The following is a 144,179-nucleotide window of genomic DNA, read 5'->3' as shown; positions in this document are numbered from 1 at the left end:
TTATAGCATTTAATTTGCTGTAGGAGGAGAGTCATGCAGATGGGGAAATCTCCTAACAATTGATTATGCTTTGAGATAGTATAAGTTTCTCACAAAGGCTAACAGAAAATCTGAAAGAAGCGGCGATGAGGATTCCAAAAGAATGCGACAGAACATTCCATGGGGTTCACAGCTCTTGCGTCTGTTAGAAGAGCGTGAAGTGGTTCAGTATGTCCCAGGTGGGCAGATATAGACTGATAACCACTGCGTGTCATTTGGTATATTATTCCTCAACCCAGATTATTTTTGCAATGTTAGGGATCAGTCTCAAGGCTCATACAAGGTAGGTAATCATGCTACCTTGAACTGCAGCCTTTAAACCAAATTCTTTTTATGTAGTGGATAGTTCTGTGTCTAGTTGATACAGACTAAAGGCATTTGAGAGGACAGAACCTCGAATGAGAAACTGCCTCTACAAGATTGGGCTGTAGGCAAGCCTGTAAGCCATTTTCTTGATTAGTGGCTAATGGGGTGAGGCCCAGCCTATTGTGGGTGGTGCCATCCCTGGGCTAGTGGTCCTGGGTTCTATAAGAAAGCAGGCTGAGCAAGTCATGAAAGACAAGCCAGTAAGCAGCATCTCTCCATGGCCTCTGCATCAGCTCCTGCCTCCAGGTTCCTGCCCAGTTTGAGTTCAGGTCCTGACTCCCTTCCATGGTGAACAGTGATATGAAAACATAAGGCAAATTAACCGCTTCCTCCCCAAGTTGCTGTGGTCATGGTATTTCATCACAGTGATAATATAACCCAAACTAAGACACTCTTATAACCCAGGCAGGCCTTGAATTTGCCATCCTCAGCATCCTGAACAGCTGTGACGTACAGATGTGTGTGTTACCAGATCAGACTTGAAAAAGATCTCTGATAACTGATGTGTTGCATTTGCTCAGTAGATGCTACCGGTGCGGCTCTGTGTTCACCTGGGTTTTAATACAGCTACTGCAGGGAAACTTTGTGTAAGAAGGGTCCAGTAAAGTAAGGCCCCTCTGGAAGCCTCTATTCCAGAAATTCTGCATCGTAGGCAAACATTTGTTGTTGTTTCCCTAGTCCTTCAGTTTGATGGCTGTTCATAGGGTGCTGACTGTATTATGTAGCGAGCACTGAGAAAACAATGAATGTTTTCTGTGAGCTTCTGTGCTAAGCATCATTTATTGGAGCGCTATTTAATACCATGAGATGCTAATGGAGCAAAATGCTTGGGGCAGCAGGGCCACCCTTCTCTGGGCTTTCTTCCTCTCCTCCAACACCAGCTTGCTGTGATTATTACGTTCTGCTCACCTCCCTTTTACCAAACACAGGCTTCCAAGGCGGGCAAGTGGTGCGCCATTTACTCTCTTTTAACTCAGCGATTAGAGCGCTGGTCTGAAACTCAAGAGCCCCCCCCCCGTGACATTCTATACATTTGTTCAGTGCACACTGTTGTCAGTGCGGCAGTCTTTTACAGCAGGGAGAGGGGCCTGGGGCACAGGCGCATAATAGACAACCTGAGGCCATTGATTTCGTCCCACAGTAACGATTACTTCCATTTAAGCTCTTTATTTCCCTATGAAACAAGATGAAATGTTTCTCTCCACGACCTAATTTGCATTTTGGTTCATATTGGTGATATTTTTCTATAAATACCAAAATTCAGAGTTTAACAAATGAGTTAGAGTTCTAAGGAGAAAGAACACTTGGAATTCTTTGGCACTACTGAGGGGGAGTGGACCAGTGGCTGAGGATGCTGGCGTTGGGGCCCTCCCATCCAATCTCATCTTTCCTGTCCCCTGGCTTATTCACTTCCATCAAATCAAATCAAATCAAAACCGTCAAACTGCATTTGTGTTTTTGTTCACATTCATTTTTTGAAACTTTATATGAACTTTATGATTTCTCCAATATATAAATGAAAGCAGAAAATGAAATAACTAGGGACGATAAAAGTTTGGATTCTATCCACGGGCTGTGCTAAGATGTAAGAGGTGGGAGAATATTCCAAGCAGGTTTATCTCTATGGCTGGAAGGTACTTTTCATACTACGAGAAGAGAAAAGTAACCATCAACGTCACCCAGCTACAAACCCTGTGACACACAATAGTGACCTGCTCATAAGATAGATGGGTGCCATTGTGACACAGATGCTTTGGGAGTAGCCAACCACTTTTTAAATTGGATTTAAGGCCCAATCCATGAGATGGAACCCATACTTGGCATTGCAAAAGTGGCCAAGAACCTGAGACTAGCTAGATCATGGGCCTAGAAGAAAATCTACTACTCTTATTCTGCCAAAGGAACATATCAATAAAATAACTCCTAACGGCATAGTGCTATGCCCATATGTAAGAGCCTTCATCAACTATCATCAGAGCTTCTTTTTGCGATAGATAGTAATTAGCACAAGGACTTATAACTGGAAAATATGCAGATGGTGAGAGACCTTGTAACACTCAGTCTTAAATGTCTTCCTCAAAATCCTCACCTCAAATCTCAGGAATCTTTGGAGGGGGGTGGGAAGAAAGGGGATCTTACAATCCTGTCCCTGGCTACGAGTTGAAGGAACTTGCCCATCTGTAAGTCAGCAAAGCTGGCTTCCACATACAGGCGCCCGGGGAGGAGGAAGGAAGGCCAGAGCGATGGATGATTTAAGGAAACAGTGTCTTCCAGACACAGAGGACTAATACACTTACGACCTCACGGAGACTGACTGCACAGGTCCAAACCAGACAAAAGCCCAGTACTGTGAAGGGGAAGTGGGCACAGAGCCCCACCCCCTACCAAGAATCTTTTTGCAATTGATACCTGCTGGGAAGGGGAAAATCAGTTTCCTCCAGTGTACTGTTGGTGAGTATATCCGCCGCAGGGCCAGAAGTAGTCAGCCAACACAAAAAGGACTCCATGTACTTTTTGTTGTTTTGTTTTTGCTTTTTTTTTTTTTTGTCTTATTTGATTTTCAATTTGTTTTTCCTTTCTCTTCTTTCTTTCTTTCCCTCCCTCCCTCCTTCCTTCCTTCCTTCCTTCCTTCCTTCCTTCCTTCCTTCCTTCCTTCCTTTCATCTTCTCTTTTGAGAGAGGGAAAGAAAATGAAGTTGGGTGGGTAGGGAAATGGGGCAGACTTGAGATGAGTTGGGAGAGAGAAAATAATATATGCTCAAAATATAACGTATGAAAAATACTTAACATAAAATTTTTTAAAGAGTTAATCCTCCTTTCATACACGATGAAGGCCTCCCATCCAGGAATCAGACCAGCTGGCCTTCCTTCCTCCTCCCGGGGTGCCTCTACACTGAAGCCAGCTTGGCTGACTCACAGATGGACAAGTTCCTTCAACTCTGTAGCCAGGGACAGGCCTGGTGGGAGGATTTACACCATGAAAACTGACCAACACTACACTTCAGGCTTTGTTTGTTCGTTAGCTTTTGCTCCTTAGGATCTGTGAGTTAACAGCACAGCGTTTCTCAGCCGCTCACAGACAGACGCCCCATCGTGTGTCCTTAAAGTGCTTTTAAAGATCAGCGTGACATCTCTAGTCAATGTTGGGACGGGACTGTATTTTGTGTGCTCCCCTCCCCCCGAAACTGGATCTCTTTCTGTAATTCAGACTAGCTTTGAACGCTCCATCTTCCTGCCTAGGCCTCCTGAGTTACACAGTGAAGCGGATTTTTAAATCTCCAGAGTGTTGGGCATACTGTATGCATTTTGTCTCCCACTATTCTAAAGGAGCGTGCTGCCTTGTTTTCCTGCTGCAGCAATGCCTTAACAGCATCCACTTTGCTTGTGGAATCTGTATCTTGCATTTTAAAATATGATTTGAAATTGCTCTGATGGGTAGTTTCTTTCCCTCTCTGTATGAAGTAGTTTCATAAGCATCACAATGCTAAGCACTCTCTGCCTGCAGAGACCCACCCCGGGGAATGATGGTCTCTTGGGGCCAATGCACTCACTTCCTGGCATTGCTGAACTCTCCCGACCAGTGAGTCTCTTTCGAAAGTTTAGCTTAATGCTTTTTAACAATGGAAAACAAACAAAAAACTAAACCAAACCGAAAACCTTTATGTTACTTTGAAACAGGGTTTCATGTAGTCCAGCCTAACTTAGAACGGACTTTGTGGCCAAGGATGACTGTGGACATCTGATCTTCTTGCCTGTATCTCCCAGTGCTGGGATTTCAGGTGCACATTACGGCTGCTGGCTCTGTCCTTGAGATTGTTGGGGAAGGTTGAGGGCAGGTGACATGAGAAAGGTGCTTCTGGATCCGCAAAGGTCCCTAGAGGAACCACAAGGTGAAACAGATTCAGACACGGCCAGTAACAGTTCTAAACATGTTTCTCAAAGTCGCAACCTTTTCACGTCTTCATTTCTGCAGTCCGTGATCATTCTCCTGCTAAGTTCTTAGCCTAAAGCAGCATGTTTTGTCTTCTTCCTTTTCTTCCTCCTTCTCCTCCTCTTCCTCCTCGGTACCCGAGGATCAAATCCAATGCTTTGTGCATGGTAAGCAAGTGTTCAACCATTAAACTACACCCCCAGCTCCAGGCTGAGACAGGGTCATTCTCTGTAGCCTATGTTGACCTTGATATCCACCCTCCTTTTTCCACAAGCACTAGGGATATAGGCAAGCCCCACCATGCTCTGTTCTTGAGCCATTTGGTTTATGCAGCAGTTGAGGAGACACAGATCACAACAGTGAAGCATCCTTATTGAATTCTGATACGTGAGACAGACTGTATTAGCTCTGGGGGAGGGGGGTGTCTTGGAGAGGATGCAGTGCATCGTGCCCCAGCGTCCTTTAGCAGGTGCCAGAAGCTGAGCATGTCAGCCCAGAAGTTAGGAGGTGAAGGCAGGAGGATTTAAGTATGAAGCCAGAGTGGACCACAGAGCAAGATTCCCTTTGGGGAAGGGTGTAAAAGGAGATACAGGAGAGAGAAACAAAAATATATGATTTCTTCTCCCGTGATTGGCATCTTTATTTCAACAGGCCACTATAATGCCCAATAACCTTGCTTGTTTTTAATTTCTTGAATGAAGTTCTCCTTATATATAAAGAACAGAAATTATGCTTTTCTGTCTAGCCTGGGATGTTTAAAGTTACCCACTGGCCTTCTTTTCTGTCAGTCATATCTGGGGGTGGGTGAAATGGTGCTTTCTGATAGGCCTGTCTACTGTGTGCCATGAACCACTGAGAAGCAAGACATAGCCATTCCCCACAAACTCAAACCACTTGGCTTGGCTTGCTTTCAGTGTGGAAAGTTCCCTTGAGTTCATCCACGGCTCTCTGCCCTTCCCACCGCCTGTTAAGCAACAAAACAAAACAAAAACCTCATCCCTACAGGAGGTGAGAAAGCAATCAAATTCATCTCAATTTGCTTATGCAGTGGTTTCAAATCCTTGCTCTCAAAGGCACTGCACAGGTAACGTCTTTCTCCCTGGGCTATGTAGCGGCAGGTGGAGAAGCCTGGCCACCATACCACCCTGGTGGGCAGTCTGCAGGGTCTCATTTCCGTTTCCAGACCCAACTTTGTGAAAATACCCAATCACTCCCATCTGGCTTTCTTGAACCTAAGTCCATGCTGGTTCCTAGGGCATAGTTTAGGGTTTCTATTGCTGTGAGGAGACATCACAACCACAGCAACTCTTACAAAGGAAAACATTTCACTGGGGCTGGCTTACAGTTCAGAGGTTCAGCCCATTATTATCATGGTGGGGTATGGTGCTGGAGAAAGAGCTGAGAGTTCTGTATCTGCATCAGCAGGCAGCAGGAAAGAGAGTGAAGCCACTGGCCTGGCTTGAGCCTCTGAAGCCTCAAAGCCCACCCCCAGGGACACACTTCCTTCAACAAGGCCACACCTACTCCAACAAGGTCACAGGTTGTAATGGTACCACTCCCTATGGAGGGCATTTTCATTCAAACCACCACAGTAAGCAAAGGCCTTTGTAGAGTCTTGGTGTTTCTTCAGTTATAGAGTAACTGAATCATGCCCAACCCCTCTGGTTCACCTGCAATTAGTTTTCTTGGTTGAATTAAAGCAGAGAAAATAGGCAGGATTCTTGTTAAACTATTTTCTCTGTTTTACCGAGCACCAGAGGCCAGGCCATTGTGTATGCTAAGCATGCATTCTCCCACTGAGCTATACCCCAAGCTCTCAGGTGTTGGAGACAGGGTCTTTCTACATAGACAAGACTGGCCTTGAAGTCCATCCTCCTGCATCCACACACGCTGAGATTATAGTGAGTACCACCACACCACATTTTGGATCTATTTACATAAAGGTTGACAAGACCCTGGTCAGAAAACCAAAGCTGATCTTTTTCTAGCTTGAGTACAGGCATGCTTGCCGAATGGGGGCCACAGAAGCCAGTTTAGTGGTTCAGAGAACGGCATGGGCTCCTTCCAGGAAACCCCCACTGAGACAGAAGGACAACTCGCATGACAAGCCAGACCCAGCAGCAACACCCAAGTGATTTGTGTCAGTGCTTAATTCAATGCCAAACTGAATGACATGACAAGATTCTGTCTACAACAAAAAAAAATAAGGCAGTGAGCTGGGCAGATGGCCTAGTGACATAGTCCTTACCTATGTGCATAGAACTGGTTTCCATTCTCAGTAATAAAAAGAAAATCTAGGGAGTTTCCTAAACAGCTGGACATTCCATGTCCTTGTATTATATACACATCTATCTGCTGCTGAAATTCTCTAATACAGCAAGTGTTTGAAATAGCGTATAATGGATGTAAGCCCGGTATGTTGGTGCATGTCTCTTAACCCCACACTCAGAAGACTCTCGAGGAGCTCGAATTCATGCCCAGCCTTGGCTAAGAGGTAAGATCTGTCTCACAAAATAAGCAATTTCAGTTATAAAGACTCAGACTGTATGAAACTTCTTTTGTCCCCATGATGCCATAATTCTTGACTGCCAAACCCCTGGGCCAGGCTGGTTCTACAAGCACTGTGTTTTCAGGACTGGTCAGCTGCCACAGTGCTGCAGCCTCCCCTAAGGCGCTGAGCAGCACTGAGCACAGATGTGTGGCCAAGAGCAAAGCTGAGATGGGGGCGTCTGAACAGCGTTTTGATTGATCAGAATTCAAACTGGCAGCATCCATGAAAATCAAAGTGTTAGTAACTTCCCTGAGGAGAGAAGAAATCCAAAGTGCTACTGGCTACAAAGGCAAGCAATAGCATGGCTCACAGACAGGATTTCATGTGCCGTATTCATCTAGTATGTGTGGTGTTTATTCGAGATGCAAGACCAGTTTGCCCCAGCGAGGCGCCATTCTAGTTTACTACTGGAAGCAATGCAGAGAACCATTAACCAGTCTTGAGTTAAGCTCAACCTGGTGGCCAGTGGAGATTACTCACTATCTTTGCTGAATGGCAGTAACTCCGGCTGAGTTGAGCCTGACAAAAAAGATCATACCCTATAACTATGATCTAAAGTGAAAGACAACTCTCTGGGCACTGAAAACCAAAATAGTTTCTTAACTCCTCTCCTCTCCCCCCGAAACAGGTTACATGTAATCTCTTGTCACAAAGAGATAATGTGCTACCAGAAACAGTATAATAAAACAAATCGCTCTTGTTTCTGTTGTAAAATTGAACTATATTGTAGCAATAGAAGACTCTGAGCCCTGACTTTTTTTTTTTTAATCTGGTATACATCGATTGATGTTTTGCCTGCATGCATGTCTGTGTGAGGGTGTTGGATCCCCTGGAACTTGAGTTACAGACAGTGGTGAGCTGCCATGTCGTGCTGGGAATTGAACCCAGGTCCTCTGGAAGAGCAGTCACTGCTCTTAAGCAGTGAGCCATCTCTCCAGCCCCTGACTTTTTGTTTTTATTGAAGTCAAAAATCCAGACCATGTCTTATTTTTGCATAGATATTAACCGAGTTGTGACTGTGCTAACCAAGGATCATCTGCCTGGGCAGTGTGGGCTGCTTAAATCCTCACTTTCCCCACTTAGTGATAAGGGCTTTTAGTCACCCTGCAGCCTATATGGCTTATAAATGTCTGATAAAACTAAGCGCCTGTTCTAGCTGTGGGAATATATCTACATGAGAAGCAGAGATCGCGCTGGTGCGACACACTGTCTAGAGCTATAAGAATCAGCAGCTGAACCCAAAGTGTTAGAAATTCTGTAAAATAAGGATTCTATCAAAATACCAAATGCTGTTCACATAGCCTTTCTGGTTTTGATATTGTCTGTATCTCAGCACCGCAAAGTCAGTTCAGAATCTACTCTGTTTATTGCTAGAAATTCAAGGACCTTGGTAATAGAGAAACAACCACAGATGTTGTAAAGACAGCTGGGGAGGCGGAGGAAGGCAGATGTAGTAGGTTGGATATGTCTCGATGCTAAAAGGAGAAACATGATTGGTAGGAGTGAGCTGATCTGATTGGCAGTTAGCGTTCTCGGTTCATGAGTAGGTGATACAAACTATTTCGTATGTGAAGGATAAACTGAAATCGGAGAGAAGGGCCAGCGTGGGCACTGTTTGAATAGGAGGACATTGTTCCTGTGGTAACTGCAGAAAGAGTGAGAAAGACAGACAGGAAGTAATGAAGGGGTTAAAGCAGCTAAGGGGGAAGGTTAAGAACTGGAAACAAAACTAAGAGAAAGGCAGGACTGAGATCTCAGAGTTCCACAGAAATGATAGGATTTGATTAAAGAAACTACAAACACACAGAGACCACAAACACAGACTACAAACACACACAGACTACAAACACACACAGACTACAAACACACACAGACTACAAACACACACAGACTACAAACACACACAGACTACAAACACACACAGACTACAAACACACACAGACTACAAACACACACAGACTACAAACACACACAGACTACAAACACACACAGACTACAAGCACACAGACTAAAAACACATACAGACTACAAACATGCACAGACTACAAATACACAGACTAAAAACACATACAGACTGCAAACACACAGACTACAAACACACACAGACTACAAACACGCACAGACTACAAACACACACAGACTACAAACACACACAGACTACAAACACACAACACAGAAGAACACTTGGCATCACTTCACTTGTGAGCCATGTTGACAAACTGGTGGCGTGAACGGATGATGTGACCAGAGAGGATTTCCCCTGGGCTGTGTGTGGAGGTGATGGTGGGCAGGGAGGCCACGGGGGCTTTGGAGGTGCTGCCTGTGTTATGTCCAGGTACAAAGGCTGTGACAGGACATGCCAAGCTTGTGAAACCACTTCATCTGTGAACTCATTGTCCACGGACTTCTCTGTGTGTGTCTTATACTTCGATAGAAAGTAAAATAAAGCTTCGGATGATGGTCACAGATTAGTTGCTGAAGAGTGTGAGCCAAGAGGACAGGATAAAGGTGATTCTCTCCTTGTTCCTCTCCTGTATGTGTGCTGGGCTGCTACAGGGTCCACTCTGTCCCTTTAAAAAATAAATGTCAATGTTCTAATATCTAGAACATCAAAATGGAACATTAGGATTATTGCAGATAAGGTTCTGGGTGATCCCAATCCTATCTGGCTGGTGTCCTGAGAAGACACCTGTGTGAAGGCATAGGCACTAGAAATCTACCTGAGGATGGAAGAGATAGATCTGTCAGAGATTCCCAGCAAATAATCCAAGTCCTGGACAAACCACCAGATCTTTCTGACCACTTTAAAGAGGGAGCACAGCTCAATAGACAACTTAAATTATATGTCTCATCTCCAGAATTATGGAAGAATAAACTTCTGTTGTCTTAAACCACAAGTCTGTGGTACTTTGTTGGGGCAGCCCAGCCACTACAGATGCTTTGGTGTAGTGAGAGGCAGAAGGAGGCATCACAGCCAGACAGCATGCAGGAGTGGCGGATACACAGATGCTGCAGCAAACCCTCTCTCCACGTCCTTGGACAGCCTCTCAGGCAGGAGGGTAGAGGGTCTTTCCTCCGGCTCTGCTCTGATAGCTGGTTCTTCCATCAAAATCTCCTCAGCTATACAATCCCTGAGCCCCTCCTGATCTGAAGAAGGAACCTGGCTCATCTTAATCACATTCATTCACACATTGCTATTCTCAGAACAAGTTTGTGAGAATTGTTGTCAATGAAAAATTTCCAACAAAGAAATAAGCTCTTCTGGTTCCAACATGTAGATTTTCCCTCTCAGTGGTAAAAGATGGGGTTTGTATTATTATTATTATTATTATTATTATTATTATTAGCAGTAGTAGTAGTAGTAGCAGTAGTAGTAGTAGATCATTGACTGTGTTTCAAAAATCAAAACTATTCCAACCCAGAAGTGGGACAGCCAAGCTTGAGATAGGCTGTTATTCCTTGGAAACTACAGCTCCCAGACTTCCCTTCACCTGTGCGCGCTGGCACAGTTAAAAGCGAGCGCTCCACGAGGTTTCGCTCTCTTGCTCCCTTCCCCCCCTTGTGTGTCTTGCACGTCCCGCCCTTATCGTGTTCCCCTCTCCCCATTAAACGCACCCACGTGGGAGCTGCGTGTCTGTCTCTTCCTTTGCGTGCCGTCTATCCCGTGTTTGTCCACACACCCACGCCGCCCCGCCGCCGTTTTTTTAAGGAATAATATAGGCTACTATAATTTTAACAACAATATTGTGAGGCCAGGGAGCGTTTCATCTTCAACTCTTCAACACAAGTACTGTGATTATCCCATTTTCTAGAGAAGGGATCTAAGTCTTCAAGAGCCTAAATTATCCAAAGTGACACATATAGAAACTGTTAACATTTAGGACTCAACCCCAAATCTGTCACACAGTACTCAACCCCAAATCTGTCACACAGCAAAGTGACATTTTCCCTTATGTCAAATGAGGAAGGAAACCACTCCCCTCAAAGGTCAACAATTTGGGTGAGGGGAAGAACTAATCTACCTTAAAAACAGATGGGGTTCCCTTCCAGGCTCTTAATTCTGGCTAGAGCTCAATGGCAGGAATAACACCACTGTTCTGTAGATGAAGACACTAAGGCTTTTGTGGGGTAAGCAGCTTCATTAAAGTCACATAGGCATTCGGTAGCCCAAGCCGAATTCTCGCCATAGCAGTATCTCTGTATAGTGTGTTACAATGACTCCAGCCTTCTGCACTGCACTGCCTGTAAATGTTCATGTTTATCAGAACAGTACGGGACCAGCTCTAGCTCCTGGGGTTGTGTAGGAATACCTGTTCCTCAGAGTAATCAAAGTGATCCTCTTACACAACCATGTTTAAGAGCAGTTGGCACTGTGAAGAAATATTTAGTGGGATGAATAGCCTTAATTAAGATTCGTTAATATCCAAGACTAAATTGGATGTTCTGAGGAATAAAAATCCCAATGGGGCAATTCCAGACACAGTGTTGATGGGGCTCAAACAAACTTGAACCTTATTTGATGGCCACAAGCATTTTCAGGTTGATGTTTGTTAAGTTCATTATTTGTAAACATTGTAAATTGGTAGGTACACTATGGGTACAGCCTTAAAACAGACCAGGGATTTCCAGTAGCTGTCCAAGGTTGGAGCAGAGGAAAGGCAATGGAGTGTTACAGTGCCAGTAATCACTATTTCTACTTACAGCAGGGCCTTCCTGCCCCATCTAAAGTTTCAGTGATTCACCTCCCACAGAGCCATTTGAAGAAGCTTAAGTATTCGTGTGAAGGAGGTGGTGGGTCCTAGCAAGGCAAAAATTCAAGTTGGTGGTTCTGAAACTCTAATGTGCTTCAGGGATACCTCGGAAAACACAAATTTTTGGACCTCCCCAGAGCTTCTAAATGGTCAGGTCTTGGGGGAGACCTGAGAACTGGTGTGCCCAGCATCTGTCCAGACAAGAACCTGGCTAAAAACACAGTGTTGTCACTTTGAGAACCTTGGGTCTCCAAGAAAGCCCTCTGTCATGACAACTGAACTTTCAGTTGTTGTAGGTTCATACACGCGAGGGCAGAGTTGGGTTTAAATTTGAAAAGAATATCAGCACCTCTATTCTCACCAAAAACAGAAACCAAGGAATGTAAAATTAAAGCAAAGAAATACCAATCATCTCGTCACAAGACCAGTGTGTACCTGGCCATGCCGTCCTAAGACTTGCAAATACAGATTGTCCTAAAGAAACATCACCATTTTCCTCATTTAGCCACTGATGAAAGTGCAGACAGGAACTGCCGTAAATAATTCACCAAGGCCATCGGATTAAAGAAATGGTGAGAGAAGGAAATGAGAAAGGAAAAGAGGAGACACTTTCACTTTCATGCAAATTTTCTGTTTTCCTTATGTACAAAAAATGTAGCTGGGACAAAGAAAGACTCCTGGCCTGTGCTGGTTAGTTTTAGGTCAACCTGATACAAGCTAGAATCATTTAGGAAGAGGGAGCCTCAAGTAAGCAAATGTCCCCACCAGATTAACCTGTAGGCAAGCCTGTGGTGTGTTTTCTTGGTTAATAATTGATGTCGGAAGGCCCAGCTCCTTGTGGGTAGTGCCACCCCTGGGATGGTGGTCTTAGGTGTTATAAGAAGGCAGGCTGAGCAAGCCACAAAGATCAAGACAGTAGTAAGGAGCACCCCTCAATGGCTTCTGCTTCAGTTCCTGCCTCCAGGTTCCTGTCATGATTTAATTCCTGTCCTGATGTATAGGATGGAATAAACCCTTTCCTCTCCTGTCATGGTGGAAACCCTGAGTAGCACAGAAAAGGAAATCGAGGCTTGGAGATTAAACAAACAAACTCTCTGCCCCTCTGCTGCAATGAACAACTTAGAAGATGCCCAGTTGTCTCCCCCTATCCAGCATCCTTCAGGATAGTTCTAAAGACAAAAGACCTTCTGATTAAAATGGAAAGAGCATGAAGCTGGGGTCTGGGCTCTGCAACTCCTCTTTGGGCTCACCACACAATGTGATGGGAGAAGAATTCTTCCCCACAGGGCTGCCCCAGGGATCCATGGTAAAGAGGATGTAATGTCACATTTTATAAACTGAAGAACACTAAGAGGTAGTGGCTATACTACAGTGGTGGATTTGATGTGACCAAGGGGCTCATTGACATTTCATTACCAGAGTCATTGGAAGATGGGATGGAACAATCACGCTCAAAGCTTTTGTGTTGGTCACTATTTCATAAGTTCTTGGACTTAGCTGTGTCCTGAACTTGGGGAAATTCTAGATCAGTGATATTTAGCTTTCATATGGTTCTGGCTCTTGGTTGGTGGACTATTTGGCCACATCTTGGTCCTTCTAACTTAGCAGGATTTCAGCTTTGGCTGCACAATCTGTACTGAAGACCATGTTGGCCTGAGCATCAGCCATGATAGACTTGAAACAATATGGAGACCTTCATAGCAAGTCCCAAAACAACCAAGGTCAAGTTACAATGGCATAAGGACTGCTCTGCTTGGATTAGCACCCATGATCTGCAGCAATGACAACAGGGTCACTTGCCCACAGTCTCTGCTTAGGGGAATGTGCTCACTCTAGAGTTGGAATGTGTGGATACTATTTATAGGAAGCATGGTACGCATGTCCGTGACCTTTCTGCAGCATAAAAAAAGCAAACCACGGTGAAGCCTGAGGATGGATTTATGGCTGGTGTAGATAAACCAAAAGCCCCAATGCTGCAGTAGCAGCTTGGTAACCAGGGTCATACCACCATCCGTCATGTGTGCAGGGAGGTGGAGCAAGGAAAATGCAGGGTAGAGTTGGAGGAAGGAGGAACTGGTAAGAAATGCTTGATTTGGGGGGAAATGTTACTTCTGTTATTCTTTTATTTTATAATTCAAAAGAAAGCTGCTTCTATGAATCTAAGCAGCACAGCCACCTGCGCTGCGTGGTGCTTTGCGTGGGTGAAAGCCATGTGACCCAGGCTGGGTTAGGGCTTCCACTTGTGCCCCATCCCCGATGGCATTGGGTAGTGTGTGCACTCTACACCCTTGACTGTGGGTATGATGTGACTGTTTGAGTCCCTGCCCTGACGCAGAATCTGTGGTCCAGAGAGGGCCAAGGCTCTACCTTGCACTGGCAGCCAAATTTGGGAACATTTAAGCCACTCCCAGGTAGTGCTGGTTTTGAAAGCATAAAGGGGTCATAGAAAACAGCTGAGATTTTGCAGTGAGAGAGGCCATCGGTGAAGGTGCAGCTCCAGTTGCAATAGACAACCCAGGATTGAAGGGGTCATGGAGAGAAGGTGAAGCCTCCTTCGCAACATGTGACACGGTTAGAATCCCCAAGGAGAGCCCAGTTGCAATGGTGACCCCAGTAGTTTGGAGATGCCAGTACCTCTCTCTCTCCCTCCCTCCCTCCCTCCCTCCCTTCCTTCCTTCCTTCCTTCCTTCCTTCCTTCCTTCCTTCCTTCCTTCCTTCCTTCCTCTTTTCTTTAATTAGTGGTTGGTGTGAGAGGGCACAGCCCACTGTGGGTGGTGCCAAACAGAGGCAGGCGGTACTGAATTGTATAAGAAAAAAAATTACAAAACAGGCTAAGCAAGACAGAGAAACAAGCCAGTAAGCAGCACCCTCCATAGCCTTTGCTCTAGCTCCTGCTTCCAGGTCCTCGCCTTGAATTCCTGCCCTGACTTCCTTCAGCAATAGAGTGTGATCTGAGAGGTGGTAAACCCTTTCCTCTCCAAGCTGGTGTTGGTCGTAGTGTTTCATCACAGCAAGAGAAACCGAACTAAGACAGTTGGGATGGAAATACAGTGGTCTGTATGTCCCAGGGCACATCTGATATAACGGCATTCAGCTAAAATGCCCAGTGGGGAGAACCTGAGTTGACAAACATGACTTTAAATCTCTGCTTCCCCATTTACTTACTAAGTAATCTTGGGCAGTTATTTAACCTTGCTTGGTCTCAGTTGTCCTTATATTTAAAGCACTTTACCAGAGAGCCTGGTACACAGCAAGTACTTGACAAATAAGAGGTGTTATTACTAACATAACTCACTGAGAAGGTCCGTATTGTCCTTACTGGGTTCATAAAATAATAAGATGTGTTGGTAAAGGCCTAGTAAAATCTGAACAGAAATCCGTAGTGTTTTACTTAGAGATGCTATGGGTACACTCATCAAAGTTGTCCCTGTTCTACCAAACATATTGTCTCAGCACGATTTTCTCAGTTTCCTGCCTAAGTCTTCGTGCCTCAGCTTGACCTAAGTCTCTGTGTTTTTGGGTTCTGTGCCTCTCCCTGTTGTCCCTGTCGCTAACTCTCTGAGCACTCACTTTTCTGACAGCTCCTCCAGCTCTCCGTGCTCCACGCCATTACTGCAGTGACCCACCATGGAGAGTCGGGTGCTTTGGAGACCAGCAGCCATAGAAACTAGAAAGGGGAGAGGGGGTGAGCACAGAAAGCCCTTAGAAAGAGGGAGGTGTTTCTCAAGGGACGGTGTACAGTTGCCACAGGGCGGTCTAGTGTTTGGTCCACAAAAGAGAGCAAGGCAAGAAAAGTGAAAACACATAGGCCCAGGATGCATTGCACGGGTGGCTGATAGGGCTCGCTGTACTGAAAGGGGGCTTGAGAACCAACCAGACTTGGCAATGGTCAAGCAGATGGCAGCTCAGGAAAATCAAGCAAATCCCCAACAGACGTGGGACCATAGATGAAACTAATAAAACTCCAGCTTCTGATCACTGTGCATCAACTCCTAATTGAAAGACCTAGGGGAGAGCAGTGGGCCCTGGGAAGATGAAGTTGACCATGCTCTTCTAGGGCTTGAAGAGGACATCATGAAGGCAGGTCCCTGCTACTGTGGGCATTTCCCCTTTCTTTCTTTTCTCTCTTTTTCTTTCTTCCATCCCTTTCCTCTCAGCAGAATCTATTTTTTTTTTAGATATAAATTTTCTGTAGACATTTTTTAAAGATGGGAAATAACAGCTACTGTGTTAAAAGGGGTAGGGGTTGGGTCCCACGTTCTGGTACACGTTTGGTAGCTGTGGCAGACCTAACCACACCATATACAAGGCTTTGAGAAACACAGCTTGAAAACTTCCACTGAAACTCCTTAGGGGTGGCTATTTTGGATCAACTCTAACCACACATCGAAAGGTAATTCTCAAAATAGAATTTTCAGAGGTGGGGATGTGTGAGGTAGAATATTTGTGTCCTGTTCTGTCCTCCATTCTTGTCAACCAGAAGTTAAAGTATGGACTAGTGCCCAAAATACAAGAAAACCAGGCAGTCCCGGAAATGTTTCCTGTCTTCTCGGAGACCCATCCTATGTTGTGGTATCACTTCAAGCTGTTCTCGAAAGGCTGAAAAATTTACTCTTCATCATTAATACATTGTACCGGGAACTTGGAAGGGACAAGACTGAATACCCTGTGATTGTTAAAGCCACTGTTAGAATCAACAGGGACTGATCTCCATACAAATGGCTTCAATGGAGAAGGAACTGCAGATTGGGGGGGGGGGTGGCATGAACTCGACAATTATGGAAGTATTTTTTTTTCCGGCTCAAAATGAAAATGCATTGGCTGGACAGAAAAGCCAGTTGTCTGCACAGAGGTCTTCTGAACCAACAGGAGCGTTCATCAGTGCTGGCGTGTGAAGCTGGATCCTTGCAGGAGCCACATTTTCAGTGAATATTTATTCACACGGTTTCCAGCATCTTTGAAGAGGATTATAGAAAGAACTTAGATTCTGGGCTTACTCTGAGATCTGATGGTTCTTATCTTTACATTAAAGCAGTTTATTCAAACCCATTTGCTCAATTACGAATTAAGTAACAAGTAAGTAACAGTTAGCTAGAGGCTCTCTGAAAGAGAAACCTCGGCAGGGCGATCTTCCATCATGGGAGGAGGGGAAAGGGAGATGGGTATCACTGTCTACCATACGGGGTCAGAAAGAATAAAATCAGCCCTGCAATGACATATATAGCATTGCCGTTGTCTAAAAAGTAGATGCAAAAAGAATTGGGACTGGACCTTCAAGCTCCGCAGGAATCCACATGTTCTCAGGAGATAATCTAGCATCGGGAATTTTCAAAACGATCTCACACTCTAATTCTTCCTTTCAAATTTGGGATTTTGTTCATCGTGCATTTCTGAGAGATGTGGAGGAAATGATAACATGGATTAGTCCTTGTGGAAATAAAGCAAATTGAATGTGTTTCTGAGCAACTCACTTATATACAGGAATTAGATTTATCCTCCGAGAATTCCTTGATGTACCTTTGAACCAGAACTGTGGGGGCCAACTTCTTATATTTAGTCCACGTTAAAGTCATACGAGGATATTTTTAGGACATTTAGAAGCTTGACTTCTGACTTTCCATTCTTGGTGTGACGCCTACGCAGGTTGGCGATAATTGCTTCAGGGACTTAATAATAATAATCTTTTCCTGCGGGGAATTTATAATCTAGTTAGACAAGTAAATACACACACATAAAAAATCAGATCGCAGAGCAGTGCCCATTTAAAGTATGATAGGATATGGAGTAGGTACCTCCAGACATGGGAGGCGAAAAGGCCATTATCAGACCTAGTTATCACTGGAAAGCCTGTGGATGAAAGATTTCGGCCGGATCTTCAAACACTGGTAGGGTTTTGATGACCAAAAATACAGGAAAGAGAGTATCCATTTGGAGGTACTTCCCGACACAGCGTGAAGAGTGAATTGGGAGTTGCCATAACAACCTCCAAGGCTCAAAGGATTAAAACGGGCAGGCTCTATCACTCACTCCATTCCCAGGGTGACTTGGTGGCTGTGACAATGATGGGACAATGAAGGAGTCATCTCTTTTGGGTTGTTCAGGGCCCACTCACACCCTTGGCTGGTGTGATCGGTATCTGCAGGTGGCTTCCCAGGTTATTACAGAAGGGAGCGAGTGGATGGGACATGGGACCTTCCCAGCAGCCCAGCCTCACAGAGGTGTGAGTCGCTTCTGTCCTCTATCCGGAAGAGTCTGGCAGCCCCAGCCTAACTGCAGGGAAACTGGGAAGTGATGCTCATCTGAGAGCAAATGGGCTCAGCTGGACTCAGCGTTGTTTCTGCTGATGCGATCGCATGAGGGACATTATGGAGAGGGTACCACAGTGGCACTTATGGCTGTAGCTGGTCACTCCATGAGAACTCAAACTCCCCTAACATAACCTTCAATTTTACCCTGTATACTCCTTTTGCTGGAAGCGATATTGGTGCTACCTTTAAGGACAGCTGGACCCAAAGGTTTAGACTGGATTTCATAGGCACTGAATTGGAAGACATTGTTGCTTTCTTTGTGGATAACTGACTTACTGAAATGGGATCAGTCAGTAAGGTGAAGCTTGGAAAGAGAGGAGAGACCTGGAAAGGAATACTTTTATGATATTTCATGTATACCCCCATGGCTGCTTATTATTATTAGCCTATGAAATTCTTGATTATTGCCCTAGAGAGGAGGGAGGCAAGTACTGCCTAAGAGAAAACATGCTATTGCGATATTAAGTGTCTCGGAATTTGAGTGACTTCCAGGGAGAAGTGAAGAACATTCCTAACTGCACATTTAAGTGGTAGAGAAGGGAAGACTTCTCCTAACAGCAACAACAAAGTTGTGTGTCATCGAAAGGACTAAGTCACGGCAGGGCATTAACATGCTCCTTTCTTGTACGCGTTGGATGCATGGATCTGAGGTTGACCGTCAAGGTGCACATAGTCTTTGGACAGTGCCACCGGCCTCAGCTTGCAATGATGCCCAACTGCATCCACACCAGCGGACTCATGGGTCGAGATCACTTCTCAAAATGAACCATTCATTGCAGAGAAGAAGCAGAAACTTGAACTTTAACAGGATAAGCAATATGGCTGCAATATTTTTAAAAACCACATTCCCAACCACAGTGTTTAGTTATGAAAAAACCTTATCTGTTGTAGAAACTTAGGAGACTGGCGTAACCCAATGTCCCCAGAAAAACGATACCTGAGTCAGAGTTTACGTTGAAATCATTCATTCTGAGCACCAGCGGCAACAATCGCAGTGGGGAACCCTACTTACTAGTGAAACACACTGTGGAAGAAAGCCACCACCCTGGTGTTTGATCAGTTGGTCACCATCGTGGGTAGCTAGAGTTAGTGCCAGGGGCACTCTCTGCAGGTCATAAAGATTGAGCCTCAGATAAAATAGAAGAGAGGCACGTTTTGGTTCTCCGTTTATGTGAATATATACAGGCTGCAAACCAAGGGCCTGTTTCAAAAATGAAAGAAGGAAAATAACGAGAGTTGGAACAAAGAGAAAGATGACATACTATTGACCTCCTATCTGCAGGTCCTTCTAAATGCAGCCTTCATCCAGACTCCATGGTAAGTGGGGGGAGGTGGTTTTCATAGATCTTAATCAAATGTGCCTCTAAAGAGAAAAGCAAAATGGGGGGAACTACCAATTCTTTTTTACAAAAATAAATCTCACTGATAATGAAAGCCAACCTGCTCAATTTGGGTCTGAGGATCCCAGCCTCCTTACTGAGTCTGGTGTTCATTGTGGTTTCCCCGGGGCTGAGTCTTGGCTAGAATATTTCATTCCATCTTTCTGGGCAACTCTGTAATATTTATTTGCTTCTACGGAGAAAAGAATCGGTTTCAGTAGTGACATCCCTCACTGACCTCCTCCGTGCCGCGCCGCCCACTATAAATACAGCACTTTGGCTTGCGCCCACGGTCAGGCAAATGTTTTGGCCAGATATTGGCCCCTGGGTGCTGGATTTTTTCCTTTGGAAACTTTCTCAGACAGAAGCGCTTCATTTTCCGCTCCCCCTTTCTCTCGTGCTTTCACTGGTTCTGTGGTTCTACCGTGCACGATGGTAGGTGGCGATGCCTGGGATTGATGGAGTCACAGCTTTACGGCGGCTTCCAAGACAGAGAAGCGTGACCCGGACAGGGATGTCTGCGTGGAGTTTGCCTGCTAATCACTGCACTCTCCCCGGTTTCCTAAGCACAAGGGTTCATTTAGCTGGTAACACCTCTTTGAAATGATTACAGCTTCAGTTATCCGGATGAAAGGATTTCCGTGCCGAGAACAGAAGACAGAAAATTGCATTAGGCTGTTTTTGCTAATGCAGTCATTTTCAGAGCCCCGGGAACATGGGAAGCTTTGAAGTTGGTATAGTCTTCCGATGTTTATTGAGGAGACACATGTACTAAGGGTGCTAAGGATACAGATTTGAGAAAGTCCCTACCCTGCGGAGTTTACGGTCTGGTGGAAATGATTGAGAAATAAATAATCATACTGCCTGTAGAAAATGCTCTAAGAGGAGCTTGGGCAATGTCGTTGAGGTTGGGGGAGGGGGCTCTAACTTCACTCTGTCACATAGGAGCAGGTGAGAAGTAGGTTTCTATAGGGTTGTCTTAAGAGATAGGCAAAAGCGTATCAGAGAGAAACAAGGAGGTGACCCATGGGTGCCGTGGTAGAACAGTGGCTGTCGTTTTAGTTTGGATCTTATTGTTGAGACACCACAACCAAGGCAACACACATAGAAAGCACATAGTTGGGATGGCTTGCTTACATTTTCAGAGGTTCAGCCATTGTAATCATCACAGGGAGCACGGCTGCGTGTTGGCAGACATGGTGTTAGAGTGGAGAGTGTTACATCTTGCAGGCATCAACAATTCGGCTGACAGTCACATAGAGGGAAGCTTGAGCAAAAGAGACCCGAAAGTCTACCCCCACAGTGACACACTTCCTCCAACAAGGTCACCTTCTAATAGTGCCACTCCCTTTGGGGACCACATTCTGCTCCTTGGCCCCCATATCATAAAGTCTCTTCTGAGACACCTGGCAATCTCTTAACTGTAACCCCCCTGCAAAAGTCAAAATCAGAAACCAGATCACATACCTCCAGCATATAACAGCACAGGCTTGCATTACCTTCCAAAACATAGGGAAGAGAGTATAGCAAGGAAATACTGGACCAGAGCAAGACCCAAGACCGGCTGGGCAAACTCCAAACTCTGCATCTCTATGTCTGATGCCAAAATGCTCTTCAGATCTCCAATTCCATTGGCTCTGTTGACTGCAGCACACTTCTTTCTCTGGGGCTGGTTCCACTCCCTGATAGTAGCTTTCCTTGACAGCTATCCTACAACTCTGGCATCTCTAACATCTTGGGTTCTCCAAGGCAATCCAGCCTTCAACTTCACAGCTTCACACAATGGCCTCTCTACTAGGTCTCCATTCAGGGACACCCCTGACACATGCCTGGCCTTGGTGACTGGTGTTAGGTGGAGAATCAACTTCTATAACCCATTTCTTCCACCTTAACTCTAAATCCAGAACTATGTGGCTGAAACTGCCAAGTTCTGCTGCTTACTGGGGCTGGAACAAGGCCCCCTTGTTTAGTGACTTCTTCATCAGCTTTCTGTTTTCCTTTACTGCTTTGTCTTAGACTGAGCTGGCCCCAAACTCAAAAATCCATCAGCCACTGCCTTCCCAGTGCTGGGGTTAAAGGCAAGTATCACTACATGAGGGATCTAAACTTTTCTTTAATTCATTGCCACAAACTGGAAATTTAGCTTGGTGGGATCTTGCTCTGAGGTAACCACTCCCTTTATTCCATTTCTCAATCTGGGTATCAAAGAGTTTAGACCCATTATGCTTTCTGTTGCTCCCTTTCTCTTCAAAATGTACTTTTTGTAACTTACCATGCTCAGCTTGCTACTTTTCATTATAAATCTTCATTAGAGTTATCACTAATATCTACACGACAGAGTCCATACGAGGCTATTTTGAGATTTCCACTGCCAATGGAGCTAATCCAAAACTCTTCACTTTAGCCTCAGGCAGACTCTTTGGACGAGGACAAAAGACAGTCACTTTCTTCACCAAAATATCAAAAGAATGATCTCTAGGCAACACGCTAAAAAACATCCTCTGAAACATCTTGAGTGAGTTCCAGGCAGTTTAAACAACTCTGAGCATCTGTCTTCCAAGCTCCCACTTGTGTGACCCATTAAGTAGTGCCTAAAGCATTCCACTACTTTCATAAACCAAAGTACCAAAGTCCAAATTCCTCCAAACAAGCACATGGTCCAGCCTCTCCCAGCAATACCCCCACCCTGGTAACAGCTTCTGTATATGTGGGAACGGCACAGAAGTAGGCTCCAGTGCCAGTGAAGGAATGGATGTGCGGACTAGGCAGAGCAAGCAGGTGAAGAAGAGCCCTTCCTTCTTCCCTTGTCCTTCCTTCTATAGGCTTCTAGTAGAAGGTGTGGCCCAGATTAAAGGTGTGTCATCCAGCCTCCAGGTCTGGATTAACGACCTATGTCATCAAGGTCCGGATCAAAGGAATACTGTCGTCTTCTTGCCTAGAGATCCAGATCACGGGTGTGCTTTTCATTTTTAGTTGATGGTTCATTCCAGATAGAGTCAAATTGACAGCCAAGAATAGCCATCACAGTGACTTACTTGAAGAGTTGCATGAGAGTCAAGTTGAACCGTAAAGTACGAGTAAGGACTTGCGAAGAAGTTAAAACTAGTCGTGAAGGGTTCTCGGGGCCTTAAACGCTGGACCTTGCGCAGAGTGGGAAGGTGGTCTAAGACTTGAAATTGATCATTGACACAATTACATTTGCGTCTTAGAAAGTAAACCTCAGCCGGGTGGTGGTGCCGCACGCCTTTAATCCCAGCACTCGGAAGGCAGAGGCAGGCGGATCTCTGTGGGTTCGAGGCCAGCCTGGTCTACAAGAGCTAGTTCCAGGACAGGAACCAAAAACTATGAAGAAACCCTGTCTCGAAAATTCAAAAAAAGAAAAAAGAAAAAAGAAAAAAAGAAAGTAAACCTCAGTATTCAGGAGGCAGAAACAGAAGGATCTCTGTGATTTCGAGATCAGTCTGGTCTATAGAGCTAATGCCAGGAGAGGTTCCAAAACATCAAAAAAATGTTTATGAAGGCTGATGAAATACCCAGGCAAGAGGTAGCAAGGACCTGATGTAGGTAGTAAGGATGGACTGGAGACAAGGATATGCTTCAGCGCACTGGGGCTTGAAGGGGATGGGTTCTGTAGAGTAGGGGCTGGAGTGTGAGGAAGAGGGCAGAGTCTGGCCTAACCATGTTTTGCCCTTTCTTTCCTCAGTGGCACTCATTCTTCTTGTCACACTCGCTGCCTGTTCTTGCCAGCAAATCTCCCAACATGAAAAGGTAAGTAAGAGGATTTACAAAGTGATATTTGGGGCTGGAGAGATGGCTCAGTGATTAAGAACACTGGCTGCTCTTCCAGAGGATCTGGGTTCAATTCCCAGCACCTACATGGCAACTACAGCTGTCTGTAGCTCCTGTTTCAGGGGATCTGATGCCGTCGTGCAGACATAACCGTAAACATCAGTACACATAAAATAAAAAATGAATTTAAAAAATGGTATTCAGAGCTGGGGGTGTGGCTTTTTAGTAGAGTGCTTACTCCAACTTGCACAAAGCCCTGAGTTTGATCCCAGGAATTTGTGAATCTGGGCTTGGTAGCACAAGCCTACAACCTTAGACTCAGGAACTGGAGGCAGGAGGATCAGAAGGTCCAGGTCTTTCTGACTATAGTGAGTTGGAAGCTAGTGGAGATGGATAGATTAGTTGGGAACACAGGTGGATCTGAACTCAGAGACTCGAGCACCCATGGGCATTGGCATCTGTGAAGGTACTGGTACCAATCTCCCACAGGTACTGAAGGGTAGCTCTGCAAACTCATGGATAACAAATGGGCCTTTTTGTCCCGTGGGTCCCTGTTCACCATTTAACTTCAGTTTTGACAAGTTATTTGGTATTGCCTTCTCAACAGGGAGGGTGGTGAACCAATGGAATTGCCTTGAGAGATGGTAAGAGAGTACACACACCCTGGGTCCAGGGCAGGACACACTGTAGCAAATCTTAATGTGTGCCAGTAATTATTGTTGTTAATAGTACAGACATCTGGTCTGGGGGTGCACCTCAGCTGGTTGAGTACTGACCTAGCATGCTGAAAGATCTAAACTCCGTCCATAGTATTGCATAAACCAAATGTGGTGGCCTATAATTATAATATCAGCACCGGTAAAGAGGATGCAGGAGGATCAGAAGTTCTAGTCCATCCTTGGATACACAACAATTTGAGAAAAATCTGGGCTATCTGGGGTCCTGTCCAGATACACAGAAACAAACTAACAAAAACAACAAACAAACAAACCCGCAATTACTGAGGCAAGTCTCATGCCAAAATTTCAGAGCCAATCTTGGGCTACACGCCAGAATCAAGTTCTTATTCTACAGAATTTTGGCCTGTGATATCTCATCGCCATGGCTCTCAATCACACTTCCTTGAATGTGGAACTCAAGCTGCTTTCTTTAATTTACACAAAGAATTCTGCAATGGCATTTCTATGTGTAGCAAAACAATATGAATGGCTAGAAGGTAGCACCCCATATTTCTGGGGCAGAAAATTTAAATGCACCAATCCCTCCTTATCTATAGTTTTAATTTCTATAGTTCCAGTCATCCTTGGTTAATCATGCTTCAAAAATAGTAAGTGGTAAAAGTTCCACAAATAACTAATTCGTAAGTGTTAAATGGCACGCACTGTGTGACCAGAGGTTGTCATCCCGCTCCCTCCACCTGACACTGAGTCAGCTCCTTGCTCAACAGATCCGCACTTAATACACTGCCTTCCCAACCGTTATCAATGGCCCCTCAGCTCATTGTCTCCACAGACATGGTAGCTCAGGGCTTTTATTCAGGGTTTGCGCCTTCCTATGATTTCATGCATCTGCTGAGGGTCCTGGGACCTGTCCTTCTTAGATGATAGAAGATTACTCTGTTTGCTGAGTTGCTCCAGAAGAGCCTTGGCTACATCATCGGTTCTAGCTTCTGACTGGTACTGATCTTTTACTCTGCCTCCATTTGCTTCCACAAAACCTAAGCGCAGTTCTTGCTGCTGTTGACAGCACAGGACATAATCCCTCTGCCCCATCGTTATCTCTCAGTGCAGTATCAAGCCCCTCTCGAAAAGAAATTTGAGATGAGCTTTTACTGGGCACCTGGGCTAGACCTGAACTTGCTATATAGCTTGGGGTCTTCCTTCTTCAGCCTCCTGGGTGTTGTTCTAGGTGCACGCCACCCATACACAGCTCCTGTGAATGGCCAGAGACTAAGGCTTCTACACCAGGTCTCTCTCCATCCTTTCCTCAAAGAAGCAGTGTTGTGATTCACTTCTCTGCTGAAATGAAATTACGACTCTTCTTCCTTACAAGGGAAAAATATCCATGGTCAATTTTAGCTTCATATAGTTGGGTTATTTTTTCCCTCTGAGTAATATATTGCTGTACATTGTGATGATGGATGCTGGCTCATTAGGAAGATGTAAAAAGGTGATATTGAATGACTTGGAGGAGAGGAGTGGGGTTTTTTTCTGTTTTTTTTTTTTTTTTTTTTTTTGATGTGTCATCACTTGGTCAAGACTCCCATGCAGGCCTCTGTGCACTGCCTGTAACATTGCACGGTTCATCAGGTGATGACTTAAAAAGGAATTTGGTCTGTATGAGATACAAGGAAACTCCTAGCAGAGTCATGCCATAGTTTTGACTCAGATAAACCACCTCTTAAATAGCTAATTTTTCTTCAGCCTTTGGAATAACATGGTGTCTCACAATTACAGGGTATCTATAAATTACCTCGATGTTTTCAAGGTACCGCTATTTGAAAGAAAGAATGTTTTGTTATTTTGGGACAAGAAACTAATGTCTTTGTCTTTGCGCCAGTGGAGATGAGATACTCTAATTCACTCAGGGGCTGGTTCTTTAAAGGGCAAATCCCCAAGTACACCTTACAACAAGGCTCTGTGGAAATTCGAAGTTGGCCTCCCACTTTACAGGAAGTCCTATTGGGAATTTTGCCCATAATTCAGCAAGTTCAGTGTTTGAGACTGGAAGGTTTAGATACACTTTACTGTTTAAGTAAAGAAAGGATGGGACCCACACTGTGTTCTAGTGTGTGATGTCAGCTCGCTCACTGAGTTGCCTTTCCAAGACGATCAAAGGCTGGCGTGAACCCAGTCACATGGCTGAGGCTACCAAGGTTCCTTAATTGCAGCTTTGATGGACTGTAATGGATGCTTTCCCTCCGGGGTCTTGCTTTGTCATTGCACGTCTGCCATCATTTTGATTGAGAAGTATGCACACTGTCTCTAGTTCAAGTTCATACCCTTTCAAATTTAAACTTGACGTTTAGACACATGTGACTTAGCAAATGCCCTTCCATTTAGAAGTGGAACTCATTTTCGGGAATGATTAGATAAAAGACTAAAGTCTTAAGCCAGTTCTCAAAACTCAACTGTTGTATTATTTTTTTAAAAAAGTCAAAATAAATTCGCATTGGATTCAAAATTCTCTGACTTCTGAATAGCATGTGCCTTTCCCTATACCAGGTAACTAAGAGCAAACGTCAGCTCTAATTCATGCAATGATCGCAATGATGTTGTCGTTTCTTATTTGTGTCTTCCCAGAAGAGTTCCGTTCTTCCTGAGACAAAACCCATATTCTCCTTGAGAAATGTCCTTTCTCTAGTCTCAGCCCAGGAACCTGGGGCAGGGGAACACATTTTGATGCTAGGCTGCTCACTGGAGGAGACCAGCCCCAGAATCAAAGATCTGCACTTCTCAAGAATGGAGGGAAGAGGAAAAGGTTTAATTATATGGAGCCTGTATCTAGCTGGCCCAAAACCCCAGTTCACCTTGGAGTGTCTGATAAGTAAGCATCATTCAGAATGAGATGTTTGTAATATACAAGTCCTGACCATAACAAATATTTATTTGGTGATTTCTGTTTGCCTTATTTCTATTTTGCTACTAAATTCTTGAAACTGGATGTAAGTCACAGTGTCCTTTCAAAGGTAACTCCCTAAAGCACATTCAAGATCTCCTGCTTGAGATAGCTCTTACATGTTACCATCAGGGCCCTCCCTTCTGAGACAACATTTCTGCTACTGAGAACTATTTTAAGGAATCCTGTTTGCATCTTACTTACTGTCTGTTACTTGGCTTCTTGTTGTAAGGAGGCTGCTTGTTTGTTTCTGGCTGCCCAGAGCCTAAATAATCACACAGAAACTGTATTAATTACAACACTGCTTGGCCTATTAGCTTACGCATATTTCTAGCTCACTCTTATCTCTTAAATTAACCCATTTCTATTATTTTATATTTTACCACAAGGCTCATGGCCTACTGGCAAGGTTCTAGATTGTTGCTCCACATATTCTACACTCTCTTTTTTTAAAAATGTTCTTTTGTTTACATGAGAAAATATTCTTACATAAAAATTTCTTTGGCTGCTAAGATATATTAATTGGCATGCTTTGAGCGGTACATGGGAAAAAAAAAGCTAACCTAATCTAAACAATAAGAAAAAAATATTTCAAGAATCCTAAGTAAGAGACCTTCATGGCTAATTAATCCAAGAACTAATTGATGGATTTTCCTTTTCTGCTCTGTGTCTTAAGAAAACATCTTTGATTTATATGGCTGGAGCAATCTAGTCCTGTTGGCCACGTGTTCAGAAGTAAACAAGAAGGTAGTACTCTATCGACTTCAGCCATCTTCACTGTTTTGTAAAGCAGTCAGCTTCTCCTAAAAATACGGTAGGGATGAAGAAATATCAAAGATGCCAGTGAGGGAGGTGGGCAAGAATCTTGACCAGAATTAGGTTCATTGTTCTCTTGTGAAACTGCACAGAGCCCAGCTCCTTGCTATGCAGTCATGAAAATCATTGGTTGTTAACAATATGTTACTAGCATGTCAGTCAACTCCAGCTGGGCACTAGAGTGCCATCTTCATCTTCCCCTTTCCATCTGTCTATCTTTTGGGAAAGGAGAGATGAGATTTGGCTTTGTGGGCATGAAACCAAGAGAAGGTGGGGAAGAAGCTGCCCACGCGGGTGTGAATAGTGGAAGAGCGCAGGCGATGGAGCAGACAGCAGGGATGGGGAAAGGAAAGCAAGAATGGGCTTCTGGTGGGAGGAGGTAAAGCAAGCCAGCATTTGTCTCTGGCAATCTTGTCACCAGGAGAGACTGCCCTCCATAAGATCTGACCCATCAACTGCAGTTGACCTCACAACTACTGAACAAACCCTTTGACTTAGAGTTTCTATTCCTGGGAAGAGACACCACAACCATGGCGACTCTTATAAAGGAAAACATTTAATTGGGGCTGGCTTACTGTTTCAGAGGTCTAGTCCATAATTATCATAGTGGGGCGTGGCAGTGTGCAGGCAGACGTGGTGCTGGAGAAGGAGCTGAGAGCCCTACATCTTGATTCAAAGGCAGCAGAAGTAACTGTGTCACTGGGTACAACTTGAGCATATGTAAGACCTCAAAGCCTTCCTCCAACAAGGCCACACCTACTAATAGAGCCACTTTGTGTGGTCAAACAGCCAAACACATGAGTCCATGGGAACCTTTCATTTGTTTACAACTATTTTTTTTGTTTTACAAGTGGTTTTACTTACTGTGTGTCTAACTTATCAAAATCATATAAATAAAGGTGAGAAACACATTATTTTTATCAACCTAGCAAACATGTTTGAACTTAAGAAAAAAATCATTAGCTGCTACATTTGTATAAACATTCAGAGAATTATTGTTATTCCCAGGATTTAATTTTTCTACACAGTGTCTTTTTTATTGTTTTTATTGAGCTGTATATTTTTCTCTGGTCCCCTCCCTTTTTACCCTTTCCCATGTTCCCCATGCTCCCAATTTACTCAGGAGATCTTATCTTTTTCTACTTCCCGTGTAGATTAGATCTATGTAAGTCTCTCTTAGGGTCCTCATTATTGCCTAGATTCTCTGGGATTATGAATTGTAGGCTGGTTTTTCTTTGCTTTATGTCTGAAAACCACTTATGAATAAGTACATATTATATTTATCTTTCTGGGTCTGGATTACCTCACACAATATGATGTTTTCTAGATCCATCCATTTGCCTGCAAATTTCAAGATATCATTTTTTCCATTGTGTAGTACCCCATTATGTAAATATACCATATTTTCCTTATCCATTCTTTGGTCAAGGGGCATTTAGGTTGTTTGCAGGTTCTGGCTATGACAAGTAATGCTGCTATGAACATAGTTGAGCAAATGTTTTGTGGTATGATTGAGTATCCTTTTGGTATATACCCAAAAGTGGTATTGCTGGGTCTTTTTTTATTATTATTATTATTGTTATGTATACAGTATTCTCAGTATTCTGTCTACAGGCCAGAAGAGGGCACCAGATCTCATTACAGATGGTTGTGAGCCACCATGTGGTTGCTGGGAATTGAACTCAGGACCTTTGGAAGAGCAGGCAGTGCTCTTAACCGCTGAGCCATCTCTCCAGCCCCTTGCTGGGTCTTGAGGCAAGTACTTTCCTAATTTTCTGAGAAATTGCCCTACTGATTTCCAAAGCAGCTGTACCAGTTTGCACTCCTACCATCAATAAAGGAGTGTTCCCTTTACCCCACATCCTCTCCAGCATAAATTGTCACCAATGTTTTTTATCTTAGCCATTCTTACAGAAATAAGATAGAATCTCAGAGTTGTTTTGATTTGCATTTCTCTGATGTCTTAGGATGTTGAGCATTTCCTTAAGTGTCTTTAGGCTATTTTAGATTCATCTATTAAGAGTTCTCTGTTTAGGTCTGTACCCCATTTTTTATTGGATTGTTTGTTCTTTTGATGACCAATTTCTTGAGTTCTTTGTATATTTTGGAGATCAAGCTTCAGTCTGATGTGGGGTTGGTGAAGATCTTTTCCCATTCTGTAGGCTGTCATTTTGTCTTGTTGGCCATGTCCTTTGCTTTACAGAAGCTTTTCAGTTTCAGGAGGTCCCACTTATTAATTGTTGCTCTAGGATTTTATCTAGGAAGTAGTTTTGTGTGCCAATGCATTCAAGTGTACTTCCCACTTTTTCTTCTATAAGATTCAGTATCATTGCTTTTATGTTGAAGTCTTTAATCCATTTGGACTTGAGTTTTGTGCATGGAAATAGATAGGGATCTATTTTCATTTTTTACATGTTGATACCCAGTTATGCCCGCACCATTTGTTGAATATGCTATTTTTTTCCATTTTATATTTGAAGTGCTGAGATCTGGGGATTTGGTAATACTAACATAGTAGAAACAATTTACAAACATATTTAACTATTATAAATATAGATCCATTGTTAATATGTCTACACTCAAAACCATAAGCTACAGACATGGCAGAAATTTCTTCAAGCAGTGGAGAAGATTAAATAGTTGTAGAGAATTTTAATCAGGTTACAAAATTAAAATCTCAATAAGGGGGCAAATTAGAAGACTTGAACTTCTCCCTTGGTCTTGCGCATGCTTCCACTTAACCTGGCTCTCCCCAGAAGAATAAGTAACATCAGAGCAGACACAAAATCCACCAACGAGGCTAAAGTCTCTGTTCTCACAATGAGTGCAAGAGAGACTTCACTAATGAATGACGTCATCACATCCACATCACAGAATCCAAGATTTCTTTTTGCAAAAGTCTGTATATTTTGTGAGTAGAAAAAATATAGTTTGTGTTGCTATGGACCAACTATTGTCACTAAGACCATTACTAAAGGTAAGGAGTGCTTGTCTATTCTAAAGCAATTAAAGAGGCCTTGGGTCTATTTCCCTGGCTTTGCAAGGGAATTTGCTCTGGGACCAGAGCAGAGTGCAGAGCCTTTCTGAAGACAAGCCCAGTGTCACGTGGAACATGAGCCTCATTCATCTGAGATTCTGAACCGATCGAAGACAGGTGGCAGATGGGCTTTCAAATTCCAAGTGACAAACCTGGTCAATCAGCCCCTGCTGGAGGCTTTCGCAGGCAGCCATGTTCGCAGCTCAGTCCTCTCAGTGGTGGTGAAGAGGGGGCCTAAGGCAGCAGTTCCACCAAAGTGTCGTCACATGAGAAATTCTGCACTCGGCACCCCTGAGCCGCTGGAGACGAAGGAACGGTTCCACCCAAGAGTCTGTGCTCATGGTAAACGATGAAGGACAAAGATGTTGGGAAGGTGGGCAAGTGTGTAATTTTAAAGGAAGGGGCTTGAACTAACACCTCTTGCTCTTTTAAGAATTAAAGGTGCCAGTTAAAACACAGAAATCATATGCTAATTCAGCAATTATTCCTTTACTCGCCTCGGATCGAGATGGCTTTTTAAAAAACTTACTCTTTTAAATGACAGAATGCTAGTGAATAGAATTTAGATTGCTTATTTCTCCACATAAGCTTGTCTGTGCTCAATTTGTGAGTCGCTAGGATTGATGTTTTTAGAGTGCAAATTTGAATATATTGATTTAACTAAAATGGTACTTTAATTTACAATGGAAAACAAAAATGTTGAACTTACCTTCTATAAAAAAAACTAAAAGACAATGAAAATCCAAATGATGACTTTTGAAGCTGATCCCATGCAGGCAATAACTGCGGCACTGTGACAACGTTAACAATAAATGACCGGTAATTAATGACCTGCCACAGCGGATTGGCACTCTCATCACGTGGTGGGGGGCGGCTGGGAGTCAGGCATGCAGATGCTCCTTTGTAAAGGTCACAGGACAACCGCGGGTGTTGGTCCTCTAGCTCCTTCTACCTTCTGACTGAGACAGGGTCTCTCCTTGGCTTGGCTCTTTACCAAGTAGATTAGGCCACAAGGCCATTGAGCTTCTGCTGTTTCCACACCCACCCTGCAATTCCAGTCTCCCACGACCACGCCTGGCTTGTCACAGAAGTTCTGGAGATCCAAGCTCACACTCTCAAGGCAAGAACCTTATCCTCTGAGCCATTTCCCCAGTCCACATAGGTCGGATCAATTACCCTCACTTTATGCAGGAAAAACTGGGGACGTGTCCAAAGTCACACAGCCCCTCCACATTAGTAAAATGAAGATTGGAAGAGAAGCTGTTTCTTCTGTGTTTGAATCGTTGTCTTTGCTGAGACATCTCTCCAAATCATCAAGGAAACAACAAGAGAGATTCTTAAAAGGTCAAAGGTGAAGGGAAAATGGGTGCCAGAGGGAGGTGGGCAAGGGAACTGTCTTTGTCTTGAAGGCATTTGCCAGTCTGACTAAATCCAATGCCTGACTTTGGGGACCTTGCAACACAAAGGACATACTGCCGGACAAAGAGTCCTATGAAGACATCCCTCCATGAATGAAAAGCATGCCAAGGACAGTATGACCAGACAAGACCACAGAACATTAAAGCCTGGATTATTTTTGTTGTTGTTTGTTCGCTCCAGACTTAGGTTCAGTTTAAGGTGGAAGCCCAGAAAAAGCAAAACTTAGTGGGCTTTCATCTGCATGCTTCAAATTGTTTCCCCAAATGAATTCTCAAATACACATCCTAGACATTAAAAAAAAAAAAACAGGAATATAAGAAAAGTGATTTAAATAAGACCCACCCCCTGCAGAAACAATAAACACTCAAACCCAAAAACAGTCAAAGCAAGCAACAAGAGAACTCTATTGAGCCAGATAGAGTAATTGAGGCTCCTAGTCCTACGTATCAGAGAGCAGAGGCAGGAATGTCCCTTGAGCCTGAAACAAGGCTGGCCAGGGCAAAATGCGAAGATTTGGTCTTGAATTAACAAGCAAGCTAGCAGAAAGCTGTGCTGATTTTGTGGCTGTAAGTAAGAGATGAACTTGGAGACATCTGTAGGAAGAACCAGAGAAGTGTGGCAGAGCTGATTTTAAAAAATGCAATTTCTAAAACTGAAAGCAGAGGTAGCTAAAACAGAACAAGAACGGACGCATGAATCTGATACCACACTAAGCTAAAAGGTGAATTAATGGTATAGCTATGGGTTGGGAGAAATTAGAGTGTTATGTGGGGTGCACTGATCAGAGAGGCACAAAGGAAACTCACTAAAATTGGTAAAAAATAAAGTGTTAAAAAGCCACCCCAAACTGAATGAATAGCAAGAATCTGCTTCTAGATAGATCAGAGCAACACATCAGAATAAAGCAAACTTTAGGGGACAGGCATGCGGCCCACACTTATAATTCCAGCACTTGGGAAGCCGAGACAGCAGGATTGTGAGTTCAAAGCCAGCCTCATCTACATAGTAACACCCTTTCTTAAACCAGAGCATGAAGGAAGAGAAATGCTTAAAAGCCCACCCAGGGAAAAAAGTCAAATTACCTTCAAAAACATAACACCCTTCACCCGACCTCATAGAAGTTAGTGGTTGATCCTGGGGTGTAGAGAGGTGTGCACAGGTCTGCCAGCCACGATAAGAAATTTTCATTCTAATGAATCCAAAACCATTAAAAAATTGTAAGCCGAGGGATGACAAAATCTGATGTAAGTTTTACAAACTTAAATAACCCTGAGGGCTTTGTGAAGGGAGAATTTAAAAGAAAAACAAGAGAAGGTGATTAAAAGGCCATTTCTGTAGTCTACACAAAGGCCACACTTAGACACATTAATATATGAACGGATAGCAACCCGAAGAAGCCTTTGTCTTGGTCAGCCTGTTTTTAGTTTTATAGAAGATTTTATTGACATTTTCATATATCAATATAATAAGTTTTGATCAAATTCACCCCTAGTCTCTCCCCTCACTCTTCCTCTCCCCTGACTATTTTCCCCTCTCCATTTTAAATACTTAAAACACAAAACCAAACAGAAAACTGTTGCATCTACGTAGTGCTCTCTGTCTGTGTGAGTGTGGGCATCTGCAAGAAGATGGGCAGCCCCTCAGGGCCTCATGGGAAGACAGCCGCCTCTCCCTCCTATAGATCTATCAAAGGTCAATAACTCCTGAGCAGGGGTGAGAACCTGTGGACACTCCCACCCCCCCACACAGCCTCAATCCTCTGTGCTTTCATCCGTCATCAGAATCTGAATTCACTGCCAACGACTGCAAGGGGAAACTTCTTGTATTTAGAGTGCAGTTTATTACTGTACCCGTTAATTTTATGCATTGTATAAAATTCTTAGATCTAAAGGTATTATTCTTATGGTCTAACTATGGAATGCCCTCATTAGGCTCATAGTTTGAGTGCTTGATCAATCTCCTGGTAGAGACACAGTATTGGAAGGTTCTGAAGACTTGAGGAGGAGGGCTCAGTGGAAGGAGATGGACCACTGGGAGCAAGTCTTTGTGCCTATCGTCTTGGGTCCTTTTCTGTCTCATTCTCTCCTTCCTAGCTGCCACTGTGGGACCTGCAGCATGAGCAGGAACCATGGACCAAAGGAAGACTTCCTCCCTTAATTTGTTCCCATCAGGCAGCTGGCCACAACAATAGAAGAAACTCACACAAGTAGTCAAGATGCAGATACATAATAGAAACAACCTGAGTGGGGCCCAGAGAGATGGCTCAGCAGTTAAGAGTGCTGGCTGCTCTTCCAGAGGACCCAGGTTCGATTCCCAGCACCCACAAAGCTGCTTACAACCATCTGTAATTCTAGTTCTAGGAAATTCAATGCCCTCCCCTGACCTCTATAGGCACCAGGTATGCATAGAATGCATAGATATACAGGCAGGCGGGACACCCATACACACAAATTAATAAAATAAAAATAACTTTTAAGTCTTACCAAATCTATAGATAATGTGCAATTAGAAGAAGAGACTAACTTTAGGTGATAAAAATCAGCATCTCAAAAGACTTTTCAGCTTTTTGGTATAGGGAACATAGAATAGTTTGAAATTGAACAGAATAAATGTAACTTATTATGTATTTGCCTATGAATCCTAAATCACAAAATGATAGTCCTTTTATTTTGTTGTATCCTATTAGTTAGAAACAAGTTAGAAAGGGATCCTATCGTTCCTTCATTCTTTCCTTCCTCCCTCCCTCCCTCCCCCCTCTCTCTCCTTCCTTCTTCCTTTCTTCCTTCCCTCCCCTCCTTTTCTTGAGACAGGGTCTCACCATGTACCTCTGGTTGGCCTTGAACTCACAGAGATCCACCTGCCTCTACTTTCCTAGTGCAAAGATCAAAAACATATGCCACCATGGCCTGACATGCCATATCTTAATGAAGCAAGTCTACCACACCATAGATAAGATATCTCCACCAAATAAGAGTCACATTCAAGGTAAGGAGATTGCCCAGGATCGTAAGTCGAAGGATGTGTGTCGGGGAGCTGTCATTTGGGATCTTGTCAACAGCTTCTTGACATTCTGTCGGAGTTTAAAAAGATGCACTTAGACTCTCAAGGAAGTTGAACTAGTAGAGGAACTGACCTGAGTCTAGTAAATGGGAGGGGAATGTTTAAAACCCAGTCTGGTGTTAGGGAACTGAGATCTAATGTTCTTTGAGAAAACATCTATTTTACCAAAAATTTACTCCAATTATAACCCTAATAACAAAATCCTACAAATGTAGCACAAAACAACTACCAAATGCAAGTGGTTTAAAATATCTTAACACTAGCAGAGAAATTAGTCACGGCAGAGCAATCACTGGGGTGGGGTATGGCACAGCCATGTGGAAAGGTCTGACATCAGAAAACCTAACAGGAGAAAATGCCACTCGTTCCCACTTCACACAGGCCAAAAACGACAATGAATTCAACAGTCACCCATCCCTGAATAAGAAGTCTTAGTTAAATAGGGGAAAGCATTTTCAGGAACTGTTTCAAGTGGTGAAGAGTCTGGGATGTGATAGGCTGACAGGTGCGGGCTCCAGTTAACAGCTTCCTTACATTTAGGACTTAAAATACCCTCCAATCAAGAGTGATGATGGCCCATTGCTCAGGGTCCTGAGTCTGAGCTGGCTTGATTGATTGCTTTGGCTAATAGCAGGCAACGGGTGTGAACTTCATGCCAATTCCAAATCCAGCCCTCGAGCACACTATAAGCTTTCCTTGACACCTTGGATTCCTGCCTCCACCATAAGCAAGCTCTTAACAAGCTTGCAAATGAGTGATGAGGCCCGTGAAGTGGGAGGAGAGCCAAGTAATCCAGACCCAAAGCCAGCCAGGCCCTGGGGCAGAGCTACCGGGAAATTACAGAGCTATGTGTAGACCCCCGGGGCCAGGTCAGCCTAGCACCAACTGCCAACTCATTTGCTTGTGTCAGCAGCTGAATAAATGGTTGTTTTAAACCATTAAGCTTTGGGGTTGTTTGTTATACGGCAATAACAAATGAGACAGTGAGTAAATCCATGAGCCTTCTTAATCAATTCCTACCAATGGTAATTTCTGATTGGGAGTACTTCGAGTCTCTGTTAAATTGAGCAGAAGTATCCTGCATTGTTACTATTAAATTGATAACTAAGAGACAGATAAGGGTCACTTCACATCAGAGATCTTATTGTTTTGTATAAGGATAAGCGGTTATTCTTCTCGTAATAAAGTTACTCCTAAGAATGGTCTGATAAACTTGAAAGACAATCATCAGCCAGGTACAGGGCCTTGCAACTGTAGTACCATCGCTCAGAAGGCTGAGCAGGATGAGTGTTTCAGCCTGGACAATATAATGATACCCTGTCTTAAAAGTGAGTTAATTAGTCAATTAACTAATTCTCTAAGAGACATTTTTTTCTGATTAAGAATTTTAGCTATTTAGTATTTTCCCCTTACACCTTGAGACATAGATTTGTGATCATTACTTAGGCTTTGTATTCGTTTTTGTGTGTTTTGCCAACATCTTTGTTATTTGTTACACTTTGGATCATGTGGAGACACTGCATGTCTAGAGATGGATCACACCAACTACCTGATGCTTTACACCCAGATGAGGTGGATCACACCAACTACCTGATGCTTTACACCCAGATGAGGCTGATTACACCAACTACTTGACGCTTTACACCCAGATGAGGTGGATCACACCAGCTACCAAGATAGAGCACACCAACTCCTTACTGCCTGAGACTCTTCATCCAATACCCCCTGTCTTTTTGTTGTGTGTGTGCCAAACAGAATTTTCTGTAAGAAAAATTACAGCTCAAACATTTGAGATTGTGTTTTGAATATTAATCATTATTCTAGTTATTTTCTTCCCTAAAAACAGACCCCTGGATTAGTTCACACAGGACAATGCAAATCTGAGTAAATAAATGGTCTGCAGAATAGCTAACATCACGGTTAAGAAGTTGAGTGATCCCTAGGTGATGGAGGTGGGGCTTGTATCTTATCTGTTATTTTCATTGGTTAATAATAAAGAAACTGCCTCGGCCCTCATAGGACAGAAAATTAGGTAGGCGGAGAAAACAGAACAGGATGCTGGGAAAAAAGAAGCTTAGTCGAGGAGTCGCCATGATTCTCCCGCTCCAGACAGACACAGGTTAAGATCCTCCCTGGTAAGCCAGCTCATGGGCTACACAGAATATTAAAAATGGGTTAAAACAATTTGTAAGAGCTAGCCAATAAGAAGCTGGAACTAGCTGGGCCAGGCAGTGTTTAAAAGAATACAGTTTCCGTGTAATTATTTCTGGGCATAAGCTAGCCATGCGGGCGGCCGGGTGCCGGGGACGCAGCCCCGCCGCTCCTAATTCAACACCTAGGCTCTCTTTAGGATGAATTTAGGCTCCTTGGAGCACCCAGAGCACAATACCCCTGAAGTAGATGAGTTCAAACCTGCTTACATGCTCTGAAACTTAGATTTCCCTCCGACTTTACTCCCAATCTCACAATGAATGAACCAGTCATCTAGAGTGGACATCTTTCTTCTTTTTACTCCTGAAAAATCTATTTTCTTTTCAATTTACAGAGAATAAAATGGGTTTTCTTGGCATACACGCTTTAGAATTATGTCAGCTGAAAGCTTTTCCAACTTGGGCATTTTCATTAGGATTTTTATACTTATATTATCTTCTAGATGCTTAGAGGGAAATTAATATAATCGGGACACTAGACCCATGAGGAAGAGTGTACAGGAAGTAAATACTGAATTACTTACTGTCCTCAACCCCAGCCCTTACCCAGGAGGCAGACACAGGTGGACTCTGATTTACATAATGTGTTATAAGCCAACCAGAGCTACCTAGGGAGGCCCTGTCTCAAAACAGCAACCAATCTACTTTTAAAGGGATAGTTCCCTGTATTATCAAGAAGATTTGGCATATCTGGAATAAAGGAGGCATTCACAATACTTTTTCTTGAACAAAAAAGACTATTATGTGGCAGCAAGATGCTGCAAGCTCACTTTTGTTGCTTAGATTGGAAAATGAATGCCCTACGGTTGATAGCCAAATCCTGGAGACTTCACCCAGCTGCTTGGCGCTGGCCCAGTCGCAGCAGCTCTGACAATAAGCTGGAGGATGCTGAGGGGAAGTGAAGTCCAAACATGCCTTGCTTTGCAACACGGTCTCTAAGATGCACAGCCTGCCTCCTGCCCAAGCTGTACAGCTGTTACCCCAAAGAAAAGGAGTCCATTTTGGGCAATTCCACCTACTTCCATCTATATACATACGTGTGTGTGTGTGTGTGTGTGTGTGTGTGTACATTACTTTTTTGTTGCTTGCTTCATTTTACTACATTTATCGACTCAAACCAACCTGCACATTGGAAATCATTTCACTATCAATATGACTGTGTAGAAAATGTAACATGATGTGAAGATGATGGAGCTCTGGGACTGGATTTGGTGACGCTGATTTTAATCACATCAGACTGGCATCCAGCCTGAGCACCGGGCTCAGCTGCAGGAGCTGTCTCTCCAGGCCGTGCCCGGCCCTGATTCCACCCTCACTCCTCTCCTCTGTGCTGCTTTTGCCTCTGACTCGCCCTCCCCAGTCCTAGCCAGTCCTGTTTAACCATCTCCGGGCTAGCCTCAATCAACCCCCTGACATACTTTGTATCCTTTCCTTTCTCTGCGCCCTGCAGGATAGCAGACCTCTGCAGCCCCCACCTGTCTGCATACAACCTATTCCAACAACTCTCTTCTCTCTGACCTCATCTCTCCTAGTGCCCTCTGCCCTTCTCAGTCCTTCAGCTACTCAATGTCAGCACCCTCCCCATCACATCTGGGACGTCCTGTCTTCTCCTCACAGGACACATCAGATGCCAGCAGCTGGAGTCTTCCCAGTATCTCCCTACAAAAGGAACTGTTCTGTTCCCCTTCCCTCCTATGCAGCACAGGGAGATATTTTTCCTCTGAAGCTACCTGAGATACTTTCAGTTCTAACATGATGCAGAATCACTTTTCTGGCAGGCGACTTCTCCGTGGCAGCAACTCCGGTGCTCGGAGCATGCTTCCTCAACCCCAGGGGACAGTGCAATTACTCGTCTCCAGGAAGGTAGGGGGAGAAAGGATGGAGGAAGGGAAAGAGCAAGGGTGTGAGTGTGCCCAGAGTGCTCCATCTACGCCATGGCACCTTCCTCCTAGTTTCTCACAATTCTCATTATTGCTCTATAGCAATTTTAAACAAACAGGTCTGCTCTGGCTGTCCCTGTGTAATGCTTCATGTCCATTACTTAAGAACCTTTGTCCCTTTGTCACCCTGCTGTCCTGCGCCATCTCTGTCCTCTGAAGAAATGCCCAGGGCTACCCATGCTGCAGATCCTCCTTTCCCAGGAGAACAAAAGGCAAGCCTCTTGCTTACTGGTCCATCCAAAGTCTTCACCACAAACCCCACTTCCTTGTAGCCTGCTCTTAGGTTTGCTGTGAGTCCAGTGGTACAGGCAGCTCTCCATTCTAGACACTCCTTCCTTTGCTGCCCAGCCCAAATCTCATTCAAGACCCCAACTTCCTATCCTCCTGCCCTAAGGTAACTCGTGGGCTATGGGGGAGGGGGACAACCTACACAATGATCCTGGTGGGAGTGAGAGGCAGTCACCACACCCACTGGAGAAGAATTTCACCCGTGCCTTACCCTAGCTGCTGTCTTTCTGAGCTGATGCCATGGGAACGCCTCATATACGTTGATTGCAATCTCAGATAGTCCTGCAGTATTGCCCATTGTGTGGAAAGCTTTCAAAGCTCACAAACACAATGCCCAGCCAAAGCAGCCGACACAAAAGAGGACACATATTACATGATTCCATTTATATAAAGTCCACAGACACTCTGTTGTATTAAAAATGGGAGGAGTAAGGACTGGAAAGGCGTAGGTGGGGATTCTGGGGTAACCTTCTGTTTCTTGATCCATGCTATTCACTGCGTAAGCTTTGCTTGAGAAAGCACATAGCCTCATACCCGTGTGATCCACGCACTGTCCAGGATGTAGGTACTACTGTGATTAAAAAGCTGAAAATAGGAGAAATGAATATGAAGTATTGTGATGGCTGCCCAGTTACTAATATGGCACACAGTTCTTATTAGATTCAAGGGCCTGCAGCTTGAGTAGAGTTTGGTTGCCACCAGCTAAGCTACTACTACCCACTACTCTACAGTCCCGGGTGCACCAGGATACTGGGTGGGCATCAAGCCAAAGGTGGGGCTGGAGTGGTGGTGCACTCCCATAGTCCAGCACTCAGGTGACTGAAGCAGGAGGACTGTGGTTTTGAGACAAGTTATACCGTGAGACCCTGTCTACAAACCAAACAAGCAGCAAAACCAGAGGTGAGGTGACTGTGCACAACACAGTCCGGTTTTGTCTGGGGTAGGAAATCCAGGGAAGGAAATGACTGTCTTAGTTACGGCTTCTATTGCTGTGAAGAGACACCACCATGAGCACGTCAACTCTTAGAAAGGAAAACATTTAATTGGGGCTGGGTTACAGTTTCAGAGCGTTAATCCATTGGCATCATGGTGGCACGCAGGCAGACACGGTGCTGGAGAAGGAGCTGAGAGTTCTACATCTTGATCTGCAGACAGCAGAAGCAATGGTGTGCCGCACTGGGCATAGCTTGAGCATAGCAGACCTCAAAGTCTGCCCCACAGCGACACACTTCCTCAAACAAAGCCACAGCTATTCCAACAAAGCCACGCCTCCTAATAGCCCCATTCCCAAGAGGGCTATTTTCTTTCAAACCATCACACAGACCTAAGAGGAGTTCCCTATGACTAATTGTTGAAGGAATTTCTAGACTTCTCTCTAAGCCCTTCCATGTTGTTCATTTAGATTGTGCTAAGGAGGTTGACTTTATCCTAAAGCAAAGAGCAGTCACAGACTGTCCCATAGCCAAGGCACTTCTCTGTGTCAAGACACTGGAAACGGCATCCTTGCAGAGACTGGCAGGCAGCAGGGCCTGGCTGAGAGAAACCAGAGAGGAACTGTCACCCAAGGTAGACACCCAGCTCTTCCTCTGCTTCACTGAAGAAGAGCAGAAGTCCCACCTCTCTGGGGCCTGACTCTCCTCACTGAGGTAGTGAAATGTCTGCCCTGCTCTGCCAAGGTCTTGTCTAGCTCCTTCCAAGATTCGTTGCTATAATTAGGGGGCAAATCCTTCATGTAGAGATTAAATGGAAGTAGGGGGTGGGAAGAAATAGTATTGTAAGTTATATACTGCCTTCCTGAATTTTATAAGAAAAAGAACAGCCTTTCTAACCTTTGCTTTTCAATTTTACAGAAAACTAAATATTACTTAGTAGTAATTAGAGAGACAGAGATTTTCTAAAGCCAGACCTTTATACGTTTTTTAAATTCTGTTATTAATATCCAAAATACCAGTAAAAATTATTGCAATTTGACAGAATAACTTCTATAGACACTTACGTATGATGTATTACTGTGGTTTGGGTCATAAAAATAGCTTTTAGTTTCTCGTTCCTTCCTAATTCTATAACCCTCACAAACCCATTCCATCCTGTTCAAATCCAGTGAGACCACCCTGGGGCCGTGAATGTCTGGGTGCATTCACCCTGGGGCCTTGATCATCTGGGTGCTTCCACCCCAGGGCTGTGAACATCTGGGCACATCAGGTTGGGTTGGGGTGTGCTTCGTTGTTTTGCTATCGGTGATAACAAATGAACACTCAATGACAGGCAGTGATGAGGTTTCTGTGACCCGGCTTTCTTCTGCCTAGTGAAGGAAATGATCTTGCGACTTAATGGCCCCCTCTACGTCAATCTCCCCTGTGTTCTAATGGTACACTCTAGATCTCAGGCATGCTATCTGTGAGATGAAGGGGACTGTGGAGAAAGCAAGGAGAAGGAATCTTCTTGAGATACCTTGGCACTGTTAGAAAATGTTTCACAGGTCTGGAAAGTTAGCTCAGAGGCTAGGAGCACCCTAAGTTCTTCCTAAGGACCTGGGTTCAATTCCCAGCACCCACATGGCAACTTAGAATCACCTGTAACTCCAGTCCCAGGAGCTCCAGTGCTCTTTGAGCCTCCATAGAACCTGTACAGGTGTGGCACAAGTACACGCAGGCAAAATACCTGGACACATTTTAAAAAGTTAAAAAAAAATTAAAAAATTATATTGCCTGAAAATAAGTAATGCAATTATGAAAACTACTTCTTTTATTTTTTGAGATTATAATGTAATAGCACCATTTCCTCCTTCCCTCCCTCCCTCCCTCAAGCCCTCCAATAAACCCCTTCAAGCTCTCCTGCAAGTTCCTGTCCTTCTTTTACATTAACTGTTGTTTTACACACACACACACACACACACACACACACACACCAAGGTTTACTGAAGTGCCAGCCCCTAAACCTCTCAGGATCCAGAGGAACGCCACAGAAAGCGAAAACTGGTTAAAACGGTCTGAGGGTGAAAAGAACGAATCAGCCCACGCGCATCTTCTCATCACGTGTCTCCATCCTTCAAAAAGGTTTCTCTCAATGCTCTCCCTCGATTTGCTCTCCATCCCACGAGGTTTCCTATTTACATACCCACACAGACACAGCTAGCAATTCTTTGGCAATAGCAGGGATGCCAGGCATGCATTTCACAGGGCCAAAATAGGCAGATAGGGCTGACAAGCCTGGTGCCTGTTTACTTACGGCTCAGAGGGGGCGTGGCTGTGAAGCACGGGACACGTCTGAAAAACATCTCTTTGTAACTGAAGGAGACCTTTTCAGAAAGCTTCAATTTACCAAAGCCCAGGGCTGTCGGGACTGGGCTCCATATACAGCACTATCCCTGCTCAGGGATCATTTTGGAAGAGAGAGAAGAATGCTTATACGTGCTACAGGAACAGGAAGTTTTCTGTGAGATTGTATTCCCTAGAAATGGCAGAGAAGCTATACCCACGACATTTTATCAGCATGGCTGCCTAAACAAGACCTGAACAGTGGCAGCACCTAGGGACATGCTAACGTGAAAGGGAGCATTTCTTGAAGCCTCAACGTCATAAAAATAACGACGGGCACCTAGGGAATGCTGAGAGTGAAATGTTCTTTCCCAAAGAAGTGCTCTCCGCACCCTGATTCATTATCCAATACTAAGTGGTCAGCCCTGAGATTATATACATATGGAGATATTATACAGACTGAGCGGATTGCTGAAAGACCCTCGAAGAGGACTTTCTCTCAGGAGGAGACCTCCCCATGCCAAGGAACAGGCCGAGACCATAAGGATGCAAATCGCAAGAGGTTTATTGGGTAAACACAGGTACCTGCGGGCGACAAGTCTTTCGGAGGACTTGCGCACCTGCCGACTGGAGGGCAGGTTTTTTATAGGGAAGAGCAAAAAGCAAGTTTACAGAAGCAAAAAAAAGCGTGGTTATCGGAATGAGGCGGGGGCATGAATAGTTTCCTCTCTCAGCATGGGTGTCAGCAAAAGTCATCCTGTTCCTATCTTATAGATATCCTGTTTTGCAGTCAACCTGCTTTGTTGATGTCCTGTCTTATTGATATCCTGCCTTGCAGTCTTCCTATCTCATCCTGCTCTCTCAAGCAGATGGGATGTTCTTACGAGAGCAGGCTGGCTGCTGCAGGTTTTGAGGAGGGGGTCTGTAGGGTCTTTCATTCCGAGTGTGTGTGTGTGTGTGTGTGTGTGTGTGTGTGAGAGAGAGAGAGAGAGAGAGAGAGAGAGAGAGAGAGAGAGAGAGAGAAAAAGACAACAGTTAAAGAAAAAGAGACCATGAATTTGAGAGGGGGCAAGAGAGAACAAGACAGGTTGCACAGGAGGAATTGGAGGTAAGAAACGGAAGAGTTATGTAATTATAATTAAAAAAAATAAAAATTATATGAAACAATTTTAGAAATTATTTAGAAATTTAGAAATTTTTTTTTTACTGTCACTCCTGCTATAATATTGCTTGTGATGAAGATTCATCATGTTTTTAAGAATTTAAATATCCTGGCTGGGGAATGTAATGGGAGAAGCAACTCTATTAAATAAAACCCAAAATTCTTACATCTGAAGTCAAGAATTCCCCCCTCAGAGATAACCATAGTTATGGGGAACCGTAAACAGCCAAGAGGAGAGACAAGTGGGACAACCAGCCTTCCGTAAGGACTCCTGAACTCGGTTTCATTCTCGGAAGATTTTCCTGAACAGCCACACTGTTCGCTGGGAAGCATAGCTGGATGTAATAGGGTCCAGTAATTCCAAATACCAGCCTGGTCTCTATCCAAGTAACCCAGAGCTCCGCTTCCGCTGTCAGGAGTGATGTTGCCTCGGTATAAAGGAAAGAGTAACTAATTTCACCCTAGGAGAGGTACCGTACAATAATTGGATGAGACTTTCAAAGCAGCTGCCTTGAAGATGGCCAAAGGAAAAAGAGAGAGCCCCCACCCCCGACAGAAAAGAGGATGTGGAAATTCATTTATTGGGCAAAGGGAAATCAAACATGAAGCCTACAGCACAAAGCACGTGACCAGGAGCCGGAACAAGATGCGCAGTCTCAGAGGTGGGAGTAGAAGGAGATGCTTCCTGAATGACAGAGCTGCAGCAGAGGCAGAGACCCTGGCGCCCTCAACACGTGACTGCCGATTGCAGGAGAGGATGTGACTGTGAATGTCATATTTACCAGCAAATGGTATACTTTTATTTATTTATTTATTTATTATTTATTTATTTACTATTGACTTACTCATTTTGAGATCTTGATATGTTGCCCGAGCTAGACTCAAGTTTGCAATGCTTCTGTCTCTGCCTCGGGGGTGCTGGGATTACAATATGGGCCATAAATCAGCATGTTTAGCAAAAGACACATAGTTTTTAAAGAATCATAAAATTATTATATTTTTAACTTATTTATTTACTGTTTATGTAAACACATGTACATGCATGTGCCATGCCATGTGTAGGAGTCTGTCCTCTCCTACTGTGTGGCTTCCAGGGATCGAGCTTCATTGGCAGCCTTCATGGACTGCACCTCTCCTTGATGAGCCTTCTTGTTGGCCTAAGAAACATAAATACTTTAGGTGACCAGAAAAGTTTAAAAATAATCAAGTAGAAAATAATCAGTAGGAATTCCAGGCCATCCTGGTCTACAGAGTGAGTTCCAGGACAGGCTCCAAAGCTACAGAAAAACCAGGTCTCCAAAAACCAAAAACAGAAACAAAAAATCAAGTAGGACATTTAGAAACAAAAGTTTTTACCTTTTAATTGATTCCTTCTATGCTCTGTACACTTTTTCCACTTACTGAGTGTGTCTGTATAAACTTGTTAAAGGGAAGAGCCTCCTCAATAGGGTATACCTGCTTTATCAGAACACCCAAGAACCTGAATTAACACTGGCCACCCAGTGTAATAGAAGGCCTCTTGTTTTTCCTGGCCACCCAGACTCCCAAAATAACCACTATGAAGCTGTATTAAGTAAATTACTGCTTGGCCTATTAGCTCTAGCTTCTTATTGGCTAACTCTTACATCCTAAACTAGTCCATCTCCATTCATCTGTGTATCTCCACCTGGCTGTGGCTTACCGACAAGGTTCCAGCTAGAGGTCTCTTTCCCTTCTGGCGGCTCCATGGCATCTCTTCAACTCCACCTACTCTCTCTCTCTCTCTCTCTCTCTCTCNGACAATATTGCCCAAGAGCTGCATAAACACATATACACATACACACACACACACACACACACACACACACACACCAGCCTGGCTATATTCTGTTAAGCCATTGGCTGAAAGCAGCTTCTTTAATAACCAATGGTATACAGAGGGGAAACCCACATCAACCCAGTGAAATCTTGAATGAATGTGTTGAGTAAATGAATAAATCTGTAAATGATGCAGCACACAGACATAAAGGCAAGAGTTAAGAAGGATGTTTAAAACACTGAAGACAGAATGAGGCTTAGCGAGCATGTCGTTTGAAATCCAGGAAGAAAGGAGAGGGTGTTCTTACATCAGCCTGGCTAGTGGTTTTCCTCGGGTCTTACATCAAAGTCTTTGATCCCCTTTGAACCCATTTTTATGCATTCTCCTGAATGTGGAAGTCCAGTTGCCCAGCACCACTTGTAAAGGAACCATCTTTGCTCCAGTGTGCATCTTTGACAGCTTTATCAACAAGTAGGAGGCTCTAACTCTGTGAGTTTATTTCGGAATGTTCTGTTCTTCCAATCCAAAGGTCTACATGTGTATTTACATACATGAACAGGGACATGGCGTTCAAGCAGGATAATTCTGGAATACAATTTGAGATTGGGAATTATGGTACCTCAACTGTTGATCTTTCTGCTGAGGGTTATTTTAGCTATCCCAGGCCTTTTGTATTTCCTTGGGAATCTTAGATTGTTTCTCATTGGAACTTGTATGAAAATTGCATTGAATCTGTCGATTGAGTTTGATCATGTAGCCATTTCCCCAATGTTAATTTGACCTATCCATGAGCATGGAAATTCTTTCGCATGGATGGAGCTTAGCAGCACAATATTAAATGCAAGGGAGGGGGGAAGTTACAGACAGTTTGACACAAATTTACAAGGTTGAAAAGAAAAGAAAACTGAATGTGGAATGTGAGGAAATGCGCATGTGTTAGCCCTCTAGAGAGCAATAAGGATGAGGTGAGTGTGCAGTGGGTGCTTTGAGGTAGGCGTTCAGACAAGAAGACCCCACGTGGATTCGATGGCGTGAATCATGAGTGCTGTGTGGTCTGTCTTTGTGGGTCAGCTGGGCTGACCATGGCGTGCACAGTTCAAATACTGTTTTCAGGTGTGTTGAGGAGGGTGTTTCTGGGTGAAGTGAGAGACTGATTGGCCACTCCTTGAAACGCCCCTCCTCCCAGTGTGGGTGAGCATTGTCCAAGGCACTGAAGGCCTGGAGAGAACAAAGGAGGAAGGAGATGTTCACCCTCCTGCCTGCTCACTTGAGTCAGGACACCCGGCCCGTCATCTCCGGCCTCAGACCAGGGCCTGCATCAGCAACTCAGCTGACTCTCAGACTTTGAACCTGGACTGAGCTATTCTATAAGATTTCCTTGCCATCAACTTGATTCTCAGCCTTCATAAGTAGATTGAGTCAACCCCTTAAGATAAATATGAAACTGTATTTCCGAGTATATAAGCACAGGTATATGTATCTCACACACACACACACACACACACACAAATACTTTCTATTTGTTCTGTTTCTCTGGAGAATCCCAATACAGAGGAGAACATGAAGGTTTATTTTATAGTGTTCATAACCTATATATGTTTTATACCCCCTTTTTATTATTTTATATTTATCTATTTTTTAATGTATCCCCAACTGGCCTAAAACTCAAAATTTCCCACACCTTCTTGTTATATTTGCCACACATTCAGCCCCTTTGGATTCATTTGGAAACAAAACACCCTGGGCTGCATGAGAACCTATTTCTAAAACAGAATGCAAAAGGGAAAAGATCCTTGGCCTTAATTCCGCAAGTATGAAGTATACTGAAGAACATAAAAACTCAAATAACAGGGCCAATTCAAAACCATTAAAAATGCCATAAAAGTTACTGTCCTTTTTCCATATTTGCACATTTTTCTTTAATATAGTTGTAAGCCCTTTGATATAAGAAACCTTGACAAAACAAAGTTCCATATTGTTTTGTATCTGCATATGATATATAGTAATCATGTTTTTATTGGAGTTGAAATACTTAAAATGAAAGAAAAGCAACTTGGACAACAGGAGTGCCGTAGAGGGTCACAGGAGAGTGAGGGCATGCCATCCGGGTGTGGAGGATGATAGTGGCAGCAGAAGATGCCATGAAGTAGCCATTGGGGAGAAGAGCTGGAAGCCTGCGCCATCAGGGCAGGCAATTAGGGAAGCACAGCAACTCATTGCTAGATCTCAGGAGGCTGTGGGAGTAGGAAGCAGGGGGAGGGAGAGGGTCAGGGTGACCCGTGCTCTGGCTCAGGCAAGCAGAAGGACCAAGAGTGAAGGACAGGAAGGGGGCAGATCGGTAGGGAGTTCAGCAGTCCGTGGCTTTGAGAGGCCCCTCGGATCGGATCGGATCGGATCGTGTCTGTCTCCTTCCTCTCCTCTGTGTAGGGAGTCCCCTAACAACGCAGCCCCTCTGTGCCTCCATACTGTGTCCTCCTAGCTCACAGCTGCAGCATGGCACCTGCTCTTCACATCTGCGTGAGGTGCAAAGACCCTTGTTCAGGTCTTAGAACTTCCCTTTCCTTCTCATAAAATTATTCAGGACTTTTTTTGGGGGGTGGGGGGTGGGTTGTTGTCCTTGTTTTCATTTTGTTTTGTTTTTTTTTTCAGATAAAAAACTTTAAGAATATTTTTTAAAATTAAAAAAATAAAAGCATCAAGAATATTCAGTTGGTCAACAATAGAGAACAAAAGGATGCCTCCCATCTAATAAAAATCTCGGAGTCCTGACTCTGTCCTGACTGTCATTCTTTGCCTCACTGAACCTGGAGGCGGGCCAACGTCGATTGGTTGCCCCAGTGATCCTCCTGTGTTCATCCTCACCCCCACAACCCCTTCTTTTCAGGCCCCATGGGTGCTGGGATCCATGATAATTCTAGTGCAGTAAGGGCTTTTTTTTTTTTTTTAACCCAGTGCACTGGCTCATGTCAACTTGATGCAAGCTAGAGTTATCTGAGAGGAAGGAACCTCATTTCAAAAATTCCTGCCATAAGAGCTGACTTAGAGCATTTTCTTAATTAGTGATAGAGGAGAGGGCGCCTAGCCCATGGTGGGTGGTGCCATCCCTGGGCTGGTGGTCCTGGGTTCTGTAAAAAAAATAAACTGAGCAGTCCATAGGGAACAAGCCAGTCAGTAAGTTGTATCCCTGTATGGCCTCTGCATCAGCTCCTGTCTCCAAGTTCCTGCCCTGTGTGAGTTCCTATCCTGACTTCCTTCCATGATGGACTATGATGTGGAAGTGTAAGCCAAATAAATCCTTCCCGCCCCAACTTGCTTTTGGGTCATGGTGTTTCATCACCCTAATAGACACCCTAAGGAAGACATGCACTAAGCTGTCTCTGCAGCTGCTTTTGTAGCTATCTGTAACAGATTTCTTTCCGTTCCACTGTGCAGCTGCTACTGTTTTTTCTTTGAACAAACTTACTTGTTTTGCCTCCATAAAGCAGTAGTTGTACCTTCAGGTAAAATCAATGGGGGAAGACACACTGTGGCAGTCTTTGGGAAACCCGCTTCTCATACCGATATTCATCTACTGCTTGAAACGAAGGGAGGAGTGAGCCAATAGGCGGGAAGAGACTAGAATTTTCATCGAAACCTCACATTTGCGCACAGCCCTAGTGAGTTAGAGAAGTATGTGGGGGAATACTTACCCTTCCTCATCCTCACCTACCAGCCTGGGGAAACATAAAGACCCTGCTGTCCCTTTTCCTGAAGCACTTTTTAAATTTATCCTGTGCTTAAGTCACCTCTGGGGGAACATGCATATTTTCACATGTGGTTCTGAAAATCACTTTGAAGGAAATGTGTGAAAATTTATGTAGCGTCGTGGGATCATAAGATTCAACAATTATTCTGTTACCTCCCCACAGATGATACTTGCGGAAAATTAAAGCATCGTTTTCTGATATTAAATGCAAGAAACACTGCATTTCATTGTTGCTAACTGGGTCAACAAACATTGCTAAATTGAGGGGGAGATCGAACTCTGACTGTCCTTATTTAAATCTAGGGGGACCCCCTTGTGCAATCCTCTTTGTTTTGCTGCTTCACAGGCTGGCATGCAGCACTGAACTCTGATGTCCATGCATGTCTATGTAGCTCTTGAGAACTGTCCTCGGGCTAAATCAGTTTACTTTATTCTCTTCCACAGATGAGTGCCAGAGTAAAAAGATAATGTTTTCTCTCCCGCATCAGGAGTTAGGTAAAGAAGGGAGCTTCATAGCCTCTGTCTGTATTAAAGTTTTGGGTTTAAACGGCTGAGGCACTGTGAAAATCACTTACGTGTTAGTAGAGTGCCTTGTCATCAAAGCAGGGGGCCTCCAAAAATGGTGCTTTACCAAGATACTGACACCGAGCCCGAGAATGGGGTTATTCGGAAATGATGAGGTCACTAGAGAAACATGAGGGTTTAATCCAAACGGGAAAGGAAAAACAGGGGCCTCCTGGGTAAGATTAAAAGTGATCCTCAAGATAGCTGTCCACTTAATTAATTGCTTACTGTTCTTTCTCTTCAGCTTTTCCTTCTGAATCACTGTGTTGTTATCCACCTCTCTGATGTTTTAACTTCTTTTCTTTTTTCTCCTCCTCTCCCTCCCCCACCTCCTCAAAACAGGGTTTCTTGTAGACCAGGGCTGTAAATCAATATGTAGACACAGATGACCTTAGACGTCAGATCCCCCTGCCTCCATCTCCTGAGTTCTGGGGTTATAGGCACACAGCAATATGGCTAGTATCCATGCAGGGCAGGCAAGCACTCTGCCAACTGAGCAACAAACGTCCCAGACTTGTTTTTTTTAACGTTTTGAAAGATGTTTGTTTTTCAGTTGTATGTGGGCGGTGCTGGTGGTCAAGTGTCTGTGGGGGCCAGAGGAGGGCACCAGATCCTGTGAAACCGAACTTACAGGCAGTCAGGAGCCTCCAAATATGAGTGCTAGGAACCAGCGCAGGGTTTGGAAGGAGGAACACATGCTTCTAACTGCTGAGCCACCTCTCCAGTCATTAATATTTTACAGTTACATCTTACATACAAATTCTTCAAAATGTATCTGGAAGTTCGCTCATAGGAAAAATTATCCTTTTAAAAATATCTTCCTGGGGCCTGGGGAGAAAGTTCAGTCAATAAAGCGCTTGACTGACAATCAGGAGGAACAGAGCTCCATCCCCAGAATGCATGTAAAATAGCCAGGCATGGAAACATGTTCCCGCAATACACATGCTGAGGAGCCGGGGACAAGTGGATCCCTGGAGCCTGCTGAAGAGCTTCAGGCCAGCCAGAGACTCGGCTTCACAAAATGAGATAGACAGTATCCTGAGTAAAGAGAGTTGAGGGTATCCTCTCATGCTCACACACACCCGTGTGCACAGGCATTCACTGGACATGGGTGCACACACACATGTGCATAGGCACACACAGAAACATGGGAGCACACACCCCCCACGTGCACAGGCACACACGGAAACCCATGTACACAGGCGAATACAGGAACATGGGTGCACACACCCCCATGTGCATAGGCAAACACAGGAACATGGGAGCACACACAGGAACCCATGTGCACAGGCACACACAGGAACATGGGTGCATACACAGGAACCCATGCACACAGACACACAGGAATATGGGTGCATACACCCCCATGTACACAGGCACACAGAGGAACACGGGCACACCCCCCCCATGTGCACAGGCGAACACAGGAACATGGGTGCACACACAGGAACCCATATGCACAGGTACAACACAGGAACATGGGTGCACATACTCCCGTGTGCACAGGCACATACAGGAACATGGGTGCACACACACACACACACACACACGAAAGTAAAAACTGAAGTGTCTCCCTGTATATCTCTCACTAGGTTGATATTAAATTCTAGTGGATTTGGGTAATGGAGTGAAATGGAGGCTAATTGTAGTTTGAAGAATCAAACTTCAAAAGGGATTCTATTTACAGAAACAACGGATGACCACTGAAAAACTTTGAAAATCACGGAAAAACTATAGGAACGTTCACTAGGTCTTCAAACATCCTGACATCTCTCCTCTTTCCTGCTCCCAGAGAATAAACACAAACTTGCTGTCCTATGTGTTTACGGCACCAGTTCTCAACCTGTGGGTCGCGACCCCCACAGGAGTCACATATCAGATATTACATTATGATTCAGAATAGTAGCATAATTACAGTTATGAAGTATCAATGATCGTCTTACGGTTGGGGTCACCACAACATGAGGAACTGTATTAAAGGGTCACAGCATCAGGGAGGCTGAGAACCACTGGGCTACAGGGAAAATGACAGAACTGTCCGTGCAGCCCACACCGCTGTGCTCAGTGTCATCTTGACCTCCCCACATCTGGACGCATTCTTCTGTAATGCGTCTTTTCTAGCTGCGAAGAGTCCTGCTGCATGGGAGCACCATGAATCCCACTAAACACCAACCTTTTGCTTTGGCGTATCTACTATAAGTTATCCTTCTGTGAATATTCATGCCTTTATTATATCTAATACACATCAGAGTTAATAATTAATCAGGTATTTTTGATAATAGAAGATAGTTGATCAACAGGAAGCAAAAATTAGAACTAATAGTTTTTACAGTCATGTGTTAATGTTGCATTTCCTTGTGAAAAAAATTACTAGGCCCTGAGTTCCAAACTATGACTGAAAAATAAGGTGCTGAGATTTTATGGAAGTAAATATACGCATTAGTCAACTGACTGATTTATTTTCTAAGCATATAATACAGTTATAGAAAATCACAGTCTTAAATCACTTCACAATGGAGTAAACAAAAAGCTTAACATTTATTATCTACACAATTTAGCATATCTCGCCGAGTTACTAGGAAGAAATATGGGAAGAATTTTTGGTGACTCCAGAAAGTTTGCAGGCAAGACATTCTGGACAAATCGTACAAATGCTCAATCCTCCGATACGTAGTCATCAGTGAGCTTCAGTCTCAGCTCTGTCGCATGCAGAAGTCTAGGTGGCTTTTCAAACTCGAGCGTCACAGATCAGGATTTTGTGCCTAGTCATGAGGTACGGACTGTGGCCATTGTTACAGGTCAGCATCAGCTTTCTAATGATCCCATCACTAAAAAAAATGGCGGAGAATCTCCCTCCACACTGGCCTAGAACCTGACATTAGATGAACTGGGTCACGGGGCTAATTGTTTCTACTCCTTTTCATTGGCGAGGTGTTTTGGTAGCTGGTGGTTGGTTTGTAGAACACCAAATGTTTTATAGGTGGTAATGCATCAAATGATCCATGAAGAAATGCTGGTTGGGTTACTAATAGCATCATCTGTCTGTTCCAAATAAGATCCCCAGCTCCCAGAGTAGCTTCTCATGGGCATTCAGACCAACATGAATAATAAAGGAAACAGTAAGAGAAATAAGATGGATATAGGCCCTGGGATGGGGAGATTGACAAGGAATCTAAGACTTCTGCTCTAAACAAGTGTTCACACTGTTCTCAGTAATTAAAACTATCATCCACACAAGGCCTGTGCTGAACACCCTTGGGTAGAGCTCTGTGAGTTCAAAGCCAGTTTGACCTACAGAGAAAATTCCAGGCCACCTAAGGCTTCATAGTCAGACTCTGCCTCAAAAGGAAGCAAATGAAAAAAAAAAAAAAACTCTAATCTAGCCCTCCTATAAATGCATCCAATTATTGCTTAACAAAGCCACGAAGATTATCTGTCCAAAGGATGATGCTTAAATAAAGACATTTAAGAAACACAATGGTCCATGCCTCCAACACCAACCCTACTCCACGACAATGTTTACCAGTTTATCCCATTACCTACAATAGAGGAGTATTTTTAATTAAATTCTCAAATAGCTTATTAAACGCTAGTCTTTATTCTGAAAAAAAAGACACCTAAAAGAAAAAATAAAATGTAAACGTAATAACAGTTGCCTAGAAAGAACACACATGTTTGTGCATGTTCTTCTGTCCTCATATAGAGCCGACCTGCGTACTCCCCCATCACCCTCCACATTATTGTTTGTGTCACATAGGTCAGGCGGCATAGAAAGCCGCTTGCTCTTCCTGGCCCTTCTTTACTGTTACACCAGGCAGTATCGTCCTGGGCTTTCCTCTGGGCCTAGCTGTGCGCAGACAGCATAGTACAGTGAAAAGACTCTGTCAAGTGAACATAAGGAAGAGAAGAGGGACACAGGAGGGACCGCAGGGAAGAGGGACACGGGAGGGACCGCAGAGAAGAGGGACACGGGAGGGACCGCAGGGAAGAGGGACACGGGAGGGACCATAGAGAAGAGGGACACGGGAGGGACCGCAGGGAAGAGGGACACAGGAGGGACCGCAGGGAAGAGGGACACAGGAGGGACCGCAGGGAAGAGGGACACAGGAGGGACTGCAGAGAAGAGGGACACGGGAGGGACCATAGAGAAGAGGGACACGGGAGGGACCATAGAGAAGAGGGACACGGGAGGGACCGCAGGGTAAAGGGACACAGGAGGGACTGCAGAGAAGAGGGACATGGGAGGGACCGCAGGGAAGAGGGACACAGGAGGGACCGCAGGGAAGAGGGACACAGGAGGGACCGCAGGGAAGAGGGACACAGGAGGGACCATAGAGAAGAGGGACATGGGAGGGACCATTTGGAATCTGAGCTGGGTAAGAGGCATATGGAGCAGAAGGGCAAAGTGACAGAGTGGAGGTTTGGGAAGATGAAGCATTGCTAGAATTATGCTACTAGAGAGAGTGGCTACAGCAATGTTGGGTGGCAGGATCAGAGGGAGGAGCAGGAAACTGAGGTAATGAAGGAGTTTTAGGTAGTCACAATGACAAATCCCAGGATATGGTCAGAGAGCGATGGCTGAGGTACAGTGTAGAAGGAGACGGATGGAAAGGATTCAAAAACCGAGGCTGAGAGAATGGGAGGGATGCTCTGCACAGAGACCAAATCCTGATGATCACTGCCGCAGTCTCTCTAAAGAGACTAACATCTAAAGAGACTAATGGGGACTAACATCAGAGAGCAGTTAGGACCATCTTGGAGGTGAGCAGTGACGGCAACAAGGACGAGTTTGTTAGGCCAGTGGGCATTAATGTCAAAACCGGGGACAAGGAAAGAGAAGGGTCCTGGAGCAGCACCCAGAAGGTATAGGGAGCTTCCTGAAAAGGAGCTTAAGCTGAGGCAGCTTGTGCTGGTAACAGATGCTGAGCTCCAGAGGAAACTATTGCAGGGACCTAGGAGTTGTGTGAACAACCTGTGGGAGGTGAAGGGTGCACTGTCAATTTGACCGGGTTGGGAGATGCCTAGGAGGTTGATACACACACCCCGGGTGTGTTTATGCCTCTATTTTATTTCCAGAAATGACTTGGCCATGCGGGTGTTGATATAATGGATAATTATTTTTTTGATGGGTTCCCAGTTATGGTCTGCTGGGAGTGGTGAGAGGGGAGAAGATGAAAGCAATCACACTGTTTGGTGTTTGTGGGTTCATTCTAGATTTCTAGGGCATCATCCTAACCCATGTTCAACAATAAGCTATGGTAGAAGAGTTCCTGGTGCTACCAGTGATGGTGATGATGAAGATAATGGTGGTGGTGATGACAGAAATGATGATGGTGGGGGTGGGGGGTGAGGGTGGTGAAGGGTGGTGGAGGGTGGTGGAGGTGGAGGTGCTTCTGCTGCTCCTTCTGATGCTAATAAAGATGATAATAATGGTGATTTGAGACTCTGGTATGTAGAACACACTCTTATTGGATCTTTCAGGAATGATACACTATAGGTTTCCTGTAGTCAGATCAGACCTTTAATTCTTCTCCACATTTCTATCTTGGGATTGATTTTTTTTCTGAGACAGGATTTCCCTGTTTAGCACTGGCTATGCTGGAACTCGTTCTGTAGGTCAGGCTCAAACTCAAGAGATCTGACTGCCTCTGCCTCCCAAATGCTGGGACTAAAGGTGTGTGCCACCATGCCTGGCTCTCCCTTGGGATTTTTAATTCCCATAGGTATTGGTAATGATTTTCTCGCTGTACCTAACTCAGTTTTGTAATCTGCCATTATAGAAAATGAATTCTGAATCTAAATTCATGGGTATCTTCCTATAAGTTTCCTAAGTGGTTACCCCAGCTAAACCCTCTCATTTTCCCCCACCTGTCCCAATCCATAAACCCTCTGCACACCATTGCTATTCATAGCCACTTTTATCATTTCTCCCGAGTCAATTCGCTTCTAGATATTGGCTTGTTGCTGAGTTATCTCCAGAGCTGTCTGGGTTTTAATGCATTTGGCCACAGTGTGCATCATGATTCTAGCCAAGGATGAGCTGATTATTCTGAATGAAGCTTTATTGGTGGCAGAGGCCCTTCAGTGCGGGTTTTGGTTGGAATCCACCTATGATTCACTAATCTGACTTTGCATGAAAATCGGAGCCATTTATGGCCTGGGAGCCTGCCACCTTCTTGCAGTTGTGTATGAAGCGTCTCTCCCCCTTGGGATGTTGGAGCTTTAAGCTGCTGGCTGAAGGGGTGGGGGAGTCCCCAGCAAACAAAATACCCTACTGGAATGATGGGTTTTGTTGTTGTTAGAACCAAGGCTGATATAACTTTTGTAAGAAATGCTTTGGTGCATAGGAATTGCTTGTTTGGCTTGGATCCCGAGTCTTTTTATTGTTCCTAGGCTCTCCGAAGTACAGCCTTCCCAAGGTGTCAACAGAATCCACCAGACACAACTCCTGCTCCAGAATAAACCTCTGAGCTAAGATTCAAAACTTCTCCTTTCCAATTATAATTTAGACTACTCTCCTGTGTTGTAGCCAAAGCCAAAGCTATTGCATGCCAAGATATATAACCTGTCTCCTTTCTGGTTTACCATAAAAGATTCTTGTTAACGGCTCCCATCTCCCCTCACACTCGTAAATACAATGGAATCTCTGATGGAGTTGAGGCCAAAGCTTGAATTTAAGGAACACACATTTCAGAGAGGATTGGAGTGCTTACTAAATCAGTTATTTGTGTGTGTTTGGTCAAAAGCAGCACCCCAGCTCCCTAACACCCCTTAATACAAAAATGTTATATTTGGGGGCCTCATCCCAGCCCCTGGCACCCATCTTTGGAATGGAACAGGAAGCTCCATTTTAAGTCCCCTCCCCTGGGTGTCACCTTGGTCAGGATTCCACCTTTGGGAAAGCCCACCAAGCAATGGATGACCCCTCCCCAAGGAGGGTCAGGACCACTCCCACAGGCTATTTAGGCTGCTCCGCAGAGAATGAACATGTGGTCTCTGGGTTTTGCTTGATCTCCCCTTTTCTCTTCCCCTCGCCAGGCTTTCTGGGTGCCATCCGGAAGCACTGCATTAGACATGGGCATCGTTTATCCGGTCTAATTTGGTCTGATTGGAATTATTTGTGTCCATAGAGAGGCTCATCTTAAGAAATATTCCTAACAGTGTGTCCAGTTAGATGACCCAGTCTTCATGTATACAGGTGGTGCTGCAGGTCCGAGCTTTCCAGGAACCTGTATAGATGTGATTTAAAGTTCCCCTGATCGCTAACTCCTACAAGGACAGACACCGCTTCTTTAACAGGCGGTTTTAGTAAGGTATCCGTGAATTGCCGTAGAAGCCACTCACACATGCTTTGTCCTGGCATCTAAACCTCTTCTGAGAAAGCAATGGATGCATTTTATAGTCTTAAAAAGTGTTATATTTCATTCATTCATTCATTCATTTCTTCACTCATTTTCTGTGTGTATACACAGCAGGATACTGGCAGGGATGGGGGTGGGGGGTCTACCTCAGCTCTCTCCTTCCCTGTGTGGATTCCGGGGATTAAATTCAGGTTGAGCTTGGTGGCAAATGCTTTCTTTTTTTTTTTTTTTTTTACCTGCCGAGACCTCTAAGTGATGTGGACTCAATGCATTTTAAGAGATACAAAGAGGCAAGCAAAGTCATATTTAAAAATACATACATAGTAAAGATGTTTGTTGTGTAAATTAACCTGGACCAGAGATTCAGACCTTGTCAGGTGATGACCTTGAAAATATTTCAGCCCCACACAGCTCATCATTTTCTGCATCCAATAGTCTCCTCTCATTATTTTTTCCTTAAGACCTTTAAAGGCATTATAATTTTACAACACAAGTATTAACAATTGAGATATATCTTTGTGTGTTGTATGAATACATGACTTTAACATTTATTTTTAATTTTGTGTATGTATATATGTATTTATGTGTGTGGGAGGGTATGTGCACATGTGTGCAAGTGCCCTTGGTTACCAGAAGAGAACATCAGATCTCTAAATGTGACATTGAATAGGTAGTTGTGAGTTAGCCAATAAAGATGCTGGGAATGGAACTCAGGTCTTCTGTGAAGGCAGGAAGTGCTCTTGATCACTCAGCCATCCCTCCAGCCCCTGTGACTTTAATTTTTGTTTTGTTTTTGTTTTTGTTTTTCAAGACAGGGTTTCTCTGTAGCTTTGGTGCCTGTCCCGGAACTAGCTCTTGTAGACCAGGCTGGCCTCAAACTCATGAGATCCACCTGCCTCTGCCTCCCGAGTGCTGAAATTAAAGGCGTGCGCCACCACCGCCCGGCCTGTGACTTTAATTTTTAAACAAAATTGGCATTAAAGGGACCACTGACATGTGTGTAGGTGTCTCATAGATCTTTGAGACAATTTATTCCATGTAAATACAGGGAGAAGTAGAAAACACTTTTGTTTTCTCTCCTGTTTGTCATTGGGCTTTACTTTGGCCTTGAGTTAAGAGTCACAGATGAAGGAGTAACATAGGAAGTCCAGGATAGGAGCAGGGAGATGCCGCCCTTTGTATATCCTAAGTGTGGCAAGTTCCACGTTCCCTTCCCTAAATCTGTGCTGCTTGGCCAGGCAGTCTTGAAACGGTGTTTGCACCTGCCGCAGTGAATGGCAACTCATGCTTCTAAGCACAGGCTTCTAAGACAGCTGCTTCGACACTTACCTGGTCATCTGGAGACAAGAGGGCCACCCTGATCCTATCACAGAGCAGATCAGAGCTGAGAAGGAGACTGTGCTGTCTGGGGGTTGTGAAAGACGTTTGTGTAGCACAGAATGATTGTGACACAAAAGGGCTGCGCAGTCATCAAAACAGACTACGCTTGGGTTTTAGCTCTTAAGGGAAATTTCTATTATTAGGAGAATAGGGCCTGGGTAGGATGGATAAGCTCAATGACTGTTTCGAGGGACTGAAAAGACTGGGCTGTTCCCACAGCCTCTCCTCCCGACAGGTGACGTGGTGACGTACAGGATCTGCCTCTGCTGGTTCCCTGTGTGTAAGCAATTGGAACGCTCACTCGCCCTCAAGGAAGCACAAATATAACTTTGAGGAACACAGTTTTAAATAGCTTTTGGGAGAAGGTCGACAAGGATCGCAGGGCTTAGGATGAAGCAGAGCCGTTTTTAACCCTTCCAAAAATAAAGGCTGGCTAGCCTTCCTCTCTGAATGTTCACACTGAGTGGGGTCGAGACCAATGCAAAGGTTTTACCCACTTTTCCTCACATCTCCTAACACAATGGCTTTAGAAAACCTGGCTTAGTGAGGTGGCTTTTGAGTCAGCTTCTTCAGATCATCAGGAAAGCACCGTGATACTCATCAAAGCCGCCTACGCGGTAGAGAGCCATTGATTCCTTTGAGCGTGGATTTCCCGTCTCAAAGAATATGTTACTAAGTATGCAGAAGAGTCCTTGGGTATAGAGACGTGCGTTAATAAAAAGTCTGCTCGTGTGGCAAAGTTATCACAAGCCCTCTCTGAATCTCGTTTATTCTTGTGGGGTTGTGCTCTTCTGGGGAGGGTGGTGGGGTGTTTTCACTGCAATTTCACTAATTTCACTAATAATCCTCCAGAGCTGTGACGAGTCTGGGTCCCCTTGCTTGTAAGCTAACGAGGGACCACTCACAATTTCTCAGATGGTCGGGCAAGGATCAAAGCTCCTAGGCCAGAGACAAAGGACAGTTATGGCAGCAGCAGCAGCAGCCAGTGACATGACGCGGGCCAGAGGGGCTCTGCAAATGGAGTGGGTGGCTCTTTACTAACAATAGTGTTTCTACTCGTGTGTGTGTGTGTGTGTGTGTGTGTGTAGAATTATAAATCCGTTAGCTATTTATACACGAGTGTGTATCTGTGTGAGGCGTTTCCCCTTTAACAGCTAAGAATGGCCTGCCTGGAGGAGGAGCAACTCAGACCAATGGGGCTGCAGAGACCACTGTGAAGCCTGAAGCTCAGCCTTGCAGAGATGAGCTGAGAGGCAACTCTGTGGGTGGATCAAAGTGAGAAGACACCAGGGAAAATGGGTACCAAGAATGTAGCAAAAGATGGAGAGGAAGAGCAGGAGACGCACCCAGGAGAAGATCCTGCCCCTTCTCAGGTGCCATGCACCGCTGGCACCATGCTACCTTCCCCTGTCCAGGGAAGGACAGTGTCTCCCCACTCTTCACTTAGATCTCTTTGCCTCACACATTTGCCAGATATCTGCTGTTCCAACTTCTGCTGCTATTTGCCACCATCTTTTGAACACTCAATAGCTGCAGCTTCACCATTACACGAGTGTGGCAAGGCCAAATAGGACGTGTACTGACTCCTCCAGTCTCCGTGGCCTGTCAGGATCTTGAGCCTAGTAGAGGCAACAGACAAGCTGCCAGGGATCCAGCATAGAAACGCAGCTCGCTGAGGCAGGACCTGCCTAGCATGCACGGTGTCCTCAGTCTGATTCCCAGCAAAACTAATGTAAACGATATGTTTGGGGTTTTGCTGTTCCTTTTTTTGAGACATCTCACTGCAACCCTAGCCAGCCTGGAACTTGCTACATAAACTGGGCTAGCCTCAAACTCACAGCGATCCACTCACCTCAGCCTCCCAGATCCTGGGATAAAAGGCAGGCACCACCACACCTGCAAATAATCCTGGTGCTTGAGGAGCAAAGGCAGGAAAGTCAGGTGTTCAAGGTCATCCTAAGAACACAAGTGTGTTGCCAATCTGAGCTGCGTGAGATACCGTTTATAAGCATAAATTCCAAAGCAAACTAAAAGTAGGATTTAAACTTGGCAGGATGGGTCCTGGCTTTCGTACCCACACTTTGCCATTCTGTTGTCTTGAAGGTCATGATGGTGCATGACTAGTAGCTAAAGTTTATGTAGCACCTGTAGCACCTGGTGTGAGCTGGGCTGTCACCATCAACATAATATTCTCACTGTTCTTACTGTGAGAATCACTCCTGTGATAGAAGCTCCTGGGCAGTCTTTCCCAAGGCCCCTGAACCCTGGAATGGTGGGGGTGGGATTTGATTCCTGACCTCTGCACGATTTGATATGCTCTTAGATTGTTTCTTCATACGGTTCCTGAAAGTTTAAGCTAACTGTCCTGGAAGTACAACAATCGTTTATAACTTACTTCTACAATAGAATAAATTTCAAGCTCCAGACACATATGAATATATATATATATGCATAAATAGATCAACACTCGAGTCAGTTTTTGTAGCTTGTGCATAACGACTTCAGGGCTGACCACTGAAATGACCAATAAGAGGCTTCATCCTTGGGAGAGACTAATTCTGTCTCTCCCAGCATCACTAGCTGCCTGTAATTCTTTGTCTAGGGATGGGACTCTGTGAAGTCTCTCTCTCTTCCTTGATGCAGCCGAAATCCTCAAGGAGGCCTAGGGTGTCTGCCGTTGGAATCCTTGCCGCTCTCAGCAACTCCTTCCCCCCTTTCCTTAATAAATCTGTTTGCTCTGCTCATAAAAGAAAAAAAAAGAAACAGGTACAAAATGTTCCTAGAAATCGAGGGGCAAATTTGGAAAGCATCGTCTGCTACCAGTTTTTTTTTTTTTTTTAGCACTATTTTACTTGGAATTAACATTAAAGTTCTGTTTCACGTATTCCTTAGCGACTAAGTCTCTACTTGAAAATAGTTCAAGCTTTGAATATTGATTTTTGGTTCCCCAAAGAAGTAACAGGTTTTGAATGTTCCTCAGGCAAATGCGTCCTTAACAGAACACATAGGCAGCTGGCGGCACTTACCTGCAGTGAGAAAGCCTCTTCTGCAGATGAAGAATTGGGGCAACGCTGGCTTATGCCAAGAAGGGACCACGGTTCCTCTTTTCTAGGAACTGTTTTCTTTGAGTTCTCCTCTCCTCTGGCTTTTCTTTAAGCCCAAGCCACAGTTCTTAAGAATTAGAACCACCAGACTCTGACTGAGGACGTAGCTTGGTTGGCGGTGTGTTTGTTTAACCTGCAGCAAACCTTGGTTTTGGTTCCCATCACCTTCTAAGCTGGGTGTGGCAGCACACACTTGTAAACACAGCACTCAGGAGGTTGAAATAGGAGGATCATCATCAAGTTCGAGGCCAGGCTGGGCTACATAAAACGGTGGGCCAATAAAAAGATTGTCAGCCTCTGATGGAATAGATTCCTTGGACCAGCAGGGACAGCATGTATCACAGGCTGAACTGTGTGTGTGCCCCAAACTCACGGATTGAAATCCTAAACCCCAAGATCTCAGAATAAGACAATAGTTATAGATGGTTTTTCAAAGACACATGAAGCTAAAGTAGGGTGACTGATTTAGTTGACCCATAATCTAATATGAATAGAGTCCCTATGAGAAGATTAAGATGGTAGACGGAGCAGAGGGAAGGACATGCAGGGACACAGGACAAAGGTACACACACGCACACGCACGCACACACACACACTCCAATGACACCAGAGAAGCCGACAGATAATCCTTGCTCACACTTATAACTCAGACATTCAGGACTGTGAGACTTGTGAGACAATTTTGGTTGGTTCACTCCATCTTTGAAATGTTGCTATGGTAGGTCCTTGGAAACAAATGCTGGGGACTCCGACAACCCCAGAGCCTTAGAAAGCCAGGTCATGAATTCAACTCATTGTGTAATTTTTAAGGCACCCACAGACTTACTAATTCATTCATTCAACATGTTCTGTCCTTGTCCTGGGCATGATAGAGTCAGCTAAATGGCAAAGGCAGAAGGGAAACTCTCAAATAGCCCAAAATAAGAAGGAATTCACAGTTGAAACAGGAGAGCAGCACACGAGGGATTACCCTCAAGTGGTAAGACTCAGGGGCACAGACACACAGTAGGGCAACCTCCAGTGTCTCCGGAACCCTGAGGGCGGCCATCAGAGATCGTCAGACTGAAGGTCACCTCTCACCAACTCCTTAGGGGAGAGAGATGAAAAGACGGGTTCACTGTTGGCGAACGGCACAGGCAGAGACAGGGGAATGGGAAAGTGATCTCAATGGCCCGTGATGACCAGGCCTTACAGGGTTAGAATGTCCATGATGCAGAGCAAGAGGGGAGACTAAGAATCTAAGAATCAGGGTCAGATCACACAAGGCTTGCATGCCAAATGTGGATTTTGAAAATGAGAGCATGGGGTGGGGGGGAGGGTCACCGGAGTTTGGTTTTTTTGGGTTTTGCTTTGCTTTTGTTTTTGTTTTTTAATGGAGAAAAGTCATGACCAGACTTTCTTGGAACATGATCTCCATCTTAGGGGAGAGGTGTACTCCAAAAAGCTAGGAGGGCAGTGGGGCCTGGCTGGAGGCAGGTCTGGTAACTCATCCGTGGAAATGAACGCTTTCATATGAAGTAACGCGTGATAGGGTTTCCAAATGTCCCCACCTTCCCTGAACCATGGCTTCCTTAGACATTCGCTTGCTTACTGCCAGGTCAAGGCATACAGAGCACTCTGTGGACTTCCTGAGAACTAAAGGGAACTGGTTCTGTACTTGTGTTTGTCTTGAGTTTGGAAAGAACTGTTTCTCCATGAAGCATGGTATCCTCTGGATAAAGTTAGAAGTGAACAAATCTTATTTCTCATTGTAGCCCGGCTGGTTTTTCTATGATTCTTCTGTGGTGCATTGCAGAAGGTGTCTGTCTGAGGTAACAGAAAGTCTTGAACACGCCCTTGGTCTGATGGGAGCTTTCTTAGTACCTGCTTACCTGGCTTGACACACTCAGTCTCTCTAGCCCATGGTGTCCTCATCTGAAAGAGGCATACAGGCTGGTGAACAGCTCAGAGATAGAGGCACCTAGCCCTGGGCACTGGGTTCCACTCCCAGCTCCACTACAAACAGAACTACCATAACAAGACACCTAGGTACTCTGATCCCTAAAATGCTCAGAGATCAAACTTTATAACCCTTTCCTCCCAGAAAACTGAGTGACCTTGGATTTTAAGGTGCATTCCTTTAAGTTTTAAAAATAATTTAGTGGGGACCTGAGTTCCCTACCCAGTCCACTCTTTAATGCCTGGTGTGGTGATGCAAGCTGGGGAGGTGAGGCTAGGTGGATACTTGGGCTCCCTGGCAGGCCAGCAAGCCTAGCCTAAGGCAGGAGCGCAGGACCCAGTGAGAGATTCTATCTCAAAAACCAGGCTGGATCATCCTAAGAAAGGGTACCAGGGTTTGGCCTCTGGCCTCCGCACACATACCAACATGTGCACCAGTCGCTATAATGGAGAGAGGCTGAAGCGGAAGCTGAAGGATTGAGGTTGCGGTCTAGGCCAGCCTACGTCAGATACTGAGTTCCATGCCACCCTAAACCACAGCGTGAGACCATGTCTCCAAAGAAAAATAACAAAACAAAACAAAAAATAAACAAAAACGATTTTCTTTTTTTTTTTTCAGAAAAATATTTCTTGGAAAGTACAGAACGCTAGTTGGATGCTTGGCCACTGTAAGAACTAAAGCAGAGCGCACATATAGAAATTGACTCGCTGTGAGGAGCTGGGACTCGGGAACCGCACTTAAACCCCTGTGGATTCTGCTAAGCCTGACATCAGGGAACTAGCAGTGCTTTGTAAATCTGGAGAGCTGAGCGTGCGTAAAAACCGATTCCCGGAAAACTAACAAGTCGATGACTCTTTTTCCTTCCCTAGGACTCTTGCGTCTGCAGATGCAAAGGGGGTTCTGGGGCTCCGGTAGAAAGGAGGGTGAGGGAAGTTTCTGCTGTTTCTCAGCTCCCCACCTGCTGGTCTGTCTGCTTCCTGCGCCGCGCAGTCTGCCAAGAGACTGGTCCTCCCTCCCCTTCCTCCCTCCCCCCCTCCTCCCTCTCATCGCAGGGAAACCACGCCGTCTCGCTGCGATGCTGTCGGGCCGGCAGACCGCGCGCAGCCGGCATCGCGGCCGCGGTCCCCGAGTTCCACTGCAGGTCGCGCGCTCGGCCGGGGCGTCCCCGTCGCCGCAGCCCCCGGGGCTTCTCGCGGGGCGGCTGGGCTGCTGACCGCTGCGCTCGGCCGCTATGTCCACCAAGGTCAGGAAGTGCCGGGAGCCCGCGAGGGTGACCTTGCCTGCGCCGGAGGAGGAGGAGGATGGCGAGGCCGAGGGAGCCGAGTCGCAGCGCCGCCGCCGGGGCTGGAGGGGTGTCAACGGCGGGCTGGAGCCGCCCTGCCAGCGCGCACCGCCATCCCCGGGGCCCGACGCGTGAGTACCCGAGCGCGGCCGAGCGGGGCGGGCGGGACCTGGATCGGGACCCGCTAAGCGCGGCGCCTTTCCGCTTGCCTGGCGGGGCTCGGCGCCCCGGTCCTGCTGAGCCGGGCCCAGCGGGGCTCACCGGCTCACGTGCAAGCACTGCCGGCAGACGGTCACCGACGGCGGGACTCGGGCAGAAAGAGCGGCCACCCGGGCTAGGACCCCGGGAATCGAACCCCGAGTTACCTGGAGGTCGTGGACCCTACTGTGTGCGCATGACCCGCAGCGGCCCCGTGGCGGGTGGCGGGTGCCAGTCGCCTCTCCGGCCCGTCAGGGTAGAGGGCAGGGAGTGGGGCTCGGCGGGGCACAGTGCGGTGCTGAGCGCACAGAGTGGGTGGAAGGCTTCCCCGACGGCGCACTCACACCCAAACCCCGAGGGCAGCAGCTGAGAGGGTCGCTTAGGGCCAACTTGGGTCGGTGGTTCCCAGATGGCACAGGCCCGGTGACTCTGACCCTTCCCGCCAGTCCTGATTTCTTCCTCCTCCAATCTCTGCTTTCTTCTTGTTTCCTCTTGGCAAAGTTGACAAAGCAGTTGACAACCGAGGGAGTGAGCAAGAACCCCTTCCATTTCCAACACTGACAGCATCCAGGCAGCTTCCAGAGGCAACGACGCAGAGGGCGCTGCTCTCCTTTCCCTGGCATTGCGCTGCACTGGCTGGAAGAGCCTGTCCTGGGAGGAAGGGTCTCGGGCCTGGGGACCCACGTCCGTCCTGGCTGCCAGGTGGCTTTCCGTCCGGGCACGGGCTCTGCAGCGCCGCCTACTGCCCCAAGTCTGTCCGCTGCCTGGTTCGTGGCTAGGGGCGGTTCGACCCACGGAGTACTCAGGCCCTAGTCAGGCCCCGTGGGACTTAACGGGCTGGTAGGGAATATAAACAGAAATCAGTAACTGGGAGCGGATCTTTCAGGAAAGGCCCCGATTTAAAATCAGCTGCGCATCCTAGCGGAATTCAGTGACTGCTGAAAAAGCGTGCGGAGGAAATGGTCCAGGAAATGGAGAGAAGGGAGGCGCATCCTTTGGGATTACATCCCTGTTGGCTCGCTTCCACCATCTAAAGTTTCAGAATATCGTCCGCTTTTTTCTTTGTGCCAGACTCGGTTTTATGAACGTGTATACTTTCTTGACTTTTACAAAATTATTCTATTACCCCAAACAACAAGTAAATAGGTAACACCCTTATCCGCAAGTAGGGCAGGTTAGAAATTACTGCTCTTGCTTCTGAAGTTTGAGGTCAGTTATGCCAAGCAGGAGCTGGTTCTCTTGGAGTCTGACTACGTGATTGCTGTCACCGCTCCTTTCCCACGTGTACCAACTACACAATGCAACAATTGTGTCCTTCCTTATTTTTTTTAAGGTCACCCAGTATCAAGTAAACTTAAAGGAGCACTCTTTTCGCGTTTACTTGACGCTTGGTGACATCAGAGAGGGTTTGCTCCCTGCTGCTGAGCCGCTCTGTTCCTCCTCTTGTGTTGGGTAAAACCACGACGTCTCTGCATCAGGCACTGTTTAAAGGTGAGTGGTTCAGCCTCGGATTCAGCATATGTGTCAATGGAGCGGAGCCAACATCAGCGTCTCACTCAGTGACCCAGTGGCACAGCTGAGCTGAACACTCAGCAGAATCCTAAGACTAAGACCCCACTTTCTTTTCAAGTCCTTATTTTTCATTTTTTTTAGGTTCTCAAACAAATCATGGGTTTCCTTACTGTCTTTGTCTTTCCTGTCTTCCCACACTATGCTCTCCTGTGCCGTTTCCTCCCCCTAATTTTCCCCTCTACTTATTGAATATATCCCATTACTATATTTTCCTTCTCCCCAGACATTTCTTCCTCTCCACTCAATCTTCCTTGTAGTTTTATGACAGAATCAACACACACACACACACACACACACACACACACACTTCTGTTGCTTATTTGTTTGGTCCACATTCCAGATTTCCCCTTGGGAATTCTAATAGAACTGAAGGAGGAAGAGTACCATCTGTTCTATCACAAGTGAGACAGACATCTTCATCCTTTGATGGGACTCTTGATTCAACCATTGCCTCAAACAAAGCTGTTCTGTCTCATTTGTTTGCAAACTGGGGCCAACTAGCATCATCAAAGAAAGCTCATTCATGAAATTTTCAATTATTAAATATATCTGATAAGCATAGAAGGGGTTGGAGGTGTGTTCTCATGAGTTTCTGCTCCAAGATGTTCTCAAGAGGACCCTTGTGCAGGCATGATACAATAACCCACAAAAATGACGAGCCAAACTTCCCTCCATTTGTGTGGCAGAGTGGGAAAGGGGCTGGGCATGGACAATGATGACATCAGTCTGAAGAATATGAGTATTATTCAAGACCATATGAAAGTAGAGCTGTGACGTGCTAAGTCCAAAGGAGAGAAGGTGATTTGTTTATGGAGATATTAAGGAAACCAATATGGGCCTGGAGGGTTCACAGGATAAAACGAGGTGGAAGTTAGTCCACGTTCCACCACTAAGAATGCCAGGCATATTTCAGGAGCGCATTAGCTGAGTCTGGTTGGAGCATAAAGTATGTGGAGGAGAGCGTGAGATTTGAAGACATTTTGATGGGCTGCAGGGAGCCTTTGACTGTTTAGAAGCAGAAGCAATGTGATCGAAGTCACTCTGTGCAGCAGAAACTGCAAGGAAGTGGCCGTTGCCAGAACGTGAAGGAACAAATCAGGAGGCTGCTGTAGCTGTCAGTGCCTGGGATCAGTCACAGGGTAGTGTCGGTGCGGCAGAGGGAGTCTAGGAGAGGGAACACGTGAATGAAATCTATGAGGTTTTTTCCCCCAATGTACTCCGCATGAAGAATTTTTAAAGAAGCTGAGTTAGGGACAGTTTGGGTATCCTGACATGAATAACCAGGGCCGTTGGTGCCATTGTTGGAAAGAAAGGAGCCATGGGAAGATTCTGACTTTTCAGATGATTCTCCTCATGGTGTCCAGCAAGAGGTGGGAATTCCGGGCTGGGACTGGGGAGAAGGTGAGAGCTGGCTGTCAGGGGACTTGTTCAGGAGTTGTATGATCACACGAGACTGTCCCAAAGAACCGTGAAGACAGAAACAGGGAGTGTAAATTAGTGCCTTGAGGGAAAGCTGATCTGATGGAGAGACTGGGAAGAGGGGCAAGGGCAGGGTAGTGCTAACCCTGGGCTGCCCAGAAAACATGGGTAAAACAGAAACACTGGCAGCGTGGTGGCGGCAAATATCAAGACAGCACATGCTTATGAGTCTACCGTAAATATGAATAAACCTAGTATGTGTGAGTTATCACACTTCTCAGAATGCTCTCATTAACAGAGGCTGACTTCTAGAAAAGGGAGCTCTGTGCCCAAAGCTAGTTATAATGAAAACAGCAGTTTGTGTTTATGTAAGCTCTGGCTTGAATCACGGCTCCTTAGAGCAAGTCTCGTCACTGTGGCTGACAAATGAGGAAATCAATACACACAGCCACATAGTTCCTAAAAGTTGCTAAGCAAGTCACCGACAGCTGTTGATGCGCAACTATTTGAAAGGGTGGCCGAGGGCACAGCGCGTCGTATCCCATGCAATCTAGTAGGGTGTTAGTTTCTGTGGGCTGATTTGGCTATGGTATGAGGGCCTATGGTAGGGATTGGGTTAGTTATAAGACTTAAGTAACCCTCCTCCCACCCCTGGAGGAGAACGCAGGCTCTCGAGTGACTTTTGCGTCTCTCTAAACTGGGAGAATTCTGGTTATAAAGGGAAAGGCGGGCTGCTTTACAATGATTAATTTTCACATAGAGCACAGAGTGGCCCTAAGCTGAAGACCTTTAGTAATTTGACACTTTGCATTTTACTATCAGCTCTGTGCCCTGGAGGCACAGCTTCCTTATGTGTAAGAGAAAGTTGTCATTTTGTTGGTTTGTTCTAAATTATTTTTATACAATGTCAAAGTAATACAGAAGTATAGCTTTGCCTGTTGACAGAGCACTAAAAAGCATTTGTGAATGGCAAGCCTCAGCCATTCCCATTATCCTCCTGTCTTCCGTCCGCGTCTCCTCCCATCCACTCCGCTCCAGCACATCAGGTACTGACATTTTGTTACATATAGCATTGAAATATCACCAGGAATCCTGAGAAGTTTTGCTGACATATACCTCTTATTTCCCCTTGTCTCCCACAACACGATTTGTTACAGTTTCTGGCCAACATCTTAAAGTCTTCATTATTGAGTTGTGTGACCAAATTACAATAATATGACTACATTTCTTCTATAGTTCCATATTTTTTGAACTAACTATTTGACACATTTGGGTTTTGGATTTTGAGCTAAGTCTTCTACAGTCTCCAATTGAGAATATTTTCCTGAAAATATTCCTTCCAGATTTCTCTGACTTACTTTGCATGTGGCCTTTTAGAATGGTCTCTGTATGCATGCTCTTCTGAGGCTGTGCCTTGGGGGGCGCTGTCTTTTCGCTGGGGAACCGAATACTTGGTGACCTGGAGTTCCTTTGTCCTGAGAAAATTGTCTTGTATTCATTCCTGAAATGTTCCTTTTGTTGTTGCAATGTTTCTTAATCATGATTTTCAGTTTTCCTTCTCTATTTCTTTTCAGAAATCCTATTATTCTAACGTTAGATTTCCTAAGCTCGTCTAGTTTGTTTACCTCTTCTTTGCTATTTTTCAATATTTATCATTTATATTATTCTTCCCAAAAAAATCACATGCAGAGTGTCTGGGTATTAAACCAAGGGTCCCGTGTATGCTAAGGACATGGATTTGAACTAAGCTCCACCCTCAAGGCCCAGCTAGCCTTTACAATGTTTATCTCTAAAACCTCCTTTCTTAAGTGTGTTCTTTTTTGTAGCATGTTTTTTCTTCTTATTTAAGGGATGTGCTTTTAAAAATTACATTTCTTGAGGTGGGGGTGCGGACTGATAAAACCGCTGTCAGTGTTATGGAAGTGGGCATTTGAAATTCTTACTGATTCATGCCTGCCCTAAAATACCCACTTCTAGTGTGTCTTTTTTTCTGTGTCTTCAGAGAGTCCATATTCTCTCTTTCATAGAAGAGTATAAGGATTGTCATTTGATTGTGTCTGCTGGGGTTCAGGATCTAGGGAAGCACGCCAACCTATTCCTTGCCTAGACTTCAGCAAGTCACTCCTTTCAGATGCAGCCTGATTTTTCCTTTCTAGAAGGCCCTGAACTTCTGGCCTTCTCTGCAGTGCCGACCTGTTTTCTGCGGTGCTGTCTGGAATACAGCACCTTTCTTCTAAGTAATGAGCTACTCTATGACCTCTCTTGTTATCTCCCTCATATATCACGATATTACAGATGTCTCTTGTTTTTATGGGCTTTGCATTACTCTTTGTTTTCTTGTCTGTGGAAGAATTTTGGAGAGAAGGGGATAAGAAAGTCTTTTATTCCTTTGCTTGAAACCAAGCACCCCTATGTGTATGTTTTGTTTATTTACGTACTGACAGTATTTTTTTTAATAACAGAACCGAGACTGCAGAGGGAAGAATGCTCACAGTCATGACATGGTTTTAAACAAAGGGGTAGAAAATGTTTCCACAGTGGTGTAAGGACCCCCATGTTCCCATCCCAACCTATCTTAGAACTCCTTCTCCACACTTAACAGACACTGAGTATTCTGAAGAGGGGTCTCATCTTTGAGATGGAAGCCATGCCCCTTGCTTTCTTTTGCAAGTTAAGAAGTTGAAGCTACAACTGGATATCAGCAGCCCCAGGTCATCTGAAATATCCAGGTTCCCAAGGCTGTGCTGTTTGCGCTGTGGCCTCCTTTAGTTAACACATTTATCTCTTCCTCAAAGACATTTTAAAATAAGTTTACTCCAGGGAAGAGCAATATAGGGAACTATTAATTAGTATTAACTCATTTGTGAGAGCCAATTAAGTCATGATCGCCACGCAGCTGCTGATGGCAGATCAACTTGAGAACACTTGGGAGGTGCGTAGAAGGATCAAGCCAGGGCACAGGAGAGAAGATGACCTCTCCAAACGAAAGTGTCCCTGCCATGTGTTACTGCCGTTATTTGTCTCAGTGCGGCAGAGGAACCAATCCCACACTGCCCACCTCCTGAGGAGGAGGATGTCAGGGATTTTCATTCCTGTGATGGGATAGCAAGTTTCTCATTCTCCTCATACTCTTTCTGTCCTCTCTCTCTCTCTCTCTCTCTCTCTCTCTCTCTCTCTCTCTCTCTCTCTCTCTCTCTCTCTCCGTTAAAATTATCTTTAACCGTTAAGCTTTTCCTGTTTGCCATATCCCATAAACCATAATTTACATTAGGCAATAGAACACCATGGGAAATGTGTTGGAGGAAGAAAAATGTTGGCAGAACTCCTGTAGCCTTGGTAGGAAGAAGCCCTGGTCAGCCTGGCTCCTGTATGGTAGGAATAAGGCCTGATCAGTCTAGCTCCTCGGGGAACATAATCACCTTGCCTGGGCACAGGCATCTGAGGAGAGGGCTCTGGCTCTCAGCCTACCTCATGCTGCCCTTAACATATAATGCTATTACTCTAAGTGGGGAACCCAGCTAGTGCCTGTGCAGGTGACCATCGGGGAGTCTGGCCTTCCACAGAGCGGCTGGGGTGTGGACTGGGACTGGCTAGCTTCACACTTGTACAGAAGGGAAACAGCAAAGACATTATGAGAATAACTAGGCCTGCTACAATTTAGCATCTGGGTCAGGAATATTTAACTACTGTTATCTACTTAGAAACTATCCTATAAGGAGAAAACTAAGCTTCGCCTAGTGACATCCCTGTGATTCCAGCATTCAGGAGGTTGAGGCAGGAGAATCACTATGAGTTTGAAGTTGGGCAACATAGGAAAACCATGTCTCGAAAACAAACAAACAAAAGATATAGAAAGAATCCTCTCCTGTCCTCAGCATTCAAAAATTAAGCGGTAAGATATATTGGATACAGGAGTTCTTACATGATATTAAAATGCCCACCAATGTGAAACCTGTTAAGGAAAGACCTTGACCAATGGTTTTTCTCACTCCGCTTTGACACCTCTAGATGGATATTGTCAAATAAAGTTGGTGATCTGAACTCTCTGAGGAAACACAGGTTGCAGGGTGACAAGATGGAGCGGAACAGCTATCTGAAAACCTCAGGCTCTGGGCTTTGGACATGATGTTCATGGGGGAAAACCAGGTCTCTCTGTTTCTAATAAAATAGGAGGCAAAGCATGAAGAATTAATTAATAGTGATTAATATTTAAGTAGTCAAATAGGAGTGTCTGGAATCGGTCGACTTTTGTCATTTGAATTCATTTTGTTTCTAGTCTTATTCCAGTATACACTGAATTCATAGGAGTTCCTATTTTATTATCTCCAATCTTCTGAAATGGTAAAAATCAGTTCCAAATGGTGTCATGAAAATGATTTTATTTTATAAGGAAGGACGTATTATTGATTAATCATCAGGGATTATCAATCTCATGATGTATCCCTTACTTGCCCTCAGATTTCCCTGGTAAGACATAACTTTATGTAAGGTTAAAATAAAAAGGCATCTAACTTAGCAAATGCTTCTGGGTTGGGGTGTACTAACGAGCAAATGTAATTCAGCAGAAGTCTATAATTGAAAAGTTGATCGAAAGGGTGGTTGTTTATATTACTTTAATGACTTGTTATTAATTTTCATTAATACATTATTTATTCTTATTAAAAAGCCACCATTATTTGTACATACTGTCATATTGCCTAATGGTATCCTTGGGTCTGAGGCAAAAAATTTCTATTCCTTGAGTCTTCAGACGTAGCAACTAGTATTGGCCCCATTTGTACACCCCTTTTCCAGCAGGTACTCTCCACCCTGTGTGAGAGCCAGGCTTGTGGGCAAAGAGGCAGTCTGTGCTTATCCACGAGAGGTTTTTAAATCCTTGAGGAGGCAGGTGTGAAAATAGACAGACCCGGTATTATGAAAGCCGGTTTAATGGCGTTAGACACAAATGCATTCCAGGAAGCGTACGTAGGTACATTCTAGAAGGTGTTTGCCTGATGTGTTCTTGAGATTTAAGAAGTTTCCTCAGGGGTCGGGCAGGAAATGCTGGTGCTTCCCTTTCTGTTCCTAGTGGGCTTTGGAGGGAACAGCAGACAGCTCGGAATTTTGCTTTGTCTGGTTTTAACTGCTAAGAATCTGAAAAATTCCCATTCATGCTTCCGGAAGAAGATGAAGGGGAGTGAAGACTCACCTGAGCTTCCCTTCTCAGAATCTTCCTGTCCCCCACAGTTAACACACACCCAACAGGTTCGCTACACATTAATAACTCTGAATGTCGACTGGGTACAGTGATACACACCTTTAATCCCAGCACTTGGGAGTTAGAAGCAGTTGGATCTCTGTAAGTTCAAGGCCAGCCTGGTCTATGCAGTGAATTCTAGGCCAACCAAGGTTACACAGCGATACCCTGTCTTAAAAAAAAAATCTGATAGAATTCTGACTGGCAGTAATTTAGAGATCCTTCACTAGAAAGACCCAACTCCTTTTCAGATCTGCTAAGTGTGGCAATCTCTACATTTTGTTTTTGTGGCATGCACATCTATTTTGATAACTTTTATGTATTTATTGGTGTTGGGGGGGCTGTGGAGGTCAGAATACTACTTGCTGGGGTCAGTTCTCATCTTTCACGACACGGTCCAGGGAATCAAATTTGCACACTTGTCAAAGAGCACCTTTATCTGCTGAGCCATCTCGCCAGCCCGCTATAGGACTCTGATGGAAGCTGTGCCTCCTTTTTTGTTACATGAAGCGTCTTCTCTCGCTGGTTTGGTTGTTATGGTGATGATGGGCTATGGTGTCCGATGTGTGCAGGTACTAATACCCTCAGGGGCCGCAGAAGTTCAGAGTGGCTTCCCTTCCCTGATCACATGTTTAGAGACACAAGTTTGGGGTAGCGCTGTGAGCTGTTTGTGGGATTTCTTTTATCGTCACATGTATGTAAGCAGGCTGAATAACATCAGATGTTTCTGGCAGTGGCTACGTTGATTGGCAGGCACTGCTTGCTGGGTCATCTGTTTCTTGCTATTTTTCATTGCTGATTTTCAGGTCCTGTGTCAGAGCCTGCAGTCACCACTATCCCCAGTACCTCAAGTAGCAGAGTGGTTGATATGTGATACATTTTTACTGCTCACCCATAGCTCCTTCCGGTCTTCCTGCCCCTCACGACATGAGGGAGGGGGTTTCTTTCTCACCTGTAGCTCCTTCTGGTCTTCCTGCCCCTCACGACATGAGTGGTGGGGTTCGCTTCTCACCTGTAGCTCCTGGTCTTCTGTCCCTCACAACATGGATGGTGGGGTTCACTTCTCGCCTGTAGCTCCTGGTCTTCTGTCCCTCACAACATGAGTGGTGGGGTTCTAGCCCACAGGCTCAAACCTTCTTCAGCATTGCAAACAGACCCATGAAAGCATTTTTGTGTTATTCTCAGTGCCATGTCCGTCACTGGTGGTATTGCTTTGTTTACTTGCTACAGGGACTGCATGTTTGGCTAATTCTCTACCTCATTTTAATAAAGAATCTGAGGTGAGTAATATTGTTCATTTGTCACTGAGTGATAGTCTCAAGGCATTGAGGAGCCAATCCAGAGAGCCATTTTAGAAGCTGTTCACTGTAGAATCAAAGTTTTCCGACACGTAAGGTTAGTATATAATTTCACGATGCTATTTTGGTTTTCAAATTGATGGGTTTTTTTTTTCCTTGTTGGCATATAAGATACAGACAGAATGTCTGACAGAAGATTTCTGAGCTCTGATCCCTACATCTCTGTCACCCCGAGGACCTTACTTGGCATTCAGATGGCCTTTTCAGCAGCAGCAGTAGTATATCACTAGCAAGTGTTTGGAATAGTGACGAGACTATTCCACACCTCGCAGAGAGCAAGAAGTTTAAGCGTTGAACACTTATCCTCTACGAAACAGTGCCACTCAAGAGCAGACAGGAAACAAGGAGGGCAATACCGCCTCAGTTTATGAAGCTATCCACAGCCCAGAAGTGCAGGCCCATGTAGTCAAGAGTAATTGCCGAAAGGGCGGAAGCCCCCCCTCCCCCCCCCCGTTTCAGAATGAACCCCTGGGCTTCACCCTGGGAGCTTAGCCTTCTATGTTAAGATACAATGTGAGCTGGAGCATGGCAAGAAAAATTGGTGAATGATAGAATTAAGACGTTCAGGGATGGAAGCAACCGCAGGAGGAACATTCCAGAAGCAGGTATAGTAGAGTCAAGAAATCACTCACCACACCTGAGGTGAACAGAGCTTTCTCTTGACCTTCAACAGGCTGACGACAAGAGACAAAATAATCCAATATCCAATATGTGGTGTAAATGAGTTTTAAGCTTTTCGTTTTGTTTCTTTGCTTACTAAACAGATACTTACACAGCAAGTGAATTAAGCAATCAACCAATTAAGCAATTAAGTTAATTAAGCAATTAAGCAGTTACATGAGCTGACAGGGAGAGAAGATCTGTTCTGTGTCACCCAGGAATGTGACAAACTAGATAGAGCAGCGTCTTTCTGTATTCTGAGCCAGTGTGTAAGGCTTTTTCTTCCTGAGTCTCCGTCCAGTTTCCAGAGAGGTTCAGCCCTGCACGGCCCCGCTTTGGCCGTCACTGAGATTGCTTGGGAGATGCTGGAAGGCTGGCCCCGTTTCGCTGTTTGATGATGTAATAAAAGGGTTCTTTGCATGGTTTTAATACTCCGAGGAATCTGTTGGGTTACAGCTGGCATCCCTGGTGTCCATGGCAGCCTCCGTCTCTCTCTCTCCGCACCAGTGGTCCACCAGCCCTTGGTACATCACCCTGGCTTTGATGCAGGCTCCCTGCCCTCGTCTTCCATGGGAGTCGGGAGTGGCAGGAGAAAACTCCTACTGTGCACCAACCTCTCTACCGACTCTAGGAAACACCCACTCATCCTGACCCTCCTGAATCCACAGGTCACTTGTGATTGATGGTACTCTCTTTGTTCTTTTCTTTCCTGAGACAGTGAGCGTCTGCTCTGCTGGGGAAGGTGGGAGGACTACCCTGTCCATGTGACGCGATCATGCTGTGGTGGGGGTCCTGCAGAATGAATATAAAAGGGAATTGAGCAGGTTCAGCCAAGGATAGCTTCTTTTTCTGCAAATTCTTTTCATGAAGCCTTACTTTTTCTTACAAAACCCAAAATAGTCATTTGATCTCTTGTGTTTCATGTTCACTCTCCCGTAAGAAGGAAAGATACTCACTCAACAAGGCCAAAGACCCTGTATTTGGAAACACAGAATAAAACAGTGTCCTAACATATCTTTGGAAAGTATTCTTGATAGTACAGGAGGAAGAAGGGTGATGTGTTAACAGGATGGAGAGGGATGAATTTGAGAACGAGCTTGGCTAGGTCAAGCGGAGGGAGCGTTGGACATCCCTGAACGATAATAGGAGAGTATTGACTCTGAAATATGTAGTAGGGGACTGTGAACTGTGAATGGTAGACCTGCATCTGATGAAGACACCGTGCTGGGGAGAGTGTGGGTGTAGAGGACTGGGAGCCCCAGGAAACACCAAGTGAACAGATTCCATGCATGATCTCCCAGACCTGCACTTTACTGGGTGTACCCTTAGGAAGGAATTTCTTGTTTGTTTTTTTTTAAGGTCAAATTTTATATTTATGAGTTAGAGAGGGAAAAAAGTTTGCTTCATAATATCGTTGGGAGAATTAAATCTGATAGTGCCTTGAAAACCCAGCATGCGTGTCACGTGCTAGCCAGGCTGGCCTGCTTTGCCTCCTGCTGCAGAGCTGCTGTGATAACCTGGTGGGGATTTGATGAAGCCCTGAAGGGGGCTCAGGCAGGGATGGAAAGACGGATCCCGCATGAGAACAGCCCAAAGCTTCAGGACACTGCAAGGGACCCCAGATAACCTTCAAGCTCCCAGCCTGACTCAGACCTTGAGATGCACAACCTAGGGATGCTAGTTTGACTTGAATGTCTCTGAGTTACAGGATGGGTAGCAGCTGTATTGGGGAAACTCAGGTCACATGGCAAGACAGGTAACTCAGCTGCACAGACGCTCTGCTAGCTCCTCTCCTCAGGCACTGGGATGATGGCTGCTAACAAGCTGCTTTAACATTTAAATAACTTTAATGCTCTTTAAAATGCATGGCGTATAAGCTAAAAGACAAAACAGTCAAGAAAGCGGCTTCTTGATGCACAGCGGTGAGCTGACTTTGGCACTTGAACTCCTTTTTTTTTATTGATTTTTATTGAGCTCTACATTTTTCTCTGCTCCCCTCCCCTTCAACCCTCTCCCAAGGTCCCCATGCCCCAAATTTACTCAGGAAATCTTGTCTTTTTCTATTTCCCATGTAGATTAGATCCATGTATGTCTCTCTTAGGGTCCTTGTTGTTGTCTAGGTTCTCTGGGATTGTGCTTTGTAGGCTGGTTTTCGTTGCTTTATGTTTAAAAACCACTTATGAGTGAGTACATGTGGTAATTGTCTTTCTGGGTCTGGGTTACCTCACTCAAAATTATGTTTTCTAGCTCCATCCACTTTCCTGCAAAATTCAAGCTATCTTTATTTTTTTTCTGCTGTGTAGTACTCCATTGTGTAAATGTACCACATTTTCCTTATCCATTCTTCGGTCGAGGGGCATTTAGTCTGTTTCCTGGTTCTGGCTATGACAAACAAAGCAGCTATGAACATAGTTGAGCACATGCCCTTGTGGAACGATTGAGCATCCTTTGGACATATACCCAAAAGTGTTATTACTGGGTCTTGAGGAAGGTTATTTCCTAATTTTCTGAGAAATCGCCACACTGACATCCAAAGGGGCTTTACCAACTTGCACTCCCACCAGCAATGCAGGAGTGTTCCCTTTCCCCCACAACCTCTCCAGCATAAGTTGTCATCAGTGTTTTTGATCTTGGCCATTCTTACAGGTGTAAAATGGAATCTCAGAGTTGCTTTGATTTGCATTTCTCTGATGACTAAGGATGTTGAACATTTCCTTAAGTGTCTTCCAGCAATTTTAGATTCCTCTGTTGAGAGTTCTCCGTTTATGTCTATACTTTATTTTTTTATTGGATTATTTGTTCTTTTGATGATCAGACCTCTGTCTGATGTGGGGTTAGTGAAGATCTTTTCTCATTCTGTAGGCTGTTGTTTTGTCTTGTTGACCGTGTCCTTTGCTTTACAGAAGCTTTTCAGTTTCAGGAGGTGCCATTTATTAACAAAGGCACCCTCATATGAAAAAAAAAAACACTTCTAAAGCTTCAATCATACATTAAACCACACACACTAATAGTGGGAGACTTCAACACTCAACTCTCAACACTGGACAGGTCAGTCAGACAAACAACAGAAAAATAAGGGAACTAACAGATGTTGTGACTCAAATGGACTTAACAGACATCTATAGAATATTTTATCCATGCATAAAAGAATATACCTTCTTCTCAGCACCTCATGGAACCTTCTCGAAAACTGACCATATACTCGGTAACAAAACAAACCTCAACAAATACAAAAGAATTGGAATAACCCAATGTACCTTATCAGATCACCATGGCTTAAAGCACTTGAACTCTCATGAAAGGCCTAATATATTAGTATCCTCGGCTGAATCTGCTCAGTATCTTCAATTCCTTAATTCAGTAACCTTTGTAAAATCTTATTGATGAAGCAAGAACACGCCGTTGAAAGGTCATGGGTAAAGACAATTGTAGGCTGCTCTGGCAATCACCTTATGGAAATCAAATTTTCAATAGAAACAAACAGCAGCAGCAGCAAAAACTACATGGATATAAGGTCGTACGTCCCTTAGTCTTCGCTACTCAAATACAGCATTTGAGCTTTACTTTTGACAGGATCAGTGTGACAAGTGCTGAAAACCCTGCTAACCCAGGGTCACTGATGCAGAGGAATTCCACTGGTCTATGGTGCAGGGTCCCATATTTCAGCATATAGGAATTACTAAAGGGGCTCATTTAAAATAAATATCCCAGAGTCCCACCCCTGGGAGATGCAGAATAGTCAGTTCCCCTGGAATAAGACGGAAAATCTGCATCGTAGCCCATACACGCTTCAGGTAGAAGTCAGGCCACTGTTGTAGAAACAATGTTAGGGAGGTCAGATGACTCCATGGAAAGTTATGACAACTGGGGAGTGTTGCTTGTATTTTTGCTTCTGAGAGGAGTGGAGCAGAAGGTTCCCAATGGCCATACAAAAATAGTTCCCAGGAGAACTTTTCACCGGCTTAAATGTTTGTACAAATCCAAAGATCCCAAGGAACACTAAAAAAAAATTACTTACATGTAAAGGGTCTTAGTTAATTCTGGCTGTGCCAATAAGGCCCTATGGATTGTATCTTCAACAGAAAAACGTTTTCTGACCGTTTTGGAGCCTGGAGTTCCAAGATCAGGGTGCTGACACGGTCAGGTTCTGGTGGGAACTCTTCCTGGCTTGCTCACAGATACCTCCTCTCCCTGTATGTCCTCATATGGTCCTAGCAGCAGAACGGAGAGGGAGAGGGTTCAGTCTGCAGCGGTCCAATGCTCAGGTTGTCCACCTTAGCACTAAGGAAGGCGCCAAACACAGCCCTGCAGAATGTGTACTTCAGTCAGTACCGCTCCAGTGCTTTGTGGGAACAAAGTCTCTTCGGAGCGCCCTCCAAGTGCTGAGTGGGTAGACCCACTGGTTGAGGGTCTGCGGAGAGGAAAATCCTGAGATGTTTTGTTAACATCGTCGGAGGCTGGCATCCTCTCGCCTTATTTCAAACGCTGAAAGTGACATGTAGAACACCTCTGACTCTGGACCTGTTTACCCACGGAGGCTGACTTCACTGCACAGGCGCAGAGGAAGGAAGCTTATTTCAGCTCTGTAAGGAAAGCTAGAGAATGCACCTACTATGAATCCCACGAAATAAGGAGTGCTCACTAGGCTCTTTCATTTTTAAATGGCCGTGTGGGGTATAGTTTGCTTAACTTGAGAGATCAGGCCTCACCCTTAAGTCACTGGGGATCTTTAAAGACAGCATAGGCCTGGCTCACTTGGCTGACTTATGCTGCATAGAATTCATCTTAGTCACTGTGGAGAGACACCACAACCAAGGCAACTCTTTATAGAAGAAAGTGTTTAATTGGGGATTTGCGTATATTTCAGGGGGTTAGTCCATGCCCATCATGGAGGGGAACATGGTAGCTTAGAGGCAGGCATATCTGGAGCAGCAGCAGAGAGCTTGACATCCTGATCTGTGGGGAGCAGTGAGGGGGGGGGTGAGAGGTGGGCTTTTGAAACTTCAAAGGCTACCCCACAGTGATACACCTCCTCCAGCAAGGCCATACCTACCCTAGCAAGGCCACGCCTCCTAGTCCTTCCCAAACAGTTCCATGAACCAACATTCAAACATCTGAACCTATAGGGGCCATTCTCTTTCAATCCACAACAGTGCTAAAATCAAACATTTTCCCTCCAATATACATTGTGGAGATAAAGGTTCTGGAAAAAATAAATATTAAGGAAAACATTGACATACTAAGATAGTTGGTTTATACCACAAGGACTTTAGGTAATAAAAATGTACAGTAAATGAGACTCATGACAGATGAGTAGATTTTAGCTGCTCTAATCAAGAACAACAAAAAGTAGTGCACAGCTGTGCGGTGATGTGTGTATTCTCCAGCATCATGTTCTTTAACTCACATTTTTAAAAAATTAAAATATATATAGCTGGTCATGGTGGCTCATATCTATAATCCCAGTACTTTAGAGACTAAGGCAGGCAGATGACCATGGGTTCAAGACCAACCTGGACTATATAGTGAGTTCTAGGACAACCCTGGCTACAGAGTAATTGAGAGAGACATTGTTTTAAAAGAGAGAGGGGCTAGGGGCTGGAGAGGTGGCTCAGAGGTTAAGAGCACTGGCTGCTCTTCCAGAGGTCCTGTGTTCAATTTCCAGCAACCACAGGGTGACTCACAACCATCTACAGTGAGATCTGGTGCCTTCTTCTGGTGTTCAGGAAGAACAGTGTATACATAATAAATAAATAAATCTTTAAAAGAAAAAGGGGGTCTAAAATACTAAGAAATATCAAGAGAAAAATTCATGAAATAGTTGTTTTCTAGTATTCTCAACTCAGGCTCTTTTGCAAAAAATTGTAAGGTTCTTTATAGCTAGTTTCTTTGTAAGCAAGTCATTAAATTAAAAATCTTGTTCACTAAGATGAATAATAAAAATTCATTTTCCAAAGAAAAACATAATCCATATGTGTATAAGTTGGAGTTCCATAGACATACTCCGGATATATATTTTGTTAGGCTTTAGGTAATATCAACATATTATCAATGGCAGAAACAAGACCTTTTATACAACATGGAAATTCTAGCCATTCCAAACCCAACTTATAACTTGACGGGAAGAGCACTGACCCAATGAAATTAGTACTATCAATACCAATAAATCATCCTCAATAGAACAAGATTTTCCTGAAGTCCTCATTATAGGGTTTGAAATTCTTCTGTACATTCTGTCATGAATGCCACTTTCTGCTTTGTGCCCATCTGAAAACCATCTACCAACCTTAAGTCCCTCCTGTGTTCCCCCACCTACATAACCTACCCCTACACTCCATGTTTTTAACTGCGGAAAGATTGTAATGTAGTGGTCACCAAAGATACCTACATTTTTAAATGATTGTCAACGACAGGGTTAAAGGACACAAATATTTATACATTCTTAACCCTGCTCATAATTGTTCCAACTGTGCATGTGGGCACAAGAGCAAGGTGGAAGTCCCTTCCGTGTTCTTCAGAGTTCCAGGGAAACTGCCGCTGAGAATACCGTGCCTTGTTTTCTCAAGCTTGAAGTGTTGACCTTCCATGCCATCCGGACGTGGAAGTGGGATGTCCCTGAAGTACGATCTGCCCTGGGGTACATAAACACCTTCACTAGGCACCCCTGTTTTCTCTGCGGCAGGAACACCGTCACTGGGCACCCCTGTTTTCTCGGCAACAGAAATGCCCTCACGAGGCACCCCTGTTTTCTCAGCAGCAGAAACGCCTTCACTAGGCACACCTGTTTTCTCAACAGCAGGATGCCCTCACAAGGCACCCCTGTTTTCTCGGCAGCAGGAATGCCTTCACTAGGCACCCCTGTTTTCTCGGCAGCAGGAACACCATCACCGGGCACCCCTGTTTTCTCGGCAGCAGGAATGCCTTCACTAGGCACCCCCGTTTTCTCGGCAGCAGAAACGCCTTCACCAGGCACCCCTGTTTTCTCGGCAGCAGGTACACTGTCACTAGGCACCCCTGTTTTCTCAGCTCCCGACAGCCAGGGTCACTGTGTCCTAGGAGTCTACAGAACTGAGACAATCTGGGTGCCGGCACCCCCACTTCCTTTGCTGGGGAAGCTCCCTAATTTAGCCAGCCCCCCAGGAAGGCCAGTGAAAGGAGGCCTTTCCCATGAATTTTCAAACCCCAGCTCTGTGAATACATTTTCAGTGGTAGGAGATGTTTCTGAAATACATATGATAGAAATAGAGTGACGGCTTCCCCAGCCACACACTTTTAAGTTGGGTTTATTTGCTTCAAAAGTCAGTAATGTGGAAAAAAGCTTAAATGACATCTTTTGATATAGCTCATACCAAAAAAAATCTGCAGTTTTTTTTAAAGAAAGTTATTTTGAGCATTGAATCAGAAAAAAAATTCATGCAACTAGATAAAGGTAGAGATAGAGATTTGTATATTTGTACAATATTTGGCCAGCAAAATGTATCAGTCATTGAGCTGTTACAGATAACCACAATGTGAAAATTATATAATTTATTTTGCAATTTTCAGAGACTCCGAACATTTACAAAAGCTTTTATTTATAAACTCACAAAATCTGGGCCTTTTCGTTTTGTTCACCATTTTTGCAGAACCGGTGTTGAAACTGGGGCCTCGTGCATACTAGACAATTGCTTACAGCTCATCTGTTTCCCCAGACCTTGCTTTAGTTTTTACCTTGAGACAGAGTTTACTAAGTTGCCCTGACTGGCCTTGAACTTAAGAGTGTTCACACCCCCTCCCCGCACCCCCTCCATAATTCCTTCCCTAGTAACTGAAACCATAGGTCTGTGCCACCATGCCTGGCGTTATTTATTATTTTAAAATGTCTTCCTTCCTTCCTTCATTTCTTTTTGAAGAGACCAGGTCTTGGCTTTCTGAGTTCTGGGATCATCAGGAGGAACCCCCCTCTGGGTTTTACATATGGGGTAAGAAGGCCCAGGGAATAAAATCATTTACCCAGACTGTACACACCAGTTCACAGCGTTGGCTTTGAGGCCGTTCGGTCTCAGCTGGTCTGGCTGGTTGCAGGATTGCAGGGCACATCGTTCTGGCCCCAGGAGCCGTACCTGGAGCGATGTTCGTGAAGCAACACTAGTTATTTTTAATCCACTGGTCAAGTAATTTCCTTCTAGTTCTACAGGCAAATGTGTAATCTAGTAATCAATCAGCCCTTACAATGAGAGTTATATTCAATGACGTGAATCTAGGTTGATGCTTGGGTTTTCTATTTGGTGAATCTTGTCTAGGTCACTGCAAAGATGAATGCTATAAAACAAACAAGCAGGCAAGCAAACAAACCGACCTTTGGTAGGGGAAGGAAAAAGCTAAAGCCAAGGCCTTGGGAGATGATACTCAACTTAATACCAGGCTGTGCGTATAATTTTGGCTTAGAATGTTATGCTGTCCTGATTCTTGACAAAAATTAACCTCCGTTGGGTACTCCAGCCTGGGGCATGGATGCTGAGTGTCCATAGACACTGTTCTAGGATAGGTTTTCTTTTTGTGGTAGTAGAAATTGAATCCAAGTCCTCACATACGAGGCCAAGTGTCTGTCACTAAGCTATTTAACAGCAGGAACCAGGCTGAAGCAGCAGGGTACAGAGTGGTATGGAGTGTTTTTTGTTCTTTTGTGTTTTTGACTAGGGAGGGGTTTGTGCATGAAAATGATTCCGTTATTTTTCCATCCGAAGGCAGAATGAACTGGACCCGAAATTGGGAAAGGCCATGGCCTCCTCCCTGGAGCTCAGGCAACCTGTGTTAGGTGAAGGGTAGCTGGGGTGGTCGATCTTAGCAGTTTCCCCAGCCATTCCCTGGCTTCGGGTCTGCAGCCGGGTCTGCTGGGTGAGAAGGATACAGGCCTCAAAGTCCCACATTGTTTTGTCACCCCACTGATCAGGTCCTCGGAGGGCAGCCCGTCGAGGTGGCGCACTGCAGGGATGCGTGACAAGGGCCGGCGCCAGGCGGTGCGTGGCCCGGCTTTCATGTTTGGTTCTCGTGGGCCCAGCCTCACAGCCGAGGAGGAGCGCTTCCTGGACGCTGCAGAGTACGGCAACATCCCGGTGGTGCGCAAGATGCTGGAGGAGTCCCAAACGCTCAACGTCAACTGTGTGGACTACATGGGCCAGAATGCACTGCAGCTGGCTGTCGGCAATGAGCATCTGGAGGTGACTGAGCTGCTGCTGAAGAAGGAGAACCTGGCACGTATCGGTGATGCGCTGTTGCTAGCCATCAGCAAGGGCTATGTGCGCATCGTGGAGGCCATCCTGGGCCACCCAGGTTTTGCGGCCAGCCGGCGCCTGACACTTAGCCCTTGCGAGCAGGAACTGCGGGACGATGACTTCTATGCCTATGATGAGGATGGCACACGCTTCTCGCCTGACATCACGCCCATCATCCTGGCTGCACACTGCCATAAGTACGAGGTGGTGCATCTGCTGCTGCTCAAGGGCGCGCGCATTGAGCGGCCCCACGACTACTTCTGTCGCTGTGCCGACTGTGCCGAGAAGCAGCGGCTTGATGCCTTCAGCCACTCGAGGTCTCGGATCAATGCTTACAAGGGATTGGCCAGCCCTGCATACCTGTCGCTCTCCAGCGAGGACCCGGTGCTCACGGCCCTGGAACTCAGCAATGAGCTGGCCAAGCTAGCTAACATAGAGAAGGAGTTCAAGGTAGGCCAGTGGAAGCCCCCTGCCTGCTGTGCTTCGGGTATGCACAAGTGTGTCAGTTCTGCCCCTTGTCTGTTGGGATTTTGTCTGTTTGTCTGTTTTAAGCTAGAGCCTCACTTTACCGCTCAGGCTGACCTCGAATTCACAGCAATCCTCCTGTCTCAACCTCCCAAGTGTTGGGTTGACAAGAATGTGTTACCAGGTCCAGTTTCTTTCTGGTATAGACAGGGTCCTAGGCTGTCCTCATACTTCATAGCTCTTGATGATGGCCAGCTACTCACAACAATCCCCCTGCTTCAGCCTCCCAAATGCTGAGCTTACAGCACGCCTTGCTTTGTGGTTTTTCTCCTCTCAGTGACATGCTGCAGCAAACTCCTTGGTGACAACGTAGCACACAGCATTAGAAAGAGGTTGTGATGGTGGCTGCTCTGTGTCCTGGATAAGTATTGAAAACCCACAAGTTCTGTGTCTCCCTTTAATGAAAGAGAGATTTCACAAGACTGCTTTCCAGATTCTTTCTGTTCTGTTGCATGGTGTCACCAAGTCAGAAGGCAGCACTGTGGAGGGGGCGTGGGGGGAGGCTTCTCTTTCTTGTCTCGGATGAAGCGTTCATTTCTTTGAAGTTCTACTCATGACCCCGAGCTTTCGTGTATTTTTAGATGTAGCCATGTCCAACATGCGCTTCATAGGCTGCGTGCTTCCTGGGAAAGCTATGATTTCTACTCAACACGTTTGTAGATGGCGGTGTCATATGGCAAAGTCAAGACTGGGCACCCCTACCTGAATCAAAATTTAAAAAGCAAATATAGAATACTATACTATTGTTAATATTAAAGTCACTTCATTAATGGGACAGATGCCTCGCCTTGAATTCCATGAACGTGTTTAGAGCCATGAGCTGTTGACTGTTGGGTCAGTCCAGAAACACAAAGGACAGCAAAATGGTTTGCTTCATCATGGGGCCTTTTCTGTTTTCCCGGTTTTCTTAATGGGTTACCTTTTTCTGTCAATCAGTATTATTTTATGAAAATCGTATATTCATGATCGAGCATTTTAAAAATTGTATTCCAATGCCACCCCTCCTATGCATTTTAAATGCTCCTAGTCCTTAAAACTAGGGTAGAGTGGGTATTTATCGCAAAGGTGAAACTCGCCAGTTCTCGGCAGCCCATTCCCGCTACTCGCCTTCCCCCTAGGCGAGGGGGTGGTTACAAGCCTTTGTTCCTCAGCTCCCCATCTTTTTAGCAGAGTAATAGCATTAGAAGGGTGTTTATTCTGTCCTTGACGTCTTAATAAATACTTTTGTAATTAAGTTGGGGGAGGAGTTCAAGCGCAGTTGGCAATGTAATTCAAGGTAAGGAAAATCTACTTTCTGGAGGATTTCAGGAAAACAGCACAAATTAGCTTGCCCACCTTCAGTCTATAATCTGTCTGCCCACCCTCGCTGTGTCTTGGAGGAGTTCTGGCCTTGGTATAACAATCTTGCTAATCTATTCATGTTTTATTCTTTTCAAATCTGAACGTTTTGTTGTTTAAAAAACGGGGAAATGTGGGAAATTTGAAGAATAAAATAAGTCTTGCTTATGTAAGGACATCTATTATGGACTACTTGAAAAGAGTTCTTTCCTCAAATTCAAGATGAAATTTGTTTTTGTTTCATATCTGAGTTTTTAAGACAGGGTCTCATGTAGCCCAGGCTAGCCTTGAACTTGCTATGCAGCTGAGGATAACCCTGAGCTTCTGATCCCCCTGCTTCCACCTCTCAAGGGCTTGGTTTACAGACATGCACCACCACACCAGGCTTGAAAACTTTTTAGACAGACCACAGGGAGAACATGTTGAAAGCTTCAAACTTATCAGGCAGAGTAGAAAAATATCTGGGCAAAATACTCTTAAACATCATTTCTTTATTTTTGAGATAGTCATAAAAGCATAATTCTAAATTATTTATTTGATACTTCAAATGTTACAGAAACTTGCTTTATGTACTTTTTTGATATATGTTGAAACTCTGCAAGAGAACTTCCATAAAAGGGAATATTTTCTTGGAGTACATTTTAATAATTTACTAAAGATGGTGATGTTTGCCGTTTCACACAGAGAAGTCGCCTTGGTGGAGCGATGGAAGAGAATTTGTTATTCATAGTTTCTCCCTGCGGCCAGCTAAATCCACGCTGGAAATGCTTAGACTGGAATCTCCTTTACTCTGACGGGAAGGGTCACCTCTGAGAACCTTCCAGAGGTGGGAAAACACCACAAGGAAAAAAAGCAAAGCAGGAGAAAACGCACCTGAGTTCTCAAGGCTAGACACCATAGCCGAGGCTATGCAAAATCCATCTGTATCTCAGATGTCCCCAGTCCAGCCTACAGAGCGAGCTTGAGAGTCACAGAGACCTTGTGAGCCGGAACAGCAGCTCCTCGGGAGTTGGTCTCTGGAGAGTCACTCTGCCTCACCATGCGCCTCGTCTTCCCCCTCCTGGGCTGTCTTTTTTGGTTCCTTCTTATCCCATCTCTCCTTTGCCCTCTCACCCCATACCCCTCCCTGTCTGTCATCTGTCAGGGCTGTAGGCAGCCAAAGTCCTAGCCCAGCCGTCCGGGCCCTCACAGGGCAGGACAAGCGAAGATGGCTCCTGAGGAAAGCAGGTAACCTAACTTGCCCTGTTCTGTGCTGTTCGCTGTACTTCCTCCCAGAGGGATTTTCAGCTCGGAGTCCTGGCCTGAAAATGAGGAAAGGGCGTGTTGCTCCCTGGTGAAGCGAAGCACGGGCGATGTCTTCCCCTTCCAGACACCTGTTCTAGCGTCTTAGCGCTGACCTGGAAGGCACACTTTCTCACTATTGCCACATTCCCACAGTTCCTTGGGGAGTAAAGAGAACGCGTGAAGGTCGTCGTCTCAGGAACCTGAGCCCTCAAGGTCACAGATTTAGAGGAACTGATCTAGGCTAGCCAATGACGTGTTATTCACGGAGCAGCGTGGCTGTGCAGATGATGTCTATCGCTGTTCTGAGAAATGGAGGCTTGGGTCTCATCATCCGACAGTCAATGGCAAGGGAGCCTGCCGTTTATTAGAGACAAGAACACAAATAGGAAAAAAATAAAAAATTTAAAAAAATTAAAAAAAAAGAACACAAATAGGATTTTCCAGATTCTAATTGGGCCGGTGATGTGCTTTTCTGGTTAAAACAAATAAAAGAAAGGCAAGAGATCCCATCCCCCCTCCCTGTGCCTCTCTTTTCCTTCAGAGTAGAAAGCAGTTTCAGTTCCTTCCATAGCAGACCTAGAAGGAAAAGGGGAAGGAACAAGACCACAAGTGGAAGGCCGCTTAAGCTGGAGGAAATGCCGGAACCATCTTGTCTGGCAGACCTCTTGGCTTGGTTTACAAGCGGGAGGAAAACAGAGGCCAAGGTCATACTGACTAAACTCAAGCACGGCATCTTGGTTCCCTGGCCTAGGTTTTATTTATTTAAGATTTATTTATTTTTACTTTATGTGTACCAGTGTTTTGCCTGTGCGTGCATGTAAGTGCACCACGTGTGTGCCTGGCGCCCTCAGAGGCCAGAAGAGGGTATGGGGTCCCCTGGAACTGCAGTTCACACAGTTATAGGCTGCCGTCTAAGTGCTGGGAACCAAACTCAGCCCTTCTGGACGAACTTCTAGTGCTCTAAACCACTGAGCCACCTCTCCACCCCCGATCTTGGGCTTTATGTTCAAAATAACATGCCTTCTGACACTGACGCGTGTCTCAGCCTCCTGGTGCATACCAAGTATGCTCTTGGTATTTAGTCCTCTCCGGACAAACAGAAAGTAGGAGTCTGCTTAAGGGAAAGGCTGAGGAAATCCCAGATTAACCCAACTGGTACTGGTCAGAATGGAGATTCAACCATATACATTATAAGGGGTGTGGAGAGGCCGTGATGAAACTGGACGGCATTACTCTGCCTCAGGTTTAACAGGTCCTTGGAGTTTTTTCATTTCTGCTCTGGTCACCTGACTTGGTAGAGAGACCATGAAAGAGCTGTGAAGCTGACTCCACGAAACTAAACTGAGAGCAGCTTGGTGTCTCTGCTGGTCTGATGGGGGTTGTGACGCGGTGCGAGGTGGGGAGGAGCTCAGGGTAGACTAGCAGACAATACAGATGTTGGCAATAGAGGAAAGAGTGTCGTTGGCCAGAGTACTCCTTCCTTTTGTTTTATTTTTCTTTTTTTCTCCTTTTTTAAAATTGATTTTTATTGAGCTCTACATTTTTCTCTGCTCCCCTCCTGGCTTCTCCCCTCCCCTTCAGCCCTCTCCCATGGTTCCCATACTCCTAATTTACTTAGGAGATCTTGTCTTTTTCTACTTCCCATGTAGATTAGATCCATGTATGTCTCAGTGTCTTCATTGTTGTCTAGGTTCTCTGGGGTTGTGATTTGTGGGCTGGTTTTCTTTTGCTTTATGTTTAAAAACTACCTATGAGTACATGTGATAATTGTCTTTCTGGGTCTGGGTTACCTCACTCAAAATGATGTTTTCTAGCTCTATCCATTTGCGTACAAAATTCAAGATGTCTTTTTTTCTGCTGTGTAGTACTCCATTTTGTAAATGTACCACATTTTCCTTATCTATTCTTCAGTCAAAGGGCATTTAGGTTGTTTCCAGGTTCTGGCTATGACAAACAATGCTGCTATGAACATAGTTGAGCACATGTCCTTGTGGTATGATTGAGCATATATACCCAAAAGTGGTATTACTGGGTCTTGAGGAAGATTGTTTCCTAATTTTCTGAGAAATCGCCACACTGACATCTAAAGGGTCTGAACCAGCTTGCATTCCCACCAGCAATGCAGAAGTGTTCCCTTTTACCCACAACCTCTCCAGCATAAGTTGTCATCAATGTTTTTGATCTTGGCCATTCTTACAGGTGTAAAATGGAATCTCAGAGTTGTTTTGATTTACATTTCTCTGATGACTAAGGACTCAGAGTGCTCCATCGTTTCCTGAGCACTCTGGATAGCTCTAAAAGCCATGACTTAAGCAAGGAACTCAGCAGGGGCCAGGTGAAGTGGTACCTGCCTGTAGGCTAAGTGGCTGAGGAGGCTGGACGGAGGACCCCGGACCTAGAGTTGGAAGCCATCTTGGGCAGCAGAGTGAGACCCTGTGTTAAAACAAAAAAAAAAAAAAAAACCCAGCATTATCTGTTCCTTGATTGTTTTCTGTACTTGAGCAACAGACATCTTCCAATAGTAACTGTCTAATCTGCACAAACAAAACATTATCCCTATAACTTACAGGATCCCTGAAGCCTTCTGTTTGTTTCTGTCTTGACTGATCGATCAGTCAGGCTATGTAAGAAGTCACCCAGATTCCTTTAAACTGAACAACTTCCAGGTGGTGATGATTTTAAAAGCTCGTAAAGCGACCCTGACCTGTCACAGCACGGAAGTCTCACTGACTTCCAAGTGACAAAGAAAGGGTCCACCCACCTCTGCCACACCAAATCCTGCAGAACACCCCGAACGGAGGAGTGGCAGGAGGAACCTCCATCTACAAGGCTGTGTTAGGAAAGGAGCGTGTATGGGAGCGTCATGGATGTAGTACTGTAACCATGATAAAACACCGCACCAGCCCGGGAACGGCAGGCGGATGGGTGTTTAACTGACACGCACTCTGCATAGGAACCAGAGACTGCATGTTTGATTAATATTATCATGTTAATGGAGCCAGCATGAATGGAAACTGGGGCTTTATTCATTTTATCTGTTCCCTTATGAGGGCATGGGGATTAACTGTTATGTTCTTTGTCTGCATTTGCTGATAATCGAAGTGGAAACTATTCCAGTCTGTGTATCCTTTAATGGCCTCTCGTCTTGTTTATTTTAGTTGGTGGTGTGGTTTCTGCCTACCAAATCACATTGTTTAAGGGAGAAGAAAATTGGAATTCCTTGTGTCTTCCTGAAATACAATGTTTTTGGAGCCTAGAAATTCTGCTATGTGAAGTATCACTTAGTTATCAAGACAGTATCTCAGACCACATTGAAGCGAGGGATTCTATTTTCTCAAGTACATCAATTAGATTGTCATGTGGTTAACTTTTAAATTTTTTTCAAACAGGGTCTGGCTATAGAGCCCAGACTAGCCTCCAACTTGTCATCCTCCTGCCTCAGCTTCATAAATGCTATGGTTATAGAGTGTCTGGCTTAACTTTTTCTATAGGCTAAAATTTTAGTCAAAGCCGCCAAGGTAGAAATGGGGTTTCCGAAAGTAAGGCGCTTCCCCAAGAGACAGCCAGTGGTACCTTAACTGGACCCAATGGGCTAAAAATAGAGCTCCCTTCTGAAGGTAACAGGGAGGCTGCCAACCATCCATCACACCAAATAAATATGCAAATGGAATTAAAGATTCACAGATTATTTTTAGCAAAGTGTTAGTTCCAGTGGCCTGGAAACTTTTCTCTCAGGTATTGATACTCTGTAACCCTCGAGAATCCAATTCCATAGAATCAGCCATTTCTCTCCTTCTGTTCCTGCAAGGAACCATGGCATGCCCTTCAGCTGAACCAGAAAGATGGCTCTCTATTGGGACAGGCCCGCCTCCTCTCCAGTTACTGTCAATCATTCGTAAACTCTGAGCTGGATAGGAATGCCGGTCCTTCCTAGTTTTTACTTCGGGGCAGGATGTAAGCTTGCATTTCTGGCAGGATCCTTGGTGTCGCTGACACTACACTAGCAGATCTGGGTTTGAGAGGCAGTGTTTCTCGCAATGCCGCAGATAAGAAACGGGGTGCGTTTTCATATAACGTCGCTTCTTTGCACCAGTCTGCCACATTAGAAAGTTTCCAGTATGGAAGTGGCCCTGATTTCGCTTCAAAATAGCTATTGCTTATACAAAGAGATAAAACTTGTTTTGACTTTGGCGTCCAGTATTGGCACTTAGCCATGGTCTCTTTTTTCCTTCATATAACAAACTTTTATATAACAGAAGGGTCCTTTCTGGGTCTAGCTAATTGCTTTTATAAAAGAGCAAAAAAGTAGGGAGAGAGGGAAAGAAAAAAAAACACAGAAGAGGAGAAAATCCCAGTGTTCAAATCAGCTTGGAACTCCAGTATCCAGCGAGGGGTGCCTTCCCTGCTCTCTGGACCTGGAATCCTAGCATTTCTGCAGACTCCACAGGCAGGAGTGTTGGTGGCCTTAAGAGGTGCAATTATACTTCTGTTGTTATTTAAAACAAACCAGTGACTTACGTGCATACCATATTTTTGTTGGAGCTACTTTTGGTTTTTCAGGCTTTGTTTTGTTGGTTGGTTGGTTGGTGGTTTTTTTGTTTGTTTGTTTGTTTGTTTTTGAGATGGGATGTTACATAGTAGCCCAGGCTGACCTCAGATTCACTACATAGCCCAAGCTTGACTCAAATTCAGGGTGGTGCTCCTCCTGTGAGCTCTCATGCCTGGCTCTTTTGGGGAAGTTTTGTTTTTATAAGCTGGTGTGGTGTTGCACAACTGAAATCACAGCACTGGGTAGGTAGAACCAGGAAGATTTCTAAGTTAAGGCCAGCTGTGGCTACAGGGTGAGTTCCAGGCCAGTATGAACTACATAGGGAGACCGCATCTCAAAGGCAAACACCCCTACAAAATCTCAGCCCCAAATGCACCTTAGGCAAGTCCTGTACTATGAGCTATGGCCCAGATACACTTTGAACTTGATAAATAATAATTGAACATATTATGATATGCCATATAGTGTGCTGATACAGGTATACAATATTGAATGGTTAAATCAAGCAGATTAACAGATTGTGTCTCTCTACCTCATGGCCTCTTGTTAAGCACCATTCTGTTCTTCGTTTCTAGAACGTTGACATTTTAAGAGTCCACATATATGTAAGATCATGTCCATATAAGTTTCAGAGCTCTCATTCAGCTGGGCAGAAGGAGACTTAGTGAGGGCAGGAAAATCCAACTGTATCTGCCTTAAGCAGCCTTATATCCAGGTAGGGGCTGCCTACCCTACCCAGGCAGGGTTACCTTTATCTATTCCCCCACCATCCCCAGGCATGTGCCCTGAACTAGAGAGATTCTTGACATTAAATACCAACCCTCTCATTTTAGAATGACTACAGGAAACTCTCGATGCAATGCAAAGACTTTGTGGTGGGCGTGTTGGACCTGTGTCGGGACTCGGAAGAGGTGGAGGCCATTCTGAACGGAGATCTAGAGTCAGCAGAGCCCCTGGAGACACACAGGCACAAGGCTTCCCTGAGTCGGGTCAAACTTGCCATTAAGTACGAAGTGAAAAAGGTGAGTGAGCCAGTCATCCATAGACATGAACGGGTGATGCTGTCGTCCAAAGGAACGCTTGGAAAACAATCAGAATAGATTGAGGGCGCATGGGGCAAAGTTAAAGGTTCTGTCCCTTCTCAAGGGTTATCCATTACAGGATCCGGGGCTTCCCGATGGCAAGGATGAGCCTTCTCTATATTTCCATTCCTCCGATAAGAGGATTCTGTCTCTAATGTATCTCAGAGCTTTAGTGTGATTTAAATGGATTAGGATAAGCCAAGCACTCTGCAAACTGTGCATTTCAATGCCGTTAATAATAACAGCAGGGTGGCACACATCTCTAATCCCAGTGCTTGGGAAGTAGAGGCAGGAAAATCAGGAGTTCAAAGCCTGCCTCAGCTACCTAGCAAGTCTGGGTCCACCCTGGGCTACATAAGATGCAGTCTCAGAAACAAAACAAAACAAAAAATAAAATAATGATAAGGCTGCTGCTTGCATGTGTTTGTAAGGTTCCACAACATAGTCCTTGTGTTGATCCTTACCACAAGCTTGTATCTATTTTACCTACAAACCAGCTAAGACAGATGATAGGATTCTACTATAGAAGGAAATTGAGGGCTACCAAGCTTAAATGACATGTCTGCTGTGACATGAATATGGAGATGGTCATGCCAGGGCCATAAATAAAGACTACGGTTACTTTTATTATGGCTGCTACAGAAAAACTGTTTTGTGTTTTCATTTTCTAGTTTGCATTGCGCTATTAAACAATTGATAAAAATAGTAGTTAAATTATCTTATATGTGAAAAATCTGAGTTTCTGGAATTGGATAGTTTAAGTATATTGTGTAACAGAGAGAGTTTTTGTACTTAAGAGAAGCTGGCCGGTACTAGAGAGAGCTTAGTGGTCAGAAACATGTACCTCTCTTCCAGAGGACCCAATTTTAGTTGCTAACAACCATGGTGAGCGCCTCACAACTACCTGTAACTCCAGCTCCAGGGGATTCAGTGCTGGACAACAAACTCCCACCTACACACACACACACACACATACACACACACACTTAAAATAAAATAAATCTTTGATAATAAAAGCTAGAAGCTGACAAAGCAGCAGCTATGTGAAGGGTGTGTCTTGAGTATGATCTGGTCGTCTGTGAAGAGCCATGTCTTCTGTTCTTCCTTTGGTGTGTTCTCATGCTTACAAGGAAAGGCGTAGATCCAAGCTGCCAGGGTCACGTCAAGGTGTCACCAGGGGCTCTTGACTGGCCATGGACATCACTTAGACCCTGGTCTACTCTTCGGTAAAGTGGGGGAGATAACAGTTGTTTAAAGATTCTGTGAGGTAATGCATATAGTTATCACGAGGACCATTTTGTGACATTCACTGACAATTAGCTTACAGCATCTCTGCTACAAAGTTTTGTGTCAGAATGATGGCTCTTACACAAGTTGAAGAACCAGAGACAATTTCGTGTTCCTTGCTCTAAATCCAACCCTTGTTATCAAACTAGTTTACCAAGGAAGAAATCAGCAAAGGTCCCTTGGAAGTTCTTAGACTCGAAAGGAAAAGCAAAGGGACCTGCGTGTACAACCGAGACATCCAGAAACCTCAACCAGGTCCAAGCCCAGGACTCCCTGGGGCCACCTGCTGTGAGTGGCCAGTGATGGCACTAGCGGTAGGGACGCTGAGCCCTTGTCCGTTTGTCCTAAGACCTCTTGCAACTCAAGCCTGCCACTGGCCTCTGGCCAATGAAACCTAAACCAGCATTCACATTCTAACAAAGCAAGGGTGGAGAAACATCTCTCCTGCACCTTCCAGGTGTGAGAAGGCTGCATGGACACACACACACACACACACACACGCGCGCGCGCGCGCGCGCGCTCGCATTCATGTCCACTCACAGGCACACACACTTCCACCACAACACAGAGGACTTTGTGTCATATCCATGGGATTTGGGTCAGTCATTAATGCTGTGAAGATTTATTTTCACTAGAAATTGGAAGAACACAACTTTTCTGGGAACAGATCCTATCGAAGATAACCAAATGCCTCTTGGGGAGTTCTTCCTGGGAGGTTTTGCTTATGCTGGGGGAGGGGGGAAGATAATTTTGAACAAGACCGATGGCAAGCCGTTTTTAGAAAAGCGTCCAGACAAAGTCACGGATCTTGCAACATGAGTCTCTTGTGTTTGACACCTGAGAGGGGAGAATTGATTTCGGTTGTCACAGGCTTCTTATCATCTCGTCGAAAGTGTCATGCTAGCAGAAACAGCTCATCTGCAGAGATGCTCTGCAGCCAACCCACTTGCAGACTGAATGGCTTACCGGATTCCAAACAAGTGGATGCATCGATTACAATGTATGAAGTATCATAAGCAAAAATTTGTTATCAATCAACACGCATGGCTATGAATTTAATATTTATTAAGAAAGGGCTTTTTATATAATAATATTAGACATCTTAAAGGACTGGAGAAATAACCCAGAGGTTAAGGGCACTTGCTGCTCTTGCACAGGACCCAGATTTGGTCACCGTTATTGACATGGTGGCTCACAACCATACATGCCTCCAGTTCCAGGAGATCCAGCGCCCTCTTCTGGCCACTCTGGGCACTAGACACACATGTGATGTACGTACATGCAGGTAGAACACTTATATACGTACAATTTTTAAAAATCTTTTTAAAATAAGCCTTAAAACAAAATTACAGATAACTCGACAGCATATAGTTTGGAACTTCCAGACACTAGAAAGATCATCAACAAAATCTGGAAGGAAGGGGCTGGAGAGATTCCCTCTCGGTTAAGAGAATTTACTGTTCTTGAAGAGGACCTGGGTTAAGTTCTCAGGATCACAACCATCCAGTGGTTGCGCAAGGTGCACATACATACATACAGGCAAAACATGCATACACATGAAATACATAAATCTAAAAACATTTGTTAATGAAAGTAAATAAAAAATGTAAACCCTGCGGTAATAAACATCAGCTAGGTGTGATGGCACACGCCTGTGATCTGAGTGTTCACGAGGCTGAGGTAGGAGGACCACTAGCCCCAGGCTAACCTGGGGTCTGTATCGTAACCTGTTTCAACCTTCTTTCAAAGTAAAGAAATGCTAATGTGTGTGTGTGTGTGTGTGTGTGTGTGTGTGTGTGTGTGTTTGTGTCTGCTCTCAGTGAATAGTTACAGTGCTTGGTGGTGCTGATGAAATCAATAATTCAATTCTGACTTCTCTGCCTTAGAGAACATTTACTCCTTTCATTCTAACTCTGTTCATCCCTCTCTGCTATTCTGTGCTAGGAGAGCAAGGCTTGCCCTCTCTGCCGCCCCCCCCCAGCACACCCCCACATCTGTACCTACATCATGGTGAGCAATCTTCACTATAGATTATATATATATTAATATAGATATTTAATATATATTAAACTTGTTGACTGGATGTGGTAGGCTATTTAGTCTGTAACACTAGGCTCTAAAGAAAAATAATTTCCGGAGTTCTCCCCCAGTGCCCTAATTTCATCCTTAACCGAACAGTAATCTAAAAATTAGACCTGCGGCAATATGGACTCATTCAGTTATCCTGTGTTTCTCTGCAGAAGGTGTAAGAGGCCTCAGACCTGAGGGTGCAGAGGGAGAATGAGGGACGTACACGTGACTAACATAAAATGTCATTAAAACAAGAGCGGAAACCCCCAAGAATTTTGCATAGCATTCTACACTTGAGAGGAGTTTAAATAGATAGTATAACACAATCATTTTAGGTATACGCTTATTCAGTTGTCTTCCATCTCCTTGCTCTGGTTGATGGGGCAACTGCCGTCCTACTGCTCATTTGACTCTGTGTGTGTGTGTGTGTGTGTGTGTGTGTGTGTGTGTTCTGTAAGGCTGTGATAGTTTTGTTCCATTGAAAGATTGGAATGTTCTTATGTGTCAAGCATTTTCTCTTCGAATCAGAAAGCCTCCAATCAGGGTATTATTTCTGTAATGACTTCCATTTGCTGTTCCACTGCAGTTGGGAAACAATACACGAGCCTGACGCAGCCAGCTATGACCGTGTGGCCTCATAAGGACATTTCCCCAGGAAATAGAGTGGTTTAAGAGATAAAGGCTTCTGCCTTCTTTTGAAGTTGTTGGAAAGAAAGAAAAAAAAAAAAAAAAACAATCTCCTGATGGATTAGGGTGTTTTGCTCTCACTTGCTAATATTGTGTTGATTTTTTTTTGAGATGTGCCTTGTGTATTTGTATTAGGAGTTCTAAATTGTTGAGGAAGTTCTATTTGTATGGATTTTAAACATATTCAGCAGAGATGATATTACATAGCTCAGGAAGAGCATAGGCTGTGATCCTAGTGACAGGAAACCGGCCAGTTATGCTGAGTTTACCTTCACAGCAGGTGAGGTGCTAGGATTTAAGATGTACTAAGTGTTGGCACCTGTGGTACAAGCCCCAAGGGTTGATGTGTATCATCTCACATACTCTGTGCAGAAAAGGTGGCCCAGTGTTGGGAGTGGCTCAGACCTATAATCCCGGCATGAGGGAGACTGAAGCAGGAGGCTTGCTTTCTGCTCTAGGCCAGCTTGGGCTATAGAGTAAGACCCTGCCTCAAAATCAAAACAAACCAAAGCAGGCTGGTGGGATGGCTCAGCGAGGAAAGGCGCTTGCTGGGGAAGCATGGCAACCTGAGTTCACCCCCCTGTGCCCTGGTTGGCTTTTCAACTTGACACAAGGCGGAGTTATCTGGGAAGAAGAACCTCGGTTGAGAAAATGGCACCATCGTTGCCTATAGGCAAGTCTGTGGGGATATGGGAGGGGCCCAGCCCATCATGGGCAATGGCATCCCCAAGAGGATGGATCTAGGTTACACAAAAAAGTAAAAAAAAAAAAAAAAAAAAAAAAAAAAAAAAAAAAAAAAAAAAAAAAAAAAAAAAAAAAAAAAAAAAAAAAAAAAAAAAAAAAAANAAAAAAAAAAAAAAAAAAAAAAACAGCAACAACAAACAAGCAAACAAAACCAACAAATTAAGCAAGCCCCAAGGAGCAAGCCAGTAAGCAGCACTCCTCCGTGGCTTCTGCTTCAGCTCCTGCTCCAGGTACCTGCCATGAGCTCCTTCCCTGCCCTCCACCAGTGATGGAGAGTGAGCTGGGGTTTTAAATTGCTTTCAGTCACGGTCTCTGTCACAGCGATACAAACCCTAACTAAGACACTGCAGATCCTGCATGGAGGCAGAAGGAAGCCCACTGGTTCCCTTCCGACCCTCACATTAGCTCCACGGCACCCCGATGCTCACACACACACACACACACACACACACACACACACACGCACAGACAATAGTAATAAGACAGTGTTTGTACAGTGTAGGTCCTAAGAGAATCAGCGTCTCGGTTCACTTGTACTGCTGTGACAATAACTGAGTCTGGGTGCGTTACAAACAGGATGTGTTTTCTCACAGCGCAGGGGTGGGAAGTCCAAGATGAAGGCACTGGCAGGCAGGACTGTATCCTTCGGAAGCACTAACAGAGTGTCCTGGCGTGGAAACATGGGAGCCCAAACTGACAAGCACCAAATGGCTCTTTTCTATGGTCATCTTTATCCTTCAAAGGACTGTGTTGTTTTTAATTTATTGTTGTTGTTGTTATTTTATGTTCATTGTGTGAGAGTCAGATGCCCTGGAACTGGAGTTACAGACAGTTGTGAGCTGCCATGTGGGTGATGGGAACTGAACTCAGGACCTCTGGAAGAGCAGCCAGTGCTCTTAACCACTGAGCCATCTCTCCAGCCCAAGGGCTGTGTTGTTTTTAGATACCCGATCTTGCTGAGTTACCCAGACCAGCCTTGAACTTCTAGACTCAAGCGATCCTTCCTAGCTGAAACTACAGACGAACGGTACTGGGGACTCTCACCACCTCCTCTAGCCCTTCCCTCTCCCACCTCTTCAGAATGTCACATGACAACACCAGAATTTTAAAGGAGATGCTTTCGAGCCATAGCAAGCAGATCCTCCCTAGAGGGAAGTGAGTTCATCCAACCACGTGGATGCAGTGCATTTGTCTCCTAGCCCTGTGGATACTCTGTAACTTAGAGATACTCTCTACAGGGAAGTGAGTTCATCCATGCATTTGTCTCCTAGCCCTGTAGATACTCTATAACTTACAGAAATCTTTGGGTTGTCCCAGAAAAGTACAAGCTTGACTCCCCAAACAGTAATCTCATACTATGATACCCTATGTCCACCCTGTGGCTTTCCTGGTATGCCCAGCTCCTTGTCCTCAGCCTGGCTGCCTGGGGTCTCCAGAGAGCTATGACTTGATTCCATGCAGTGTCTTGTCTCTCAAATGTGGAGCCCTTAGTACTGAAACATTTCCACTAAGGCGATTTTGTTCCAACTTACTGTCTTGATGAGGATGTGGAGTCCAGTTTTATTATGACTTACATAGCATTTATTGACAACCTGCTGTAGCTGGAATTTTCTTTGGGCCACCAACCAGCTCCCAAATAAAGACATGGAGACTTATTATTAATTATGAATGCTTGGCCTCAGTTAGGTTTGTCTCTCTAGCTCTTTTAACTTAATTGAACCTGTTTCTATTCCTCTGTTTTGCCTTGGGGCTTTGTACCTTTTTTTCATTCTGTATGTCTTGCTTTCCTGCTTCCTCCATGTCTGACTGACTGGTCCCTGGTGTCTTCCTGCTGTCTCCTTTTCTTTCTTTTGCAAGCCCATATTCCTCCTCCTCCTTACTCTTCCTGCCTGGAAGTTCCACCTACACCTCCTCCCTCACTATGGGCCATTCAGCTTTTTGTTAGACCAATCAGGTGCCTTAGTCAGGCAAGGTAAAACAGCAACACATCTTTACATAATTAAACAAATGCAACACATCTTTGCACAGCTAAACAAAAAATCCTCAAAGGCCTGCTGTGTGCTCTGAAGAAATGACTTCATGGTTTACAGTGATACAAGCTCTCCTATTTTTAATTAAATTTATTTATTTTACAACCTGACCACAATTTTGCCTCCCTCCTATCCTCCTATTCCCTTGCCTTCCCCTCCTCCTCCATCCACTCCCCCTCTGTTTCTGTTCCGACTCCTATTTTTATCTTGTGCCAAATGCCCAGAGCGGTGGCTGGCTGATAGTGTAGAAAGCCTTCTGAAGGGTGAATGAATAAACATGATAGACATTTAGGAGCTGTAGGGGGAGGAGTAAAACAGAAGAGAAATGGTCTGGATATAACACAGGGGAAAAGTGGATATCTGGAGCTCTTCATAGACTCCGAGGGAACACAGACCTGGGAATTCTTCTGTTTGAGTTGAGTCTACAGCATTTTCCAAGAGGTCATTTCATGACTATGCTAGTGTGTGAGATGGTTTTGAAACCGTGAACTTTACAGGGTGTGGGTGACATGCATCTTTAATCTCAGTATTCACGAGCCTGAAGCAGGATCCCAAATTCAAGACCAGTTGGGCTCATAGTGAGTAAGACTCTGCCTTAAAAGAATAAAGAGAGGAAGAGAGAGAGGAAGACAGTAAGTAAATTGTTTGGAAAGAAGACCTAACATACTCTTAGCGACTAGCAATGGTGGAACAATCAGAAGGAACCTTCGGCCAGGTATTTCTGAGCTGTTTGGGGGCTATAGCAAGGCACCATAACTAGGGTGCTTTACAGACAACAGAAACCTATTTCTTACAGCACTGAGGCTGGGAATTTGTGGTCAACATGGCAGCGGGGCTGTTTCTATTGAGTTGCAAAGTACTGACCTCTCTTTGTAAGACATGGTAAAAGCAGAGCCTTTGGGGGGAGGGGGAGCAGTGTCTATAATACATAGGCACCAATCTCACCATTTCATGTACTCTGTCCCCAGACCCCAAGTATGCCCTGAAGTCCTGCCCCCTAGGGCCAGCACTTTGGAGTAAGGAGTTCAAAATGTGAATTTAAAGACAGCATTTGACCCAAAGCAATGCTGTTTTCACAATAAGTTATCCAATAAAGAGAGCAATCGCTAGGCCAGCCTGGATTACAGTATGAGGCCCCATGTCAGAAAATTAAAAATGTTTTAGAAGCAAGATAGAAGTGTATAGGAATTATGGATAAGGTTAAAAAAACAAAAGCCAGAGAAACCCTGTCTCAAAAAAAACAAAAAAAAAGCAAAAACAGGGCCGGGAAGATAGCTCGGCGGTTAAGAGTGGTGCTCGCCGGGCCCTGCAGGATAACTGTTGGCGCAGGAACAACTCTGCCGGTCCTTTCGTATTCAGCCACAGCATAGAAGTTCAATTTGCATCATTTATGTATTTTCTCATACATGTAATATTTTAGGAGTAACTCAGAAATTTACTAACATTTCTCTTACTTCTAGTCAACAATAAGCCAAATCACCGTTTGCCTTTTCCATTTTGAAATGAAGGCAAGAAAGCTGGCAAGCGATGTGGTAGGGGGCACAGTTTCCCAACAGAAAGCCAGCGTCACCCATGGCCAGAGAGAAGTCAGCTACCGGAAAGGACTGGGAGTGGGGGTGACTTCAGCTTTCTCCTTTGGTCTCCACCTCTGTTCTAATAGGAAGGGAGGACCCAGGAGGTTTTAACAGGCTGTATTCTACAAAGGCATGTATTGGATATGGTGGCACATGCCTTTTTTTTTTTAAGATTTATTTGTTTGTTTGTTTGTTTAGTATCCTGCCTGTAGGCCAAGAGAGGGCACCAGGTCTCATTACAGATGGTTGTGAGCCACCACATGGTTGCTGGGAATTGAACTCAGGACCCCTGGAAGAGCAGTCATTGCTCTTAACCGCTGAGCCATCTCTCCAGCCCCAAAGGCACGTATTGGAAAGCTCTGCTGTGGACAGAGCCGACTAACTTGTCTCTCCCTCTACCCCCAACAGTTCGTGGCTCACCCCAACTGCCAACAACAGCTTCTGACAATCTGGTATGAGAATCTCTCCGGCCTTCGGGAACAGACCATCGCTATCAAGTGCCTGGTCGTGCTGGTCGTGGCCTTGGGCCTTCCGTTCCTTGCCATTGGCTATTGGATTGCACCTTGTAGCAGGGTACTAGCCTCCTCCTCCCCTCTGTGCTTGGTATACTGTGTATCTCTGTTGGAAAAGTGCAACAGCTAATGTTCAGGCTCCCAGCTCTTTGCCTCCACCTTCTAAGTGACCACGGAACACAGTCTACTTTGTAGTGGGTGTATCAACTCCAGGAGAGAGCTGGAAAGGATTTGGGGCTAGCAGAACAGATCACATTTGCAGGTGTGGCATAATAAGGCTTTCAGGGTAAAATTCCCATGGTAGACAAGAAGGAGTAAGTATCTAGAGAGAATGGAGTTACTTCTGACAGCGTAGTAAGAAGAGAATATGGTCATAGCTGGCCAAAGGAAGAAAAGGGAAGCAGACCGCTGTGCTCAGTGAGATCACAAAAATGGCTATTTTCAGGGCGCTCATCTGAACCCATTAGAAACATGGTGGGGGGGGGTGAGTATTGAGCTCATGGATATCAAAAGTATTATTTAACCTTTAATCAGGCCCATGATGGGTTCTCAAGTCCTTTATTCTTCTAGAAAGTTCCAACTCGAGTAGAATTGAACTTAGGGTTCTTTGGATTTTGTTTGAACTGCTTGATTTTGCTTGGATGACTCCGGTACCTTTCTCCTCTCAACCTGCCCAAGTAGAGCTAATGTGGTCGTGATTAAGATGTAGACGAGAACAGGAATCCTGCTAACAGAATCTGGTAATAAGGGGCACATCCCTGGAGAGGAGCTGCCCTCGGGTCCTTTCATCTCGTGTCTATATTCTCAAGTCTGGTTTTATTTCAATCAGAATCTGTTTCAGGCAAAACGAGTCAAGGTCACTAAAAAATGACCCTGTAAGTCTAATGTTGCCTGTGGCTCAGCTATCTTCTCCGGGTGTGTGCATCCAGCTCACTTCCTTGTTGAGCTGCCCCATTCAATAAAAGGTAGAAAGTGTGTCGTTTTTACCAAGTTTGATGACTGCTGGATTCTTTGTTGTGTATCATGGAGAAACTATTTTACAGTTCTTTACAAACATAATCACTAAAGACTAGAACACAAATCATGTAAGAGCCTGAAGTCAGCAGAAAATTACAACCCAACCAGATTCCCTTCCTGGAGGAAATGCATCACCAAGTTCTGGTACCCAAGAGCCCGTCTTCAGGTTTTCAGTCAATTAGAGAAGGTTAAGATTGCAGTGGGCATCTTGGGACATACATTTTTACCTCTTATAAAAGAGCAGCTCTCCGTGTAGCGATGTTTCATCATAAGAAAAGAAACGTAGGCACTGAACCACCCATGGAGCCCATGCACGGCTGTGCTTATTTCACAGAGAAAATAAATAACTGGGGAATTCTCCGGCTGGGGGCACTCAATTGATGAAGTGCTTGCCTTGCAAGCATGAATACCCAAGCTCCACCCCTAGAGTCAGCGTGCAAAGCAAGGGATGATGGCAGAGCCTGCAGTCTCAGTGCTGGAGAGCTGGACGTGGAAGGTTCCTGGAGTTGCTAGGCAGCCAGTCCAGCTTACTAGTGAACTCTAGGTCCAAAGACTAAGGTGGAGAGGCCCCAGAAGAATGGCGCTTGATCCTGACCTCTGCATACAGACTTGGGCAAGGAGGTCTTAGGCTGGGACCAAGCTCAGCATCAGAGCATTGCCTGGTGTGCATGAACCTTGACTGCAATACTGTTTTAAAAAAAGTAAAACAAACAAACAAAAAAACTCCGCATATAATCCATTTTAAAAATGAGTATACTGTTTTATTTTCTTTTTATTTAAAGTTTTAAAGATCAGTTTTTGAGAAAAGCAGACTTGGCAACACCCAAGAAATTGCACGTGCCTTGGCAGTCATGCCAAACACACCCTCCGCAGCTGAATCAGCACTAGGCTGTGTGATTATTGTTGCTTGTTTTTCTGTGTCCGGTTTGGAAACATAACAATTGTCTGTGTGCACACATGTTCAAATTCAGAAAGACTTGACATTGTTTGATCATTTATTGATAGCAGATTAAGGTTCTGGACATTGGTTTGAAGATAGCCTTCCAAATGTGAACCAGATCTGTTTTTAAGTTCATAGACAGAGTTAAAAACCAGGCTCTGAGTTTGCAGAATAGAGAACATACTGGACAAATGTGTCCCATGTACCTAATCCTTGGACTGTGGATACCCTGGGGACAGAGGAACTACTTCTCATTTCCTGTTAGAGCATGGGACTTTTAAGGACAGCGTATCACAGGATGTTTATAAGGTACCACCTTTAAACAATTATAAGCTGACCATTAAAACTGTCTTTATTATATGCATCATTTTCAAAACTCGGAGATTATTTTTAATCAAGCTACCTTTCTTGGAATTTCTAGTTATTTTATATCTCCCTGTTATGTAGGTAGTAATTGATAAGATATTTATCTCAGTTCTAATACTTTCTTCCTTTATTTCTTTCATCCTTTTAAAATATGATGATATGGTATGATGGGATTATTTGGAAGTGAGAATTAAATTTTGTTTACAGTGCAGCAATTATTTTACTCTTCAAAAAACTTTTAATGCCCTATTTTTTTTAATTAAAAAATTTGAAAACCTACAAGCTAGGGTTTCCTTTTCAGGCCTACGAACTTTGACTTTGCAATAGCTTTTCATGCAAAAGTAAGAGTAAGAACCATCCTCCGTACAGAGTTTCCAGAAGCGGGCAGTCAGTGTAGCACGGTTTACAGTGTAGTAGGCATTTAGAAACTGAATTTCCAAGACTTTTGAAGTAAATTTTAGAGGGAAGGTCTCCCTTAAAAAGAGTAGTTTTCACAATGCATAACCGTCAGGGGAGTCCAACCTTTTAACATTATCACTTGATGTCTACAAATGTGTTGGGCAACGTTCATAACTATCCAAAAGTTGGACAAGCCTGAATAGTTCTTCCAAAGCAAACATCTCCTTCTCCCCCATCTCCACCTCCTTCCTATCCCCCTCTTTCCTATCCCCCCTCTCTCCCATCCCCTCTCCTTCCCTCCCTCCCATCTTTCCCTACCCACATTTTCCCTCCCTTGCATTTCTTCCTCCTTTCCTCCTTCCCCTCCCTAATCTCCCCCTCCCTCCCATCTCTCCTCTCCTCTCTGCCACCTCCCCTCCCTTTCATCTCTACCCACATTTCCCCCTCCCTCCCCTCTACCCCTCCCTATCTTCTCCCCTCCCTCACATCTCCCCCTTCTCTGTCATATCACAGCTGGGGAAAATTCTTCGAAGCCCTTTCATGAAGTTCGTAGCACACGCCGCCTCCTTCATCATCTTTCTGGGTCTGCTTGTGTTCAACGCCTCAGACAGGTTTGAAGGCATCAGCACGCTGCCCAATATCACTGTTATTGACTACCCCAAGCAGATCTTCAGGGTGAAGACCACCCAGTTCACATGGACGGAAATGCTAATTATGGTCTGGGTTCTCGGTAAGTCTTTTTAGTTCCCTAATTTCTACCTCCCCCCCAAAAAAAAATAGTTACTGAAATGATGCTATTTTCTACTAAAACTGTTAACACTATAGATGATGAGAACATCATATATGACTATTAAATGTAAGTTAAATTACTAGATAATGCTGAAATGGTGACACTGAATTTTTAGCATAGGCCTCACTAAACTGAAATCCTCGTGACTAGAGAGGCTTTGTTACCTATTTGTTTCGGGGATTTTAAGAGTGTTCTCATTTTCACGATGTTTGTTACTGATAACTCATTCTGAGTAGCTGTGTTTGGAGTACTATGAGGGATAAATTCTCCTCCTTCTCAGGAGATGGGACCACTCCATGCCTTGATTTCTATCCCCGAGGCGTTCTGTGTTCTGTCCCCACCAGTGTGTCCTCGCTGCTCTTAGTGAGGAGGTCAGCTCTTCCCTCGTTCACCTCATGGCCTCAGCCAGCTGTGACCCTCAGTAACATGCGTCCCACCACGGCTATAAACGTATCCCAAAACATCTGCACACGGCAACACATCACAGTACCAAAAGGCAGGATATCTACATGTACAAAGTCGGGATAATTTATTAAACTGGATATTTAATCGTTTTTTTTTTCACTCAAACAACAGTTTTTTTTCTAGAGTTGGGTCTTTTTCTGATGATGTTCTTGGCGTCCCCGGTAGGTAGGGTGGTGGGAAGGGAAGTTAGAGGAGAGTGGGTGTTCCTGGGTGACAGGACATGGTTTTTGTTACATGTCTGTAGTGAATTTCCCACTGCAGGGCTTACCAGTGCCCCTACATTACTGTGATCTGAATTAATTAGCCTCTTTATTTTCCTAGACTCCCTTTTCTCTCCTTCTCCAAAAACCTCACGGAACAAAGTCTTGGACTGGTGCATCCCCTCGCTTCTTTCTTGTCCCCCTTCCCGTGTCATCTGCAAGCACGGGGCTACCCGAGCGGCGATCCTGGCGTCATATATGTTTCTTTAAGTTCTGACGTGATGGAGTCCATTGGCTCCTAAGCGGCACCCAGCTCCACGGGGTCTCAGTGTCCGACCGCACCTCCGTTGGTGCGGAGTTTCACCATTTCCCGGGTGTGGACAAGAGTATTGGTTCAGCCCCGGCTGTAGACTCTACTCCACGGCCTCTGGTTTCTTGTGCAGGGATGATGTGGTCTGAGTGCAAGGAGCTCTGGCTGGAAGGACCCCGGGAGTACATCGTGCAGCTGTGGAACGTGCTTGACTTCGGCATGCTCTCCATCTTCATCGCCGCCTTCACCGCCAGGTTCCTGGCTTTCCTGCAGGCCACGAAAGCGCAGCAGTATGTGGACAGCCACGTGCAGGAGAGCGACCTGAGCGAAGTCACGCTTCCGCCTGAGGTTCAGTATTTCACCTATGGTGAGTTGTTAGCTGCGGGGTCCCTTTACATTTCAGGAAGGGCATTTTGGAAAGAAACAGATGGGGAGATGGTTCAGCCAATAAAGGCTAGACTGACAACCGGAAATATAAGACACGGTACTCTCCTATCTGAGTTGAGGATGTTCCAAGATGCCGGAAACCATAGATGGAATCAAACTTTACATACACTGTGTCCTTTCACATATGAAAATACATGCTTGTGATAAAGCTTGGTTTATAAATTAGAGACTAGTATTGATTAATAACCAATAAAACACAAAAATTATAATGGTCTATGGTAACAAATTTCCCAGCATCCCTACTTTTGAGTTGTAGGATTGTTTTGAGTAAGATAAAAGTTTCTTTATCGCAGCCCTACTGCTGTGTAGAGACTGTCAGTCTGAGAAACTCCACCGCTGCTCAGCCACTAAGGGGAAGACAGCCTATCGGCGTGGACACACTGAACACAGGGCGGAGGATAGGAGGGATGGTCCCACTGGAGACTTTAGATGGCTGGGCAGTCTAAAACACACATGTTCTTTGCTTCTGGGATTTGCTGTTTGACATTTCCAAACTACAATTGCTCATCAATCACTGAAATTATGGAATGCCGAGCCTCAGATTAATAGGCCACCACTGTCCTTAGCATGAGAAATGTGTAGAGTGTTTGTGGGCAGTAGGGAGAGCAAGAGCTCTGGAATCTGAGAAGCGAGATGCTCAGGAACATGGGATAAGAGAAATGAAAATCCAGCAGAGGCAGGATACGGGAGCTAAAGTCCCAACACATGAGAAAGTTGGCGTGGAGACGGTAGACACTGGAGAGGGTGTTGTATCTTTCCCGTGGCAAGGACATCCAGGAGAAAGGACACGGATGGCTTCTTTGCCAGCACAAATCAGTATTATGCAGCTCTTACTGGCAAGTTTTCATTATGGTTGTATGTTTGTCAGGCCTGCAATCCCAGCTACACAGGAGGTTAAGGCAGAAGGACTGCAAGCTCAAAACCGGCCAGCCTTCACAGACCAAGGTCAACCAGGGCGACTTAGTGGGCTCCTGCATGTGAATAGATGAAAAAATAATGAAGTAATTAAATAAATAAAGGCATGGGGATATTGCACATTCCTAGAGTGCTTGCCTAACCCAAAGACCGCAATAAATTAATTAAGATAGAATAAATTATTGTCTGGCATTCTTATGCCTAAAATACAGAATTCTGAAGTGTTGTAGCCGGCTGGGAGGAAAACTGTGTGTCTAGGACTCAATGTTGTGAGGATAACAGATACTTTAACATTTGTAGGAAGTCTCCAAAAGATACAGTATTGCAGTGCATGCGATTTAAACCTATCATCTGTCGTCATCCGCAAGCAAGAGTTTTCATGTCCCGAGGATGCTGGCTCAAAGGAACAAATGGGCACCATTTATAGTTAAAGAATTGGAATCTTGTTTGTGACATATTACTTTGACTGTTTCTATGAGCTGTGTATTCACATTTATCTTGTGTATTTAGTAACTTTTGGCTGGAGGGGAATTTATTAATTCAGACTTCCCTGCTTCCTATGTATGTTTTTTAAACGTTTCTAAGTCTTGATTTCTGTTTTTATGAAGAGAAATGACAGAGGGTCATCGAAGGCCATGTCAGCAGATGTCAAGTTTGCTGTTGCGAATGTCTACAGTGCAGCCATTCTTTCGGCAACGATTCGGTTTGCACAGAGTTAGCCGTTGGTTATTTCATTCCCCTGCCAGGGACCTGGAGCTGCTGTATGCTATTAGGGTCCTCACTCTTTGTCTACCTCTAACATAGTCACACTGCCTGGGAGCCTGCCGCAGGGCTCACATCCCACAGGTCAGCATCACGCTGACTTGTAATACTCTCCCTCCTTGCTGCTGAACATTTTACTAGCGTTAATTGATAGATGAACTGGTTTTCAAAATAAGTTCCACTAACGTTTTCCCTATCGCATGGCAAAAAAGCCAGTAAATAAAAGCTGATACCTACGGGGAGAGTGAATATCAATGGTCTCTTGTCCTGGGCACAGTCCGTGTCCGCGAAACATCGAATCTCTCTCTTTTGTATTTTATTCTGTTTCTGTGCCATGTGAGGCCACCTTGGTGTCTTCGTAATAGGTTTTTTCATCAACTGAAATAAAGATGCTGCTTCTAGTTTAACATTTAAAAATCATATCTGGGCGGTTAATTAAATTGCCAGTCATTTCAACCGAAGCAAGAACCCCTTGTCTTGATAATAGATCAGTTTGCAGTATTTGTTTTGCATAGTTAGGAATAAATTAAAAACCCCATTTTTTTTCCCTCTTTCTCTCCCCTCTTCTAGCTAGAGACAAATGGCTCCCTTCTGACCCTCAGATCATATCCGAAGGCCTCTACGCCATAGCGGTGGTACTCAGCTTCTCCCGGATCGCATACATCCTCCCTGCCAACGAGAGCTTTGGGCCCTTGCAGATCTCCCTGGGAAGGACTGTGAAGGACATATTCAAGTTCATGGTTCTGTTCATCATGGTGTTTCTGGCGTTCATGATTGGCATGTTCATCCTTTATTCCTACTACCTTGGGGCCAAAGTCAATCCTGCTTTTACCACGTAAGTAAGACATCATCCTAAAAAGGTATAAAAAGAATTTCCAACAGGTCCAGCAAGTGAAGAATGTCAGCTGTCATAATGAAGCCATTCTTGAGGGCAGAAAACCAATCCATCAAACCACTGTCCATAGCCAGTCATACAGGCCATTCTCATAAAGGTCATTGGTCCACTCTTGGCGTTTAGTGAGATTTCACCACAAAAAAAAATTGATCAAGATTTGGAAAAATACCAGCCCAAAAGGGCTGTTTTAAGAAAATTGGATGGCAAATGTCTCACAGTGGATGTCTCTTATATAGACACTAAATTTAGCTTCATCATTTTGAGGTCTCTTTCGGCTTCTATGTTGATGTATCCATCAGTAGTTAGGACAGGGGATAAATAAGAGAAAAGATAGCTCCTCCGAAGAGAGCTCCTGCCCTGGAGATTTACCTCCTCTCCGAAGCCTTTCTTTATTAACCTCCATAGCCACTGTCACTGTAAGGTCCCTTGCCATGGAGCTACCCCAAATGTGAGATTCTCTCTCACCCTTAGGCGTTTGGTCGTCGTGGGGATGAGGCCTCCCTGGGTGCCTCAGCCCCTGCAGACAAGAACATCACAAACCCTCACCAGCTCCCCTCTGTTCCCCACAATGCCAGCTGCAAGCCAGCTAGCTACACAGTAAGTTCCCCGTAGATAACACACAGCATCATGTCCTTGGAGACATCGGGATTGAAAGAGTTCTTGTAGCGCAGGCCTTAAAGGTAAAAGAGACCAGAGGCTCACTTTCTTGTAATAAATGACAAAACAGAAAGTCCCGACTCCATTAGTGACTAGACAGGACCTGTGCAGTTCCCTGCCCTCCGAGCCTCACAATAGTTCATACGACAGATGACATTTTTCTCTTCTCTTTGGAAGGGAGGCCTGGCAGTATAACGCAGTGGAAAGACCATCGGCTGGGAAGTCTGGCAGGCCAGGGCTGCAGCACGGCTCTGCTATTTTCTAACTGCGCCCTTTGGTTAAATTACTGAACATTTCTCAGTGTCATTCCCCTCGTTTTTAAAAGAAGCACGATAGATTTTAAATAAGGTCGCTGTGAGGCTTACGTAAGGCTGGTTATGTAAACCCTCTTGCCCACAGTAGGAGCTCAGAGCTGCAGTGTCTCTCTTTTCCTGCACATACCCAGCCCACAGAGGCTGCACGGAGTCCAGGCGGGGAAGTCTGCAAAGGAACAGAGGAAGGGGCGGGAGGTGCCATGGCAGGTTTCATAAACGCAGGAACAGAGGCTAAACTGTAGTCTCCTGCCTCCACATGCCGTAACTTCACTCTCTAAAGTTTTGGAAACTTGTTCTCTATGGGAACAGAAGTCTTTACTATCAGCCCTCTGTCCCCAGGGACTAACAATACTTCTAGAACATACGAGATGCTTCAGTGATACTGGTTGAGTGGTTAAATGAATAAGTAAGTAAACAAGTATTGAAAACCGTGGGTCTATAGGCTTCATTATGATTTAGAATCAGTTAAAAAATATTTTAAAGTACTTTATTTCATAAAGTGTTTCCTGGAGGGGGGAAAGAAAATTTTCCACCTGTGCCTCCTAATGAACTTGACCTGTGTGGCCGTCTGAGGGTTCTTTATTCGCATCACAGATCTGAAGGTCCTATGGCATCATGCACTAAATGCCACTGTAGAAAAGGTCATATGAGGAATGAAATTCGGTGCTCGGTGTGGCCAGGGCCTGCACACTACTTGTGCAGGAAGGCCTGGGATGCCCTCATTCTGTGGTCTCCCTCCTCTTCCAGCTGAGCGTGGTTTTCATGGAGGAGGTAGAGCCGGCTGCCAGAATCTGTGTCCCACAGGCAGCCAACTATGGATCAAATGATTCTTTTAAAAAACTGTGTCTCTATTGAACATGCACGTTCCTTCCCTGCCAGTATTCCCTAAAGACTGTAGTGTTTTAAACACTTATTTGCATGGCTTTGCATTATATTGTTACTGTAAGCAACCAAGAGACGGCTTAAGTAATTCCAGGGATGATACCCTGGTAACCTGAAAGTACAGTACCATTTATTTGGGATTCCCTTGCGCATCCTCAGACTCTGGTACCCATGCGGATCTCAGGAACTAATTCCCCACAGATGATGCGGGGTGACTGTGTGCTCTTGTGCCAAAAATTCAAACGGGGCTGTTTACAGTGAGAAGCCTCTCCACCACGGGCTGGCTTGGCCCTCAATCTATACATTGTCCTTCATTCTTGGAAGCCATGGTTTTTGGGGGTTTTTTGAACACTTTCAGAAGATTTCTTCCCCCCCCCCCAAAAAAGAAGACTGTAAGTATTCCTAATAGCCCTCTCTTTTGTACTCAGATGACTAAGCAGGTCACACTTGCTGTGCTTCTTCACTTACTGCATCCTTGCTATGGTTTCTGTTATAAATGCATGCAGATAAATCTGCCTCGTTATCCCTAGTGCTATACAGCATTCTGCCGTCTGGATGCACCAAAGCTCTTCAGCCTGATCCCTGGGCATTGAGTTTGTTTTTATTCAAGGTGCAAATTACTTCATGGCAAGTCATAATGAATGGTGCATCCTTTTTTGAAGTGGATGTTTAGTTTTAAACCTAACCCAGGAATTCTGATTTAAATTTACAAACTTCCACCCTATCAAGAGGAAAGCATGGGCGTTGTGACGTCACGCCAGCTTTCTCCTGATGAGTGAAGCTGAGCGCTGACACCAGCTCCCGAAAACCTCAGGGAATACCTGCTAAGTACAGCAACAATGTGGACATTGTCTCATATGCCAGGAATCCTGCCACTAAGAAGCTGGACTGGATGCAGGAGGACCACGTCAAGGCCAGTCTGGGCCACATAGTGAAATATTGTCTCAAAAAAAATTGAAAAGTAATATATCCGAACAATAATTCTAGTTTTAAAATCTATGTTAGAAGCAGTTATTAGAGAGCTAGAGAGATGGTTAGCAGTTAATAGCTCTGGTTGCTCTTGCAGAAGACCTGGGTTCGAGTCCCAGAATCCACAAGCTTAGTAACTCCAGTTCCAGGGTATCCGGTGCCCTTTTCTGACCTCCACAAGCACAGCGTGCTCACAGTGCATAGACATGCATGTAAACAACACCGGTACACATGAAGTAAGCAGTAATAGCTTTTTTAAAAAGCAATTGTTCGGAGTTTACAATGACAGTATTTCATAGGAATATTTTACATCTGTCCGGCATCAGATACTAACTTGTTTTATTTTTTAACACCGGAAGCTATTCATTACTGTGTTTGATTTTTCAACAGTGTTGAAGAAAGTTTCAAGACTTTGTTTTGGTCCATATTTGGACTGTCTGAAGTGACTTCTGTGGTCCTCAAATATGATCACAAATTCATCGAGAATATTGGATATGTTCTTTACGGAATATACAATGTAACCATGGTGGTTGTTTTACTCAACATGCTAATTGCTATGATTAATAGCTCATACCAAGAAATCGAGGTAAGTGTTTCCTACCCCGTGTCTCAGAAGTTTTAAGTAAACTATTGGCTAGAAATATTGGCTGCAGGGAGATTACTACTCCTAGGCCACCCAGCCCTGCCCCTGGTAGAGGATATGGCAATTGAGTTGATTATGTTTTAGGCAAAATATTCAGTCCCAGGAAACCACCCTGCTTTGGGCTGTGGATTTGTTGGTTCTATAGCCTTCTTCAGTGGTTTATACTTTTTTTTTTTAATGTCTTTCTCATTTGGATTTAGTGTCTTTGCTTAGCCGTGTGCTATCTCCACCAAACAGCAATGCTTGTCTGAGGTTTTGAAGACAGTGTCTCATTCTCCAGCTGACTTCCCAGGACCTCACTATGTCACCCAGCCTCCCACTCAGGGTGTTCCTTCTGCGCCATGTTCCCGGGCGTGGGGATCACAGGTGTGCAGCACCCCATCCAGCTTCTACCTGTGCTTCAGCAATGGACGTCCCTTACATAGCATCCTCAGCACAGACGGCAGGCGTATTAGCTATCTTTTTGTTGCTGTGACGAGAATCAAAGTAAGGGAGGAAGAGTATGTTTGGGCTGACAGTTCAAGGGTACCGTCCATCATGGCGGAGAGAGCAGTGGCTTCAGGCAGCGGCTCACACTGCATTCTCAGCCAGGACACAGACGAAAACAAGCATCCGTCCTCAGCCCATTTTCTCCACTTGATGCAGTCCTGAGCCACAGCTGCCCGCATTTACAGCAGACCATTCCCACCTGCGTAAACTCTAAAAACTCCCCCACAAGAGTGCCCCGGGGTTTATCTCTTAGGTGATCCTAGATCCTGGCACAGTGCTAACCAGTATTAACCAGTACAGCAGGTCCTACAGAGCCAAAGGCACAGCACTGTGGATGCCTATGTGTGGAGTGACATCAGTGCAGCCTCTGAGGACTGCAGGAGCCCGCTTGCTGTACCTGCAGCCCTGCTTCATGTCCTCTGTCAGTGAGGAGGCTTGTGCCAAGCACCCTGGGGACCACTGGGAACAGAAAATGGTGGAGACAAGTCCTGGCCTCTGTAGGACAGGTGACATTTGACGACATGCTTGCAGTACAAGCACAAACTTCAAAACGTAACTGATCCAGTGAAGTGTGCTGACATATGTCTGTTATCCGGCACTTAGGAGGAAGTGGCAGGAGGCTAGCCTAAGCTGCGGTGTGAGTCCCAGGCCAGCCTGTGCTACTGTGAAATCCTCAAAACAAAACAAATTAAGATGAATGAAGCAAAAATCAGTGTATCTAAATGCCATTTTCCCCTTTGCCTTCTAGAGTAAGATGCATGACTTCTATAGCAACCTGGGGTAATGGGCCTGGGAGAGGAAGGAGGGCGCCAGGGAATGAGAAGAAGCGTGATGAATTGAAGGAATGGTTGGCGTGACAGAGGGAGACAGTGATTAATAGTTTTCTCCTTCTTTGACCCTGAATTTTTCCTGCCTTTTTGCTTTACCTTGGAACAAAGAACAGGAAGTGCTGGTTACATCTAAGTAGGTGCAGACAGAGAGGTGTGGGAGAGAAAGCATTTGAGTCATATGTGTGAGTCTACATTATGTAAACATGTAGCAATTGCATGCCAATAAATGTAATTAATTCCTTAACTGTTTAAAACATAATGTAGTTACTCTAAAAATATGTGTCAAGTCTAGAATGTCTAGTAAAATCTAGTAACTGTGGGGCTGGAGATGTCTTAGAAGTTAAGAGCAAATGCTATTGTTGAAGAGGGCCAGACTTTAGTCCCCTGAACCCACGTCAGGCAGCTTACAACTCTGCAATTGTAACCACACTCCTCTCTTCTGGCCACCACAGGTATATGTGCACGCACTGAAGTAAAAATAAAATCTTTAAGATTTCGTAACTACTTTAACAGTGAGCTTTGTCCTTGTGCCAGGACGACAGCGATGTGGAGTGGAAGTTTGCACGCTCAAAGCTTTGGTTATCCTATTTTGACGACGGGAAGACGCTGCCTCCGCCCTTCAGCCTGGTCCCTAGCCCGAAATCCTTTGTTTACTTCATCATGCGGATCACTAACCTTTCCAAATGCAGGAGGAGAAGACTGCAGAAGGACCTGGAGTTGGGAATGGGTAACTCCAAGTCCAGGGTAGGTATCGAGAACACGCCAAGATCCTAAAGCAAATGCTTCATGTCTTTCCCCTTGTCTTTTGACGCCTGTTCGTTAATTTTCATGCGTGAACTCACACGACATTGAAGGTAGCTGTCTATTCCGTGGTCTCTCATAGACTAATACTATCTGCAGAGTGTTTCAAATAGTCACTTAGTCTATGTCCTATTTGGTGGGGGGTCAGCTTCTCATGTAAACTCCCATAACATAAACAAGCAAATGAGAAGCAAGCTGTTGCCACAAAATGCTTTGACTCTGCGAGCCCCACGCTTTCATCCGGCCACTCTGAAGTTAACCCTAACTTCCCGTCTCCCCCGGCATATGCACGTTCACTAGTGCTATATTTAGAGAGGCTGAGCAAAGTCATCTTCCTATAGTGCCATAGACAGGAGCCTGGGCATTTTCTCAGTAGCAATGGATGCCCTTCGTAAGCAGGAACAAACGCCTCTGGGTTATGGTGGGACTTTGTCACTATGAACTTAGCTTCCATATATAGTGTGGGGGTAGGAGACACAGTGTTACAGATGTATTTAAAATAACAGGGAGCGAACTAGACAGGAACAAATGTGTGAGATTCAAACACCGTTTCTGTCTAAAATTAAAAATGGGGTCCGGCATAGTGGTGCATGCCTGTAATCCCAGCGCTTGGTAGACTGAGGCAGGAAGATACAAAGTCAGAAGTCAGGTTGAGCTACATTGCAATTTTGAAACCAGATGGGACTAGAGTGAGATTCTGTCTTAGAAGAAAAATATGAAAATGGTGTCCAGCTATAATACTATAGACACCCAGGGAAACAATAAAACCCAGGTCTTCTTGAGCAAAGGTAGAAGCTTTTTCTCTGTTGAAACTGGGGGAAAGACAAGATGGATGCAATTTAATCCCTTATGTTTTAAGGTAGACCTGTGTTTTCAAGAATTGTAATGACCCTAGAATCTTACTTCTACCGAAAGTGACCTTGTGCTGGGAGTGAGGTTCTGTGACACAGAACCTCCAAGATTGCACAGGGTTCTCAGTTTGAACCCCAGCACCGGGAAAAAAAAAAAAGCTTAAAAGGAAGTGGTTATTTAAGGCTGTTTGTGTGACGTGAATGTGATCTCACTGCTATCAGACTCTGCGTCAGTGACTGGCTGTCCGTGCCTTGTTCAAATAACATCTCACAGATACAGTGAGTTGCCACGGCATGCGAGGAGGCAAAGCCGCTGGGTTAGGCTGGGTCTGAGCTCTGGCTCATCAGCAAGTCTCACAGATAAATGGCCTCACTGAAAAGAGGCCATCCACATGGTTTCTGTGTGGACTGAATGGGATTACTCTCCTCCGGCTTGTCAAACGTCAGTGCCCGTCCTCGTCAGATCCCACACCGCTCTGCTGTGTGTTTGGACCTGGCGCAGTAGTGTGAGGCAGATATCCTTAGCTCAGTTTTATAGCTGAGACACCGTAAGCCGTTCCCCCACACCAGATCACTTGTCCAGCAGCCAGTGCAGGGCATATTGAGGTTTTTCCATGCTTTGCCCTTTTCGGTCAGTGGGGGTAGCCGGCTCCAACATCCTGGGTAGCTCCGCCTACTGTTAAGATTGACAGTGTTTTGATAAATGTTTTGTCGCTTTAGGGAAGCTCAGCTTCTTAAGTCTTTATTAGCCTCTCTAACGTGGGGCTTACAATGTCACATGCCTCAGAGAACATATCTTGAAGTTTTCTTTTTGTGGGCAGCAGAGTTCATGGATCTTGTACCTGAAACGGTTATAGTGTAGGTGGTGGCTACCAAAAGCCAGGTGATCAGAGTTCTTAGACCTCTCCGAAGGTGCACAAGGAGAACTGGCCACAGGATGCTCACTCCTGCCATGTTGAGGCATTGCCAGGAGGAAGGAGCTTTTTTTCTCAGCTAGGAGAGCCTACCTTGGCCTCAAAGCTGACCTTGAACTTGTGATCCTCCTGCCTCACTCTCCCCAGCTTCTGGGGTTCCAGGCATGTGCCACTACATCAAGCTAAAGCTTTTCCATCTTACTCGTGGGCATAGACTTCCTTCATTAAATGAATTAAATAAAAAGTCCAAGAAATGCCAATTTTTTTGTTGCTGCTCTGTTTTAGAGGAACGTTAAGAAATGGTTCCCTGCTGGAGCAGCTAAGCTCAGTCAGCAGGCAGATACTGACCCCTAGTGGCGGAGGGAAAAGTAACATCATCAAGCGCAGGTCCTGAATTGCCAGTGAGGCTCAGGAGGTTGAGAAAATATAATTGGGTGGGGGAGGGAACTTTTGAATCACGTGGTATACATGGCAGCTTGCCCTTGAAGGATGGGAAGTCCCTCCCTGCTCATGCCTGCGTGAATAGGGACGGGGTAGGGTCCCTTCTAGTTTTCTGCTCCTACCTACTCAAAACTTAAGACAAGAGAGAGAGGATGTGTGATAGATAGAGAGATAGATGATAGGTAGATGATAGATTAGATAGATAGGTAGATGATAGGATAGATAGATGATAGATAGATAGATAGATAGATAGATAGATAGATAGATAGATAATAGACAGATAGATAGATGATAGACAGATAGATAAATAGATAGACAGATAGATAGATGATAGACAGATAAATAGATAGATGATAGATAGATAGATAGACAGACAGACAGACAGACAGATAGATGATAGATAGATAGATAGATAGATAGATAGATAGATAGATGATAGATAGATAGACAGATAGATAGATGATAGATAGATAGATAGATAGATAGATAGATAGATAGATAGATAGATAGATGATAGACAGATAGATGATAGATAGATAGATAGATAGATAGATAGATAGATAGATAGATAGATAGACAGACAGATAGATAGATGATAGACAGATAGATAGATAGATGATTGATAGATAGATAGAAGATAGATAGATAGATAGATAGATAGATGATAGACAGATAGATAGATGATAGACAGATAGATAGATAGATAGATAGATAGATAGATAGATGATAGACAGATAGATAGGCAGGCAGGCAGACGGACAGATAGAAGACAAATGATAGAAAGATAGATGATAGTGTAGTGATATTTCATTTGTATTTTAATGAATAAAGCTCTCCTGAAGATAGATAGATAGATAGATAGATAGATAGATAGATAGATAGATGATAGACAGACAGACAGACAGATAGATGATAGGTAAGTAGGTAGATAGATAATGGGTAGATAGATGATATAGATGATAGAAAGACAGATAGATAGATAGATAGATAGATAGATAGATAGATAGATAGATGGATGAGACAGAAAATAAAGCTCCATTCTTGAACCCAATTTTTCCCAAAGGTCTGATTTTTGCTCAGAGTAAGGAAAGATGTTTGGGAAGAGGAATTACTTTAGGTGATATTGTAGGGCTTCAGAATGCTTGTAAGGCTACCAACACCTGTGATAGCTTCTGTTCAGCTTTAGGAAAGAAACTTGGGCTCAACAGCCAATCAAAGCACTTCAGAGGCGTCAGGGTTCTGGATGGTAAATGTTGCATGACCCCTGGAAAATTTATGCTAGGTAGGGGCCAGCTTCTAAGACACGTTCTTAATAAACAGCCCTGTTACACTGCGTTTTGTCAGTGCTTTGACAGAAGGGAACATGTCTCTCACGTGGATGTTTGCATTCGGGTATATTTAACCCCCTCATAAACGCCAACCCATACAAAATGTTCCTCAGAAGGGCTGACTCCAGAAATGCCAGCCAAGAGAATCAAATAGACTATATTTCTTATTCCAAATGATTGTATTCTAATTTACTAGGTTAATTGTATTTTTTCCTAGTTAAACCTCTTCACTCAGTCTAACTCGAGAGTTTTTGAATCACACAGTTTTAACAGCATTCTCCATCAGCCAACCCGCTATCAGGTAAGCACTCCTCAGCCCTTATCTCTTTCCCTAACCATTGTGTGTGGTTCCTGTGTGTCTCTCTGGATGTGTGGAGCAATGCATCCTAAATTAGACTGTAAAGCCATACAGAACAGGGAGAGGAGGGCACTGGGGACTTCAAAAATCAGAGTTCAACCTTTTTTTGTGATCCTTTTCTTTTTCTCTCTTTTTTGGTTGTTAAAGAAGAGGTCTTGTTTCTTTGGTTCTTATTTTTTTTTTTAAGATTAAAATTCTTTATTTCTTATTTTCTTTTTTTTATTTCTTATTTTCTTAAAATTGAAGTGTGAACGCAAAGCCTTGCCCATGATACTACCCAGTTCTTTTGTTGTTGTTGTTGTTTATTTTATTTTATTTTATTTTGAGCCAGAGTCTCACTAAGGTTTCTGGCTTGACTTCCAACTCGGGCAGGCTATGAATTTTCAGTCTTCCTACCTCAGTCTCTCCAGAAGCTGGGAATGAAGGTCTGTGCCACCAGGCTCAGCAAGAAGCGTTGTTTTTGCAGTGTTGACAATGAAGTGTTTCTATGGTTTTTAAAAGTTAGATTTATATATTTTAGGTGAGAGTGTTTTGCCTATGTGTACATATGTACACCGCATGAATGTTTGGTGCCCACGGGGGTCAGAAGAGGGCATTGGGTGCCCTAGAACTGGAGTTACAGATGGTTGTAAACCACCATGTGGGTACTGGGACTCGAACTTTGATCAACTGCAAAACCAAGAACACTTAACCACTCAGTCATTGCTATAATTTCCAAAGAACAGATATTTGCATAAGCCCTACCCTGGAGAAAGGAGTGAAAAATATTAGAATATTAGGATTATATTAGAATAGTGATGCTCTCATATGAAAACACTAGTATGAGGTTCACTAGGTTTTATTTCCATGAAATCTATTTTGCGAATGATTGCTATTGTTTTGTCAGTACAACCTTAAAATATCTTTTTAATGGTGATGTTATATGCAGATTTGGACACTGTTATCTAGCACGGAAGAGGCTATAGTTCTCTGTTTCATCTGGCTAGTCATTTTGACCCTCGTGGCTTTAGAGTCTAATATGTCTAAGGTGTAGAGAGGATCAAGACATTTATAGCATCTGTGGCGTTAATCAGTGAGAATAACCCACCTCTGCGTACTGTTTCCTTAGAAGAGAAAAACTTGGCAAACCTGATTGACCATTGATTGTTGAAGCCTTTCTTTGTTTTGATGACTTTACAGTCTGTTAGATGGTGGTGCTTAGTTTCTTTCATCCCCGTCTTCGACTGATAGAAGTAAAGCTAGGATTTTTATTTCAGCCTAACAGAAATAATCAAGTGTTTTTACTGTGTGTTTATCATGGATGAACTTGGCCATGTTATGTGTGATGATCTACATGCCCTTCTTGATGACTTTCCAATTAAGAGGAATTTTTAATAGTTAAACTATCAACCTTTACCTGTGATCTGAGCTAAGGATGTTTTTACCAGTGTGTGAATGCCTTCAATCGTTTTAGCTGTTATTTTCCTGCACTAGACTTTTTAATTTTTGGAGTCAACTTGACAAGCTCTTGTGGCTTTGGGAATTTATGTGCTATTAAAATATCTAGTATGTAATAACCTTTAAACTTATATACATTTTGTTCTTTCACTTTTCATATGAAATAGTCAGTGCATGTAGAATATACTTGAATGTAATGATGCCTGAAGGTCTAGATTTATTTTTTTCTGGATGATTATGTCCATCTAGGGTCATTATGTTGAATATTGTTTTGTTTTCTGTTGACATTTCATTTACTAAATTCTTATAGCAGGTTGACTTATTCTTAGGGTGGGTGTTTTGTATCAGGCTCCATTTTCTGTCTATGAATGCTATGTGACCATACATAGTTTAAAACAAAGTCAAACAAATCGTATGCAAGTTGATATCCTTCTTTTCTTCAGGACTTTTATTTTGCAAGATTACCTGGCTATTCTTTTTTTTTTTTAAGTTTGGAGTTTTAGTTAGCCTGTCTGGTTCACACAATCTCTGGCTGGTGTTTTAAGGAAGATTGGGTTAATGTTTTGTGACTTGACTCTTTCTGGTGTCTCTTTTCTGGATTTTTATTTTTTGTGTGGTTGATTGGTTGGTTGGATGGATGGATTTTTCTGATGTTTATCTGGTTTGGTTAATCAGAGATAACGTCTTCTATAGCTCAGATTGTCTTCAAACTCAGTATGTAGAAGAAGTTGGCCTTGAACTCCTGATTCTACTGCCTCTGCCAACTGGATGCTGGGATTTACAGGTGTTTGCCATCATGCCCAGATCTGTACAGGCCCTTGTGTCTTGTATCATTATCTGTAACATATTCAGTTGGTTAAAAAGTCTCCCAGAATGGTTAAACAGCAACTACTGAAGGACTAAAAGACAATAAATGAATTATTATTTTTTCTTATGTTCAAGAGCTCAGGTCACCAAGCCCTTCTGGAATGTGGCTGAGAGCGTCTGATGAGACCCAGACCTTCTCTGTCTATTGCTGTTTCTGTGACAAAGGGCGTGTACCACTGAACCTGACTTTAAACACAGCAAATTTTGAAAGGGAAAGTTTTATGCCTCTATACATAAATTTCCCTGAGGTATCTTGTTTATTTTCCCTTTTGGTGAGGTTTTGTTAAGGAGAAACTTTGCTCAGACTGCCTCTAGAGACTGTTGAACTCCAGAAGAATTTTACAGGAATCTATTTTCCATCATTGTCCCTTTAGGCAGTAAGTGCAAAATTCCGTAGACTTTTCCTAAGCATAGTTTCAAGAGACGTAACTATCTCGCAGCATCTTACACTACAGCATGTGGAAGTTTAGCTTCCCGGCTTTACTAAATAATACCACTAGCCCCTAACATATCTAAGCAGCAACTGCGTGCCTTGATCTACGATGGTTTGTGGGCCGAGTTCTGTGACCTGTCATAGAGCTGGAAAACAGAAACTCATGCGTTCTTTAGGATCACCCATCTGCTAAACAAAGGCTTTTATCAAGCTCAAGTGTTCTCTCTTTACTCCCAACACGCCTGCCTCACCTTAACTCTTATTTGTGTATGCGTGTTGTATGTTCATGCAGGTGTGCGTGTGTGCAAGTGTGTATGTGTGTGAATGTGCCAGGTGTCTTCCTGGGTCACTTTCCACCTTATCTCTGAATGAACTCATAACTGTGGATCTGGCTAGATGGCTGACCAGTGAGCCCTAGGGACCCACCAGTCTCCCTCTCCCCTCAATGGTTTCATGAGGATGCTCTAAACCTGAACTCAGATCCTCATTCTTTTTTCAAGGTCTCTCTTTGTAGCCCTGGCCATCCTGGAACTCACTCTGGAGACCAGGCTGGCCTCGAACTCAGAGATTTGCCAGCCTCTGCCTCTTGAGTGCTAGAATTAAAGATGTGTGCCACCACACCCAGCCTAGGGCTTCATTCTTACATAGCAAGTGCTTTACCAATTCAGTCATCTCCCCACCTTAAGTTTTAAGAAGTTTTAGGCTGAGCGTGGAAGCAAGTACACATCTGTAATATCAATATTTATGAGGCTAAGAAATGAGTATAGTGGATCTGAGGCCAGACTGGGCTACATAACCAAGACCTTGTCTCAAAACAACAACAACAACAAAACAAAAGTTTTATTTTATTCTTTGGTAAGAGGTTTCTAAGAAAATCATTTTACAGAAGATCGTTTTAAATCTATACTTAGTCTCACTTTCTTTGGCAACCAAGGTGCTTACAGCACGTGGATGCTTATTTATTTATTATGACCATATTATGCCGCTACACCTTGCTTTAATAAGTGCTAATGTTTTGACGTGTTCTTCTGGCATTCTTCAGTCATTGATGCAACGAAAACACTCTACTAATTTGTTTCCTTCCCTAGATAGAGAGCTTCACCTTCTTCTTAGGTCTCATGTCTGCTTTTCTCATCCCTACTTTTGTATATTTTACCACTTATAAAAATATACCCATAGCATTATGCATCAGCTTGGGGGGGGGGTTATTTGCCTGGGTTGGTTTGTAAAGATTTATTATTATTTTTAATTAGAAGAGGTGGTGTGCATACATTGAGTGTAGTGCCTGTAGAAAAGGCATTGGATCCCCTGGAGCTGGAGCTGTATACAGGTGGTTGTGAGTTGCCCAGCATGGGTATTGGGAATCAGATTTGGTTCCCCTGGAAAAGCAGTACGCAGTCTTAACTGTTGAGCTATCTCTCCAGCCCCTTACGTGTTTATATCCTATGTATGTAAATAATATAATAAAAATTGTTACAGATACGCCTTTTTGCAGTCAAAAGTTTTCCCTATTGCTACATGGATATCTCGTTTTTAACTGCCGTGTGATTTTTTCCATTGTGTCAACAAACCACTTTGTTAACTTTTCCCAAAGAACATTTACTTTCACTTTCTAGTTTTGACTGTTATTAATAGTATCATATGACTATCTTAGGATATGTCTCTTTTCATATTATAGGATTTTTTTTTCTAATTACATTCTTAAAAGTAGCTGTGTTTCTATTTTCAGCAGGAGGTACACATAAAGACTTCTTAGCTTCCTCACGAGCACTTGAATTTATAATTTAAAAAAAGAGATAAAAGAAAGAGAATGTCAAGTACAAAACAACCGGCCTATACGCTCCAAAACTGATGCATCATGGTGCCCGTCTATAACCTTAACACCCAGGAGGCTAAGACAAGAAGATTGCCAGGAGGGGCTAGTGAGATGGCTCATTGGTACATACTGCTCTTGCAGAGGACTTGGCTTCACTTCCCAGCAGCCATGGAAGGTGGCTCATAGCCACCTATAACTCCTGATCCAGGGAGTCTCAGTCCCTCTTCTGGCTACTCGCATGCACATACCCCCACATAGGAACACACAGATATATATATATAGTGAAAAATAAAAGTTTTAAAAATAAAAAAGTAAAAGTGACACTGTGTTAGAGATCAACACTGGCTTGGGGAAATGGCTCATTGGGTAAAGAACTTGCCGCACAATTATGAAAACTTGAATTTGGATTCCCAGAACTCATGTAAAACTTAACACAATTGTGCTTGCATATCCGTAATCCCAGTGCTCCTCCAGTGAGGGTGATAGAGAGGAGGCTCCCAGAAGCTCAGGGCGGCTGCCCTGGTGTGTGCAGTGGCAAACAAAAACCCCCTCACACAAGGTAGAAGACAAGGACCATGCCTCCGGCTTCCACACACATGTCACATGTGTACGAAGTCGCCTTCACACAGACATGCACACATCACACACGCAGACACACACATGCTGTCCCATGTGTATGCAGTCTTCTTCACAAAGAAGTGCACACATCACACACGCACGCACACACACACACACTGTCACATGTGTATGCAGTGTCTTCACACAGACGTGCACACATCACACACACAAGTTAATTTATTCATTAATTAATTAACAAATCAATGATGCATGATGCCCAAAAGAACATTGTGTGTATCTATACCATTTAAATCTAGGTTCTGTATAGGAAAGAAATATTTCTCTTACCACAATGATCTCCAGTTCTGTTCTTTTTCCTACATATGTTATAATTCCATTCTTCTTTAGAACAGAGCTGAATTCCCTATGTACGTATACATTTTCTTAATCCATCCGTTGATGGACATTTCAGCTGGTTTCATGCCCTGTCGACAGTGGAGAGTGCAAAAATAAACTAGAATGCATGGGAACCTCTGTGCTGTGTTGATGTGGGCCCCTACACACATACCCAACAGAAGTAGAACTGGGTCATTTGCTAGTTTTCTTTTGGTTTCTCGAAGACCTTCCACCCTGATTTCCATAGTGAGATAATATGCTTGTCAGGCATTAAGAGCAGAGGTTAGTCCGTCCTTGTTCCTGCCTATGTCTTAGGTCTGTTTTCCCTCTGACTCAATCACCTGGAGCAAACCTGCAATCCCTAGGACCACACAGTTAGGAGGGAGTAGGTCATTAGCTCCTTTTCTCAGAGACAAGTACAGTTTTAACAAGCTGTAGAGGAAGCACTCCTCGCTTTCTCGTGGAACAATCAGAAAACAAAAGCGTTGTAGGACCCAGGAGTTCTTGTTTCTCAGGCGTTTTCCTTGTGGGAATGAGCGAGCCCCAAGGGAGCGGTATGGACCCAGATGCTGGTGAAAATGTCCTTAGACTGTAAGGTAACTGGTGTTCTCTGTAACCAGCATGGAACTTATTGTTAATCCAGGGACAACTGGGAGGGGGGGATCTCATTTGATTTAAGACAGCATTTCACAGATATTTTTCAGAGCAGTGGTCCTCGACCAGCCTAGTGCTACAAACCTTTAATACAATGTCTGGTGTTGTGGTGACCCCAACCATAAAATTACTTTGTCGCTATTTCATAACTAATATTGTTACTGTTACGAATCATAATGTAACTATCTGACATGCAGCCCACGGGTTGAGGACCACTGTTTCAGAGCATCGAGAATGTTTCCCTGGATGTTCTCATTCATACAGTTACACCTTCAATCCGCTTGCCTCATTTGTAGCTACTGTGTGCGGCAAGGATCAACTTCTTGGCTTTCCTACAGGAGAGACTATGACCTAGCACTACACGTAAATGATCTATTCCCCATCTCTTTAAAAAAATAGTTATTGTTTATTATCATTATTAAGCGCCATTTTATTTTATTTGGATGGGTATTTTGTCTGTGTTTATGTCTATGCATCATATACATGCCTGAAAAAGGCATCGAGTACCCTGGAACTGATGTTACAGACAGCTGTGAGCCACCATGTGAGTGCTGAGACTTGAACTCGCAAGAGCAGCCAGTTCTCTTGATTATTGAGCCATCTCTCCACCCCTTTATGTATGTATGTATGTACGTATGTATATATGTATTGTGTGTATGTATGTATTTAGTGTATTGTGAGTATGTGCATGAGCGTGCCTGTGTGTGTGTGTGTGTGTGTACTACAGTATAAAACTGGCTCTCAATAATTGGTAAATGAATAAGTGAGCTTAAAATCTGTCTTTCCTGGTCTGGCTTCCTTTGAATGAAGAGCAAGGTCAATGCAAGATTTTCTCAGAAGCTCTGATGGAAGGACAAAAGGAACACGAGTTCTATGTCCTTGGCTGGGGGCACAGTTGGCAAGGTTATGGCTGGAGCTAGGGTTGAGGTCTCGAAGGAGTTAAGGATTCACTGCCTGTGAACCCAACTTTTCCTTCTGAAGGCCTTGGTCATTAGTCTTAAGGCAGCTGTGCCTGAGGTATCCTATGTTCTCTTTGCCAGCATTGTTTGATTTAGCTCTCTGCTGTCCTTGGCCCGTTCTCCTCTTGTAAAATAGAATATAACATGATGTACTTCTTAATAACTTGCTTGACATAAACCCTCAGATTATGCAAGACCTCCTAGTCCTAGCTCTCTGTCGTCTATATTTTCTCATCCCCAGTCCTCCCGCCTGGCAGTTTGGGATGCTGATTCCTGCAGGTTTGGGTTGGAATATGACTGGGGACACAGGATTTTTAAGAGCATGGGATCTCTGTTGTCACATAGCTGTCATTTTTCTCTGACACTGGCATTTCAGATTGTCCTTCCCCCCCCCTTTTAGTCACCTTAATATCTCACAGATCACTTAGATTCAAATGTTTTACTGCCTTAAAACTTGGGTGGTTTTTTTTTTTTTCCCATTCTCATAATGACTACCTTTTATCTCAGGCTCCCCCATCCCTTTCCTGAACCATCTTTTAAATGTGATAGTGTTTTATATGTGTGTGCACAAGAATATATACAGTGCACCCTGAATTATGAAGCAACTCATGAATGTACAAAGCCACACCCACCTGAGTGATAGCAGTATTTGCTTGTTGCCATAAATTTGCATTTTCCCTTATCACACATCTCACCAACATCTAAGAGGCAGCTGCACTCCTAAAATTTGAGTTCCTAATCCTCTTGCTTTTCTTTTCAGATGTAGGTCTGTCACACCTAAGAATATTCCAGGAACACATAGAGCCTAGATTTTCTGGGTTCTGAGCTCTGTAATATAGCTTTATACCGAGTGAGATATTTTGCAACTGGACATTTTCATTTACTGTCATGCTTCTTTCTCTGTTTGTTTGGTTTGGGCTTTGGTTTGTTTTGAGACATGGTCTCACTATGCAGCCCTAGCTGTCCTGGAACTCACTATGTACTCCAGACTGTCCTCAAACTCACATATGCACCCAAATGCTAGAATTAAAGGCAGATGCCGCCGTGCACGGCTTTAGCATCATGCTTCTAAGATCCATCCCGTGTGTGTGGCTGTGGTTCATTTATCAGATAAATGAGCACAGGGAGCTCACACTGTGTGAGGCTCTATTTCCCTTTCTTCCTGATGCTTGTCTAGATTGTTCGGTGCTTGCTGTTTAGGACAACATGGCTTCTAACTCTACTGTCATGTCTCTTGGCCACTTGTGCAGTTTTGGGAACATTTTGCTAGTGTTGGGCTTTAGAAGATAGCACCAAGTTGTTCCCAAAGTGTCTTGTCCATTTGTTCTCAAGCCAGGAAAATGTAGCCGTCTCCATTGGTCCATGGCTTCTTCAGCAGCTGTCTTTATCGAGTGTATGCCTTGTTCATTTTCTTTATTAACTGTCAACTTGCATCTCCCCTTTGTTACAATATGTACGTCCTCAGGCATAGACTGTATGTGTGTTCTATAAGTTTGGTACCATGTATGATTCCATTTCTGTGAAATACTTAGGTGTCTTTTTTCCTGTTTAAAAATATCAATTATTTGAAATTTTCTTTGTTAAAGAAAATACAATAGTTGAATAAAGTAATATTTGATTCTAAATTTCTTACAGCAACTACTAATATTTTCTCCCATTTTGTGATTTCCTTTTCTGTTTTTAATAGTATCTCTGTATGTAGAAGTTTCTAAATCATAATAAAGTTCAAATTATCTTTTTTTCTATTAATTAGAATGTTTATTGTGTTTTAAAAAACCACCTGGCAGTGGTGGCACACACCTTTAATCCCAGCACTCAGGAGGCAGAGGCAGGTGGATTTCTATGAGCTCGAGTCTAGCCTGGTCTACAGAGTGAGTTCCAGGAAAGCCAGGGCTACCGAGAAACCCAGTCTCAAAAAAGTAAAACCAAAGCAATATATATATTTTGAAATAATGCTATTTTTCTTAAAGGATTAAAAAGCTTCATCTTTCACTTGTAAATTCAACTGGAATTAATTTTTTATACATGGTATGAGTCTGGCATCCAAATTAAATTTTTTCTCATGAATAAATAATTATCCTACAAGAATATTTATTTTGGCTTAGAGAAATAGTTGAAATATATGTTGTTATGAGAACAAACATGTAATGCAACAAAATATGTGAAATTCAGAAAACATTAAATATAGCAAATAATTATACACACCGCACACACACATACTACACACTTCATACACACACCACACACACACCATACACACACACACCACACACACATACCACACACACACATACCACACACACACCATACACACACACCACACACACACACCACACACACACATAAAATTTTAAACAAAGATGCTAGACTACCAGCACCCAAAAAACAACAGTAATTCTCTTTGAATGGTGGGGTTATTGGTGATTTTGTTCTTGTCTTTTGCTGTTTGCTCTAGAGAGAAATAACCTTGTGTCTATGGTAACAACATAGTTCAGAGCACCGCAGAGAGAAACCATTGGAAGATAACCTTTGATATCTTCCAACCCAAGTTTTACAAAAAGCTTTTTCGTTCCTGAGATTAAAAAAGAAAAGAGAGCATGTGGGGGTTATGTAGTAAGTTCCAGCAGGAAGTGGAAGGGCTAAGCTCTGCCCCTGGGGCAGTTCTCTGAGAATAGTCATCTAAAGCCCTGCCTGTGCTGTTTGTGCGACAGGTATGCAAGGCTGTCTGCAGAGCGGCCGGGGCGTTCTCATGTGTAGCATTGCTAATTTAATCATTTCTTTTCGCCTAACAGCAGATAATGAAAAGACTCATAAAACGGTACGTTCTGAAAGCACAAGTAGACAAAGAAAATGACGAGGTGAATGAAGGTAAGCATCTCCAGCAGAGACACCTTTCTTCATGGCTAACTTAGGGAACACGGGAGCTGAGGCAGGGCTACGCTGCAAGTTCAAGGCTGCCTTGGGCTACATAGTGCATGCTAGACCAACCGGAAAGGCCTAGCAGAACACTGTTTCAAGAAAAGGGTTTTAAGTCCCAAACCAAATAAATTAAAATTGGAGGCTAGCACCACAGCACAGATCTAGAGTCGGAAAGAAATAAACCTGGGGCTGGAGAGGTAGCTCAGTAGTTAAGAGAAAGTGCTACTCAGAGAACCTGAGTTTGATTCCTCTCATCCATGTTGGGCAGCTCACAGCTACCTGTAACTCCAGTTGCAGGGACTTCAGTGCCTCTGACCTCTGCAGACACCCATACTCATTTGCAGACACCTACACAGACACACGCAGACATGCACAGACACACACATGTACACGCACACAGACACACACATGTACACACACACACAGAGACAAATTAAAAATAAATGGAAGCTCCTTTCCAACCCAGATAAGTTCCCACTGGATCTGCCTGTCCTGATAAGAGAAAGGCTGACTTAGCAAACAGTGTTGATGAATGAGCTTTGAAGCCGTTTCCAGGTGAATACAATGAGTCCTTTTCAAACCTGAGTCAACCCAACTGGAATGTTTTCATAGAAAAAAAAATCTATCAATATATAATAAAGGACCAGGGAAAATTCCTATTATGCTAGCCTATACGTAGGCTCAAGAAGGTAGTGTTGGGATGGAGTTAGAATGGAGACAGAAATCTTATCAGTTGCCCCACATCTTTGGAGTACAGAGCTAGCTATGGACGTGGGAGGAACTGTGTGACTGTAATAACGCCAAAAGTCAGCAGTGTTGAACCCTTGCCCCAAAGAGGGATGTCAGTGAGAAGCAAGTTTAAAGAAAGTTCTTTTCCTGTTGTTGTTGTTTTTTGGTTTTTGAGACAGGGTTTCTCTGTGAAGCTTTGGTGCCTGTCCTGGAACTTGCTCTGTAGACCAGGCTGGCCTCGAACTCACAGAGATCCAACTGCCTCTGCCTCCCGAGTGCTGGGATTAAAGGTGTGTGCCACCACCACCCGGCTGAAGAAAGTTCTTAGTAAGAAAGTTGACTACACAACATATAAGCATCCTAGATGAGGTAATTCTTTTTATCCAGGAAGCAAAAGTTCAAGGCTGAATTCTGTATTTACTGGATTCAGAATCAAAGAAAGAAGGTCTGGGGATGAGGGGCTCACTGTGGGAGAAACTTCACTCGGGCCTCTAGACTTGTTTTAAACCAGACCCACTTAATTCCTCCTTTTTTTTTTTTTTTTTTTTTTTTTTTGCCACAAAATGAATCTGGTGTATACTCTTGAATAAGAGTTAAAACTTCCATGGTCTGGAGAAATAACTCAGAGGTTAAGAGCACTGGCTACTCTTACAGAAGTCCTGAGTTCAATTTCCAGCAACCACATGGTGGCCCGCAGACATCTGTAATGAGATCTGGTGCCCTCTTCTGGCCTGCAGGCATACATGCAGGCAGAACACTGTATACATAATAAATCTTTAGCAGGACAGTGGTAGTGCACGCCTTTAATTCCAGCACTCAGGAGGCAGAGGCAGGTGGATCTCTATGAGTTCAAGGCCAGCCTGGTCTACAAGAGCTAGTTGCAGGACAGTTAGGACTGTTACACAGAAAAATCCCTCTCTTGAAAAAACAAACAAACAAACAAAAGAATTAAGACTTCCTTAAAATAAAAAGATCTTCATGGTATGTTTAAATTTTTTGTGTGATGCTAAGGACTGAATCCAGGGTTCTGTCCATGCTAAGCACATGTTGTATTATTGAGTTACAGCTCATTTGATATTTTATATAATAAAAGAACATACATGCTGGAGCATGGTGAAACATGCCTGTCATCCTAGCACTCAGGTGGTAAAAGCAAGAATATCAGGAGTTCAAGGCCCGTCTTAGCTACACAATGAGGTTGAGGCTTGGGTTGCATGAGACCCTGTCTCCATAATCATAATTACCAATCATACAAATTATACGCTAAAAGTATCATAAAACTGTCATGATAAAAAGCCACCCTACATTGTATCCCATAAATATAATATATATATCACTATTTATCAATTAAAAATAAAGATTATTATTAAAAGAAAATATCTTCAAAGATACGTCTTCATGCTATTCTATTATTTATAAAGATGAATTCTGAGTTCCACGAGGTTTCATAATGGTGTCTTAGGATATAGGTAATGTTCTGCCTCTAAATTTGCTTTTAATGTCAATGACTTCTCTGCATCCAGTTGGATAGCTCCCAGAACAGCCCTGTGTTCTACTGTAACCCACGTGTGCTTAGAGTGCTGCCAAGCTGAGTGCGGGAGCAGCTGGATTTTAACCTCTAAGCGCTGTCTCCCCTGAAGAGATAGGAGCCTGCACGCTGCAGTGGGCATCTCTGCTGGCTTCCTCTGCTCCTCACACCCTGGTCTCTGTACCAGAGAGACCCAGCCCTCTGTTCATGCCACTGACTAGTGAGCAGCTCCCTTTGTGTCCTCTCTTTCTCTTCATCAAATTTGATTTCAACATCTATGTATTTGCAAGTTAATTTAATTCATTTTTAGTAAAGCAATGGACGATAACTGATGTGGGTGTGTCAACCCTCCAGGGGAACAAAAGGACTCCTTATGTCTAGCAAGGGGATAGTGTGACTGTTTAGGGGAAGGTGTAACTGGAGGGTTTTTTTCTGCCCAGTTCCTAAATAACCACTCTGAGGCTTAATATTAATTACAATTGCTTGGCCAATGGCTCAGACTTATTACTAACTAGCTCTTATATTTAAATTAAGCCATTTCTATTAATCTGTGTATCACCACATAGTCCATGGTTTAACAGGAATCTTACTCCTGAAGCTGCTGGCATCTCTCTGGCTCCATCTTCTTTTTTTCCTGTTCTCAGTTTGGCTTTCCTGCCTAGCTATATTCTGCCCTGCCATAGGCCAAAGGAGCTTTATTCATCAACCAATAAAAACAACACATATCCACAGCATATAGAGGGGCATCCCAGGGGCTGGAGAGATGGCTCAGAGGTTAAGAGCATTGCCTGCTCTTCCAAAGGTCCTGAGTTCAATTCCCAGCAACCACATGGTGGCTCATAACCATCTGTGGTGGGGTCTGGTACACTCTTCTGGCCTGTAGGCATCCACACAGACGGAATATTGTATACATGATAAATAAATATTTTTTTTTAAAAAAAAGAAGGGCATTCCATATCAGGAAGGGTTGTTTGTTTGGTTTTGGTTTTGGAGGTATGGTCTTTCTGATCTACATAGAACTTGTTATATAGAACAGATTGATCTCAAGCTCACAGACCTGCCTCTGGCTCCCAAGTGTTGGGATTAAAGGTGTGCGCCATCATGCACTTCAAAAGTATGATTTTACTGTTTCATCCTATGTAAATGCACCTTAATTGTTTGCTTTAACATTATGAGCAATGTTGTAGTTGGCTAACCCTGTGCTAAGAAAGGCTGGGCCATAACACAGTGGCAAGGTACTTGCCTGACCTACACTGGGGTGTGCTTTTAAAGGCTAGCTTTTTCTTTTTCCTTCTTTCTCTCTACCTTCCTTCCTTCCTTCCTTCCTTCCTTCCTTTCTTTATTTTTTGATACAAGGTTTCTCTGTGTAGCCCTGGCTGTCCTGGAACTCGCTCTGTAGACCAGGCTGGCCTCAAACTCACAGAGATCTAACTGCCTCTGCCTCCTGAGTGCTAGGATTAAAAGCCTATGCCACAACCACCCAGCCAAGGATGGCTTTTCTTGAGCACCTTAAAGGAGAACTTGAAATATCTACCTTGGAGACTTTCTGAAGCAAATGTATTCAGACTGAGTGAATTTCACTTTGTCTTTTTGTCTGAATATCAAGAACAAATCATCACTTACACATATTTCTTAATACAAATACTCTAGGTGAACTGAAAGAAATCAAGCAGGATATCTCCAGCCTCCGTTACGAACTTCTGGAAGACAAGAGCCAAGCCACAGAAGAACTAGCCATCTTGATTCATAAACTCAGTGAGAAACTGAACCCCAGTGTGCTGAGATGTGAATGAGGTAGCACCCTGCAGTCAAGCTTTGACGATAGCACAAATGTGGGCAATAATATTCTTAAGTATGAAATACTTGAAAAACTATGGTGTAAACCTCTAGTCTTGACTATGTTTATCATGCAGAACTTTAAAATTAAGCTAGGTGGCAATGATTTCCATTACATGAAAATGATTTCAGCAATTGACCTCAACATTACAAACAGTGACATGCTATTGTATTTAGAAGCCCAGGATTAATGTCACTGGCGTTTTTGTTATGTTTGTCTTTATATTACCTGTTAGCCTCTAAGAGACTGTAAGCCCCTTAGGGGACAGGGACCACATCAATGTCATCTTTATGTCTCCAACATTTAGTGCAGTGCCTGATACATAGTAGGTGCTTGGTAAATGTTGACACCAACTGACCTGAACAGCCAATAGCATCCAAGAACAGACAAAAGACCATTGTAGCATACCCTCTCAGCCGAATGCTGAAGTGATTTTTTTAAGAATAGAAACTGAAGACGTTCTACAACCAGCTATGACTTGTTGAGATTTTTCTTAGACTTTTAGGCATCACTGACAATCCTCAGACCTTTGGAACTCAAGTGGCGAATTTCACAGTGAAATGAGCTAACTGAAAATAGAGTGACCCCACATATTTAAGTTTCATAGGATTGTTCAAAAACAATCATTAAAGATTTTTCTAAAATATATGTGTGTGTGTCCTTTCTCTTTGTATCCTTGGTTTGATGGTGTAAACATAGTCAATAAAGAAGTGGTTTTTCACGTTGGGGGTTATTGTAAGCTTTATTTTGGTATTTTCTAATGTGTACCTCTAATGTTTTAATGCTAAGTTTCAACAACTGACTCCTTGTCTTGCCTTCTGCTCCTTTCTGGGGTTTATATCTTAGTTACTTAGTTACTGTTCTATTGCTGTGAAGAGACTCCATGGCCAAGGCAACTGTTAGAAAAGAAAGCATTTCAGCACTTGGGAGGCAGAGGCAGGTGGATTTCCGTGAGTTCAAGGCCAGCCTGGCCCACAAGAACTAGTTCCAGGTCAGGCACCAAGCTACAGGGAAACCCTGTCTCGAAGAAGAGGGAAAAATAAAAAAGCATTTAATTGGTTTCAAAGGCTCAGTACACTATCATGGTGGGGAGCATGGTAGTACGCAGGCAGACGTGGTGCTGGAGAAGGACCTGAGTGTTCTACATCCTGATCCTCAGGCAGCAGGAAGGGACTTTGGGCCTAGCCTGGGCTCATCCCCAGTGCACAGCAGCTTCCTCCAACAAGTCCACACTTCCTAATCCTTTCAAATAATCCTACTCCCTGATGGCAAAGATATGAGCCTGTTGGGGTTTTTCTTATTCAAGCTACCTGAGGAGCAAAAGCAGCCACTAGGACCTTCTGTGAAGACTGGGCCATTCATTCCTGCCATTCCTTCCCTAGCAAAGAATGTTAATCTCTTCTTGTGAGGGGACTTCCTGGGACTTGTTTACAAAGCAAAGCTGAACTTACACGTACAGCGTCTGTGGTTCCCATAAAGGGACAAGAGCCAGGACAGACTATAAAACCTCCAGGTTTGGATCTCCCGTGCAGTTGGGTTTAGATCCTGTACATCTTCAGTGTATTCCTGTCAACTCTCACTGGGATCACAGGACTTTTTAGTCTTAAAAACCAACAATGACACCATGGCTATCACACAGAAAGACTTACTAGACATGAAGACAACAATGAACACCAAATGCAGCTTCCTAAAGCTCCGATAGATTAATTAATTTCTGTCTTAGGGCAGTTAAGAAAAGGATTGTATGCATATTTTGCTACCACTGTAGAATCATGTCATCGGTTTCCTGAGGTTAGAAAAAAAGCTGAAGAGATGGCTCAGAGGTTAAGAGCACTGGCTGCTCTTCCAGAGGTCCTGAGTTCAATTCCCAGCAACCACATGGTGGCTCACAACCATCTGTCATGGGGTCTGGTGCCCTCTTCTGGCCTGTAGGCATACATGGAAGCTGAACACTCTGTACATAATAATAAATAAATCTTAAAAAAAAAAAAAAAGCTGAAAACAACGTTTGATTCTCAGAACCTAGAACTGCAGAGGGACCCATGGCTTCCCTACCATTTTCCGTACATGCATTTTTCTTTTCTTTTTCCCCATGCCTTCCGTGCAGCAAGAGAGCTTGTAAGATAAAATTTCTATTTGTCTACCTCCCTCGTATAAAGCTGCCATCCTATTCTCTTATATTTGCCTCACTTACTGGTATTGCTTGGGTTAACGACGGACTTAATTGTGGCATTGTCGTACTTACTGTGTCCTTATACTTTGTTCTCCCTGGTTCTGCTCACTGCGCTCCACCATGCCCCGCCCCCTGCTCCCTCCTGAGAGCTTCTCCTCTTTGCCCAGCTTCTCCCAGTACATTGTCTTAGCATTTCATTTTCCCCCTCTTCGTAGTTTTGAGTTATTCGTAGAGAACGGAGATAACGACAGGCTTGGTGGGTACCTGTTTTTGCTCTGCCCCAACCACTGCGCTGGGCTGCACAGCCAACTCCCTGATCCTCCTGAGCAGCCCCAGCTAGTCACTCTCTAGAAATCCACCCTCTGCCAAAAGGAAGTAGCATCCCCGGTGGTTAAGGACTGCCTGGCCATGGCCAGAAAAGGCTGCCCTTGTGTCAAGGTAAGGCTAAACTTTGGCACAATCCTTGACCCAGAGAGCTTGCAAAGGGATGAAGAGAAGCCAGACTCAAACTTGAAAGGGTTTCGTGGCAAAAGCATATCTTGGTGATCAGGGCCAAGGAATGCCACAAAAATCACACCACACAGCAGACCTCACACAAGAGATTTATTGGGGAGGGGCATGGGGTGCAAAAGGCGGCCTCGGAGTGGGGATGGGAAAAAAGAGGCAGATCAGGTCATGGGTTGGGGATGTCAAAGGGGGTACGGCCCATGAGCAGGGAAGGTGTTTGAACGTGGAAACGGAAGCATGTTGTGTTATTGATGAAGGAGGCTGCTGAATGCGTGAAGGCAGGGAGGAACCTGGTTCCAGAATATAAATTGTGTTCTTAGTTGATCAACAAAACTGATCCAAGTATGTAAGCGGAGACTGCTCATTCATTTCCCAGCTGCCCAGACTTGAACAATCACACAGAAACTATATTAATTACAACACTGTTTTGCAAATAGCTTAGGCATATTACTGGCTAGCTCTTACATCTTAAATTAACTTATTTCTATTAATCTGTATATCGCCACAAGGCTATGGCTTACCACTAAGGGTCTGACTGGCGTCTTTCTCCTTTGGCCGCTACATGGCATCTCCTTGGCTCTGCCAATTCTCTATCTCCTCCAGCCTGGCTATATTCTGCCCTGCCAACTTCTTCAACAACTACAAAGCAACTTCTTTATTAACCAATGGCAATAAAACATATTCATAGCATAGAGAGGAGGATCCCACATCAGAAATGTTTGACTTTTTTTCACTGTGAAGAGGCCTAAGTTAGCATCAGTGGGGCCATGACAGGTTATAGACTAACAATACTGGGACTAGGCCTCACCATTATAACAACCAGGAAAAGCCACAGACTGTACCCTGCGGGGAACCAATCAGAATTGAGATAAACAAGTACTAGATGCTTCAGAACATTAAGAAAAGCTTGCCTAACTTGTATATAGGTTGCCAATTTCCATTTCCTGTTTGGCAAGACTTCTGTTACCTCACTCTACCCAATCAGGAGTTCAACCCCCATCTGAATCCGGAATTCCCCTTCCCCCTTCCCCAGTCCTTTGCTCCTTAAAAACATTGCCGTAGCTGAGCTCAATCCTCTCCCTGATCCAACCGCTGCGACGCAGTGGCTAGAGTCCAAGCTCCAGCTCGCAATAAAGGTTCTTTGCATTCGCATCCGAACTGCTGATCTCTGCGGGGCTCATGATGCCGGCATAACGACCCTTCCTTTTCTCTCTCCTTTCTGCCTGGGAGATTCTCACAAGGACCGCTGCTCCGAGTCTTACTAAGTTTTGCTTCTGGAAACACACCCTAAGGCATAGGTCACTGTGAGGGTTAAAGGATTACTGTCGGAATTAATATTTCTTCGGGGCTTAAAGAGGACTGCAAGTCAGCAAGCATTTGTTCCAGCATCCCCTGTACAGGCAGAGAACTCCGGAAAGGAGCAGTCAACGACGTGGTGGCACAGCTCAGAGAGGAAACATGCTAAACCAAAACCACCCTGTCCAGAAAAGGACATTTGGATGCTTTTAGTTAGAGGATGGCCACAGACTCGGGACTTCTCTGACATCTCTTGCTTTTTTACTTTTATTCTTTTCCTTGCTCCTTTCTCAGTCAAAAACGAGATAAAAAGAACAGTTCGTGGTTTAAATAGTATGTTTAACAAATTTGACAATTTTTAAAGAAATGTGTAAGCCTTTTTCTTGAGAAGTTTCTATTCACATTGTTGGCCCATTTTAAAATAGATTATGGGGGGGGGGTTGTGTTGCTGCCCTCTCTGTCTCTCTCTCATCTCTCTCTGTGTCTCTGTCTCTGTCTCTGTGTGTGTGTGTGTGTGTGTGTGCGCGCGCACACGCGTGCTTGTTATATTGTTGATGCTATCACCTCAAAGAAAACGTGGTCTAGGGACTTGGATTCAGGTTGCCCTGTTCGAAGCATTCAAACATGGAGAGGTTCACATGAACTTCTATGGGTCTAAAACTAAAGAAAGTCATAAGTCAAGGTATTTGCCAAATGTATTGGTGGGGAATCAGGTGTGCAGTTTCCAGACACTATCTGATGACATCCTTAAGTTTAGGGTGCTGGGAGATAATGCTGATGTACACTGAAAAGTGTTTTATCTGACAGTTGAAAGGAAATTAGGTCAGGTACAGATGTGGGAATAAACAGCTATTAACAGGACTAAAATGACTCCAAATAATTTTGGCTGTCAGCCGGGTGGTGGTGGTGCATGCCTTTAATCCCAGCACTCGGGAGGCAGAGGCAGGCAGATCTTTGTGAGTTCGAGGCCAGCCTGGTCTACAAGAACTAGTTCCAGGACGGGAACCAAAAAAGCTACGGAGAAACCCTACCTTGAAAATCAAAAAAAAAAAAAAAAAAAAAAAAAAAAAAAAAAATGGCTGTGGACCAAACTACCAAGGCCTAATCAGTTATCCTTGCAGAAACAGGTGTGCCTTGTGCCTTTCTTTTTCTTCTCTAACAAAGTCAGTGCACAATATATTCTGAATATTAACATCTCCTGCTGTTCTACAAATCATCTCTTAACTCTTGTTTGTTTCCTGTCTGCCCAAAACAAACACCTTGGCCCCATACAATGCCATTTGTCTATTTTGCGTTTGTTTCCTATGCTTTTCGAATTTTGTCCAAAAAAAAAAATCGCCTATATCAAAGTCCTGATTATTTGCCTTGTCTTTCCCCTCTGTAGATTTTTGCTTGCTTGTTTGAGATGGGATCTCTCTGTGTATACTGTCCTGAAACTCACTGTGTAGACTAGGCTGACCTTGAACTCACAGATTTGCTTGCTTCTACCACTGAGTGCTGGGATTAGAGGCAGGCGCCACCCTGCCCGGCTTCTCTCTGTAGTTTTATAGTTTCAGGTATTACAGTCTTATCTTTGTTTTCAATTGTTTTTTGTGTAGAGTTGAAGATAAGAATTAGGTTTCTTGTTGAGTGAGTAGGAGTGGGGGGAACCACACGCGTATCCAGCTTTCCCAGCACCATTTATCAAAGAGTTTCTATGTTCTCTAGTGCTGTTTTGGACACTTTTGTTGAGATCAGTTGGCTGTGGATTCTTTAAATTTGCTTTTTATTCTCTTCCTTTTGTCTATTTGTAGGGCTGTATGTATCTTGAGAACCCGTGTTGTAATGCCTCTGGCCCTGTTCCTTTTGATATTTAGGGACTTTTGTATTTCCACACACTTAGGATTTTTTCTAGTTCTTTGGTATTTTGATGACATTGTATTGGATCTCTGTATCAATGAATAGCATGGGTATCTTAACAATATTAATTCTCCCAACTCAAGAATATAGGGCAAGGCTCCTTTTTCGTGTGTGTGTGTGTGTGTGTGTGTGTGTGTGTGTGTGTGTGTGTTGGAGCCTGTCCTGGAACTAGCTCTTGTAGACCAGGCTGGTCTCGAACTCACAGAGATCTGCCTGTCTTTGCCTCCCGAGTTCTGGGATTAAAGGCGTGCGCCACCACCGCCCAGCCATATTAATTAATTTTTTAAGACAGGTTTTCACCATGATGCCCAGGGGTTTTAATTTGTGATCCCTTACCTAGATCTTTGAGTACCCAGAGATACAGGTGTGCATTGCACACGGAATGGCGTGTGGCTGGAGTGGTGTCTTTGGCGTGATGTTAAATTTATTGCTAGTTTGAGGGGGAGGTGCTATTTTTGAAATTTTTTTACATCTTTGTTTCGTCAGTGATCTCTGCCTAGAATTTTCATTTCATTTTCTTTTTTTCTTCCTTCTCCTTTACTTTTATTTCTATTTTTAAGTTTTAGAGAAAATAACTTGTTTTTGCTCAGAATTTTGGTACATAGCAATTGGAACGGTTGCACCTGGTGAAGTTCTTTTGGCCAGCAGAGTCTCAAGGCAGCACACGACATCACATGGCAAGAGGTTTTGTGTGTGTGTGTTCTCTCTTGTGTCCTTGTCTGATTTTGGCTTGAGGAAATGCTGGTCTACAAGAGTTTGGAAGCGTCCCGTTCTTTTCAATTTTAGGAAACAGTTTAGGAAGAATTAGTGTTTTTGTTTGAAGACGCTTCTCTCTTTAGATGTTATTGCTTTATTCAGATTTTCCGTGTCGTTATCATTTAGTTTCTCCATTTATTTTATTGTTTCAAACTTATTTCTTTTTTAATAAACATTTTTTAAATTTTTTTATGGTTTATTTAACTTTATTTTATGTGCATTGGTGTGAAGGTGTCAGATCCCCTGGAACTGGATTTTTAGACAGTTGTGAGCTACCATGTGGGTGCTGGGAATTGAACCCGGGTCGTTGAGAAGAGCAGTCAGTGCTCTTAACCGCTGAGCCATCTCTCCAGCCACCTCAAACTTGTTTCTTTAGTATTAATGTTACATTTTGATTTGATTTGCTTGGCCCAGGGTCTTGCGCTGCGGCCCTTTGGGTAAATGGGTGGGAGGAAGGGAACTGGCAACGTGGCCCAGCGGTTAAAAGCACTTGCCACCAAGTCCAAGGATGTGAGCTGTCTTCCCAGACCCGCAGGGTGGAAGAACTGACTCCTGAAAGTGTCCACTGACTTCGACATGAAGGCGCCCACGCACACATATTAAATACATACATGAATACAGTTTGTTTCTGCTGCTCTTGCACCGGACCTCGGCCAGCCCTGGCCTCCTCAGAAGGCAACAGGCATTTGAGGTACACAAATATATGCATGCATTATTCATATGCACACAAAATAAAAACAAACCTTTAGGGAGAAAGTTTGTATGTCGACGCCTAAAATAAAGAACCAGGAGTGGAACAAGGCCCCTAAATCTGTGCTTCTCATGAGCTCCACGAGGAGCTGAAGAACTTCGGTGGCTCACCCAGCAGCTCAGAACTAGGGGGCGGAGAACGCGCCCTGGTTGCCCTGGAAACCAGCTCCAGTCTAACGACCTCCCCCTCCGCCCCACTCTCTCCATAGCTCGCAGTCTAGTGGCCGCTCTCCGGGGAGAGGGCGGGACCAGACAGGTCACGTGTGGAGCTGGCGTTGCTGGGCGCTGCTGCCTGAAGCGGGGACCCTGGTCTGCTGAGTGCCTGGCTCTCCCAGCGAAGGCTTCCAGGCTGGCGAGTGGGTCCCTACCCCTCTGTGCGGTCGCCATGGACCTGTCTTTAAACCGAGCTGACTATATCCAGGTAAACCCGGTGGCGGGCGCCCTCCTGGTGGACGTGGGACTGCTGTCCGCAGGCCTGGAGAAGCTGCGGTCCCTCTAGGCCCGGCTCCTAGGGGTGTCCCAGCAGCTCCCAGTGGCCCCGAGTGTCCTGCCACTCCTCCCGGGGCTGACCATACCAGCCATATTCCAGGAAACTATCACAACCCTATTGAGCTTGCTAGCTCTTCACTAGGTAGTACAAATGACGGGTCGGGGGCCCAGGAAAGTAAATAATTTGCCCCGTAGTTAAAAATAATGTAGCTGCTGTTTGAATCAGTGTGGGGCTTCAGAGCGGGTATCCCTTTGGGGCATGACTCCTTCCATCCCTAGAACCATCTCTTAAGAGTTCGTCGTGGTACAAACATTTGCTTAGTTTCCCAGGAGGTTGGGCCCGATCCTTCACGTTAATACCTTAGGGATGCTGATCACCACCTACAGTTACTATCGGTTGGATCTGTCCAGTTAGTCGCCAGCTCCATGATGCCTTTAGCTTGGGTTGATAGGGCCTCCCAACCTCCCTGTTCAGCTTCCTCCAGTCATGGTTTGAAGCTCCTGAAAAGGTCGAACTCAACAGACTGTTTCAAACTTTAACACTTCGCCTGTTTCAAACTTTAACACTTCGCCTAAAATTTCAGAATAAAGTCATATCTGTAGTATATACAGTTTTTCCATGACCGGTTGTATTTAAGTTCTGTCCCCATTCCGGTGAGAGCGACCTCTGCAGACCAAGTCATGCATGCTGCGTTCATCCCGTTCGTTCCTTTTGTAAAATCGCCATTGTCGGCTACAGTGGATGATGAACGTCATTTCGACCAAAGTCCCCTCTTTCCAGTCACTAATCATTGGGAACGGCTTCTGAAAATATTTTCTGAACCTCTCTACTAATAATGTTATATAATTATTTTACTTAATATTGCTGCGGCCAGCGCAGCCTGGATAGCGAAGACTGGCAGGGGGTGCCGGGATTGAGACAGGAGGCTTCTTTTCAGGTGGAAGAACCTTTATTTTGTCCAGCAACCTTTTATAATACCTCTACTGCTTCTGTGGAGACCCACCGGCCAGAAAGAACACAAACATCCTTGTCAATTACAGACCACAAGGAAGTTCCGCTGTCAGTCAGGGGGAGTGAGGGCAGCTGGATCACAACAAATATGATATATTTTGGGTCGTTTCCTGTATTCCTTCTCTCATGTATTTCGTTAGGAAATGTTACCTGATAAGAATATATATTACAGTGGAAAATTTAAAATTCACTATTTTGTTCTTTTTTAATTTCTGGTGTAATAACTTCAAATTACAGTGTGTCAGAAAACGTTTGCTAGTTGGCTGGTCTGTTTCCTTAGGTGGGAGTGACCTCTCAGAAGACTATGAAGTTGCTTCCTGCCTCAAGACAAAGAGTCACGCAAAAGGTACCATGTTAGACCCTGACTTTGCCACCTTGGCTCCGCATGAGAGGTTCATTCTGCCGTCCTTATTGGTAACTTAGCTAGTAAAAAGTGCTGACCTTAGCATGGAAGTTGAGCATCTTTAAATTGAGCAGAAGATGGATTATGAACAAATGTTTGCAGATAGTCATGTTCTTGGCCACTGATATTACATGCAATTAGTGAACTGTCTAAGAAAACTTGATAAAAATCATACATCTTGAGCTTCAGTTATAGTTCTTGGTAGAGACTTGTTTAGTCTGTTTGAGACCCCAAGATCTGTCCCTAATGCTGGAAAAACAAAACAAAACACGTCATTTTTTGGTAATAATTCACTCTGTGTACCATATCGTGTGTATATAGAGAAAAAGAAGTTCAAAATACAACAGAATATTGATCATTTCTTTCAATCTTCCATTTTGTTTTGTTTTTATTTTATCTTTTGAGACAGGTTTTCGTGTAGCTGAGGCTGGCCTTGAAGTCTTGATCTTCCTGCCTCATCATCAAAAGTTGAGGGATTATACATGTACAATCATTCCTGGCTTAAATTTTCTCTTACTGTTTGAGTTATTGTTTTTAATGTTGAACTGTGTATTAACTTGGTTTCTTATAGACATAAACCAATTTCTTGTAGATTAGTAGGATATTTTAATAGTTACAAAGTAAATGTACTATCTTGGTGCATTAACATTTATCAGGATGAATTTAGAGCCCTCCCCCCTGGTAAATGTACTTAAATACATCATTTGACCTTTGGCTATGTTTTTAAAGTGATTTTGAATGAGGGCAATTTCTGCAAATAAGGGATTTAAATATGTGAGAGAAATCTGACATTTAAACAGCACTTCAAGAGAATTAACTGATTTCTAATTATTGTTTATTATATTTTATAAAACAGCATGTCTCAAAAAATTTACTCATTTAAATTGTTGAGAATCTAAAAGAACTTATTTATGTAATATCAGTACCTATGATATTAAATTTAAATCTAAGAACTATTTTAAAAATTAAAAAAAATCAAACTCAGTTGGGTGGTAGTGGCCCAGGCCTTTAATTCCCAACACTCTCTCAGGTGGCAGAAGCAGGTGGCTCTCTGTGAGTTCAAGGCCAGCCTGGTCTACAGAGCAAGTTCCAGGATAGCTAGGACTGTTACACAGAAAAACCCTGTTACACACACACACACACACACACACACACACACCCTGTCTCCAAAAAAGAAAAAGAAAATCAAACTCATCATGTTTACATGAAAACCATGTTTTCATTAAAATTGCATATATTGTCAAAATAAAAGAATTTAGAGATGATCGTGATATTATGTTATATTTTTGCAAATGCTTGAGTGTGT

At 44.2% G+C, this 144,179-nt stretch overlaps 2 protein-coding genes across 4 annotated transcripts in view; both read left to right on the top strand.

The window, feature by feature from the left end:
- Positions 1-64,559: 64,559 nt before the first annotated feature.
- Trpc3 (transient receptor potential cation channel subfamily C member 3) lies at positions 64,560-134,236 on the top strand. Of its 3 annotated transcripts, none has more exons than XR_007591052.1 (12): positions 64,560-65,224; positions 84,469-85,240; positions 93,320-93,508; positions 102,369-102,563; positions 105,708-105,924; positions 107,093-107,326; positions 109,654-109,918; positions 113,191-113,386; positions 115,297-115,506; positions 119,362-119,398; positions 129,368-129,443; positions 133,402-133,425. XR_007591052.1 is itself a non-coding variant. In XM_050138470.1 (12 exons), the coding sequence occupies exons 1-12, from the start codon at positions 65,043-65,045 to the stop codon at positions 133,542-133,544; spliced, it is 2,763 nt and encodes a 920-aa protein (XP_049994427.1). In that variant the 5' UTR covers positions 64,585-65,042; the 3' UTR covers positions 133,545-134,236. The 3 variants fall into 3 exon arrangements, 2 of the variants coding, with proteins under 2 accessions (XP_049994427.1, XP_049994428.1); XM_050138470.1 differs by having other exon boundaries at positions 64,585-65,224; positions 119,315-119,398; positions 133,402-134,236; XM_050138471.1 differs by having other exon boundaries at positions 64,590-65,224; positions 102,369-102,533; positions 119,315-119,398; positions 133,402-134,236.
- Positions 134,237-141,238: 7,002 nt separating this feature from the next.
- Positions 141,239-144,179, top strand: part of Bbs7 (Bardet-Biedl syndrome 7) — a 34,625-nt gene continuing 31,684 nt past the window's right edge. The window contains exons 1-2 of the mRNA XM_050138386.1: positions 141,239-141,390; positions 142,751-142,816. Of these exons, the coding sequence (XP_049994343.1) occupies positions 141,355-141,390; positions 142,751-142,816 (102 nt within the window). The 5' untranslated portion in view covers positions 141,239-141,354. The remainder of the gene's footprint in view (positions 141,391-142,750; positions 142,817-144,179) is intronic.

This window comes from Alexandromys fortis, unplaced genomic scaffold (assembly GCF_014885135.2).
Source record: "Alexandromys fortis isolate MF-2015 unplaced genomic scaffold, M_Fortis_MF-2015_v1.1 scaffold_15, whole genome shotgun sequence".
NCBI classification, from domain to species: domain Eukaryota; kingdom Metazoa; phylum Chordata; class Mammalia; order Rodentia; family Cricetidae; genus Alexandromys; species Alexandromys fortis.
Note: the sequence above shows the minus strand (reverse complement) of the source record. Positions and strands in the feature narration are given on the sequence as shown.

What these genes read in the sequence shown, in the direction of transcription:
- Trpc3 (XM_050138470.1), top strand. Translation starts at nt 65,043, where the DNA reads ATGTCCACCAAGGTCAGGAAGTGCCGGGAGCCCGCGAGGGTGACCTTG. An exon ending in AATTATGGTCTGGGTTCTCG is followed by an intron (nt 105,925 to 107,092) that starts GTAAGTCTTTTT and finishes TTTCTTGTGCAG; the next exon opens with GGATGATGTGGTCTGAGTGC. An exon ending in GTCAATCCTGCTTTTACCAC is followed by an intron (nt 109,919 to 113,190) that starts GTAAGTAAGACA and finishes ATTTTTCAACAG; the next exon opens with TGTTGAAGAAAGTTTCAAGA.